The sequence below is a fragment of the Mobula birostris genome, chromosome 25 (genome assembly GCF_030028105.1).
Source record: "Mobula birostris isolate sMobBir1 chromosome 25, sMobBir1.hap1, whole genome shotgun sequence".
In the NCBI taxonomy this organism is placed as follows: domain Eukaryota; kingdom Metazoa; phylum Chordata; class Chondrichthyes; order Myliobatiformes; family Myliobatidae; genus Mobula; species Mobula birostris.
The window spans coordinates 61,196,287-61,318,587 of NC_092394.1; the positions used below are offsets into that span (position 1 = coordinate 61,196,287).

The 122,301-nt window shown below is 41.9% G+C and overlaps 1 protein-coding gene across 6 annotated transcripts; it reads right to left on the minus strand.

Annotated features, from left to right (window-relative positions):
- Nucleotides 1–13,267: 13,267 nt before the first annotated feature.
- On the minus strand, nt 13,268–81,175 carry patz1 (POZ/BTB and AT hook containing zinc finger 1). Of its 6 annotated transcripts, none has more exons than XM_072243764.1 (7): nt 79,585–81,174; nt 50,783–50,846; nt 50,144–50,315; nt 33,329–33,511; nt 23,558–24,038; nt 19,831–19,908; nt 13,268–15,761 (listed from the first exon to the last, which is right to left on the minus strand). In XM_072243764.1, the coding sequence occupies exons 1-7, from the start codon at nt 80,793–80,795 to the stop codon at nt 15,743–15,745; spliced, it is 2,208 nt and encodes a 735-aa protein (XP_072099865.1). In that variant the 5' UTR covers nt 80,796–81,174; the 3' UTR covers nt 13,268–15,742. The 6 variants fall into 6 exon arrangements, with proteins under 6 accessions (XP_072099865.1, XP_072099869.1, XP_072099871.1 ...); XM_072243768.1 differs by lacking the exon at nt 19,831–19,908 and adding an exon at nt 20,171–20,225; XM_072243770.1 differs by lacking the exon at nt 33,329–33,511 and having other exon boundaries at nt 79,585–81,175.
- Between the last annotated feature and the right edge of the window lie 41,126 nt (nt 81,176–122,301).

Genomic DNA, 122,301 nt, shown 5'->3' on the forward strand with positions numbered 1-122,301 from the left:
CATCTCTCTGGCCCTACATTCCTCCTTACAACACCTGGAGAATAAAGATGAATACGTAAGGCTCCTTTTCATTGACTACAGCTCTGCCTTTAATACCATCATGCCAAATAAACTGATTCCTAAGCTCTGGAACCTGGGCCTCAGCACTCAGATCTGCAGCTGGATCTTCAACTTCCTCACAGACAGGACCCAGGCTGTAAAAATAGGGGACAAGCTCTCCTCTACAATCACTCTGAGCACTGGTGCCCCACAAGGCTGTGTACTCAGCCCCCTGCTGTACTCACTGTACACCCATGATTGTGTAGCCAAGTTTCCATCAAACTCAATATATAAGTTTGCTGATGACACCACAATTGTAGGCCGTATCTCAGGTAATGATGAGTTTGAATACAGAGAGGAAATTAAGAACCTGGTGGCATGGTGCGAAGACAATAACCTATCTCTCAACGTCAGCAAGGAGTAGCGGACTGCACAACCCAATTTACATCAGTGGTGCGCAAGCGGAACAGGTCAAAAGCTTTAAGTTCCTCGGGGTCAATATCACAAATGACCTGACTTGGTCCAACCAAGCAGAGTTCACTGCCAAGAAGGCCCACCAGTGCCTTTACTTCCTGAGAAAACTAAAGAAATTTGGCCCGTCTCCTAAAACCCTCATTAATTTTTATAGATACACTGTAGAAAGCATTCTTCTAGGGTGCATCACAACCTGGTATGGAAGTTGTCCTGTCCAAGACTGAAAGAAGCTGCAGAAGATCGTGAACAGGGCGCAGCACATCACACAAACCAATCTTCCGTCCGTGGACTCACTTTACACCGCACGCTGTCAGAGCAGTGCTGCCAGGATAATCAAGGACACGACCCACCCAGCCAACACACTTTTCATCCCTCTTCCCTCTGGGAAAAGGCTCAGGAGCTTGAAGACTTGTACGGCCAGATTTGGGAACAGCTTCTTTCCATCTGTGATAAGACTGCTGAACAGATGCTGACCCGAATCTGGGCCGTATCCTCCAAATATCCGGACCTGCCTCTCGGTTTTTTTTGCACTACCTTACTTCCCATTTTTCTATCTTCTATTTATGATTTATAATTTAAAATTTTAATATTTACTCATTTAACTATTTTAAATATTTTTAATATTTAATATTTGTAATCCAGCGAGTGTGAAGCGCAGAATCAAATATCGCTGTGATGATTGTACGTTCTAGTACCAATTGTTTGGTGACAATAAAGTATAAAGTATAAAGTATAATTTCTGATACTAATGGGTGTTTGTTATAGTATCAGGGAAACTAAATAACAAACTAATGGTATTTGCCAAAGTATATGCTCCGAATATAGATGACCCAGGCTTCTTTGAGTGTTTTTTTTTCATTTTTGCCAGATCTAAGTCTGTACTCATTGGTGATGGGTGTAGACTTTAATTGTTGCTTAGATCCAGCTTTAGATCGTTCATCTTCTAAACTAATGATACCAAATAAATCAGCTGTGTTTATTAAATCTTTTTTAATGAAATGTGGTATTGTTGATGCTTGGCGTTTTTTTATCCAGTAGACAAGGAATATTCGTTTTCTCTCACATCCATCATACATATTCCAGGATTGTTTTTTTTATTGCTAGCGAAATGATTCCATCAGTTTGATCCTGTGAATATAAACAGATTGCTGTTTCAGAGCACGCTCCTGTGCTCCTTTCTTTAAATCTCCTTGGTCTTCTTCAAACAAATAGGTTTTGACAATTTAATTTAACTTTGTTATCTGATAAAGATTTTTTAAAAAGTTTTTGGAGAGACAAATTACTCTTAAAGAGAATACATTAGAAGAGACTTCTAGTCTTATCAGATGGGATGCCTTTAAGGCGTATATTGGAGGACAAATTATTTCTTATACTTGCAAGTATTAAGAAAAAAGCTAATGAAGAGAGAAGTGATTTAGCTAATCAGCTGAAGCAATTAGACCAAGAGTATGTCTTGGCTCCAGAACCTGCCTTATATAAAAGACATGTTGAAACTAAAACTAAATATGACCTTTTAACCTATCCAATTGAAACCCAACTCCTAAAAGATTAAAGTCAATTTTATATTCATGGAGATAAAACAGGTAAATTATTGGCAGATCAGATTAAACCTTTATAGCTAAACGGCAGATTAAAGAAATATGCAAAGCTATTGGTGATAGGACGACTGATTATTTAGAAATAAATGATACTTTTAGAGAATTTTATTCTAAACTCTATAGTTCTGAATCTTCTAAGGATAACACTGCAATGAACAATTTTTTAAACCAACTAAATATTCCTACAATTTCTGCTGACAACAGAAAGTTGTTGGAACAACCTATTTCTTTTGAGGAAATTGTTGAGGCTGTGTGCTCATTACATTTGAGGAAAGCTCTGGGTCCAGATGGATTTTCTGGAGAGTTTTACAAGATCTTTTCCTCATTGCTTCTACCTCATTTATGTTCAGTTTTTTTGGATTCATTCAAGTCGGGCAGACTCCCTCAATCTTTTTGTGAAGCTTTCATTTCACTTATTCTTAAAAAGAATAAGGATCCAACTGAATGCTCTTCTTATAGACCAATTTCTTTACTTAATGTTGATACTAAGATCCTATCTAAAGTTTTGGCCCATAGGATTGAAAATATTTTACCATCTGTCATTTCTGATAACCAAACTGGATTTATCAAAAATCGATATTCTCACTTTAATATTCATCGGTTATTAAATGTTATTTATTCTCCTTCTAACATGATATCGGAATGTGTGGTATCCCTGGATGCTGAGAAAGCTTTCGACAGAGTTGAATGGAATTATTTATTTAAAACTTTAGAAAAATTCAATTTTGGACCCGTTTTCATTCAATGGATTAAATTACTTTATTTAGCTCCTTCTGCTGGGGTTATCACTAATTCTCATAATTCCAAATCATTTAAGCTTCAACGTGGCACTAGACAAGGCTGTTCATTACGTGATGTGTTGTCATATTTAAATTTAGAGGAGATTCAATGTTCAATTTATGAATCTAGCCAAGACTTTCAAACATTGTGCGGACCTTTTTTGAATTATTTTCAAAACCTTTGATTTGCTGTTAAAGCACAGATGATGACGAATAATTTTTTTTTCCTTTTTTTCTTTACTAATCAGCTTCGGTCTTGGTAGTGGGTTAGATTTTTTCTTATTTAATAAAATCAGTATATCTCAATGTTACGAATTAATCAATTTGTATGAATATAGGGTAAGGAGTCTTTATATGCAATTTAGTATAATGTATTGATTTTTTTTTCTTGTACTCTGTATTCTTTTATGTAAAATTAGTAATAAAAATATTGGAAAAGAACAATTAAAGTAGTGCAGGTATTGTTGAATTGACAGGCAGGGACTGGGCCCGAGACTGGATAACGAACCGACGTTTGCCCAAATTAAGCGCAGAGACAGATTAAAAAGATTAAAGTGTGGAGACTGAGGGTGAAGGACAAACTGTTGTTCAGATCCCTACTCCATGTCTTACTTGCCTCAGTGCTGAGGCCTGCAGCCATCGGCTTCTGGACAGGCTTCACTTGCCTCAATTCTGAACTGGCTCCATGGCTGTGGCCTCTGTGGTTCGTGGTCTGCATATTATTTGATTATTTTTTTCATTGCTTGCAAGTTTTTTTTGCACATTAGACAGTTGATAGTCTTTGTGGGTTTTTTTTGTGAATTGTGTTTGTTTTGAGGCTGCCTGCAAGAAGAGGAATCTCAAGGTTGTATATGGTATACATACTTCAGTAAGAAATGTACTTTCAACTTTTGAAATCCATTTCATTTTGTAACTATCTTTCACAGATTATGCAGGAGACACCCCTCCCTCCCTCCATTTCACCTGTGGGATATCAGTGTGTACATAACTAGAGAAAACTGTCACAGTTACATAGATCACAGCAACTGCTGCAGAGATTAAAACTCTGCAATTAAAAAAAATCTACTTTTTTTAAAATTGTGCATTATAGTCACAAACAAATTTACTTTACATCTCTAGCTGTCCACAGAAGATACTGGAAAACTTGCTTCAAATAGTGTACGGTGGAGAGAATATTGATTGGCTGCTTCACAACCTGGTATAGAAACACCAATACCCTTGAACAGAAAATCCTATGAAAAGTAGTGGATACAGCCCAGTCCATTACAGGTAGGGTCCTCCCCACTATTGAGCACATCTACAAGGAGCAGTGTCTCAGGAAACCAGCATCCATCATCAAGGACCTTCTCTCCACCACCCAGGTAATGGTCTCTTCTCACTGCTGCCATACAGGAGACTCAGGACTTGCACCACCAGGTTCAGGAACAGTTATTACCCCTCAACTATCAGGCTCTTGAACTGGAGGGTATATGGTCACTCATCTGCAAACTATGGACTCACTTGCAAGGAACCTTCAACTCAAGTTCTCGATATTTATTGATTACAGTATTATTTATTTGTTTATTATTTTGTTTCTTTTTCTTTTTGTATTTGGATAGTTTGTTGTCTTTTGCACACTTTGCCCACCTTGCATGCAGTTTTTCAGTGATTCTATTGTGTCTATCGTGAATGCCTGCAAGAAAATGAATTTCAGGGTGGTATATGGCAACACATATGTCCTTTGATAATAAATTTACTTTATTTGCCACTGATTTAGTAGGATGTAGGGTGAAGGAAGCCTCACTCCAGACATCAGTGTTTCCAAAAAAATAAGCAACATTTTCTACCCAGCAAAAGGATACACCCAGAGGTATCCAGAAGGGGATTGGTGTACACAAGGGAGATTGATGGTTTGTCCTAGTACCAGCCATCATCCATCTCTCCTGTTTTGTAGGAATAAACAGTCAACATTTAAGGCCAACACGCAAGATCTTGATGAAGGGTCTCAGCCTGAAACATTGGCTATTTATTCCTCTGCATCGATGCTGCCTGACCTGCTGAGTTCTTCTAGCATTTTGCATTTGTGTCACTTAAACTAGGTTGTGGCCAAATACACTTAATCACCACTTTATTAGCTACCTGATAAAGTGGTCACTGAGTGTGTGTTCATAGTTTTCTGCTGCTGTAGCCCATCGACTTCAAGGTTTGATGTGTTGTATGTTCAGAGATGCTCAGTTGCACACCACTGTTGTAACACTTGAGTTACTGTTGCCTTCCTGTCATTCTCCTCTGACCTCTGTCATCAACAAGGCATTTCTGCCCACAGAACTGCCCGTCACTGGATTTTGTTTTTTGTTTTTTGCACTATTCTCTGTAAACTCTAGGGACTGTTGTGTGTGAAAATCCCAAGGGATCAGTGGTTTTTGAGATACTCAAAGCACCCCATCTGGCACCAACAATCATTCCAGTCAAAATCACTTAGATCACATTTCTCTCTCATTCTGATATTGGGTCTGAACATTGAGTTGCTGCCACTTGATTGGCTAATTAGATATTTGCAATAACAAGGTGTACAGGTGTACCTAATTAAAGTGGCCAGAGTACAATGTCAAATAATTAACATCATTGAGCTTTTGTTTGTGTTGTGCAAGGCAAATCAACTGTTCATTCCCCTCTTTTGATGTTGCCTGACCTGCTCAGTTCCTCCAGCATTTTTGTGTGTTGATTGAATTTATATATTTAAAGAAACAGTCGTGATAGGGATCAACAAGTTTGACAAGGCTGATGGGTTTTGGGAATGAAGGTCATGGAGGTAAAATTGCAAAATGACAGAACAAGAAAGACAAATTAATAGCACAAATAAAGAAAAAATATTTCAGTCCAGCAGTTATTTCTTGAAATAGTTGAAGGGTGACTAGATATCACAGGGTATTGTGGAAAAACAGAAAATGCTACTGCATCACAGCTCCAGAGAATAGAAACATAGAAACATAGAAAATAGGTGCAGGAGTAGGCCATTCGGCCCTTTGAGCCTGCACTGCCATTTATTATGATCATGGCTGACCATCCAACTCAGAACCCTGTACCAGTCTTCCCTCCATACCCCCTGATCCCCGTAGCCACAAGGGCCATATCTAACTCCCTCTTAAATATAGCCAATGTACTGGCCTCAACTGCTTCCCGTGGCAGAGAATTCCACAGATTCACCACTCTCTGAGTGAAGAAGTTTTTCCTAATCTCGGTCCTAAAAGGCTTCCCCTTTATCCTCAAACTGTGACCCCTTGTTCTGGACTTCCCCAACATCGGGAACAATCTTCCTGCATCTAGCCTGTCCAACCCCTTTAGGATTTTATACGTTTCAATCAGATCCCCCCTCAATCTTCTAAATTCCAACGAGTACAAGCCTAGTTCATCCAGTCTTTCTTCATATGAAAGTCCTGCCATCCCAGGAATCAATCTGGTGAACCTTCTTTGTACTCCCTCTATGGCAAGGATGTCTTTCCTCAGATTAGGGGACCAAAACTGCACACAATACTCCAGGTGTGGTCTCACCAAGGCCTTGTACAACTGCAGCAGTACCTCCCTGCTCCTGTACTCGAATCCTCTCACTATAAATGCCAGCATACCATTCGCCTTTTTCACCGCCTGCTGTACCTGCATGCCCACTTTCAATGACTGGTGTATAATGACACCCAGGTCTCGTTGCACCTCCCCTTTTCCTAATCGGCCACCATTCAGATAATAATCTGTTTTCCTATTTTTGCCACCAAAGTGGATAACTTCACATTTATCCACATTAAATTGCATCTGCCATGAATTTGCCCACTTACCCAACCTATCCAAGTCACTCTGCATCCTCTTAGCATCCTCCTCACAGCTAACACTGCCACCCAGCTCCGTGTCATCCGCAAACTTGGAGATGCTGCATTTAATTCCCTCATCCAAGTCATTAATATATATTGTAAACAACTGGGGTCCCAGCACTGAGCCTTGCGGTACCCCACTAGTCACCGCCTGCCATTCTGAAATGTTCCCGTTTATTCCCACTCTTTGCTTCCTGTCTGCTAACCAATTCTCCATCCACATCAATACCTTACCCCCAATACCATGTGCTTTAAGTTTGCACACTAATCTCCTGTGTGGGACCTTGTCAAAAGCCTTTTGAAAATCCAAATATACCACATCCACTGGTTCTCCCCTATCCGCTCTACTAGTTACATCCTCAAAAAATTCAATGAGATTCGTCAGACATGATTTTCCCTTCACAAATCCATGTTGACTTTGTCCGATCATTTCACCGCTTTCCAAATGTGCTGTTATCACATCTTTGATAACTGACTCCAGCAGTTTCCCCACCACTGACGTTAGGCTAACCGGTCTATAATTCCCCGGTTTCTCTCTCCCTCCTTTTTTAAAAAGTGGGGTTACATTAGCCACCCTCCAATCCTCAGGAACTAGTCCAGAATCTAACGAGTTTTGAAAAATTATCACTAATGCATCCACTATTTCTTGGGCTACTTCCTTAAGCACTCTAGGATGCAGACCATCTGGCCCTGGGGATTTATCTGCCTTCAATCCCTTCAATTTACCTAACACCACCTCCCTACTAACAAGTATTTCGCTCAGTTCCTCCATCTCACTGGACCCTCTGTCCCCTACTATTTCTGGAATATTATTTATGTCCTCCTTAGTGAAGACAGAACCAAAGTAATTATTCAATTGGTCTGCCATGTCCTTGCTCCCCATAATCAATTCACCTGTTTCTGCCTGTAGGGGACCTACATTTGTCTTTACCAGTCTTTTCCTTTTTACATACCTATAAAAGCTTTTACAGTCAGTTTTTATGTTCCCTACCAGTTTTCTCTCATAATCTTTTTTCCCCTTCCTAATTAAGCCCTTTGTCCTCCTCTGCTGAACTCTGAATTTCTCCCAGTCCTCAGGTGAGCCACTTTCTCTGGCTAATTTGTATGCTGCTTCTTTGGGATTGATACTATCCCTAATTTCTCTTGTCAGCCACGGGTGCACTACCTTCCTTGATTTATTCTTTTGCCAAACTGGGATGAACAATTGTTGTAGTTCATCCATGCAACCTTTAAATGTTTGCCATTGCATATCCACCGTCAATCCTTTAAGTGTCATTTGCCAGTCTATCTTAGCTAATTCACGTCTCATAACTTCAAAGTTACCCCTCTTTAAGTTCAGAACCTTTGTTTCTGAATTAACTATGTCACTCTCCATCTTAATGAAGAATTCCACCATATTATGGTCACTCTTACCCAAAGGGCCTCTCACGACAAGATTGCTAATTAACCCTTCCTCATTGCTCAAAACCCAGTCCAGAGTAGCCTGCTCTCTAGTTGGTTCCTCGACATGTTGGTTCAAAAAACCCATCCCGCATACATTCCAAGAAATCCTCTTCCTCAGCACCTTTACCAATTTGGTTCACCCAATCTACATGTAGATTGAAGTCACCCATTATAACTGCTGCTCCTTTATTGCACACATTTCTAATTTCCTGTTTAATACCATCTCCGACCTCACTACTACTGTTAGGTGGCCTGTACACAACTCCCACCAGCGTCTTCTGCCCCTTAGTGTTACGCAGCTCTACCCATATCCATTCCACATCTTCCCGGCTTATGTCCTTCCTTTCTATTGCGCTAGTCTCTTCTTTAACCAGCAACGCCACCCCACCTTCCCTTCCTTCATGTCTATCCCTCCTGAATATTGAATATCCCTGAACGTTGAGCTCCCATCCTTGGTCACCCTGGAGCCATGTCTCTGTGATCCCAACTATATCATAATCATTAATAACAATCTGCACTTTCAATTCATCCACCTTATTACGAATGCGCCTTGCATTGACACACAAAGCCTTCAGGCGCTCTTTTACAACTCTCTTAGCCCTTATACAATTATGTTGAAAAGTGGCCCTTTTTAATGCTTGCCCTGGATTTGTCGGCCTATCACTTTTACTCTTCTCCTTAGTACTTTTTGCTTCTACCTTCACTTTACACCCCTCTGTCTCTCTGCACTGGTTCCCATCCCCCTGTTGTGAACTAACCTCCTCACGCCTAGCCTCTTTAATTTGATTCCCACCCCCCAACCATTCTAGTTTAAAGTCACCTCAGTAGCCCTCGCTAATCTCCCTGCCAGGATATTGGTCCCCCTAGGATTCAAGTGTAACCCGTCCTTTTTGTACAGGTCACGCCTGCGCCAAAAGAGGTCCCAATGATCCAAAAACTTGAATCCCTGCCCCCTGCTCCAATCCCTCAGCCACGCATTTATCCTCCACCTCATCGCTTCCTACTCTCACTGTCGCGTGGCACAGGCAGTAATCCCGAGATTACTACCTTTGTGGTCCTTTTTCTCAACTCCCTTCCTAGCTCCCTATATTCTCCTTTCAGGACCTCATCCCTTTTCCTACCTATGTCATTGGTACCTATATGTACCACGACCTCTGGCTCCTCACCCTCCCACTTCAGGATATCTTGGACACGATCAGAAATATCCCGGACCCTGGCACCAGGGAGGCAGACTACCATCCGGGTCTCTGGACTGCGTCCACAGAATCGCCTCTCTGACCCCCTTACTATCAAGTCCCCTATCACAACTGCCCTCCTCTTCCTTGCCCTACCCTTCTGAGCTACAGGGCCAGACTCTGTGCCGGAGGCACGGCCACTGTCGCTTCCCCTGGGTAAGCTGTCCCCCCCTACAGTACTCAAACAGGAGTACCTATTGTTAAGGGGTACAGCCATCGGGGTACTCCCTATTACCTGACTCTTCCCCTTCCCCCTCCTAACCGTGACCCACTTGTCTGCCTCCCGTGGCCCTGGTGTGACCACCTGCCTGCAACTCCTCTCTATCACCTCCTCACTCTCCCTGACCAGACGAAGGTCATCGAGCTGCAGCTTCAGTTCCATAACGCGGTCCCTTAGGAGCTGCATCTCGATGCACTTGGTGCAGATGTAGATGTCCGGGAGGTTTGGAGACTCCAGGGCCTCCCACATCCGACACCGAGAACAGCAAACTGCCCTCACCCTCATACTGCCCCTCTCCTCAAATAACAACAGAAAATAAATACCAAACCCTCTTCGACTCGCCCGTTTCCACCTAAGCCCGTTGAGCCGAAGCCCTTAAGCCTTCACTCTGCTCCCGGCTCACTCCGCCGCCCGCAAATGACGCTGCCCGCTCTATGAGGCTCTGCTCCTTTTAAATCTGCCGCGCTGCACAGCCCGACGTCACACGCCTGCGCAGTCCCGCCTCTCAGAACGCCGTTGGAGAAAAAAAATAACGAAAATTTCAAAAATATCTTTCTCGGCACTCTCACTCAGTCTCTCAGACTCCTTCTTCGAATGCAGTTCAACCCTGAGCTTGGCTGCTTTCCATGTGGAATTTCTGCATCCTCTTGCAAACACAAGTCATCTCTGACATCCCAAAACCATGCTGATAGATTACTTGGCAAATGCAAATTATCTCTTAGTGTAGGTTAACAGCAAAAAGAATCCAAGGGGGAGCAAATGGGCACGAGAGTAACAAGTTCCAAACAAAGTGGGTACATAAGGAATGTGAAAAGAGGCGCGGGGAAGAGGGGGTTGGTAAATTGGATTAATGGTTTGCTCTCTTGGGTCAAATAATCTCATAACAACACAGAAGGATATAAGTGCTGTAGCCCAGAAAATCTAGATGCAAAATCATTACTCCTAGAGGAAAGAAATAAAACGGATAGAAAATTCGCCTGGGCATTGTGTACAGCTCCTCTTGGCAATAATCTGTGTTGGTCAGTGCATCAAATCGCAAAGAGTGATGAATCATTGTGAATGCTTAGTGTCTGGATACATAATGGAAAACTGCACTCTTCAAGAAGGGAGAGAGGCAGAAGAAAGGAAATTTATAGGCCAGTTACCCAATTTCAGTGGTTGGGAAGATGTTGCAGTCCATTATTCAGTCAGTCAGTGGGTGCCGTCCCGAATCCGGGGTTGGTGGCTATGCACCTCCATCTCCTTTGATCTTGCGACAGCACCGAGTACAGTCTCCTCCAGTTTGTTCTTGCTGGCCGCCTTGGCACCGCCTGCTGTCGAACTCGCGCCCGAGGCCCTGTCGGCCTCCAGCCGCGGCTGCTTCTTCGAGCTTGGCCCTTCCTTGGGCAGGTCCAGGCACACGGCGCAGCGCCCAAGTTCATGATACCTCTTCTAACTAGGTGCATAGCATACAATTCGTAACTACGTGGTGAGGCTTTAATCTCTTCCACGGAAGATGGCTGTTGGCTCACAAGGAGATCATCCCCCCTTTGTCAGGTCTTGTTTTTTTTAGTCCTGCTGGGTGTCCTCACTCCCTCAGTCCATTATTAAGGGAAGTTTATCAAGAGTACATGGTGGCACATGATAAAATAGGTCAAAGTCAGCATGGTTTCCTTAAGAAAAAATATTGCCTGACAAATCTGTTGGAGTTCTTTGAGGAAATAATAGGCAGGATAGACAAATGAGATTTAGAGGCTGCTTAACAAGAGCCCATGATATTACAGGAAAGATACTAGCATACTTAGATTGGCTGACTGGCAGGAGGCAATAAGTGGGAATAAAGGGGGCCTTTTCTGGTTGGCTGCCAGTGTTGGGACCACTTCTTTTCAGGTTATATGCAAATAATTTGGATGACAGAATTGATGGCTTTGTGGCCAGGTTTGTGGATGATGTGAAAATGGGTGGACGGGCAGCTAGTGTTGAGGAAGCTGGGAGGCTGCAGAGGGATTTGACAGAATGGGAGAACGCACAAAGTAGAAAATGGAATATAGCGTAGGGAAGTGTACGGTCATGCACCTTGTTATAAAGAATAAATAGTTTTATAAACTGAGAAAATTCAAAAATCAAAGGTGCAAGGAGACTTGGGTGTCCCCGTGTAGGATTCCCTTAAGGTTAACTTGCAGGTTGAGTTGGTAGTAAGGAAGGCAAATGCAATGTCAATATACATTTTGAGAGGACTGGAACATAAGAGCAAGAATGCATTGTTGAGGCTTTATAAGGCACTTGGATCATTGTGAGCAGTTTTGGGTCCCTTATCTAAGAAAAGATGTGTTGGCATTAGAGAGGGGCCAGAGGAGGAGTATGAGAATGATTTTTGAATGTAAGAGTTAATGTATGAGTCGTGTTTAATGGCTCTGGGCCTGTACTCACTAGAGTTTAGAAGAACGATGGGGGATCTCACTGAAACCTATCATATATTGATAGACCTGGAAGATGTTTCCTATAATGAGGGAGTCTAGACTAGAGGGCACAGACTCAGAATAGGATGCCCATTTAGAACAGAGATGAGGAAGAACTTTTTAAGCCAGTAAGTAGTGAGTCTATGGAATTCATTGCTATAGATGGCTGTGGAGGCAAGTATTTAAGGCAGAGGTTAATAGTTTCTTGATCAGTCAGCATATCAAATGGTATGGGGAGAAGATATCATAATCGGATGCTAAATGAACGGAATCAGGGGTATGGGATAAGGGCAGGGAGATGGAGGGATATGCAACCATGACTTTCCTGAACAGTGCAGAAGTTGGTACAGGGTATATATCCTACTGGTGCTCCCCCTTTCTTCTCTTATGTCATAAAGGCTTATTATTTCTTAAGTTATTTATGGTAATATTACTTTATTTTGTGTTTGAGCTGCATAGATTGTGCTGTGTACCTTGGTCTGGATTTGGCAGTGTACAATAAACTTGAAATTGAATTTCTCATTTCCTACTTCCAGCTTTTCTACCCCTACTCCTGCCCTAACTCAAAATCTCCCCATCCCTTTGTAACAAAATAGAATACCCTGCCAGCAACAACTCTGCCATGACAACAGTACAACTGACTACAGAAGCTTTGTGACTGGTTATCAAATTTATCCATATTATCCTTTGGCCTTAAAAGATACTGATTCAGCACTTCAACAGCAAACTCAACTGTCTTAGAGGAAACGAGGAAAGCAGCAAGATTATTCTTAGGAAGGCAAGAGTAACAGAGGGAAAGCAAAATTATAATTTTATGTAATTTATAGTTTTTAAAAATATATTGCACCATACTGCTGCCATAAAACAATAAATGCCAGTGATATTAAACCTGATTTTGATTTGGAAAGTGAGGATAATAGTCATTGAGACAAACAACAGATATGAGCTGAATGGTCAGAGGAAAAAAATGGTGCAGGAGTTACCATGGGGTGGCCTAACTCCAAATACATTGAATATAGTCTTTCACCCCTCCAACAACACACCAGGCACCTGAGCAAGAGAAAGTGGGTGATGAGAGAGGTGCAGTTCAGGGACAAGGGAAAAATTAGAGGGACAGGGAAATAGAAGATCGATGAGTACTGAGCAACACCACACTTAATCCACTGGGAGAAGAAATAAGCACACTGTATTTGCTCTAGACATTTATTAATAAGTCATATTACACCCATCCTGTAAATACACAATTCAGGGAATTTAACTCGCAAGCTAGTACAAAAAAAAAAGCAACACATGCCTGTGGGATTGGCATGTACTCAGTCACCTTACAAAATGCAAACAAAAACACTTGTAGTTTTGTTACAGATGGTCAAGATAACACCGCTAGTTTTAAAATCCAGTTCAGAATGCCTGGGGAAAATGATACAAAAACAAATCTGAACAGGTTCTCATTTACAAATGGTACTCCAGTGAACATTATAAGTATCCCATTGAAGGCACATGGTAACTGAGCTGCATCACTTATGTGTTGTCACCACATATTCAATATCAGAGTTTAACAACAGATAAAGGTGCTGAACTACAGTGTGATCAGGTTGTTTTGATTCCTTACACATTTATGGCTAAAACACTCTTACAGCTAGCAGTATTTCAGCAGACTGTTATCAGACAAATCCAGAAAAGGTGAGAGAGAAAACAAAATTATATAACTTTCTCTCTGAACTTCTTGAGAAGCCGTCAAATATCACCCACTTGCTCATTAGTATCATTTGCGTGTCCAGATTTTAGTTGACCCAAGAATTCTATTCTGAAAATCCAGCCCAATGACACGTGGAGTGCTTACTACCACTCTCTGAGCTCCTTCAGGTACTTGTATCTTTGCTGCTAGCGAGTTGCTGTGCTGGTTCGGTTCTCCCTGGGAGGAGGAATTAGAATACCCTGCTTGGAAGTATCCACCTTGCATTTTGAGAAGCAACCCACAGAGACAAACAGATTGGGGAGTTACTGATTTATCACAATGGATGAGTGATGAAGGGGAGGGATAGTAAACATAATAATCACACCACAATTAAACATGCACTGGCACTCCCTCCTGGTTAAACTTTAGGAAGTGGTATCACTGCACTAAAGTGAAGGGATGATCAGAATGCCATTGTCCTTAATGAGAAACAGCTACATCTGTTCACAGCATCCAAGCATTGACTGGTGCAGTGTGGCCTATTGACCAGCAGTAACCACATTATCAAACCAAACTCCCTCACCTCCACTCCTGAGTCCCTCAACAATCCTAATAAACTGACTGAAATGATTAATTGAATTGCTACAAAAGTAAGCTAGTTCTGACAGTTCTTTTACCCTTTCAGAAACCAAGTATAACCACTAATACACAGTGATGAATCACCCCTCTGGAGGGGCTGACTGACATGAAGAACTCTGACTGTAGGCGTTTTCTATATTAATACAGCAGATGGAGTTTTTAATTGGGGCAGGGGGAACTGCGTCTGTGGAAGAAACTGGAGAGATTTAATTGTCGCTTAAGTGCCTGGTTTAATGTTCTGGAAAACAGCCTTTCAGTTATGATGCATTCAGTTTTTAAACCAATGGAAGCTGTGGTTGTAATTTCTGATCCGTTACTACAGAAAGCACTGTAAATCTTACCGCAAATTAACCAGGCCTTCAATATGGTGCTGGAACAGTGCTGTGTAGCTTAGCTGCACGAAGTTGTGAAAATTTAAATGACGTGACTGCACGTTTTACTTGAGTTACACCTGCCTGGCATAACTGCAGAATGGTCTGCTCTGTGCCAGCCCATGCTCCTGACCAGGGTCGAGAATGCAAGGCATCTGACACAAGACAACACCTCCATCTCAACTACCACAAAACTTCCATTCCTGATAGGTCTATAGGAATCAGCAAGCACCACCCTCCGAGTGGACAACATAAAAGCTTACAAAGACATCAATGCACTCTTTAACCTGGCTGCTCGCAGTAGCAGCGTGATCTGCTTGAACTCTGTAAACTAGCCCTGTGTTCCAGTTTGAAATTCACTCCCCACACACAGCCCAAGCCTGAAAGGGAAAATTCAACAACTTAACTGAGTGGTGCCTTCAGCTAAATTGAAGAATCCCGACATGCCTACTTTACACTCTACTGAATACTGCAAGGGAACACTGCACTGTTCATAAGTGAACATGCAGCAGATGCCAATGGAACTAAAACTCAACATTTAAGCAGTAACTTGACAACAAAAAAAACCCAAAAAATATACTGTTGTTATAACCTGTCTGAAAAATAACCCACGTTAATGGGATCAACGGAGTAGCTGGATGATCTGAGCACCAGAACTTCTCAATCTGTGTTGTGAATGATGGTCTCATCCGTGGGATATACTGAATATTTCACAACTACAGCATTTTAAGACATTTAAATAATTAAGACACAGACAATTATTAAACATATTAAAAATTTGCTTTTAATTACATGGAAACACAAACTAAAGGTAATTCCTCAGGAGGTCATGAGCACTACCATCTGAATTCATTATCCTCCTTTTTCCCAGCGTCCACAGTATAAAAATATTGAACAGATTACATTACATCATCTACTTCAGTTTTCTACAGTTTAGAGGCCAATATAGACGGAAACAAATGCTTGTCTCTCAAGCAGCTTTGCAATCATCAGGGTGTGTACATCGTACTGAATAAAGTAGAAAAGAAAAAGCCAATAAATTTCTTAATAGTAACATGATCGATATAACACATATGTTTGTATGGAGCCTTGAAGCTCACACCCTAGAAATTTATTATGTTCTACTAAACCTGAACACATCACAAGTGGAGCACAGGAAACAAGCAGTTTAAGATATTAACTGAACGTAAGTTTCAGGTATGGTATATAAAATGATTCAGACGTTTGGTACTTAAGTGCCTGTGACTTCCCATCCACCTATCAATTACTTTATATGTTAAGAATTATTGAACTCACACTATTGTACATTTCCTTTCTGGCAAAAACACTTGGAAAAAAAACACTCCCAGTTTAGGGTACTGTACATGCTGGTGCCAGAACTACCATCTCCCTCTTGCTTTTTGCACTAGCCTTCAAATATTGTTTTAATTAGCTATGTGAAATTCTGTAGCTTCAGTGACTGCTTAGTAGTTGCTCTAAGTGAGGCAAATTATTTCTATTGGGAACACACATTTAAAGGAGCCAGGCATGGTGGAAACCAACTGCCTGATTCTGAGCCTTAAACGACTATTCATATCCTCTGGCAAACTGCATGGTATCAAAGGACCAGCCACATCAGAAGATAAGGCAGGCTGCTGAGAAACAGGAAGTAAAGGGGATGGGGCTGAGTATCAAAAGAAAAATGGAAGTACTTGTGCTGAGTCTGCAAACCTACCACTTGGTTTGGAGGACTGAATATTTTGTTTGTGTGCTAGGCAAAGTCCATACCATATTGATTGTACAGTCCGTTTCCAACAACATGCTTACCATCAGCAATATGTTCAATATTATTGCTGAGCACAAACACGAAAACTCTGAGGACGCGGAGGGCAAGAGATACTGCTTCCATTGACAACTGCTAAGAAACAAATCTCCAAAAGGTTCAGCATAGATTTCACCTGTAGGGACCCTCAATAACCAGCAGAGTACTTAACAAAATGTAACTGGTTGCACAAATCCTATCTTGACGTTGGAAGCCGGTGAGTGGGTAAGGGCATTTTCTGTTCTGTAACATCACCCCTACCCTCATGCTGTTATTCTTGACCACCTTAACCTCCCACCCCCCCCCCCACCCCAACTCTACACGATAACCACAACTTCCCTCAATATCTGATGGGATCTCTTGGACTTCAGCTCAAGTTTAGTTATTGCCCACATTACAGTCAACGGAGAGATAATCAACGACAGAGGGAATAGGCGACGCTGCCAAGTCTCACCCTATTCTTGGCATGTTTACACACATGCAGCTCTTAAGTGTCAATGAGTGGGTAGCAATGACGTGGAACCTTCCTTCCTGGATTGAAGAAAGGAAACTAACTACAGCATTTCTATTACTTCTTTTGTGATAACTGAAACTTAGTACCAATCAGGCTGAGGCCAACCACAGAGCCTACCTGTTTTATACAGCTCCATGTAGCACCAAATGACATCCTAACCAATGAAAGCCTCATGGGCTCTGTATCAGACCCTCATTTAATGTGTGTATTTACCCACAGCGTTTATAAGGAAAGCATCAAATAACCAATATTGTAGGATTTCATTTTTTTTTTACAAAGTCACTTACACCTGCAACTCAAAACACAAGACATTCTGCAGATGCCCTAAATCCAGAGTAATACACAGAAAATGCCGGAGGAACTTAGCAGGGCAGGAAGTATCAACGGAAAAGAATGAACAGCCAACCTTTTGGACTGAAACCCTTAATCAGGACAAAGGCTCTCAGCCTGAAACAGCGACTCTTTATTCCTTTTCATACATGTGTCCTGACCTGCTGAGTTCCTCCAGTATTTTCTATGTTAAATCTGCAATTTATTGACACAGAAGTTAGTCTCCCACTAACAAATAACAGTTGATATATCTTGTTCCTCTAGTAGTGGCAGAATACCGATTTTTAAGAGTCTTGTTTTTCCATTAGTGTTGGACGCCAAAGTCCACACAATTTAAGATACAATTCCAGAGATGAACAATAAAAAGTGTGCACTGATAAGCCCCAAGCAAAGAGGTTAAACTAAACTTCTACTGCAATACTTACAGCACCCATACCCACATAACAAAAATATATTGAGGTACTGAAGGTGCATTAAAAAAAGTACACTGATGGTGCCAAAACTGAGAGACCATCAGGAAAAGGCTGAAGACACTGGCCTTGACCATTTAATGAAAAATGCTCAGGTTTAGCCTTGCAGACTTTTAAGCCTGGCACAGTATATATCTTATGTACAGAAGCTATTTCTACATGTCAGGGGGATGTCAAATCTTGAACTCTATAGGTAAACTACTCATTAATAAATCTTTAAAAAAAAATCAGGAGAACCTCCTTTATCCAGAGTGATTAACGTGCTACCAAGTTACATGCACAGAAGTACTTCAGAGGAAGTTACATCTGTGAGTAGATAGGAATAGCTTACAATGATGAATCTGGGTGACACAAGGCTTACATGGAGCACATACAGCATCACAGACACACTGCACCAAATAATTTGTTTCACTGCTACAGGTCCTCTCTTGTAAACCTGAATTAACAATCAAAATTTTAGATGTCCCAATTATTTAAATCTTGACAAAAAGTAAATAATGTCATCCTGCTTTTAGAATTATTTAAGTCATGGTGACAAAGAAACTGTCAGACTAGTGAAGCAGTGTTCAGAAACTGCAGAGTTTCTATGCTTTAAATGTGCCCCAGGTCTGATTTCTCTTCTTTTGAATTGTCAACTTTGCCCTCTTTCTTCAAAAGTGCACTCATGTTTTCTAGCAGAAATAGGTGCTGTCACCCACTAGGCTTCCAGCCAAGGAGAGTCAAGCTCATTTGTTGCCATCGTATTGTCACCCACCTGAGACCAACTGGCTTGGCAAAGATCAGGATCAAACTCACTTGATAAACTCTTGTTATTTGGCTGCTATATTTGAGATCAGATCAAAGTACTGTTGGTACAGCAAATTTTTTTTATTACATTTCATAAAGCAAATTCTGGATACTTGGAAAAAAGGGGAATAAAAATACTGAATGCATTTTTATACAAATATGATTAAAAGGAAACTACAAAATTTTATGAAACCTTAAATATGCAACATACAGAATTGGATCCTGGGAAAGATCTTTAGTATCCAATACCTCATTACTCTATGGCCAAAGGAAACTCTCCTGAAGTTAGATCTTTGACTTCATAACAATATGTCTGCTACCTCTTTACTTATTTGGTCATTATAGATTTTTTAAGTAGCTTATTTCTGTTATTCAGTGCTTTATAAATGATACGGCACCTGCAAATTAGTCTACCAAATGCTTAATAGGAGTTGAGAAAACATCACTTTGCAAGCTGTCATATCATTGTTTGAGCAAAGCTTAAATAAAATCCAGCAAGACTAAATCACAACTTGGGATCACCATTTCTTTGGTAACATCCATGGCTATACAACCAGACTGTTGCTTTGTCAAAGGTTAAAAAAGGCTTTTTTGATTAAATGTATATTTTGTGTTATTCCTATCAATGTACATCACTATTTGAAAAAATGTACTTTTCATCTATGATCATTAATTTTTGTTAATCAAGCACCTCCTTTGACAAAAGGAATCCAAGAAAGTAATAATAAAAAAAAGCTAAACATAAACTAGATAATAGAAATCTGAAATAAAAACCCTAGAAAATACTAAAAATAGTCGGGCAGCACCTGTGGTAAAAGTTAGAGAATCTATTTGCCAGGCCAGTGACCTTTCATTAGAAGTTATTTTCCATTCTCTCCAATTATATAAAAGATTCAATCAATATAGAAAAACCTGTACTTGTTAACTGCTTTAATACAGATCATACTGTTTCCACTCAGTGCTGTTCTTTCCTCTATTCATGAAGGCACTGATTTGGGGGTTACAGTAGACTCTGGGTTTTATTTTGTGAACCTAGACACTGAGTAGTGGCATTAACCTTAACTGGGATGAGACCTAATAAACCTGATCTGTGGCCACATGAGCAAAATCACTGCATAATGATCAGCTGGTAAAGCTGCTGTCTCATAGCGCTGAAGAACCAGGTTCAATTCTCACCATGACTGTGACTTTCTTCCAGGTGCTCCAGTTTCCTCCCACATGTGGCTTGTGGGTAAGTAGGTTCTACAGACTGCTCTGAGTGTGTAGATCGAGTGGTAGTTGATGAGAATGTTGGAGAATAGAAAAAACACAGGATTAGTGTAGAAATAGTGTTATCTGCTGACTGACTTTGGGAATCAAGGGGCCTGTTTCTGTGCTGCACCTCTCTGTGATAAGTGTTAGCAATGTACTTACCAGTGTTTGTAATAAAAATAATTAATCAACACACTCAATAACCCAAGGTAGTTTCCAAAGGTCACTGAATCAGGAATCAGGACTGTAAGATCATTTTTCTCACCTATATGACCATTAGGCTGAAATGCTTCTACCAGTTAATGACAAAAGGCTCAAACCTGGAAATTGAACAGGTGGCATTTAAAATGTGACATCATAAAAATGAATAATGTATATAAACAATAAATTAGTCTTTGAAATGTAAACAGACCAGATAAATCTTAATCTAAACAGAACAGTTATTGGAAACTATTTCTGGGATAATTAAGTTACTTTCAATCCAGTGATAAGTGAAGGATAACTCTTAAGTTTTAGACACTTAAACAAGGCAAAGAAAGGGAACGAATTAGCTATGTGTACCCTACTCTTTAATATGTAGCTTTAATGTAGATGACATAGAATATGTTCATTCTCTGCAGGGTGTGACACTGTTAACTGAAAGGATATTTGATAACACCATCAATTAGTCCTTCAAGGTGCCTCTGGGTCTACTTCAGAGAAGCTGCAAGAACAGCTGATAGATGGGAAAATGCTTTATTTGAAAAACATTGCTGTGTATATGCCAGACTCGACCTGATGAAGTGTTCCAAACTCAGAACCATCCAAGTAGAAAATTCCCCAGCACAAAGCTTTAAGAAACATATACATATATATATATATATTAGAAAACAAGACAAAACAGGATAAATAACCACATATTACTAACGTATCTATAACATTAACTTAAACACAAAAGTAGAGATGGCAAAAGAATTTTCATCCCATCCAAATAAATCACAGAAACTTGAATGAAAAGGGTTAATGATTCAGCTATACTAGCTAAGATGGGGAAACTACACTTGGACCTGGATTTCTTTAAAGATACAACCGGTCTCTTGTAACAAGGCTTAATTGGCATCTGAGCCACCTCCGCGACCCCTCTGTCTGATCAGCTTTGGATATGGTTCTGGTGCTGAAAGACAGCTTGGGGATACTTACAGTTATAGACCTTGTGAACATAGTGTTCCTTTGAAATACTATTTTTAAAGTTATTTTTTCTCTCACTTGATTTCTTCTCACTAACCACCTGTGTGCCCCTACCCCACCCTCCAGTTCTCCCAGGCTGATTCGCCACCTTAAATCCTCTCTTCAAGTGCTGCAGCTTTTACTGCAACTGTTAGATTCACAGCAACATAATCAGCCAAACAAATAAAGCACTCAAACAAGGTTAGATATCCACACTTTACCCTCTTCCCCTTCATGTCCAGATTCTGGAGCAACCAATCCAAATCTAATTGACAAGCAACTCCATGACTTAAGATGACCATCGTCTGGATGCAATCATTAATCTGGTAATTAGAATGAGCACCATACCCAAGGAGTTTCAGTTTGCATCTTAATTTTAATGTGAGGCCAAGTCTGTAAATTTTAATGCATTTATGATCATTCTACTGTAAAGAGAATAGATGGTTTCACGTTAGCCAAATAAACATCTAATTTTAATCACACTACTAAGTAACAATCATTTCTTTACACTGCACCCTTTAGTTCTGCTGCACTCAAACAGGGGCTTATTGTTTAGATGCACAACTCAAGCTGAAAACATGATGTACAAAATTTAGAATAGAAGCATCAATTAAATTCAGTTCATTCTTCCTCTTTTTTTACCAACGGTAATTTTACCAAAGCATCACATAACTTCTTTAACAAATCATTGAGCTCAATTTCACCCCATTGCTAATCAATAAATTATCAATAATTTCCGAGAGCTACATTTACCCTGTGATCGACAAATTGAAAGTCTGATGCAACTGTCTCTAAGGACTTTGACTTGTGTCTAACAGCCCTTTTCCTGTCCCACACATCTTATTTCTACATATTTCAAGCGTTTTATGACCAATCAGGCTTCCCATAAGCTGGACAAAATGCTCCAGCTCCCAACCCAGATTCTCTTTTTTTCCACTAATTACTTTAATTAATATAATGTATTCAACAAAACTCTTTCATCCCTTTGGAATGCAGTCATTCACTACTCTGAAGAGATTAGTGTCCAATATCAAAAGATCAAAACGGCAGTTACAATGCACAGGAAAATGATACAAGAATGAGGCTTTGGGTGACTTAAACTGGTTTCATTAAACACCAAATTAGATTGAAGAGCTTTTGTGTGTTAAAAGGCTTCAGTGACAAAATACTTTTAAAAAGTATTGGATTTCTAAATGTTTAAACCTCAAAACATTGTAGCATGCTGACAAAGGACTTGAGGCTCCCTCCACCCGCCAGTAGTTAATGACCACAGAAAACTTTCATTTAGAAACTTGTCAGTTTACTTTGCAGTTAAATGCAAGTCTGTGGAATCTTGGCTTATCATTATCTCAATGTACTTGTAAATGTGTTTATGAATACTACTACTTTTGAAGTCATCTAGATACATTTTTCCACAACTTAGTCATATATACCAAATAATAACCAGCACAAACACACATGGCTATCAGTTAAAACTGTGCCAAAGATGTTTGTATTTTGAGAAGTTCTTTTAAAAGTATAAAGGGGTTGCAATAGACTGATCAAAAGTTAAATACTGCAGATGTTGAAAATCCAAAATAAAAACAGAAAATGCTGGAAAGACTTAATAGGTAAGGCAGCATCTATGGACAGGAAAAAATGTTAAAATCTCAGGATGAAGAACTAACATTTACTGTGTTTTTCACCCTTTTCACAAATGCTGCCTGATACTAAGTACAGATGTATAATTGGCTGTCTCTTACTTTACATGTCAATCCATGGCTGACTCTGACTTTTACTCTCTATCAACTACAGCACTCAGATAATTCTGATTGTTGTGCACCTAGGTCTTTGTAAGAGGGTACCCAATAAGAATCAATGGCTTCTGCAAGAGATTCTCCTTCTGGGATCTGAAGTTACAATTACTTATTTTTTTAAAAATCTGTTTATTACTCAAATGATTTTAACACCTGTTATCTAGTTCATTCCATAATGTCCTTTCTAAATTAAAAAGACATCATGGTATATTTTTAGTATGTTAAAAATACAAATTGCTCATTTTTAAGAAATTTCATCGGAAAGACACTAGCTAGCTGGCATAGAGGTGTATCACTATAACAATCTGATCAGAAACTGTCAACTGGAAAAATCAGCTGCAGGAGCCAACCCCCAATTCACATATTGAATGTGGTAACAAATGCACCTGCTGCATCCAAGATTTAGGGCAATTGATACCTACTGCGCAAGGAATCATCATTTGCGAAAGGCAATGTCCTGGAGTACACAAAATCTGATAGTCATGTTGGTACAGACCACACCACCCAAAAGGTACTGTTAGCTTTTCAATCCCATCCCAACCGGCAGTGTTTGTTTTGGATGTCTTAAAAAATGTGATCATTCTGATCGCTGCTTCTCAACCCTGACCATGTTTTATAATTTGAGGAGTTGCTCTTGAATAAGATCTCACTTTTGGTCAGCAGGGTCCTCGGCACTCTGCTTGTGTTCTTGGTCTGGACCAGGATCAGGATCAGGATCAGGATCAGGATCAGCCAAAGTTGAGCCGAACGCATTCTGCACAATTTGAAATCCAAATGACTCCAAAAGGGACATGTTCTGATGGGTTGAAAAGGGTGAGCTTAGGCTAGTAGGCAAGTCATTCAGTGTTCCCTCACTGGGTTTGACATGGGCCTTTAGCATATGCTTATTCAGGTAGGACTTTGATTTAAAGACAGAGCCACAGTCTGGGCAGGTGTACTTCTTCGGTTCTGCATATAATTCAGCATTGGTCTCAACTTTAACTTTCCCATTGTTGAGGTCACACTGAAAAGACTCATCCTGGTCATGTTTCAGAGGAGACTTAAGGTCACTGATATCTGAGAGATCTGCAAAGGAGTCAGAGTTGTCCTGCAGGTCCTGATGCTGGCACTTCAGCCCATCTATCTCACCATCTGCAAAAACACAACAAAATATTACAGTACTTCATGGTAGGAAATTCAGAAACAAAGCAAATGCTTAATTTCATTACCCAGAGCTACCATACTTCATCAATATTTTGATGAGACTACAGACTGAAAGACATCTTTCATTTCAAGAACCTGTTTCCAATGAAAGCTGTTCTATTAATTTACACAATTAACTCATTGACTAATAATATTTCAATCAAGAAATTACAAAAAGCAGGATTTGCTTAAAACAATGATAATTTCCTGGAATAATAATTTACCAGCATTTGTTTGTGTCAGAGAATTAGAACCCAAACCTAAAGGCCTAGTCTATTGATCTCAGCACTCTCTGAAAGTAATAAGCAGCTAAAATGATGACAGAATGTCAAGAAATACAGTGCACACAATGTGGTAACTTAAAATTCCAATTCAGCCAGCCAGACTCTGAAAACGAGATAAAAGGCAGAAGCCAGAAGAGAGCAAAACAGAAGTTAAAGCTGAGCGGAGGTTCGCTCACATCTACTCTGTGTCATTAGCAGAGCAACTGGGGAATCTACAAGGCCAGACAAGACAACAGTTCAATATCATAAGAGTTCCGAGTATTGAAAACACATTTCCCATATTCCTTACAAACAATGAAACAAATGAACTTTGAAGCAACTTTTATAAAATGTGCATTAGGTTTATTATCAGTGATATACGTGGCAAGATTTGTTGTGTTGTGGCAGCTGTACAGTGCAGGACAAAAATTACTATAAGTTAGGGAAAAAAGGGAACAGGCCCTTTGGCCTATCTCATCTCTGTCAAATTGGGTGCCTTGTAAACTAGTCCCACTTGCCTGCATTTGGTCCAGATCTAAACCTTCTCAATTCATTAACCTGTTCAAACCGTCCTTTAAACATTGTAAATGTACCTGCCTCATTCACTTCCTCTGGTAGCTCATTCTATACACCCACCACCCTCAGGGTGGAAAACCTGAACTTCAAGTTCCCTTTAAACCTACACGCCCTAGTTTCAGACTCCCCAACCTGGAATAAAAGAATGTAACTCTGCACTTTATCTATATCCTTCATGATTTTATAAGTTCTGTAACGTAACTCTGGGGAAAACAGTCCCAGCCATCAAGTCTCTCCTCCTAACTCTCTAGCTAACTAAGCAGAGAGAAGAAACACAAATAAAGTAAGCTGTGAGTGAACATCTTTTTGAAATTTTCTCCAAAAGATTCTTCAGTGCTTATTACAGAATTCGCTCATTAAACAGTGTTACTAAAGGACTGGTGCCAATTATTTTAGCAGGTTTTGGTATGAGATGGCTAATAATAACCATATAACAATTACAGCACAGAAACAGGCCATCTCGGCCCTTCTAGTCCGTGCCTAACTCTTACCCTCACCTGGTCTCACCAACCTGCACTCAGCCCATAACCCTCCATTCCTTTCCTGTCCATATATCTATCCAATTTTTCTTTAAATGATAATATCGAACCTGCCTCAACCACTTCTGCTGGAAGCTCATTCCACACAGCTACCACTCTCTGAGTAAAGAAGTTCCCCCTCATGTTACCCCTAAACTTTTGCCCTTTAACTCTCAACTCGTGTCCTCTTGTTTGAATCTCCCCCATTCTCAATGGAAAAAGCCCATCCACATCAACTCTATCAATCCCCCTTATAATTTTAAGCACCTCAATCAAGTCCCCCCTCAACCTTCTACGCTCCAAAGAATAAAGACCTAACTTGTTCAACCCTTCTCTGTAACTTAGGAGATGAAACCCAGGCAACATTTTAGTAAATCTCCTCTATACTCTCTCAATTTTATTGACATCTTTCCTATAATTCGGTGACCAGAACTGTACACAATACTCCAAATTTGGCCTTACCAATGCCTCATACAAATTCAACATTACATCCTAACTTCTATACTCAATGCTCTGATTGATAAAGGCCAGCAGACCAAAAGCTTTCTTCACCACCTGATCCACATGAGATTCCACCTTCAGGGAACTATGCACCATTATTCCTAGGTCCCTCTGTTCTACAGCATTCTTCAATGCCCTACCATTTACCATGTATGTCCTATTTTGATTAGTCCTACCAAAATGTAGCACCTCACATTTTTCAGCATTAAACTCCATCTGCCATCTTTCAGCCCACTTTTCTAACTGGCCTAAATCTCTCTGCGAGCTTTGAAAACCTACTTCATTATCCACAACACCACCTATCTTAGTATCATCTGCATACTTACTCATCCGATTTACCACCCCATCATCCAGATCATTAATATATATGACAAACAACACTGCACCCAGTACAGATCCCTGAGGCACACCGCTACACACTGTCCTCCAATCTGACACACAGTTATCCACCACTACTCTCTGGCGTCTCCCATCCAGCCACTGCTGAATCCATTTTACTACTTCGATATTAATGCCTAACGATTGAACCTTCCGTCTGGAACCTTGTCAAAGGCCTTACTGAAGTCCATATAGACAACATCCACCGCTTTACCCTTGTCAACTTTCCTAGTAACCTCATCAAAAAATTCAATAAGATTTGTCAAACATATGGACTCCCATACTGTTAGGGGTCTAGATGGTTTAGAGTTTGTAAAATGTGTTCAGGAAAGTTTTCTAAATCAATATATAGAGGGACCAACTAGAGGGGATGCAATATTGGATCTCCTGTTAGGTAACGAATTAGGGCAAGTGACAGAAGTCTGTGTACGGGAGCACTTTGGTTCCAGTGATCACAACACCATTAGTTTCAATTTGATATCTGGTCCCAGGGTTGAGGTTCTGAACTGGAAGAAGGCCAAATTTGAAGAAATGAGAAAGGATCTAAAAAGCGTGGATTGGGACAGGTTGTTCTCTGGCAAAGATGTGATTGGTAGGTGGGAAGCCTTCAAAGGGGAAATATTGAGCGTGCAGAGTTTGTATGTTCCTGTCAGGATTAAAGGCAAATTGAATAGGAATAAGGAACCTTGGTTCTCAAGGGATATTGCAACTCTGATAAAGAAGAAGAGGGAGTTGTATGAAATGTATAGGAAACGGGGTAAATCAGGTGCTTGAAGAGTATAAGAAGTGCAAGAAAATACTTAAGAAAGAAATCAGGAGGGCTAAAAGAAGACATGAGGTTGCCTTGGCAGTCAAAGTGAAGGATAATCCAAAAAGCTTTTACAAGTGTATTAAGAGCAAAAGGATTGTAAGGGATAAAGTTGGTCCTCTTGAAGATCAGAGTGGTCGGCTTTGTGTGGAACCAAAGGAAATGGGGGAGATCTTAAATAGGTTTTTTGCGTCTGTATTTACTAAGGAAGCTGGCATGAAATCTATGGGATTGAGGGAATCAAGTAGTGAGACCATGGAAACTGTACAGATTGAAAAGGAGGAGGTGCTTGCTGTCTTGAGGAAAATTAAAGTGGATAAATCCCTGGGACCTGACAGAGTGATCCCTAGGACCTTGAAGGAGACTAGTGTTGAAATTGCAGGGGCCCTGGCAGAAATATTTAAAATGTCGCTGTCTACGGGTGAAATGCCGGAGGATTGGAGAGTGGCTCATGTTGTTCTGTTGTTTGAAAAAGGATCGAAAAGTAATCCGGGAAATTATCGGCCAGTGAGTTTAACATCAGTAGTAGGTAAGTTATTGGAGGGAGTACTAAGAGACAGAATCTACAGGCATTTGGATAGACAGGGGCTTATTAGGGAGAGTCAACATGGCTTTGTGCGTGGTAGGTCATGTTTGACCAATCTGTTGGAGTTTTTCGAGGAGGTTACCAGGAAAGTGGATGAAGGGAAGGCAGTGGATATTGTCTACATGGACTTCAGTAAGGCCTTTGACAAGGTCCCGCATGGGAGGTTAGTTAGGAAAATTCAGTCGCTAGGTATACATGGAGAGGTGGTAAATTGGATTAGACATTGGCTCGATGGAAGAAGCCAGAGAGTGGTGGTAGAGAATTGCTTCTCTGAGTGGAGACCTGTGACTAGTGGTGTGCCACAGGGATCAGTGCTGGGTCCATTGTTATTTGTCATCTATATCAATGATCTGGATGATAATGTGGTAAATTGGATCAGCAAGTTTGCTGATGATACAAAGATTGGAGGTGTAGTAGACAGTGAGGAAGGTTTTCAGAGCCTGCAGAGGGACTTGGACCAGCTGGAAAAATGGGTTGAAAAATGGCAGATGGAGTTTAATACTGACAAGTGTGAGGTATTGCACGTTGGAAGGACAAACCAACGTAGAACATACAGGGTTAATGGTAAGGCACTGAGGAGTGCAGTGGAACAGATGGATCTGGGAATACAGATACAAAATTCCCTAAAAGTGTCGTCACAGGTAGATAGGGTCGTAAAGAGAGCTTTTGGTACATTGGCCTTTATTAATCGAAGTATTGAGTTTAAGAGCTGGAATGTTATGATGAGGTTGTATAAGGCATTGGTGAGGCCGAATCTGGAGTATTGTGTTCAGTTTTGGTCACCAAATTACAGGAAGGATATAAATAAGGTTGAAAGAGTGCAGAGAAGGTTTACAAGGATGTTGCCGGGACTTGAGAAACTCAGTTACAGAGAAAGGTTGAATAGGTTAGGACTTTATTCCCTGGAGCGTAGAAGAATGAGGGGAGATTTGATAGAGGTATATAAAATTATGATGGGTATAGATAGAGTGAATGCAAGCAGGCTTTTTCCACTGAGGCAAGGGGAGAAAAAAACCAGAGGACATGGGTTAAGGGTGAAGGGGGAAAAGTTTAAAGGGAACATTAGAGGGCGCTTCTTCACACAGAGAGTGGTGGGAGTATGGAATGAGCTGCCAGACGAGGTGGTAAATGCGGGTTCTTTTTTAACATTTAAGAATAAATTGGACAGATACATGGATGGGAGGTGTATGGAGGGATATGGTCCGTGTGCAGGTCAGTGGGACTAGGCAGAAAATGGTTTCGGCACAGCGAAGAAGGGCCAAAGGGCCTGTTTCTGTGCTGTAGTTTCTATGGTTCTATGGTTCTATGACCTTCCACGCACAAATCCATGTTGACTGTTCCTAATCAGACCCTGTCTTTCCAGATAATTATATATACCATCTCTAAGAATACTTTCCATCAATTTATCCACCACTGACATCAAACTCACAGGCCGATAATTGCTAGGTTTACTCTTAGAACCCTTTTTAAACAATGGAACAACACGAGCAATACGCCAATCCTCCGGCACCATCCCCGTTTCTAATGACATTTGAAATATTTCTGTCAAGAGCCCCTGCTAACTTCCACACTAACTTCCCTCAAGGTCCTAGGGAATCTCTTGTCCAGACCCGGAGACGTATCCACTTTTATATCCCTTAAAAGCGCCAGTACTTCCTCTTCTTTAATTGTCATACTTTCCATAACTGCCCTTCTTGTTTCCTTTACCTTACACAGTTCAATATCCTTCTCCTTAGTGAATACCGAAGAAAAGAAATTGTTCAAAATCTCCCCCATCGCTTTTGGCTCCGCACATAGCCATCCACTCTGATTCTCTAAAGGACCAATTTTATCCCTCACTATCCTTTTGCTATTAACATAACTGTAGAAACCCTTTGGATTTATATTCATCTTACTTGCCAAAGCAGCCTCGTATCTTCTTTTAGCTTTTCTAATTTCTTTCTTAAGATTCTTTTTACATTCTTTATATTCCTCGAGCACCTCATTAACTCCAAGCTGCCTATATTTATTGTAGATCCCTCTCTTTTTCCGAACCATGTTTCCTACATCCCTTGAAAACCATGGCTCTCTCAAACTTTTAACCTAACAGGAACATAAAGATCCTGTGCCCTCAAAATTTCACCTTTAAATGACCTCCATTTCTCTATTACATCCTTCCCATATAACAAATTGTCCCAATCCACTCCTTCTAAATCCTTTCGAATCTCTTTTTGCATCTCCAAGTTAACCTTCTCCAATCAAAAATCTCAACCCTGGGTCCAGTCCTATCCTTTTCCATAATTGAAACTAATGGTATTGTGATCACTAGACCCGAAGTGCTCCCCAACACATACCTCCGTCACCTGCCCTATCTCATTCCCTAACAGGAGATCCAACACTGCCCCCTCTCTAGTTGGTACCTCTATGTATTGCTGCAAAAAACTATCCTGCACTCATTTGACAAACTCTAAACCATCCAGCCCTTTTACAGAATGGGCTTCCCAGTCTATGTGTGGAAAATTAAAATCTCCCACAATCACAACCTTGTGCTTACTACAAATATCTGCTATCTCCTTACAAATTTGCTCCTCCAGTTCTCGGCCCCCATTAGGTGGTCTATAATACACCCCTATAAGCGTCATTACACCTTTCCCATTCCTCAATTCCACCCAAATAGCCTCCCTGGACGAGTCCACTAATCTATCCTGCCAGAGCACCGCTGTTATATTTTCTCTGACAAGCAATGCAACACCTCCCCCTCTTGCCCCTCCTATTCTATCACACCTGAAGCAACGAAATCCTGGAATATTTAGTTGCCAATCACACCCCTCCAGCAACCACATTTTACTAATAGCTACAACATCATATTTCCAGGTATCAATCCATACTCTACGCTCATCCACTTTTCTTACAATGCTCCTAGCATTAAAATAGATGCATTTAAGAAACTCTCCACCTCTTACTCTCTGTTTATCCTTAATGAAGCAAACAACTTTGTTATCTTTTTCTTCCTTGTCCCCTACATCTTTGATCTGAGTGCTCCTGATCTCTGTCCCCTGCCTATCCTCCCTCACACTGTCTACTGGCTTTCTCTATTTGTGAACTAACCTCCTCTCTCCAAGTCTCTTTAATTTGATTCCCACCCCCCAACCATTCTAATTTAAAGTCACCTCAGTAGCCCTCGCAAATCTCCCCGCCAGGATATTGGTCCCCCTAGGATTCAAGTGTAACCCGTCCTTTTTGTACAGGTCACACCTGCGCCAAAAGAGGTCCCAATGATCCAAAAACTTGAATCCCTGCCCCCTGCTCCAATTCCTCAGCCATGCATTTATTCTCCACCACATTGCATTCCTACTCTCACTGTCGTGTAGCACAGGCAATAATCCCGAGATTACTATCTTTGCGGTCCTTTTTCCCAACTCCCTATATTCTCCTTTCAGGACCTCTCCCCTTTTCTACCCATGTCATTGGTACCTATATGTCCCACGACCTCTGGCTCCTCTCCCTCCCACTTCAGGGTATCTTGGACGCGATCAGAAACATCCCGGACCCTGGCACCAGGGAGGCAAAATACCATCCGGGTCTCCAGACTGCGTCCACAGAATCGCCTATCTGACCCCCTAACTCTCGAGTTCCCTATTACTACTGCCCTCCTCTTCCTTTCCCTACCTTTCTGAGCTACAGGGCCGGACTCTGTGCCGGAGGCTCGGCCATTGTTGCTTCCCCCAGGTAAGCTGTCCCCCCCAACTGTACTCAAACAGGAGTAATAGTAGTAGTAGTAGTCATCATTTTAATCTTAACTTAAAATAATCAATTAATTTCTATTACCAAGAAGGCAATATTCTAAAATAATTCCATCGAAATTTATCAGGAAACAGCATTTTCATATGATCAAGATAGTTTTTGTGTTGCAAAATGGGTAGTCTGTTTGGACTATCAGAAGGTACATCAGAAGTTGCGAGATAAATATTTCCCATCTTGTTAATGAAATAATATCAAAACTCAGTTCTATATCTGAATGATAACTCATTTTCATGAAGTTTCTATAATGTAAGTTTTTACAAATTAGCATTTTTTAAACCTAGTTTTGAATTTTATTGATTTCTTTCAAAAATGAAAAATTCTCTGTGTAAAACAGCCTATCGGTTTGATTTTTATATTTTAGGGTGGAGTACATTTTCAGCAAACCTGTTTCCCTATTACTTTAATGATGATTAACCTGGTTAAATTCAGTGTTTTAAATCCAGAATAGACTACCACCCTGATGAATTTCACACAAATGTGCATCACACAAAGTCAATTCTTCATCTAAGACTTATTTTAGTCTGTTCACTTTTCCTGTTAGCCTCCCACTCTGCAATCCATCACCTTCCCTTGATATCAAGGCCAGCTAGACTTCTGCTGAAGTTTCTCTCCAGGTGCCAGACTAGAAGCTTACAGCATTTAGTCCCCTCTAAACAATGAATGCGTATTTCTCTTCTGCCTGAACTCATTGCACAGATTGTCCTGTAGGAACTTGGTAAACGAGTGCATGCCACCCATCAACCCATCTGATAGGTTAGCATTTCAGAATGGCAGAGTTGAGAAGTAAATGCATGATTATAAGTAGAGGACCCAAATCCAAAAGTTAAGACGACGTGCCAACAAAATACAACAACTACTTCTACCTGAAACAGTGAGGGAACCGTTTCCTGACAAACTCTTGGTTTCTTTAATATTTAAATTATTCTTTGATTTGTTTTTTAAATGGATGACTCATGTTGTACTAAAGAAACATTCTCTTTCTACAGATGCTGTCTGATCTGCTAGGCATTTCCACCATTCTCCTTTTGGCTTCAGTCACCACTGTCGTTCTGGACTGCATTTCAGAACTTTTACAATGCACTTCATTTTTTCTTCTTTTTCTAACTACCCTTAATAAGTCAAGTGGGCAGTCTCATAAGCAACAACTCTGACTTGCACTTTCAAGGATACTTCCTTTGTCATGTATTCTCTCTCGTGCTCTGCAACTTAAAATTTGCTTTCTCACGATACTAATCTGGTGAAAAATCTTTAACCTGAAACACCAACTCTGCTTCTCTTCTTTCAGATGTTCTTTTCAGCAGTTTGTTTTTATTTTAAATCTCTACCACCTGCAATATTTTTGACTTCCAATTAAATTCCATCAGCAGTGACTAAAGTCTTATCAGAGCTTAGACAGCAAATTTGATTCTTTTCCTCTTTTCTATCACCCCATCCTGCTAGTCATTTTATTGAATGATAACTCCCTGCCCTGGATATTATCTTGCGGAAAAAGAAAACACAATACTGTGGTGTAAACAACTTCAAGTCTCTTCTCAATACCCCTTGCTCTCTTTATGCAGATTAACCCATACTCAAATGCTCTGACTGGTTGGGATTGGCTAATTCAACTTGGTGAAAGACTTCATGGGTATGTATTTGTGCTTTGTTACAACACAGAGGACACTTGCAGTTATTAATATAACCATTGATAACATCATCTTCCTGATAAAACACGGTTATTCTACAGCAGGTAAAATTAGGACTTACAACAGGATTTATGTAATAGAACTATTTCTGCACATTTCTGCCCACGCACACAATACAAAGAATGATGGCAGTTAGCTTGCCTTGTAACGAGCGTGTTCTGTCAAAGTGAAAAGCCATCTCCCCGCTCTGCGTTTGCTTGTGAATCATGATCTGAGTCTGGGGCTTGCACCGCCTGTCACAAGGATCAGAAGTGTGCGAGGTGGGAAGAGGGACACCATGGTGGGTTTTAATATGGACCCTTAAGTAGGAAGCAGTGGAAAAACCTGAGGAAAAAGACAGATGAGATTCTGTCACTCCATCAGATGAAACCTCAGCACCCAGCCTTCTGAACATCCAATGTTAAAATATTCCTTTCTAATGGGGCTACTTCATGTTCAATACATTTTCTCCTTGTCTACTTCACCCAGTCATTTTTCCCAAACACATGCAATACTTGATGTCAGGCAGTCTCCGTCAGTCTGGATGGGGATGAGGCAACTTTGTCAGTAGCCTTTATAACACGTACTTTATCCATGTACTTTATAGGAATATATACATACTTGCATCGTTACACTGAAATGCTTTGTGATTCCCATATTATCAGGCAGGTCTAGGCAACATTACCACCAATGAGACCCATATCCAAAAGCACTTCTGCAGCTCTATATTGTCAATTTGGCAGCTCACGTTAAGAAGAATAGACTTTAAAATAATATAGCGTTTTCTTTAAAACAATTGCAAAAACTCATTACTTTCAATCATAAAGTCAGGTTTACAGGGCTGACCATTATTCCAATCTGCCCACCACAGATCAAGCTTGTAAACTCTGTTGAATGCTATGTAGAAATCAGGGCTTGTTGTGAAGCAGACCAGTGCTGATACAGATCAGTTATACTTTTAGCTGGACCATCAGTTACAATTGAGGAACAGGATGGACAGAAATTGATGCTGAAATAATAAGATTCCAAATGAATATCAACCAAAGGCATTCTTCTTTCACTCCCTGGAGCTCGAGAAGCCAGCTTAACTGACAGAGACTGTGGGAAAGGTCTGGCTTGACTGATGTCACAGTATGAAATGAAGTACAGTACGTTAAAAAGCAGCTATTAAATAGTTAAAGGGTATTGTCCTGGAGTCAGATGGAGTACACAAACATAAAACCAACTTGGATCTGCAATTGAAAACAAACATTTCCATCTTCTTGATGGAAGAGTGGGTATGTGGTGTGGAGGGATCCATCTGTGGAAATCTCTGAATGGGACTGCCATGCAATTCTACGAACACAAACTCAAAAAGAGTAACACTAAGGCAATGAAATAAAGTAGGCTATAATGTGCTGTTCCAATGTAGAACACAGAAAAAGTTAGAAGAGTCTCTTCAAAATGAAAATCCTATAATACCCAATTTTCTAGATGCTATACCACCCAAGAACCTGTCAGAAGCCATCAAGAGCAGCAAAGCAGAAAGTAGTCAGCAGGATTGTTTGGAATGATCATAATCACCAATCGCAGTAGTTCTTGCAGAAAGCAGACTAACTTGCACGACAAAGCAAATGTGACTGCGTAATCAACAATATAACTACATTGTGCATGTGCTTAGCTAACTAATCTTCACTATCAGGTCAATTGTGATCAGGATTAGTGTAATGGCAGAGGTGACAAGTGATTATAACACTGTTCTTCTCAACTTCCACCTCTTACACTATGAAGGTATGAAAACTGCAAATAATCAACTCAAGCCAGCTAATTTCCACTCCTATACTGGAGAACAAGATTCCTTGCCCTTCAGTGTCAACAGCAAAAATTTGAGTATCCATACTCTGTTTATGAAACAGAGTTTACAGTATACTTCTAGCCCATTCCACCTCAAGATTCACCAAAAGCTTTTCATTAAACAGTCAGCCTAATTTTAAACCCAAGTTTATAAGCAAGACTCAATTGCAGAATTAAAGTTAAAAAAAAATCCTGGGATGACTCTGATCAACTTATTGTGAATAGTAGATATTAAACCTTTATCCGATGGATTTATACAAAGAAACAAGTCCAGAACATTAAGTTTGGTAATGAAGGGTTAATAAAATGTCTAATTTGAAGATACCTAAAAAAAAATAAGTATTAGGTAGGTTAAACTTTGCAGACAGTTGTTCAAAAGTTGCAAAGCGATTATCTATGAAAGGCAATTCCTCTTTAGATTAAAGGTTTATCTTCGTTTTTTTTGTATTTTATACCCTTACTTTCAGCTTTTTTTTCTGGTTAAGTTTTATGGTTTTTTCATGTGAAATATATTACAGTTTAGGTAGTAGGCAATATACTTTTTTTAGTTTACAGCTGTATGGTGACAAAAGCTCTGTTTAACTTTTCTTTACATCGAAATGGTTGGCCTGGAGTTGCGTAGTTGGAGGGTGGGGAGGATACTAACTTCACATGATTTTATTTTGGGTACTTTTTCTTTATTGTTACGAACTGTATATTAATCATGTTGGTTTTGCACTGTATAAATCTCTTTTTTGCTGGTGGGGTTTTTTTGTTGTACTGTAGAAACTCAAATAAATTAATAAAAAAAATACAGTGTAACAACTAAAAAGTGAATTCTAAGTGTGCTGCAATATGGAATAACATCCAATATTCTGAAAAACCTGCAGGTCCAACACCAAAGTCCCTACCATGCTGGATTATCATAGGTTTATTATATCATGATATCAATAAGCACAGGGATAAGTTTAAACTATACACTTCTAGTCTAAGCTTCCACAATGTTACAATGCACACCACTTATCAAGAACATTTGAAATTACTGGCATCTGTGAAGTTGGATAACGCTTGTAGGATTATCTAAACAATGCACCCTGAGATACCCTCCACACACTGGAGTAACGTTTCCATGGTATCAACATTGAGTGCAGCGTTTATGGTATTTTTTTAAATGCAAAAACATCACTGTATTTGACAATCAAAAATCCAATTCAACTAGAATTTCGCTCAGAGCTCACAGGACAGTGGATAGGGAAAACATCACAATGATCCTTTTCACGCTGGGGGAAGTGTTGTGCAGTGTGAAAGTTCCTCGCATTTAAAATTGAAACAATGCATGCCCCTGATTATTAGCATAACCCCTCATTATTTTGAGTTGTGAGATTCAGGAAAAGATATGACCCACTAAATATTAGCAACGCCAGTTATAGGATTGACCTATGCAGCAGTAAAAATTCAAGCAGTGTAAACATGAAGATTGCAAAATGCCATAACATTATGAAGCCCATATAGTGATTGTGAAAAAAACAATTACTAACTGAACTCCTTTCTCTGCAAGGTGGCATCAGTGTGGAAGGCACACAGCAACCACTTAGTGTTCTGGATCATTTCTTTGAACTGAAGCAGATAAACAATTGACTCCTACACAAGTCTCCTAATTGTGGCACCTTCAAGAAAGTGGATAAATCCAAATGGCATGGGGATAATCTCTACAGTTGTCTTCCTAAACAGTCTTCTTTCAGTCACACTCTGAATCACAATGTGGATTCCATCCAACTAAAACCCACCATGGGCATCATATTCCAGAGAAAAGTAGGAAGAAGAAACAATCACTGTATATGCCTTTCTTCAAGCTCACAAAAGCTATCAATTGAGAGGAACTGTGGAGGATCCTTTTCAAATTTGTTTGCCCTCAGAATATAGTCTCCACCTTGTGTTTTTTATGTGATGGTGTCAAATCATGATTTTAACCAATAGGTTCACAACAGGCCCAATCTCAGTAAAACTCATTATCAGGCAAGGTTGTGTTATTGCACAGATATTTTTTCAAACTTTCTTGCTGTAATATGGTACCTCATCTTCAATGAGCCTTCCACAGGAATGGAACCAGGCTACAGGGAAAACGGAAATCTACAGTTGCAAGAACAAGTTTGTGAATTCTTTGTAATTACCTGGTCTTCTGCAATTATTACATAAAATGTGGCCTGATCTTTATCTAAGTCATAATAATAAACACAATCTGCCCAAACTAGTAACACTCAAGCAATTGTACTTCTCGTTAATATTGAGTACACCATTTAAACTCCCACAGTCTGAGTTCAAAAAAATATGTGAACCTCTGGGGTAATGCCTTCTACCAAAGCTATTTGGAGTCAGGTGTTTGGAGGTATGGGTTGCAGAGGTTCCCTGCACTATATAAAAAAAAGACACACAAAGTCAGGTTACTGACAGAGCCTGCTCTTCTCAAGATCGATCTGCTTACGCACCATGCCTCAATCAAAACTTTCAGAGGACCTTAGAAGAAGAATTGTAGAGATTCATGAAGCTAGAAAAGGCTACAAAAACATTTCTAAAGATCTGAGTGTTCATGAATAAGAGAGACTGTCTACAAATAGAGAAAATTCAGTTCTGTTGCCACTCTGCCTAGGAGTGGGTGTCCTGCAAAGATCACATGAAGAGCAAAACGTGCAAGGCTGAAGGAGGTAAAAAAGAACCCAAGGGTAACAGCACAGAACCTGCAGAAATCTCTAGAACTTGCTAAAGTCTCTGTTCATGCATCCACTATAAGAAAAACACTGAACAAGTGTTCTCCCAAAAAAAAAATCGCTGCACGTCTGAAGACCACATGGATGTCCTAGTTAGGCCACATCTGGAGTATTGCATACAGTTCTGGTCATCCCATTATAGGAAGGATGTCGAGGCTTTGGAGAGAGTGCAGAAGTTTTCCAGGTTACTGCCTGGATTCGGGGACACATGCTAAACAAGAAGTTGGACAAACTTGCTTTGTTTTCTCTGGAGCTGTGGAGGCTGAGGAGAGATCTGATAGAGGTTTATAAGATTATGAGAGGCATAGATAGAGTAGACCAGGGGTTCCTAACCTATGGTCCATGAACTCCAAGTTTAAAGGGCAGGTCCTGTTTGACAAACTTACTGGAGTTCTTTGAGGGCATAATGAGTGCAGTGGTAACAGGGAAACAGGTGGATGTCCTATACTTGGACTTCCAGAAGGCGTTTGATAAGGTGTCGCATAAGAGACTTTTAAATAAGATACAGATGCATGGAATCGGAGGAAGTGTATTGGCATGGATCGTGGATTGGTTAACCAACAGAAGGCAGAGAGTTGGTATAAATGGGCGTTTCTCCGGTTGGCAGTCAGTGGTGAGTGGGGTGCCGCAGGGGTCGGTGCTGGGCCCACAGCTGTTTACCATTTACATTGATGATTTGGAAGAGGGAACTGTAGCATAGCAAAATTTGCTGATGACACTAAACTGAGTGGAAAAGCAAATTGTACAGAGGATGTGGATAGTCTGCAGATAGATAGATTAAGTGAATGGGCCAAGGTCTGGCAGATGGAATACAACGTTGGTAAATGCGAGATCATCCACTTTGGAAGGAATAATAGAAGAGCAGATTATTATTTAAACGATGAAAGATTGCAGCATGCTGTTGTCATCGTCATAGTCATACTTTATTGATCCCGAGGGAAATTGGTTTTCGTTACACTTGCACCATAAATAATTAAATAGTAATAAAACCATAAATAGTTAAATAGTAATGTGTAAATTATGCCAGGAAATAAGTCCAGGACCAGCCTATTGGTTCAGGGTGCCTGACCCTCCAAGAGAGGAGTTGTAAAGTTTGATGGCCACAGGCAGGAATGACTTCCTATGACGCTCAGTGTTGCATCTCAGTGGAATGAGTCTCTGGCTGAATGTACTCCTGTGCCCAACCAGTCCATTATGTAGTGGATGGGAGACATTGTCAAAGATGGCATGCAACTTGGACAGCATCCTCTTTTCAGACACCACCGTCAGAGAGTCCAGTTCCATCCCCACAACATCACTGGCCTTACGAATGAGTTTGTTGATTCTGTTGGTGTCTGCTACCCTCAGCCTGCTGTCCCAGCACACAACAGCAAACATGATCGCACTGCCCACCACAGACTCGTAGAACATTCTCAGCATCGTGCAACAGAGGGACTTGGGAGTGCGTGTTCATAAATTGCCAAAAGTTGGCTTGCAGGTACAATAGATTATTAAGGCGGCAAACGGAATGTTGGCCTTCATTGCTAGAGGGATTGAACTCAAGAGCATGGAGGTCATGCTGCAACTATACAGGGTACTGGTGAGGCCGCACCTGGAGTAATGTGTGCAGTTCTGGTCTCCATACTTGAGGAAGGATATACTGGCTTTGGAGGTAGCGCAGAGAGGGTTCAACAGGTTGATTCCAGGGATGAAGGGGTTAACCTATGAGGAGAGATTGGGTCGCCTGGGACTATACTCTCTGGAATTCAGAAGAATGAGAGGGGATCTTTTAGAAACATACAAAATTTTGAAAGGGATAGATAAGATAGAAGTAGGAAAGTTGTTTCCATTGGTAGGTGAGACTAGAACTAGGGGACATTGCCTCAAGATTCAGGGGAGAAGATTTAGGACGGAGATAAGGAGAAAATGTTTTTCCCAGAGAGTGGTGAATCTGTGGAATTCTCTGCCCAGGGAAGCAGTTGAGGCTTCTTCACTAAATATATTTAAGATACAGCTGGATAGATTCTTACATAGTAGGGGAATTAAGGGTTATAGGGAAAAGGCAGGTAGATGGAGCTGAGTTTACAGACAGATCAGCCATGATCTTATTGAATGGCGGGGCAGGCTCGATGGGCCGGATGGCCTACTCCTGCTCTTATTTCTTATGTTCTTATGGTCCATGGCATAAAAAAGGTTCAGGATCCCAGGAGTAAACAGAAAGTATCTTTATCCCAGGGTTGAAGTGTCTAATACCAGAGGGCATATACTTAAGGTAGTGAGAGGGGGTAATTTCAAAGGAGATGTGAGGGGCAAGTTTTATTATAAATACAGAGTGGTGGGTGCCTGGAATGCACTGCCTTAGGTGGTGGTAGAGGCAGATATATAAGGGACTTCTAAGAGACATTTGGATAGGCACATGGATATGAGGGAAATGGAAGGAGATGGACATTCTTTACACATTAGGGATTAGTTTAGTTGGCCATTTGATTACTAATTTAATTGGTTCAACACAACATTGTGGACCAAAGGGCTTGTTGCTGTGCTGTTCCAAAATATACATAAGTGTGTGTCAAAGAAACTATTGTGTATTCACTGTACAAAGTGGGAGCAACTAAAAGCAGAGAAAACTAGACAGACTGAAATTATTTTCTATTCACATGACACACTTTGCTATAAAAGCTAAAATTATTTTCTGATTAAATGATCTTTTGGGACACTAGAGATTTAACAAAAATAAGCTTCAGTCATCAAATAAGCCCCAATTTCTCAATATTTCAAAAGAAAGGCTTGGATTAGTTATAAAATGCATGCAGCAATTTCAACACAGTCTTGAAGAAAGCCCCTTAATTTAATCTCCATTACACAAACCACATCTAATTTTAGCAAACATTGCTTCTTAAATGTTGATTAAATGTTTGGAATAAAAGACAAGAAAGAATATGTACATGCTTTGGAATGAGGTGCTATTGTATTTAAAGTAACTAGACTAAAATTAAGGACTAAAGCACTGAAGGGACAGAACACAATTTTATACACTATCAGTACTGGGATGTGATCACAATGTGGTTGGGATCTTGAACTAGACCTGTGAACTACAGACCAGCCATATACTCAAATCTTACAATGGCAACTGGGGAATATAAAGAAGTTACATAAATATGAACTTAAAACCAGTTTCAAAAGAAGTAACTTTGAAATTATCGAATCATCATAAAAACCTGCCATGGATACTAGCAATAATCCAGTTTGTCAATTAAAAAAAAATTGTGAAAGAATAAATAAAGCAAAAAACCTGCTTAAGCCTACTCCAGGAAAATGTTAGGAGTTCATGCCCCAGTCAGAGTCACAGTAAAGCAGTTAATCATATACAGAATGGATTGGCACCAACATCTCCTCCACGATCACCATCAGCATAGGTGCACCACAAGACTGTGTGCTTGGCCCCCTGCTCGTCTTGCTTTATGCATATGACTATGAGGCTAGGCACCACCCCAATGCTACATTTAAATTTGGTGGTGACTAATCAGCAGATAGGAAGGAAATTGAACATCTGGCTGAGTGGTGTCATAACAACAACCTTTTACTCAATGTCAGTAAGTCATAGTCATACTTCATCGATTCTGAGGGAAATTGATTTTCGTTACGGTTGCCCCAACCAAGAATAGAGTATAAATATAGCAATATAAAACCATAAATAATTAAATAGTAATATGTAAATTATGTCAGGAAATAAGTCCAGGCCCAGCCGATTGGCTCAGGGTGTCCGACCCTCCAAAGGAGGAGTTGTAAAGTTTGATGGCCACAGGCAGGAATAACTTCCTATGACGCTCAGTGTTGCATCTCGGTGGAATGAGTCTCTGGCTGAATGTACTCCTGTGCCCGACCAGTACATTATGTAGTGGATGGGAGACATTGTCCAAGATGGCATGCAACTTGGACAGCATCCTCTTTTCAGACACCACCGTCAGAGAGTCCAGTTCCATCCCCACAACATCACTGGCCTTATGAATGAGTTTGTTGATTCTGTTGGTGTCTGCTACCCTCAGCCTGCTGCCCCAGCAGACAACAGCAAACATGATCGCACTGGCCACCACAGACTCGTAGAACATCCTCAGCATCGTCCGACAGATGTTAAAGGACCTCAGTCTCCTCAGGAAATAGAGACAGCTCTGACCCTTCTTGTAGACAGCCTCAGTGATCATTGACCAGTCCAGTTTATTGTCAATTCGTACCCCCAGGTATTTGCAATCCTCCACCATGTCCACACTGACCCCCTGGATGGTTACCAGTGCCTTAGCCCTCCTCAGGTCCACCACCAGCTCCTTCAACCAACACACAAAGTTGCTGGTGAACGCAGCAGGTCAGGCAGCATCTCTAGGAAGAAGTACAGTTGACGTTTCAGGCCGGGACCCTTCGTCAGGACTAACTGAAGGAAGAGCTAGTAAGAGATTTGAAAGTGGGAGGGGGAGGGGGAGATCCAAAATCATTGGAGAAGACAGGAGGGGGAGGGATGGAGCCAAGAGCTGGACAGGTGATTGGCAAAAGGGATATGAGAGGATCATGGGACAGGAGGTCCAGGGAGAAGGAAAAAGGAGGAGGGGGGTGAAAAACCCAGAGGATGGGCAAGAGGTATAGTCAGAGGGATGGAGGGAGAAAAAGGAGAGTGAGAGAAAGAATGGGTGTATATAAATAACGGATGGGGTACGAGGGGGAAGTGGGGCATTAGCAGAAGTTAGAGAAGTCAATGTTCATGCCATCAGGTTGGAGACTACCCAGACGGAATATAAGGTGTTGTTCCTCCAAACTGAGTGTGGCTTCATCTTTACAGTAGAGGAGGCCGTGGATAGACATGTCAGGATGGGAATGGGATGTGGAATTAAAATGTGTGGCCACTGGGAGATCCTGCTTTCTCTGGCTGACAGAGCGTAGGTGTTCAGCAAAATGATCTCCCAGTCTGCGTCGGGTCTCGCCAATATATAGAAGGCCACATCGGGAGCACTGGATGCAGTATATCACCCCAGCCGACTCACAGGTGAAATGTTGCCTCACCTGGAAGGACTGTCTGGGGCCCTGAATGGTGGTAAGGAAGGAAGTGTAAGGGCATGTGTAGCACTTGTTCCGCTTACAAGGATGAGTACCAGGAGGGAGATCAGTGGGGAGGGATGGGGAGGGGGAACGAATGGACAAGGGAGTCGCGTAGGGAGCGATCCCTGCGGAAAGCAGAGAGAGGAGGGGGAGGGAATGATGTGCTTAGTGGTGGGATCCCGTTGGAGGTGGCGGAAGTTACGGAGAATAATATGTTGGACCCGGAGGCTGGTGGGGTGGTAGCTGAGGACCAGAGGAACCCTATTCCTAGTGGGGTGGCGGGAGGATGGAGTGAGAGCAGATGTGTGTGAAATGGGGGAGATGCGTTTGAGAACAGAGTTGATGGTGGAGGAAGGGTAGCCCCTTTCTTTAAAAAGGAGGACATCTCCCTCGTCCTGGAATGAGAAACTTCATCCTGAGAGCAGATGCGGTGAAAACGGAGGAATTGCGAGAAGGGGATGGCATTTTTGCAAGAGACAGGGTGAGAAGAGGAATAGTCCAGATAGCTGTGAGAGTCAGTAGGCTTATAGTAGACATCAGTAGATAAGCTGTCTCCAGAGATAGAGACAGAAAGATCTAGAAAGGGGAGGGAGGTGTCGGAAATGGACCAGGTAAACTTGAGGGTAGGGTGAAAGTTGGAGGCAAAGTTAATAAAGTCAACGAGCTCAGCATGCGTGCAGGAAGCAGCGCCAATGCAGTTGTCGATGTAGCGAAGGAAAAGTGGGGGACAGATACCAGAATAGGTTCGGAACATAGATTGTTCCACAAAGCGAACAAAAAGGCAGGCATAGCTCGGACCCATGCAGGTGCCCGCAGCTACACCTTTAGTTCGGAGGAAGTGGGAGGAGCCAAAGGAGAAATTATTAAGAGTAAGGACTAATTCCGCTAGACGGAGCACAGTGGTGGTAGAGGGGAACTGATTAGGTCTGGAATCCAACAAGAAGCAGAGAGCTTTGAGACCTTCCTGATGGGGGATGGAAGTATATAGGGACTGGACATCCATGGTGAAAATAAAGTGGGGGCCAGGGAACTTAAAATCATCAAAAAGTTTAAGAGCGTGAGAAGTATCACGAACATAGGTAGGAAGGATTGAACAAGGGGGGATAAAACCGTGTCGAGGTATGCAGAAACGAGTTCGGTGGGGCAGGAGCAAGCTGAGACAATAGGTCTGCCAGGACAGACAGGTTTGTGGATCTTGGGTAGGAGGTAGAAACGGGAAGTGCGAGGTGTGGGAACTATAAGGTTGGTAGCAGTGGATGGGAGATACCCTGAGAGGATAAAGTCGGTGATGGTGAGGGAGACAATGGCCTGGTGCTCCTTAGTGGGGTCACAATCGAGGGGTAAATAAGAGGAGGTATCCGCGAGTTGTCGCTGTGTTTCGGCAAGGTAGAGGTCAGTACGCCAGACTACAACAGCATCCCCCTTATCGGCGGGTTTTATAGTAAGGTTAGGATTAGTGCGGAGGGAGTGGAGAGCAGAGCTTTCAGAATTTTTATGTTCCTGTTAGATTGATAGGAAAGGTTAAAAGTTTGAGAGAGCCATGGTTTTCAAGGGAGATTGGAAACTTGGTTCGGAAAAAGAGATATCTACAATAAATATAGGCAGCATGGAGTAAATGAAGTGCTTGAGGAATATAAAGAATGTAAAAAGAATCTTAAGAAAGAAATTAGAAAAGCTAAAAGAAGGTACAAGGCTGCTTTAGCAAGTAAAGTGAAAATAAATCCAAAGGGTTTCTACAGTTATATTAATAGCAAAAGGATAGTGAGAGATAAAATTGGTCCCTTAGAGAATCAGAGTGGACGGCTATGTGCGGAGCCAAAAGAGATGGGGGAGATTCCGAATAATTTCTTTTCTTCGGTATTCACTAAGAAGGAGGATATTGAATTGTGTAAGATAAGGGAAACAGGTAGGGAAGTTAAGGAAACTATGATGATTAAAGAAGAGGAAGTACTGGCGCTTTCAAGGAATATAAAAGTGGATAAGTCTCTGGGTCCTGACAGGATATTCCCTAGGACCTTGAGGGAAGTTAGTGTGGAAATAGCAGGGGCTCTGACAGAAATATTTCAAATGTCATTAGAAACGGGGATGGTGCTGGAGGATTGGCGTATTGCTCACGTGGCTCCATTGTTTAAAAAGGGCTCCAAGAGTAAACCTAGCAATTATCGGCCTGTAAGTTTGACGTCAGTGGTGGGTAAATTGATGGAAAGTATTCTTAGAGATGGTATATATAATTATCTGGAAAGACAGGGTCTGATTAGGAACAGTCAACGCGGATTTGTCCGTGGAAGGTCATGTTTGACAAATCTTATTGAATTATTTGAAGAGGTTACTAGGAAAGTTGACAAGGGTAAAGCGGTGGATGTTGTCTATATGGACTTGAGTAAGACCTTTGACAAGGTTCCACACGGAAGGTTAGTTAGGAAGGTTCAATCTTTAGGTATTAATATTGAAGTATTAAAATGGATTCAGCAGTGGCTGGATGGGAGACGCCAGAGAGTAGTGGTGGGTAACTGTTTGACAGATTGGAGGACGGTGACTTGTGGTGTGCCTCAGGGATCTGTACTGGGTCCAGTGTTGTTTGTCATATATATTAATGATCTGGATGATGGGGTGGCAAATCAGATGAGTAAGTATGCAGATGATACTAAGATAGGTGGAGTTCTGGATAATGAAGTAGGTTTTCAAAGCATGCAGAGAGATTTAGGCCAGTTAGAAGAGTGGGCTGAAAGATGGCAGATGGAGTTTAATGCTGAAAAATGTGAGGTGCTACATTTTGGTAGGACTAATCAAAATAGAACATACATGGTAAATGGTAGGGCATTGAAGAATTCTAGGAATAATGGTGCATAGTTCCCCAAAGGTGGAATCTTTGGTCACCGAATTATAGGAAAGATGTCAACAAAATAGAGAGAGTACAGAGAAGATTTACTAGAACGTTACCTGAGTTTCATCACCTAAGTTACAGAGAAGGGTTGAACAAGTTGCGTCTTTATTCTTTGGAACGTAGAAGGTTGAGGGGGGACTTGATAGAGGTATTTAAAATTATAAGGGGGATAGATAGAGTTGACGTGGATAGGCTTTTTCCATTGAGAGTGGGGGAGATTCAAACAAGAGGACATAAGTTGAGAGTTAAAGGGCAAAAGTTTAGGGGTAACATGAGGGGGAACTTCTTTACTCAGCAAGTGGTAGCTGTGTGGAACGAGCTTCCAGCAGAAGTGGTTGAGGCAGGTTCGATGTTGTTGTTTAAAGTTAAATTGGACAGCTATATGGACAGGAAAGGAGTGGAGGGTTATGGGCCGAGTGCTGGGCGGTGGGACTAGGTGAGAGTAAGAGTTCGGCACTGACTAGAAGGGCCGAGATGGCCTGTTTCCGTGCCGTAATTGTTATATGATTATCTGGTTATAGGGTGGATAAAGATCAATGAGGTTTGCAAGGCAGGAGCTATTTGAAAAGAACAAGTCTCAGCGGTAGTGAACCATACTTTGAAGCAGCAAGTGAGAGTGAGAGACATTGTTGCAAGATGGGAGCCATTTGAGATGAACAAATCTTGTCAGAACTGAGTTTTATTTGAGCCAATAAAAAGAAGGGAGGTGTAAGAGAGGAGCCATTGTTGGAGTGTTAGAATGAGAAGCTTTGGCTGAACGGCCTTGGAAAGAACAGGTGGAGATTCTAAATCAGTTCCCAGTAATTTTATTTTCTCTCTTCCTTTGTCTATGAGTACATAACTAGCGCACTGAGAATAAGTCCAGAGTTAGTGGTATTTTCTCTGTGTGAGACGTGGAAACACTGGAAGACCTCCAGTCTCCCTGATAACTACACCTGCACAAAGTGCATTGAGTTATAGCTCCTTAGAGACCGTGTTAAGGAAAAGGAGTTGCATCTTGATGACCTTCAGCTCATGAATGAGGTGGTGATAGATAGGAGCTACAGGGAGAAATTCCAGCGGAGGCAGGTATCTAGGTGACTGTCAGGAGAGGAAAAGGGAATAGATAGCCAGGTGCAGCGTCCCCTAAATAATAAGTATACCACAGGGCGGGGGCAGGGGTAGAGGGTGCCTACAAGTGAGAAGTCGCAGCAACCAGGTCTCCGGCACCGAGTCTAGCTCTGTGGTTCAGAAGGGAAGGGGGAAGAAGAGGAGTATAGTAGTGATAGGAGATTTCAGAGCAGCAGACTGTGGACATGTAAAGTCAACCCAGATGGCATTTTGCCACTCAGGTGCCAGGATTGATGCCTGTGCCATGTGCCAGTGGAGTAAAAATATGATGAGTTGGCAGCTGAATGCTTGGCCGAGGATTTGGTACAGGGGACAGGGTTTCAGATTGTTGGATCATTTGGCTCTCGTCTCAGAGAAGGTATGATTTGTACAAAAGGATGAGTTACAGACCTCGAGGGGGACCAATATCCTTGCAGGTAGGTATGCTTGAGCTGCTGGGGAGGTCTTAAACTAATTTGGCAGGGGAATGGGAACCAGAGTGGTAAGTCTGAGTATGGGGCAGTTTGTATACAAGTAGATGCAATATGTAGTGAGACTGTGAGGAAGGACTGGCAGATGATAGGGCAAAATTGCAGTCAGTGGGATGAGTTGAATTGCAACATGGGAGCAAAATTAAAAAGAATAATTAATACAGGACCTAACGTATTATATTTGAATACACACAGTATACTGAATACGACAGATGATCTTGTAGTGCAGTTAGAGATCAGCAGGTATGATATTGTGGACATTACTGAGTTGTGGTTGAAACATTAAGTAAGATTCTTGTGGGTAGAGTTAAAAAATTTCAAGGGTAAAAAGACACTGATAGGAGTGATATACAGGCCACCTAATAGCCACTATACCTCCAGGGGAATGGCAATTCTGGAATGGTTGTGTAATAAAACAGATTTGATTAGGGAACTTAAGGTAAAGGAATTCTTAGGTGTCAGTGATCATAATATGATAGAATTCACACTGCAGTTTGAGTGGGAGAAGCCAAAGTCAGATGTATCAGTCTTTAAGTGAAGTAAAGGGAATTAGAGTCATGAGAGAGGAGCTTGACAAAGTTGATTGAAAGGGAACACCATCAAGAATGAGAGAAGAACAGTAATGGCTAGCGTTTCTGGGGCAATTCGAAAGGCGCAGGATAGATACATCCTGAAGATGAAATATTTGGATAACTGTGGCTGACAGGGAAATCATAAACAGTGTAAAAGCAAGAGAGGGCATATAACATAGAAAAAAACTATTGGGAAGTTAGAGGATTGGGAAGCTTGTAAAAACCAAAAGAAGGAAACTAAGAAAACCATAAGGAAGGAAAAGATGAAATATGAAGGTAATTTAGCCAATAATATAAAAGATACCAAGACATTTTTCAGATATACAAAGTAAAAGAGAGGTGAGAGTTGATATTGGACCAATGGAAAATGATGCTGCAGAGGTAGTAATGGGTGGGGGGGGGGGGCAAGAAATAGCAGAACTTAATAAGTCTATTACATCAGTTTTCATTGTGGAAGACACTAGCAAAATGCCAGAAATTTGAGAATGTCAAGGGGCAGAAGTGAGTGTAGTTAGTATTACTAAGGAGAAGGTGCTTGGGAAGCTGAAAGCTCTGAAGGTAGATAAGTCAGATGGACCAGATGGATTACACCCCAGGGTTCTGAAAGTGAAGAGATTGTTGAGGTATTAGCAATTATCCTTCAAGAATCACTAGATTCTGGCATAGTTCTGGAAAACCGGAAAATTGCAAATGTCACTCCAGTCTTTAAGGGAGGGAGGCAGAAGAAAGGAAATTACAGGCCAATTAGCCTAACTTAATTGGAGAGGATCTACAGGAGACTCATGAGAATGACTGTGAGAATGAAAATGTCAACATATTTGGAATATTTGATGACTGGGCCTGTACTTGATGGACTGTCGAAGAATGAGGGGATATGCAATTGAAACTATCATATACTGAAAGTTCTAGATAAGAGAAGGTGAGTCTAAGGCCAGAGGGCACATCAGAATAGAGGGATGTCCATTTAGAAAATAGATGAGGAGGAATTTCTTTAGCTCGAAGGTAGTGAATCAGTGGAACACACGTAAACTGCTGGAGGAACTCAGCAGCCCAGGCAGCAATCTATGGAAAAAAGTACAGTCGACATTTCGGGCCAAAATCCCTTGCCAGTCCCGAAATGTCAACTGTACTTTTTTTCCATAGATGCTGCCTGGCCTGCTGAGTTCCTCCAGCATTTTGTGTGTTGCTTGGACTTCCAGCATTTGCAGATTTTCTCTTGTTAGTGAATCTGTGGAATTCATTTCCACAGATGGCTATGGAGGCCAAGTCATTGAGAACATTTAAAGCAGAGGTTGATAGCCTCTTAATTAGTCAGAGTGTCAAAGGTTACAGAGAGAAGGCAGAAGAATGGGATTGAAAGGGATAATAAAGCAGACTCAATAGGCTGAATGGCCTAATTCTGCTCCTATGTCTTATGGTCTTGGGGTCTACTCTTAATCACCTCTATTAAAGGGTACACTAGAAACTTGCTGGTATGCTGGACATTAAGGAAGGAAACGGTTCATTGGCATTGTCTGAAAATAGTTTCAAAAATTCGCTGACCCGCTTTATTATGTTGCAGAGAACATGGATCAAATGTTTAACACAAAGTCAACATCCAGAAAAAATAGAAGAAAAACTCCTGGATGGGGCAGGGACATGAGGGAGGAGGAAATATCTATGCCACTTGGAAAATGGAGGAAGCTACCAAGATAATCCTGCAATAATTTTATCAGTGGTACATTTATTGATTTAGTTTTTCCCCTCACATTTTGAAAATTAAAATATATAAACATTTTAATGCCATAGCAATATGCATTTTCCGAACATATTTTTGAAGAAAAATTCACTTTATTTTCCCTTTTTATTATTGAATTGACACCTGGGGTTACACTTGTCAATGAGTTGCCACTTTTTCAGTCATTCAATAATCTCTAAATACATTTGGGCTTAAAGTGTGACAGATACTTTGCATATGTGCCACTATGAAGTACAACATGCATTTCTAAAACAGTTCAAACTTATGGCACATTAACCTAATTAATTGAATGTTGATGACAACATTTCTGCCACAAAACCATCTATTGCTTCTGTCCTTATTTCAAAAACAAGAACCATTCATGTTCTTAAGCCATGTTGTAAAATCATGAACATTAGTGCCATCCTTTAATCTAAAAAACTTCAACCCAACCAGGTACATCAGTTAAGTAGAATTTGAATTTCTACAGCCATAATCTCCAATTGAAGAAGAGGATAGCAACTTAGACTTCCCTTTATAAAATCAATAATTTGGTGCCTTTAACTTAATGTTTAGAAAGTACCTTTGTTACAAATGTTGCAGATGTTATTTGGTCCTTCATTGTGTTTTTTGATGTGATCAGTCATATAGGCTGCACGTAGGTATTTCCCGCACACCTGACAGGGAACTTTCTCTTCATGACATGTCAGGTGAGAGCGAAGACGATCTTTGGTAGCAAAGGAAGCCTCACAGGTCTGTAAGAACACATCGACAGTAAGTTAACTGTTCGGACAACTAAATTGACACTATCGACAGAAGAGTTTAATTTCAAACCAACCTGTAGAGATCAAACAGGTACAACAATGTCCTTTAATACTTTTCATAAGTTCTCCACCAGAATGGACTGAAAAATAGACTTTCATTCCTAAGAAAGTGGCCTCAGCATCACGTGGAGTTGGGAAAGCAAATATATCTCTGAGTAAGGGACACTATTATGAGTTGGAATTTCTGCATTAGGCTTTTCTGCAGAATCTCCCATAGAAAAATGTGAATATGGATCTATCGAGTGGAGATAAATTAGACATTTTACAAAGATCTCCATTATCAAATCCAGCTGCAAGTTTCAGTGTTGGAGGGACATCACGTGCTTTGGAGAGAGGTATGGAGTTACTCTAAATTATTATTATCTTGGATGATGCATATTATTGAAGCACCAACTCACCTGACATTTAAAGGGCCTCTCTGCTGTGTGCACTTGCTTAATGTGGCCATTCAAGTGATCCGGTCTGGAAAAATAAATGGGAATGTCAGCTAAGCATGAAAATGTAAGACTGCACACACACATCTTTAGAAGAATAAACCATCTCTGGATGTAGACTAAATTTTAGTTTTTAAAGGAAGGTTATCAATTTTTGGAACATGAATGACACTGAGAAGGCTAGATTTATTCCTATTTTCACAAGAAGCTAGTGAATAAGATATTTCCTTAAACTGTTGCATTCAGTGTGGTGAAACTCTTCCAATGTTGTCACTCTTATTGGGTAGAAAATTGGAAACTCAATGACATTTATGGAATTAATAATAATACATTCAGTCCAGATGATGCCACCATGCACTCACTTCCCTTGCTGTTTTAGAGACTTTGAATGATTCTATTGCAGAAGTCATTGCAACCCTCAAGATGATACCTTAAGGAAGACGGCGAATAAAATCGCCAATATAATCTGACAGGAGAATAAGGGGAAAAGAGCTTGGTTGGATTAACAGCATTTTCAGCCTGTAAATGAATGACAGACTGACAGATTGGTTGAAATATTTTAATTCATCCACAAATATAAATCTTTAGCAGAACAAACTACATTGCTTTTTAAACATGTGTAAGGGGTTTCTTTTTTTATGTCACTGTGTGGTCTAATTAAAATGGCTTCTTTGTTATGTTATAATTGAGAGGGCTTCTTTGTTATGTTAACTGCTGAAAAAGTCCTTCCCGCTAGCAGTTTGTTTCAATCACATTACCGATAAGAAGACGTTATGAACCAATTGCGATAGTTGTTATGTTTTTGGTGTATCTGTAAGATATTGTATGCGCTGGGTTTTGGGGAGAAGGCGGGAGAGAGAGACAGAGGATGGACCAGGTGCTGTGAGTCCGCTAACGGGGTCGGACTCCGAGCAGGGCGTTCAGCGAGGAGAGGAGATGGAGACAGACTCATGTGGAGCGTCTGATCGACCACCGTTGTTCGTCCCAGGCGGCCGGTCGAGGTGGTCCGAGGGGTCGCAGGGTGAAGAAGAAGGGTCCTGAGTTCCAACTGTTTGTGCACGAAGGGATTGAACTTTGATAAGTGTGGCGCATTTTATTTTCCTTTTATATTTTATTCTCTATTAATTATATAGTTCCAGTAATATCTATAAACTGTAAATCATTTAATCGTATCTGGTGTCTGTTATTTGAAGGGGTGGGGTACATCACACAGCATCTACATAAACTTATTACACAGTTTAGCGGGGCCGAGGCTGTTTCCCGAGACGACAGCGAGCTGAGCGACCCTGAGGCTGGCCGGGGGGCTACACATGTCTTCTAATGTCTTTTAATTCCTATCAAATTCTATTTACCTAAGCACAAACAACAGTGGGAAAAAAAAATAGAGATATTAAATGGCAAAACAGCCGGAAATATTAGTCTGTGACTGACACATATGTTCATCTTTTAAATTCGTCCCTTCAAAATGTTTCCCCAATGGCCACCTTCCATGCTACACTGCACTGAACATGGTTAGAACCACGAGCATGATAGGACAAGTTAACCTTTTGACTTGCTCACTTCTTTGGGATGAAAGTGGATGTACAGTGGCATGCAAATGTTTCGGCACTCCTGGTCAAAATTTCTGTTACTGTTAATAGCTAAGTGAGTAAAAGATGAACTGATTTCCAAACGGCATAAAGTTAAAGATGACACATTTCTTTAATATTTTAAGCAAGATTACTTCTTTATTTCCATCTTTTACAGTTTCAAAATAACAAAAAAGGAAAAGGGCCCAAAGCAAAAGTTTGGGCACCCTGCATGGCAGTACTTAGTAACACCCCCTTTGGCAGCTTGTAAATGCTTTCTGTAGACAGCTAAGTCTTTCAATTCTTGTTTGGGGGGTTTTTGCCTAATTTTCCTTGCAAAAGGCTTCTAGTTCTGTGAGATTCTTGGGCTGTCTTGCATGCGCTGCTCTTTTGAGGTCTATCCACAGATTTTCGATGATGTTTAGGTCGGGGGACTGTGAGGGCCATGGCAAAACCTTCAGCTTGCGCCTCTTGAGGTAGTCCATTGTGGATTTTGAGGTGTGTTTAGGATCATTATCCTGTTGTAGAAGCCATCCTCTTTTCATCTTCGGCTTTTTTACAGACGGTGTGATGTCTGCTTCCAGAATTTGCTGGTATTTAATTGAATTCATTCTTCCCTCTATCAGTGAAATGTTCCCCGTGCCACTGGCTGCAACACAAGCCCAAAGCATGATTGATCCACCTCCGTGCTTAACAGTTGGAGAGGTGTTCTTTTCATGAAATTCTGCACCCTTTTTTCTCCAAACATACCTTTGCTCATTGCGGCCAAAAAGTTTTATCTTAACTTCATCAGTCCACAGGACTTGTTTCCAAAATGCATCAGGCTTGTTCCTTTGCAAACTTCTGATGCTGAATTTTGTGGTGAGGACACAGGAAAGGTTTTCTTCTGATGACTCTTCCATGAAGGACATATTTGTGCAGGTGTCGCCGCACAGTAGAACAGTGCACCACCACTCCAGAGTCTGTTAAATCTTCCTGAAAGTCTTTTGCAGTGAAACGGGGGTTTTGATTTGCCTTTCTAGCAATCCTACGAGCAGTTCTCTCGGAACATTTTCTTGGTCTTCCAGACCTCAACTTGACCTCCACCGATCCTGCTAACTGCCATTTAATTACATTATGAACTGAGGAAACGGGCACCTGAAAACACTTTGCTATCTTCTTATAGCCTTCTTCTGCTTTGCGGGCATCATTTATTTTAATTTTCATAGTGCTAGGCAGCTGCTTAGAGGAGGCCATGGCTGCTGATTGTTGGGACAAGGTTTGAGGAGTCAGGGTATTTATAAAGCTTTGAAATTTACATCACCTGGCCTTTCCTAACGATGACTGTGAACAAGCCATAGCCCTAACAAGCTAATTAAGGTCTGAGACCTTGGTAAAAGTTATCTGAGAGCTCATAGAAACATAGAAAATAGGTGCAGGAGTAGGCCATTTGGCCCTTGGAGCCTGCACCGCCATTCAGTACGATCATGGCTGATCATCCAACTCAGAACCCTATACCTGCCTTCTCTCCATACCCCCGATCCCTTTAGCCACAAGGGCCTTATCTAACTCCCTCTTAAATGTAGCCAATGAACTGGCCTCAACTGTTTCCTGTGGCAGAGAATTCCACAGATTCACCACTCTCTGTGTGAAGTAGTTTTTCCTCATCTCCGTCCTAAAAGCTTCCCCTTTATCCTCAAACTGTGACCCCTCGTTCTGGACTTCCCCAACATTGGGAACAATCTTCCTGCACCTAGCCTGTGCAATCCCTTTAGAATTTTATACGTTTCAATAAGATCCTTCCTCAATCTTCTAAATTCCAGAGAGTATAAGCCAAGTCGATCCAGTCTTTCATCATATGAAAGTCCTGCCATCCCAGGAATCAATCTGGTGAACCTTCTTTGTACCCCCTCTATGGCAAGAATGTCTTTCCTCAGATTAGGGGACCAAAACTGCACACAATACTCCAGGTGTGGCCTCACCAAGGCCTTGTACAACTGCAGTAGTACCTCCCGGCTCCTGTACTCGAAACCTCTTGCTATGAATGCCAACATACCATTCGCCTTTTTCACCGCCTGCTGTACCTGCATGCCCACTTTCAATGACTGGTGTACAATGACACCCAGGTCTTGTTGCACCTCCCATTTTCCTAATCGGCCACCATTCAGATAATAATCTGTTTTCCTGTTCTTGCCACCAAAGTGGATAACCTCACATTTATCCACATTAAATTGCATCTGCCATGAATTTGCCCACTCACCTAACCTATCCAAGTCACCTTGCATCCTCTTAGCATCCTCCTCACAGCTAACACTGCCGCCCAGCTTCGTGTCATCCGCAAACTTGGAGATGCTGCATTTAATTCCCTCGTCTAAGTCATTTATATTGTAAACAACTGGGGTCTCAGCACTGAGCCTTGCGGTACCCCACTAGTCACTGCCTGCCATTCTGAAAAGGTCCCGTTTATTCCCACTCTTTGCTTCCTGTCTGCCAACCAATTCTCTATCCACATCAATACCATACCCCCAATCCCGTGTGCTTTAAGTTTGCACACTAATCTCCTGTGTGAGACCTTGTCAAAAGCCTTTTGAAAATCCAAATATACCACATCCACTGGTTCTCCCCATCCACTCTACTAGTTACATCCTCAAAAAATTCTATAAGATTCGTCAGACATGATTTTCCTTTCACAAATCCATGCTGACTTTGTCCGATGATTTCACCGCTTTCCAAATGTGCTGTTATCACATCTTTGATAACTGACTCTAGCATTTTCCCCACCACCGATGTCAGGCTTACCGGTCTATAATTCCCCGGTTTCTCTCTCACTCCTTTTTTTAAAAAGCGGGGTTACATTAGCCACCCTCCAATCCTCAGGAACTAATCCAGATTCTAAAGAGTTTTGAAAAATTATCACTAATGCGTCCACGATTTCTTGGGCTACTTCCTTAAGCACTCTGGGATGCAGACCATCTGGCCCTGGGGATTTATCTGCCTTCAGTCCCTTCAATTTACCTAACACCACTTCCCTACTAACATGTATTTCCCTCAGTTCCTCCATCTCACTAGACCCTCAGTCCCCTACTATTTCGGGAAGATTATTCATGTCCTCCTTAGTGAAGACAGAACCAAAGTAGTTATTCAATTGGTCTGCCATGTCCTTGCTCAAATCTCCTAGGATGCCCAAACTTTTGCATGGTGCTCCTTTCCTTTTTTTTCACTCTAAAATTGTACAAAACAAAAATAATACACTAATCTTGTTTAAAATGTTGAAAAGAATATTTCATCTTTAACTTCATGACTTTTGGAGATCAGTTCATCTTCTACTCACTGAACTATTCACAGTAACAGAAATTTTGACCAGGTGAGCCCAAACTTTTACATGCCACTGTAAGTCTTCCTTTCTCTGTTTTGATCAATCTTTTGAAGGGGTCTCTACTTTTGATTTCCAGGTCTTCAATTTTTATCTCCATTTCAGTGCTGATGGAATAAACACACATCTTTAACATATTGTCTGTTTTGATATCAACCATTAATTCAAAAGCCAACCAAATACTTATTCTATTTCACATATTGTTTGTTTCTTCAGCTTTTCAATAAATATTGAATGATTAGCAATCTAGGAATCACTACTGTATCTGTCTTGAACAAAGGAATAACATTTGCCACCCTCCAATCCTCTGGCACTACCACTGTGGCAATGAGGATACCAAAATCATTGCCAAACATGCAGGAATCTCTTCCCTCTCTTCCCATAGTAACCTGGGGTATATCCCATAGGACCCTAGGGAATTACCTATCCTAATGTCCTACAGAAGTTCCAACACATCTTCTTTCTTAATGTCAACATATTCCAGCATACCAGCTTGTTTTACGCTGTCCTTACATTTGTCACTGTTCCTCTCACTAGTGAACACTGAAGCAAAGTATTCATTGAGGACTTCCCTACCTTCTCCAACTCCAGGCACATTTTTTTCTTTATCCCTGATCAGTCCTACCCTCACAAGCCATCCTCCTGATCTTTACATATGTGTAGAACACCTTACAGTTTTCCTTAATCCTATTTGCCAAGGCCTTCTTAACTCCCCTTCTAATTCTCATAAGTTTATTCTTAAGATCATTTCTGGCTACCTTGTAACTCTCAACAGCTCTGTCGAATCCTTCCTTGCTGAACCTCAAGAATGTTTCTTTCATCCTCTTGACAGAAGGTTCCACATCTCATGTCAACCATGCTTCCTTCACACTACCATCCTTTCTCTGCCTCTACTGGGCAAACCTATCCGGAACACCATGCAAGTGCTCCCTAGACAACCTCCACATTCCTGTTATGCATTTTCCTGACTGCAGCAGTGACAGATTGAAGATGTCCTTGAACACTCCAGTCAGCTGGTTGGCATAGGTTTTCAGTGTTCTACCAGGTACATCTTCAGAGCCTGACACTGGCCTTTGAGTCAGGCCATAGGCTTGCCAGGGATTTGAACAGTTGTAGTTTTATTCTCCCTTTCAAAGCATGCATAAAAGACTTGAGCTCATCTTGGAGTGAAGTATAACATCCACTTATGTTAGGTTTCACCTTGTAGGAAGCAATGGCCTGCAAACCCTGCCAGACCTGATGTGCATCCAATTCTGTCTTTAACTTCACCTGAAATTGCTTTCATGCTCTTAAGATAGCCTTCTAAAGTCGTACCTGGACTTCATATAGAGTTCAGGGTCACCAGTCTTGAATGCCACAGATCCAGCCCTCAGCAGAATGATTCATCCACAGCCTTTGGTTTGGGTATGTCCGAATTGTTCTCAAAGGACCACACTCATCCACATATCTTTTGATGAAGTTGTGACAATTGTGGGATATTAATTTAGATTCGAAGATGAATCCCTGAATATAGTACAGTCCATTGATTCAAAGTAGTCCTGTAAGCACTCTTCTGCTTCCTTTGACCACACTTTCAGACCTTACCACTGGTGCTGCAGTCCCTAGTCTCTGCCTGTACACTGGGAGTAGAAGTACAGCCATATAATTGGATTTGCCCAAGTGTAGGTGTGGGATGGCACAGTAAATGGTCTTGACAGAACTGTAACAGTGGTCAAGTGTGGAATGTACACAGCATCCGGCATGATGGCAGAAAACTCCCTCAACAGATAAAAAGGACACCTAATTGCTCGATGTTCCAGTTCGGAGGACCAGAACTGAAACAGAACTGTCAAGTCTGTGCACCATGATGAGCTAATGATGAGGCAAATGCCACTGCCTCTGCATGCAAGGCAATACACTGCCAGACCACACTAGTCATTCAGTATCCAACCTGCTGGGCACGTCACACAGCCTTACTACTAACACTGAGAAAGCATACTCTGACCTGAATGGGGAGTGAATACTAGGAGGCCTGGCAAGATCTTTCAAAGATGTGTAAAGTATGGGAAGTATTAAATCTTTCGCAGGCAAAGGATAGTAACAACACACACAAAATCCTGGAGGAATTCAACAGACCAGACAACATCTATGGAGAAGAATAGAATTGATGTTTTGTGCTGAGATTCTTCATCAGGATAGTAGTATCGCAGTTAAGTCACTGGGCTGGCGGTCAGCATTCTGGACCATTGCCCTAGAGACATGCATATGAATTCCAGTGGCAGTTGGAGAATATAAATTCAAATCACTAAATATATTTAGATATAATATTTATGTCAGCTTATTGACCATGTTACAATCAGAATCAGGTTTATTGTCACCGGCATTTGTTGTGAAATTTGTTAACTTGGCAGCAGCAGTTCAATGCAATACGTAATATACATAGAGAAACATAGAACGCACACAGCATAGAAACACAGAAAACCTATAGCATATAGGACAAAACTAAATTTAAAAAATACCTATTAAATAAATCAAATTATAGTATACACATATTGAATAGATTAAAAATTGTGCAAAACAACAGTATACTAAAAAAAGTGAGGTAGTGTTCATGGGTTCAAAGTCCATTTAGAAATCGGATGGCAGAGGGGAAGAGGCTGTTCCTGAATCACTGAGTGTGTGCCTTCAGGCTTCTGTGCCTCCTACCTGATGGTAACAGTGAGAAAAGGGCAAGCCCTGGGTGCTGAAGGTCCTTAATAATGGGCACTGCCTTTCTGAGACACCGCTCCTTGAAGATGTCCTGGGTACTTTGTAGGTTAGTACCCAAGATGGAGCCAACTAAATTTACAACCCTCTGCAGCTTCTTTTGGTCCTGTGCAGTAGCACCCCCGCGCCCCCCCCATCCCGCCAATACCAGACAGTGATACAGCCTGTGAGAATGCTCTCCACAGTGCATCTGTAGAAGTTTTTGAGTGTATTATTGACATACCAAATCTCCTCAAACTCCTAATGAAGTATAGTTGCTGTCTTGCCTTCTTTATAACTGCATCGATATGTTGGGACCAGGTTAGGTCAAGATCTCTGAGGCAACCTAGGAACTTGAAACTGTTCACTTTCTCCACTTCAGTTCCCTCTATGAAGATTGGTATGTGTTCCTTCGTCTTACCTTTCCTGAAGTCCACAATCAGCTCTTTCATCTTACTGACACTGAATGCAAGGTTGTTGTTATGACACCACTCCACTAGTTGGCACATCTCACTCCTGTATGTCCTCTCGTCTCCATCTGAGATTCTGCCAATAATGGTGGTATTATCAGCAAATTTATAGATTGTATTAGAGCTATGCCAGCCATACAGTCATGGGTATAGAGAGAATAAAACAGTGGGCTAACCACACACCCCTGAGGTGCACCAGTATTGATCGTCAGTGAGGAGATATTATCACCAATCTGCACAGATTGTGACCTTCAGGTTAGGAAGTCGAGGATCCAATTGCAGAGGGAGGTACAGAGGCCCAGGTTCTGCAACTTCTCAGTCAGGATTATGGTATTAAATGCTGAGCTATAGTTGATGAACAGCATCCTGACACAGGTGTCTGTAGTCCAGGTGGTCTACGGCCGTGTGAAGAGCCATTGAGATTGCAACTGCCGTTGACCTATTGGGGTGATAGGCAAATTGCAAAGGGTCCAGGTCCTTGCTGAGGCAGGAGTTCAGTCTCATCATGACCAATTTCTCAAAGCATTTCATCACTGTAGATGTGACTGCTACCGGGTGATAGTCATTAAGGCAGCTCACATTATTCTTCTTAGGCTCTGGCATAATTGTTGCCTTTTTGAAGTAAATGGGAACTTCCGCTCGTTGAAAATGTCCTTGAAGACTCCCGTCACTTGGTTGGCAAGGGTTTTCAATGACCAGTTTGGACACTGCGCTGTAGAACCATTCTTGATGGTCACTGAAGTCACCACCCTGAATAGATTCTGGTATCTCTACTGTGCCTATTGTCTTGTTTATTATTTATTATAATGCCTGCACTGTTTTGTACACTTAATGCAGTCCTGGGTAGGTCTGTAGTCCAGTGTAGTTTTTGTGCTGTTTTATGTAATTCAGTGTAGTTTTTGTATTGTTTCATGTAGCACCATGGTTCTGAAAAATGTTGTCTCGTTTTTACTGAGTACTGTACCAGCAGTTCAGGGATATTCAATATTCAGGAGGGATAGACATGAAAGAAAAGGAGGTGGGGTGGCGTTGCTGGTTAAAGAGGAGATTAATGCAATAGAAAGGAAGGACAAAAGCCAGGAAGATGTGGAATCGATATGGGTAGAGCTGCATAACACTAAGGGGCAGAAAACGCTGGTGGGAGTTGTGTACAGGCCACCTAACAGTAGTAGTGAGGTCGGGGATGGTATTAAACAGGAAATTAGAAATGTGTGCAATAAAGGAACAGCAGTTAAAATGGGTGACTTCAATCTACATATAGATTGGGTGAACCAAATTGGTAAGGGTGCTGAGGAAGAGGATTTCTTGGAATGTATGCGGGATGGTTTTTTGAACCAACATGTCAAGGAACCAACATGTCGAGCAGGCTATTCTAGACTAGGTTTTGAGCAATGAGGAAGGGTTAATTAGCAATCTTGTCGTGAGAGGCCCCTTGGGTAAGAGTGACCATAATATGGTGGAATTCTTCATTAAGATGGAGAGTGACATAGTTAATTCAGAAACAAAGGTTCTGAACTTAAAGAGGGGTAACTTTGAAGGTATGAGATGTGAATTAGCTAAGATAGACTGGCAAATGAGACTTGAAGGATTGACGGTGGATATGCAATGGCAAGCATTTAAAGATTGCATGGATGAACTACAACAATTGTTCATCCCAGTTTGGCAAAAGAATAAATCAAGGAAGGTAGTGCACCCGTGGCTGACAAGAGAAATTAGGGATAGTATCAATTCCAAAGAAGCAGCATACAAATTAGCCAGAAAAAGTGGCTCACCTGAGGAATGGGAGAAATTCAGAGTTCAGCAGAGGAGGACAAAGGGCTTAATTAGGAAGGGGAAAAAAGATTATGAGAGAAAACTGGCAGGGAACATAAAAACTGACTGTAAAAGCTTTTACAGATATGTAAAAAGGAAAAGACTGGTAAAGACAAATGTAGGTCCCCTACAGACAGAAGCAGGTGAATTGATTATGGGGAGCAAGGACATGGCAGACCAATTGAATAATTACTTTGGTTCTGTCTTCACTAAGGAGGACATAAATAATCTTCCAGAAATAGTAGGGGACAGAGGGTCCAGTGAGATGGAGGAACTGAGCAAAATACATGTTAGTAGGGAAGTGGTGTTAGGTAAATTGAAGGGATTAAAGGCAGATAAATCCCCAGGGTCAGATGGTCTGCATCCCAGAGTGCTTAAGGAAGTAGCCCAAGAAATAGTGGATGCATTAGTGATCATTTTTCAAAACTCATTAGATTCTGGACTAGTTCCTGAGGATTGGAGGGTAGCTAATGTAACCCCACTTTTTAAAAAAGGAGGGAGAGAGAAACCGGGGAATTATAGACCAGTTAGCCTAACATTGGTGGTGGGGAAACTGCTGGAGTCAGTTATCAAAGATGTGATAACAGCACATTTGGAAAGCGGTGAAATCATCGGACAAAGTCAGCATGGATTTGTGAAAGGAAAATCATGTCTGACGAATCTCATAGAATTTTTTGAGGATGTAACTAGTAGAGTGGATAGGGGAGAACCAGTGGATGTGGTATATTTGGATTTTCAAAAGGCTTTTGACAAGGTCCCACACAGGAGATTAGTGTGCAAACTTAAAGCACGTGGTATTGGGGGTATGGTATTGATGTGGATAGAGAATTGGTTGGCAGACAGGAAGCAAAGAGTGGGAATAAACGGGACCTTTTCAGAATGGCAGGCAGTGACTAGTGGGGTACCGCAAGGCTCAGTGCTGGGACCCCAGTTGTTTACAATATATATTAATGACTTGGATGAGGGAATTAAATGCAGCATCTCCAAGTTTGCGGATGACACAAAGCTGGGTGGCAGTGTTAGCTGTGAGGAGGATGCTAAGAGGATGCAGGGTGACTTGGATAGGTTGGGTGAGTGGGCAAATTCATGGCAGATGCAATTTAATGTGGATAAATGTGAAGTTATCCACTTTGGTGGCAAAAATAGGAAAACAGATTATTACCTGAATGGTGGCCGATTAGGAAAAGGGGAGGTGCAACGAGACCTGGGTGTCATTATACACCAGTCATTGAAAGTGGGCATGCAGGTACAGCAGGTGGTGAAAAAGGCGAATGGTATGCTGGCATTTATAGCAAGAGGATTCGAGTACAGGAGCAGGGAGGTACTAATGCAGTTGCACAAGGCCTTGGTGAGACCACACCTGGAGGATTATATGCAGTTTTGGTCCCCTAATCTGAGGAAAGACATCCTTGCCGTAGAGGGAGTACAAAGAAGGTTCACCAGATTGATTCCTGGGATGGCAGGACTTTCATATGAAGAAAGACTGGATGAACTAGGCTTGTACTCGTTGGAATTTAGAAGATTGAGGGGGGATCTGATTGAAACGTATAAAATCCTAAAGGGATTGGACAGACTAGATGCAGGAAGATTGTTCCCGATGTTGGGGAAGTCCAGAACGAGGGGTCACTGTTTGAGGATAAAGGCGAAGCCTTTTAGGACTGAGATTAGGAAAAACTTCTTCACACAGAGAGTGGTGAATCTGTGGAATTCTCTGCCACAGGAAACAGTTGAGGCCAGTTCATTGGCTATATTTAAGAGGGAGTTAGATATGGCCCTTGTGGCTAGGGGGATCAGAGGGTATGGAGGGAAGGCTGGTGCAGGGTTCTGAGTTGGATGATCAGCCATGATCATAATAAATGGCGGTGCAGGCTCGAAGGGCCAAATGGCCTACTCCTGCACCTATTTTCTATGTTTTCTATGGTCGAAATGACAATAAAAAGTGACTTGACTTGACTTGACTTGATCTTGTTACTCTTATTGCTTCATACAAGTAGTGTCTGTTCTTATTCAGTCTGGTCAAGTCCTGTATGATGAGGGAAATCCAAGATTCTTCCTACATCCTGAATAAGCACATAGGCAGAAAATGTCACCAGTTGGATGAGTTGAAGATCTGTATTTTGGAAATTCAGTGGCCATCGGAATTACTACATTATATTCACAAGGCCAAATGATGGGTGGATGACATGTTTCAGGAGATAGTCACACGACAACTTGTGCAGAAGTTCCCCAAGTGCACAATGCTCACTCACAGATATTCATTTCTAAATATTGGAAAGGGCCAAGTTTCCTTAGGGCAGTACAGCCACAGTCAAGCCCATAGCATCATGGCTGACTCAGCTAAGTGGAACAAAAAGAACCAGATCCTTGGAAATGGATATTGATTAGATGTCGTGATTTGGTTGGTTGTTTTAAATCATTGTGAACAGTTCAGCAGAAGATGATTTTGACAGGCTAGGTTTGAGGGAAGTCCATTGGAACTGACTGCTTTGCTGTCTAGATCCCGAGATTTCTGGCAATTCAGTAATTGTTGACGTTGTCATTTCCCTTTCCTCCATAAAGGTTTGGTCATATACTGGATCTATGTCGATGTGTTTATTAATGGATCATTCTGTAGAGAACCATGCTTTGAGAAATTCTCGTTCTCTTCTTTTTCTTACTTGAGTCAAATCTCTGGCGGTCATCCAGTTGAAATGGTGTCCTTCTCAGTCTTCATGAGCTCCAATCATTTTGCCAGGCTTGGGGATCAACCAAATTTCCAAATAGTCAACCTGAGCTACCAATATACTGCAATATTTCAAAGAACTAGATCCTTTTTCAAAAAGAACTATATTAATAAGGGACTCAATGAGCAGGTATGGAGTTGGACAAAGTCATGATGGAGATATGAAACTGCAGATGCTGAAATTTGGACAACAAACGAAAATGCTGGAGCAACTCAGCAGTTCGAGCAGCTTCTATGGGTAACAATTTATTGGAACATGGAAAATTCCTTTCCCCCATAGGTACTCTTTGACCTGCTAAGTACCTCTGGCAGTTTGCTTTTTTCCCCCTAAGGTGATATGTTGTCACCAACTAAAAAACATTGAAGCCACATTATCAGAGGATACCTTGTATATTGTTACCTTTGCCATACGAATAAAGGACAATGATGACTTACAGGCAAATTACAGGGAGATAGTGACAAGATTAAAAAACTGGATTTCAAAAAGGTAGCATTCTGCAAAGTACCATGCAGAATACAGAAGCAGGTCATTTCTAGGGGAGCTGAGCCTCAACAAAACAGAAAAGTTGTTCTACATAATTTGTCTGTAGCTAACATCCCCACTGGAAGGTGCATTGTAATTTAGTCACAGATTCTACAGAATGCCAAAACAGAAACAGGCCCTTTGGCCCATCTAGTGTATGTCAAAACTATTTAAACTGCCTACTCTCATTGACCTGCACTGGGACCACAGCCCTTCATGCTCCTACTATCCAAGTACCTATCCAAACTTCACTGAAACCAAATTTGCATGCATCACTTATGCTGGTAGCTCATTCCACACTCTAACCACCGCCTGAGTGGAGAAGCCATCTCGGCACTTCTTGTCTGTGCCGAACTCTTACTCTCACCTAGTCCCACCGACCTGCACTCAGCCCATAACTCTCCATTCCTTTCCAGTCCATATATCTGTACAATTTAACTTCAAATGACAACATCGAATCTGCCTCAACCACTTCTGCTGGAAGCTCGTTCCACACAGCTACCACTCTCTGAGTAAAGAAGTACCCCATCATGTTACCCCTAAACTTTCGCCCTTTAACTCTCAACTCATGTCCTCTTGTTTGAATCTCCCCCACTCTCAATTGAAAAAGCCCATCCACGTCAACTCAATCAATCCCCCCATAATTTTAAATACCTCTATCAAGTCCCCCCTCAACCTCCCATGCTCCAGAAAATAAAGACCTAACTTGTTCAACCTTTCTCTGTAACTTAGGAGATGAAACCCAGGCAACATTTTAGTAAATCTCCTCTGTACTCTCTCAATTTTATTGACATCTTTCTTATAATTCGGTGACCAGAACTGTACACAATACTCCAAATTTGGCCTCACCAATGCCTTGTACAATTTCAACATTACATCCCAACTCCTATATTCAATGCTCTGATTTATAAAGGCCAGCAGACCAAAAGCTTTCTTCACCACCCTATCCACATGAGATTCCACCTTCAGGGAACTATGCACCATTATTCCTAGGTCCCTCTGTTCTACTGCATTCTTCAATGCCCTACCATTTACCATGTATGTCCTATTTTGATTAGTCCTACCAAAATGTAGCACCTCACATTTATCAGCATTAAACTCTATCCGCCATCTTTCAGCCCTCTCTTCTAACTGGCCTAAATCTCTCTGCAAGCTTTGAAAACCCGCTTCATTATCCACAACTCCACCTACCTTAGTATCATTTGCATACTTACTAATCCAATTTACTACCCCATCATCCAGATCATTAATGTATATGACAAACAACATTGGACCCAGTACAGATCCTGAGGCACACCACTAGACACCGTCCTCCAATCTGACACACAGTTATCCACCACTACTCTCTGGCGTCTCCCATCCAGCCACTGCTGAATCCATTTTACTACTTCAATATTAATGCCTAACGATTGAACTTTCCTAACTAACCTTCCGTGTGGAACCTTGTCAAAGGCCTTACTGAAGTCCATATAGACAACATCTATATTTGAAAACAGCTATCCTAACACTGTTAAATATAGTTATGGAAAATAATGTTCAAAATTAAAGTAAGGAATGTGATATAGCAAAAATGTCTGAAAATAGCTACTTGAAGAGAAATGTGTATCAGTATGGTGGGAGCCTTTCAAATAAGTTGGAAGAATTCATCCCCAATAAAACAATGAACTCCCAAACTGAGACCCTGATGGCTATCAAGGGTAGGATAAAACAAAAGCAGGAAGTTTGAACTGTATTAGCAAGAAATATATTTCTCTGCATTGTTAATAAGGTGTAATGGAGATATTAAGAAAGACAAAGAGGATGCATGAAAAATTACAGAAAACAAAGCATGTTTATAATTATGCAAAAGGAGCTCAAAATAAATAACAGGTGAATCAGGAACTGCCAGTGATTTATTAATCAAAGGTTATAAGTAACTATCAGTCAATTTTTTTAGGAATAAACAGAGGCCAAATTCAGATAGAATCCATGAGAAATTTCACAGGGTGATTGACAAATTTCCATGTGGCAAATTAACTTGGAAAGTAAAGGTCCATAAAATGTGAAAAATTCTATTAATGTTCAGAAATCCAAACAATAAGTTTCTTGTGGAGACACAAGATGCTCTGATTTATGAAGTATTTTACATAATGGATTCTATCGCACCAAATCTTACTTTTGATGATTTTTATGATTCAATGGGATTTAAAGGAAGACCCTTGATTAAGTGTTTTGCGGCTGGTCACAAAATTGACACTATGATTGATACCATGATTGGTATATACAAAGCTAGCAAGTGAATTAAATCCAGTGAAGTAAAGCATCAAACAACAAAATACATACAACAAATAGTTGGATACTAAAAATTGCAGAAGAGAAGAAGGATCTTGGAGCCAGTTCAGGCGTAAAAGGCTCCTTCGGAGTCTTATGGGATACTCACCCATGTTTCTGGAGACACAGAATGTTGAGAGCAGTCATATCAAGATGGAACTCTCTATAACTCTGGATTAACTGATGTTTAAGTACTATGGATATCCCTGATCACCATAGGATGTGATTTTACAAAAGAGGGTGCAGATGAGATAACAAAGAATATTGTCATGGCTAATGAACATTTGGTACAATGAAGGACTAATTAGGTTCGTGTTATTTCATTTAAAATAAAGGAGGGTGAGAAGAGATTTAATTATTAAACTATGAGGGACATGGACATGGTGAATAAGGACTAAATTTTCACTCGGCAGTGAGACTGATGACTTGGGAATATTGATTTAATTTTTATTTGTGGAAGAATTAGGAAATTGAAAAAAAATCATCCAAAGAAATCTCAGAATCAGGTCTATTATTACTGTTATGAAATTTGTGTTTTGTGGCAGTAGTACAGTACATAAAAAGCAGTAAGTTATAATAAGAAACATATAAAAAAATAAATAAATGGAGGGCAAACAAGAAAGCCAAAGCTAGAAGGAAGATAAAGGATTGGGAAGCTTTTAAAAACTTGCAGAAGGAAACTAAGAAAGTCATTAGGAAGGAAAAGATGAATTATGAAAGGAAGCTGGTGATTAATATCAAAGAAGATAATAAAAGCTCTTTTATATAAAGGGTAAAAGAGGACAGATATAGGATCAATGGAAAATGACACTGGAAATATTGTAATGAGAGTCACAGAGATGGTAGAGGAAAACGAATGTGTATTTTGCATCAGTCTTCACAGTGGAAGACATCTGCAGTATACCGGACATCCAAGAGCGTCAGGGAAGTGAAGTATGTGCAGTGAAAATTATGACTGAGAAGGTGCTCAGTAAGCTTAATGGTCTGAAGGTGGATAAATCTCCTGGACCTGATGGAATACACCCTCGGGTTCTGGAAGAAGTAACTGAAGATATTATGGAGGCATTAACAATGATCTTTCAAGAATCGATAGATTCTGGCATTGTACCAGATGACTGGAAAATTGCAAATGTTACTCTGCTATTTAAGAAGAGTGGGAGGCAGCAGAAAGAAAACTATAGACCTGTCAGCCCGACATCTGTGGTTGGTAAGCTGTTGGAATCGATTGTTAGGGATGAGATTACAAGGTACCTGGAGGTACATGATAAGATAGGCCAAAGCCAGCATAGTTTCCTGAAAGGAAAATCCTGCCTGACTAACCTACTGCAAATTTTTGAGGAAATCACAAGTAGGGTAGACAAGGGAGATGCAATGGATGTGGTGTACTTGGATTTTCAGAAGGCCTTTGACAAGGTGCCACACATGAGGCTGCTTCGCAAGATAAGAGCCCATGGAATTACAGGGGAAGTTACTAGCATGGGTGGAGCATTGCTGATCAGTAGAAAACAGAGAATGAGATTAAAGGATCCTATTCTGGTTGGCTGCCAGTGGAGTTCCACAGGGGTCGGTGTTGGGACTGCTGCTTTTTACGATGTACGTCAATGATTTGGACTCTGGGATTAATGGATCTGTGGCCACATTTGCTGATGATACAAATATAGGTTGAAGAACGGGTAGTGTTGAGGAAACAAGAGAGCCTTAGATAGTTTAGGGGAATGGGCAAAGAAGTGGCAAATGAAATACAATATTGGAAAGTGTATGGTCATGCACTTAGGTGGAAGAAACAAATGGACAGACTACTATTTAGACGGGGAGAGAATTCAAAATGCAGAGATGCAAAGGGATTTGGGAGTCCTTGTGTGCAGGATACCCTGAAGGCTAACCTCCAGGTTGAGCTGGTGGTGAAGGCGGCAAATGCAATGTTGGCATTCATTTCTAGAGGTATAGAATACAAGACCAGGGATGTGAAGTTGAGGCTCTAGAAGGCACTCGTGAGACCACAATTTTGGGCTCCTTATTTTAGAAAGGATATACTGACATTGGAGAGGGTTCAGAGAAGATTCACGAGAATGATTCCAGGAATGAAAGGGTTACCATATGAGGAATGTCTGGCAGCTCTTGAGCTGTATTCCCTAGAGTTTAGGAGAATGGCAGTGGGCGGGGGGGGGGGGGGGCACGAAGATCTCATAGGAACATTCCAAATGTTAAAAGGCCTGAACAGATTAGATATGGCAAAGTTATTTCCCACGGTAGGACAGTTTAGGACAAGAGGGCACGACTTCAGGATTGAAGTCAGAGATGCAGAGAAATTACTTTAGTCAGAGGGTGGTGAATCTGTGGAATGTGTTGCCACGAGCAGCTGTGGAGGCCAAGATATTGGGTGTATTTAAGGCAGAGATAGATAGGTCCTTGATTAGCCAGGGCATCATAAAGTAAGGGGTGAAGGCAGGGGAGTGGGAATGACTGGAAAAATTGGATCAGCCCATAACTGAATGGTGGAGCCTACTTCTGCTCCTATATCTTATCGTCTTATGGTAAAAAGAGAGCAGATAGTAAAGGTAGTGTTCATGGATTCATGGACTGATCAGAAACTTGATGGTGGAGAAGAATCTGTTCCTAAAATGTTGATTGTGTCTTCAGGCTCCTGCACCTCCCGATGATGGTAACAATGAGAAGACGAAATGTCCTGGGTGATGAGGATCCTTAATGATGTATGCTCCCTTTCTGAGGCATGGCCTTTCCAAGATTACCTTGATGGCAGGGAGGCTTGCGCCCATGATGGAGCTGGCTGAGTTTAAAACCCACTACAACTTTTCCCATTACTAATAGTAATAGGAAATAGTAAGAGACCAGAACTTATGGCCTAAAATGGGTGGAATGAAAACTTTCATCATATTTAAATGGTACCTGGATGAGCACCTGATCAACTGTAAAGTGGCAGACCATGAGCTGGGAGGTGTGGGTAACTTAAACAGCACCATTTTAGCTTACATGATGAGCCAATTGTCTCTGTCTACACCATAAGGTTCTACAAGTACTTCATCAAATCAAAGGGTGGGAGTTGGTTCACTGGAATATTTTAACTGATACAACTTCAATGCAAACAAAATCAACAGATTTTCAAGGCATGCCTTATGTAACTAGACAGATCAGACAAAAGTGGTTTCAGTGGACATTAGTGAGATTTTTACCATAGTAGTTTTACATTTACTGTTGGTTAGTTAGTTTTATTCTTAACGATTTAATGAACTGATTTTGAACTCTAGATTTCAAACTAGCATTCAAATCATTGGATCTCTGGTTATTAGTCCAGTAACATTATCATTATGCACCATTCTCCCAGAGCAAGTTTGTGTGAAATGGATAATTGTTTCTGTCCATAATTTTCCGTGCAGCAGATGTCAAAACAAGATGGGTACAAGAGATGGGCATTCCCCCAGAGAAAGTTTCCCCCCAGTAAGATCTGTATATCATCAGACTATTAAATGAAGAGCTGCATCAACTTTCACTCGGTCATAAGGGGCAATCAGAATATTCTTAAACTATACATGTCCCCAAAAAGATCATTTTGCAACTATAACTTTGAAGTTCTGTCACCATGTGCTACTCTCCTGTTACAACTGTGTTTTTTTAAAATTAACACAGTATCCATTAGCATTAAAATTTAAAAGAGTCCTGTATTACCCAACTGTTCAATATCAGACCAGTACAGTACTGCACTGGGCTGGCCATTCATCCCACAGCCTTGTGCAGATCTTGATGCAAATTCATACTAAATGTCCTTCTGTGCATCATTCAGATTCTGGTCCATTTAAGATATGTTTTATTTATGCTCAGTAACGAATGGCAATATGAAGGGAGTGTAAGGTATGAGGAGGGCAGGGGAGTATTAGCCTTCCACAGCCTAGTACAACTGCACCAAAGTGAATGGCTTCCTTCCATGCTGTGAAATGCTATAACACTGAGGGTGCAATCATGTGTGAGGCAATTCTTCAGTGCTTGGAGGAGTATTTCACACCAAGCTGGGAGGAAATTCTTCAATGTGAAGGGGGTATTTCACACTGAACAGTTAGGGAATTCTGGAATGTAAGTGCATTCTTCTGATATTAGTGATATGTTAAGAAAATCATTAATTTAAACAAAAAGAAATTGTTCTCAATGTGAGGGATTTTTTTTCCAGAATTAAGCACCATGACTTCTTATTTTTTTTTTAACTTAAGTCTGTCACGAGCCTTGTGGCCCATCAGGCCAGTGCTTATGCTGGTTTCCATGGCGTGAAGCGACTGAGAGTATGAGACTCCCCCCCCACCCCACCCCAACCCCGGATAGGATGCCAGTCTATCGCAAGGTTAACCCCCAGCATTTTTTTGCTGGAACCCATTCTCAGCTGGGTAGACTGAAGCATTGTGTGGTTAAGTGTTTTGCTCGAACCCACGACCTTCGGATCGCTAGTCCAACACTTGGCCACATGCCACACGTGGCTTCTTATACCTCCTTGCTATATTCCAAATGGCAATCAAGAAATTACATTTTAACGTTGATTCACTTAGTCCTGTAATCAACTTATATACAGGTCCACAATCCCTTATCCGAAATCCTCGGGGCCAGTTGCATTTCGGAATTCAGAATTTTTCGGATTTCAGAACCCGCCCCCCCGATACCAAAAAAAAACACCAACTGTATGCTCAAGTCCCTTATTTAACCTGTTTCAGTGCCGTGAACTTTAGGATCCGGCGGCAAACCTATGCACATCCTCCCGTATACTTTAAGTCATCTCTAGATTACATATAATACCTAATACAATGTAAATGCCATGTAAATAATTGTTATACTGTATTGTTTAGGAAATAATGACAAGAAGAAATTTTCTTTCCAACAAAAACATTCAATAAAACATAAAAATACACAGCTTCAAACAAACCAAATCAAACACATAGTAAATGACTTATTGGAATAAGTGTAGAACGTCACTGTCACTACCACTACAAAACTTCAGTAACTTGTCTTTCTGTTTATTTAAATCATATAGAGTGGTAGTTCCGACACTATTTTCTTCAGTAAAACGCTGCACAGACACACCACGATCTAGCTTCTGCAATAACTCCAGTTTCTGTGTTATTGATAATGATAAATGTTGCCTTCTCTTTTTCTCATTGTTACCCATAGGGGTATCTGCAGCTCTTTTTGACATTTTCACAGGGAAATTAAACTCAAAGTCAACAGTGAACACAAAATATCAGCGAACAGCAAATGCATGTGTAACCAGTGCGAGCGCTGAGCCACAACTGACGTCTGGCGACTTCTGCTATACTGCCACGTCACACCTGAGTGACGTCAGCTGTTGGCGAAAAGAACTTCGGTTTTCAGCGCTTTTTAGATTTCAGAATTTCGGATAAAGGAATGTGCACCTGTACTATAGGATGCCACAATTATTAAGATAAATAATGAGACAAATACACTTACTGAGTGCACTAGAATTTATCACACCAACAGGCAAACAGAACCTTGTTTTCAAATTGAAAAAGGCAGCACCTGAGTCCTCTGTAGTACACACAAGTAATCCACATTGGTCTTGTCAAAGTGCGAAAATGCTGACCCTGTCCAGAGATTTTTTTTCAGGCAGATGGTGGTAGTTGGGGGTGGGGAGGGTTATGGGTAGGTACAGCCAGAACCTTAATAGAGATTGAGAGCAAAACGGTGGTTCATGACATTTCCATTTCCCTTCCCACACATGCTGCTACACTTAATACAATAGTTTGAAATTTAAATACTCAGTTGCAAAAGTCACGCTGCCAAACAAGAAACCAATTTAATTCCAATGGCCCATTTTAAGTGACCAATGTCCTTGAGTTTAAATTTCACCTGGTGTTTAACTACCATTCTTGTGCAAGATGACAAAAGATTTATCAACATTTCACTGCAGTATCCTACTTCAATTACATTGCATTAATTGCAAGCTTTTTAAAAAGTTCATTACATTTAACATTTACTAATATTTGTTCAAAATATTAGTACAAAAATCCAGTCCTATAATGCCAATGCAACAGTTGCTAAGGAAACAATCTAGTTTGGGGCATCACTCTGGACGTGAGACAATGACTCCCGTAGTTGGTGCAAATTTGATAGCTGGTTACATAAATAACCAAGAGCTTGAAGCAAATTTAAAGAAAATAATTTGAAGTTCAAAGATCTGCAGTTTCTAAGAAACAATTAAAGGATCACAAGACATATTGAATTGAATTGACGGCCACTCTTATCAACCTGGTTCTTTCAAAATACACTATCTCCTTTGTCAACTATAACATCCAGCTATTTCTTATACACTTCCAGAACTTTTCGATGCAGTTATAAAGAAGGCAAGACAGCGGCTATATAGTACTTCATTAGCAGTTTGAAGAGATTTGGTATGTCAACAGATACACTCAAAAACGTCTATAGATGTACCGTGGACAGCATTCTGACAGGCTGCATCACTGTCTGGTATGGATGGGGGGGGCTGTTGCAGAGGTTGAAGAGGAACGGTGTCTCAGAAAGGCAGTGTCCATTATCAAGGACCTTCAGCACCCAGAGCATGCCCTTTTCTCACTGTTACCATCAGGTAGGAGGTACAGAAGCCTGAAGGCACACACTCAGTGATTCAGGAACACCCTCTTCCCCTCTGCCATCTAATTCCTAAATGGACATTGAACCCTTGGACACTACCTCAATTTTTTTTAATATATAGTATCTCTGTTTTTTGCATGATTTTTAATCTATTCAATATACACATATACTGTAATTTATTATTTTATTTTGTGTTTTTTTTTCTATATTACTATTGCATTGGACTGCTGCTAAGTTAACAAATTTCACATCACATGCCAGTGATAATAAATCTGATTCTGAAATTCTGGTCCACTCTGAAGAGCTTTCTGGCAGTAGTCCTAAATTTGTTTACATCATACTAGTTGTGACTCTACCCCTCTTCACACTGGGACTCCATCATCCTTACAAACTTACAAAATCCTAACCCACACTCCAGCTTCCTTATTCTGTCTACAATCTTTGAACAGAATGTTGCTTTACAAATCATCATCTTCTCTCAAGCATCTCCATCCCTCAAGCAGACTTAATTGTCTGCTGCAGAACTAAAAGTTAGAATTAATGCCCTTTGGAACTGTGACCAAGGTAAACTAAATTTTCACATCCTTTTTGGTAATCCTGGAAGTCTTTAACTCCTCCAAAACATACAATCCACCATCTAGGTGTGTGGGTCTGCCTTGTCCTGTTCTATGCTTATCTACTGGATCGTAACCAAGCGTACATTTAAAATGACTCATTTTCCTATCCTTCTTTCATCTCGAGAAATTATTCTTATCATCACCATTCCCCTATTTATCATGGATGCATTGACTTTTTACGATATCACTTGAACATGTCGGATTCCACATAATTACTGATAATTTTCACTCTCTTCCCTGGATCTCTTTTCTTTGCTTATGATTTGTCCAGTCTTGTACGACAGGCAATGTTGGATGAATAAAAGGACTTCCAATACCTCACCAAAAAGCACTAGCTTTGCTGCCTTTAAACTATGTTCTGTGGGCCATTTCTTTTCATCCCTTCAACAACCATCCGAAGCCCAGCCAGATTGTTTGTGACCTTAGTGTCTGACCCCAAGAGAAGCTCCAACACCTTTTCTACTCCAGCAATAGGATTGCCTTATTCTACAACATCATTCAAGAATGACTATGCTGCAACTCACTTATCATCAAAATGTTCACTACGGTTTTGTAACAATCAGAACTATTAATTCTAATCCTCTGCTGACCTCCCATCTATAACTCAACACAAAAATACTCTTCAAAACCCATCTTAACTCAAATCCCGTTCACCTAGATCCACTATATTACAACTTCAGCTACAAATGTCTGCATAAAATCCATGTTTCAAAATTCCTCCATGCGCTCCCCCTTTCCTTAGTTCTGTAACTTACAGCAGCCCCTTTGAGACCTCAGATTTCCTCTCCAATCTGATTTCTTTTATATTGCCTAATACCACAGGCCTCATCATCTGAAATAAAACCAAAGTCATCAAGCATGGTGGATTTCACAAGCAATTTATGGAACACTTACATACAGTCCACACATTGCTTTGGTTCTCAGGCCTACCCCAATCTCTCTGTTCTCACCCATCGATACGGTTCAACAGGAGGAAAAGCATCTCATCTTTCAGGAACCTTTCAGCCTTCTAGACACAACACTGCATTCACTGTTTCCATATGCACTTCTTCTAGACCCACATTATCTTTTTCTACTTTCTCAGGTATTTTACTTTGTGTGGTATACAAACTTGACAGAAATTTTATTTGTTTTCTCTTGCTCTGTCTCAATCGCACATTAACAAAACTTTTCATGCCATCTTTGTATATTTTTAATTGGTAAGTTAGTTTATCACCATGCAGCTAAAGATGGTGCCAGAGGGCAACTTCTCCCAGCTCATCAGTGAAACAGTTAAATTCTTCCTATTCTAATGTCTATATTTTCCTTTTCAAGGTGACTGGGGCCCTGGTGGGGCCTTTGGTCTACGACAGCACTCAAACTGGGGTTCTGCATCGTGGCGTGTTCCAGTTCTTGGAGCTCACCATTGACTGCGTTTTGATATATCCAGTTTTGGCCTGAAGTTGGGTGCCTTCAGGGCCTTGCGCAGCCCTGTGGACATAAATTCTTGCTGGTGTCACGAATTGAGGCATAGCGATAGCTTGAACATCAAAGACAGCGAAGGGTGCCTGGCAGAGGGCTCTGCACTCTGTGATCGATCGCTCTCTGTTTCGATGGTGAGGGAGAGTTTACTGGCGAATCTTGAGTCAGAGAACTTGAAATTAAAGCAACATTTCAGACTGACTGTAACATCAAGATAGTGACTGTTATCTCCCCTCTCGCTGGTGTGTGTGCACGCATGTGTGTGTAGGAGGGTTGTTACTGCTTGCTTCTGCGTGGGAGTGGCGCAGAGGGCTTTGGAGTTCTTATGTTTTTTCTGTCATTTGGGATTTTTCTTGTTTTGAGGATGTCTATGGGGAGTAAGAATTTCAGGCTGTATACTGTATATGTTCTCTGATTTAAAATGGAACCATTGAACCATATACTGAGGTACAGTGAAAAACTTTGTTTTTTTTTGCTATCCATACAAGTCATTTCATTACAACAATGCACTGAGGTAATATAAAGAGAAATATCAGAATGCAAGATAAAGTGTTATGGTAACAAAGAAAGTGCAGTGCAGGTAGACAATGTACACAGCCATAACAAGTTAGGTTGTGAAGTCAAGAGTATCTTATTGTAGTAGGAGAGCATTCAATAGTCTTAGAACTGTGGGGTACAAACTGTCTTTAAGTCTGGTGTTACATGCTTACAAGATTTTGTAAATCTGGCTGATAGGTGGGTGGGGGGAGAAGAGGAAAGGAGAAGAAGAGAGAAAGTCCAGGATGGGTGGAATCTTTTAATTATACTGTCTGCTTTGCTGAAGCAGTGATTAGTGTCGACAGACTCCATAGAGAAGAGACTAACTTCTGTATTGCACTGAACGATCCACAGTTCTGTGCAGTTTTTTATGGTCTTGAGCTGAGTAGCTGCCACACAAAACAGTGATGTATCTGGATAGGAAGCTTTTTCTAGCACATTGATTAAAATTGCTGAGGGTCAAAGGGAAAATGCCACATTTGTTTTACCTACTGAGGCGTCAATTCTCTTGTTTGGCCATGGCGTCTACATGATATCCCTGTGACAGTAATTGGCCAATTCTAATTCCTTTTTGTTCTTTCCTTCTTACTCCACAACAATCCCAACATACTTCCCTACCCTCTTTGTATGCTTAGAAACTGTTGCATAGCTTTATACCATTCTGATAAATTGTATTTAACTAGAAATATTAACTTGCTTTCATTCTTCAAAACTATAGAACGATTTTCTGAGTATTTCCAGTTTTTATTTTGGATTTTACCACAAGGCCTCAATTACACACATGCAGCTTGGGAAGTTGGTCCTGCATCAGTTCATGATTGCTACAACAATGGCAGGCAATCTCTTATGTTGGTTTGCTCCCAAGCCTGAGTGACAGGGGCAGTGAACCACTAGGAGACCTGAATGGTGACTTGTTCATTTTCTTAAACTGCTCAAAATTTCTCATCTCAATTCTCCCACCCTCTTGGTCTTAATCAGCACTTCACCACGTAGGAGGAACAGACAAGACCCATCCCACATAATGCATTTTGCTGGTGACTTAACTCCTTGGCTGCATCAGTGCATACAGTCACAAATTAACACAATGCAGAAACACACCTTTCAGCCCACCATGTCCGTGATGGTCTTTATAACCCATCTACACTAAACCTACTTAACCGCATTAGGACACCCCTATGTGTCTGTTTAAATTGCTCTTAAATATATTAATTGTATCTGATTCCACCACTTCCTGTAGCAGTGTGCTCCATACATCAACTACACTTTGTGTAAAATAAACTTGCCCTCAAGATCCCCTTTGACCATGCATACCTATTAATCAGGCATCCACCGAGCTAAAACATCATTGAACAAATCTATACATATTGTCTATACCAAAACAGATATTCTCATTGTACCCTGACACTCTCACACTGTAAAGCTGACACATCAGCCATTAGCACTAACATCAGAGTAACACCTACAAACTGCTGGAGGAACTTAGCAAGTCAGGCAGCACCAGGTTTCTTTGAGGCAAGATAAAAATACACCAGTACATCTCTCATCTTTTTCAAATTACTGGACACAACCTGCAATGAGTAGCATTGATACTTGTTCTGCAGAAGCAATTCAATAATAAGACAGTCAGCCAGCAGATTCTTCAGAGATCACCTATAAATCTAAAGCCAAAAGCATGAACAATTTTATTCCCCCTACCACAGTTCCATCAAAAACTTCTGTTGAATTCATATGACAATCAGAGCTGTCATATGGATTCAATAGGAGGTCTTTGAGTCAACCCTTATGCTTGATCAATCTTTATGTTCAATCTGAAACACAGGCAAAAAAAAAGTGCAAGGACTAAAAGGCTGGTGCAGTTGAAGATTCAATATACCACCATGAAATGACTGCCTGTGCCACATATAGTTCCTCAATGCCGGTGTCATTCATATTTCTCCACTCAGACCAGTTACCTGGTATACTTGATACAGAGGGAATAGGAGGTGGACAATGCTCTCACCTCTCACCAGACAACTGGTTTTATGAACATGGAACAGTACACCACACCACACCACAGTACATGCCCTTCGGCACACGATGCTATGCTCTCCTTTTAACCAACTCCAAAATCAATCTAACCATCCCCCGCCACAAAGCACATGATTTTTCTTTCATCCATGTACCTAAGTTTCTTATGCCCCCCCGATGCACCTGCCTCTACTACCACCCCTGGCAGCATGTTTCACGCATCCACCACTCTCTGTGTAAAACACCTACTTCTGACATCCCTCTACTTTCCTCCAATCACTTTAAAATTATGCCCTCTTGTATTAGCCATTTCTGCCCTGGGAAAAGGGCACTGGCTGTCCACCATATCTATGCCTCTTGTCATCTTACATATTTCATGTCACCTCTCATCCTCCTTCACTCCAAGGAGAAAAGCCCTAGCTTACTCAATCTTTACTCATAAAATATTCTCTCTAATCCAAGCATCATCCTGGTACATCTCCTCCACACCCTCTCCAAGCTTTCCACATCTTTCCTATTATGAGGTGACCACAAATGAACACAAAATTCCAAGTGTGGTCTAACCAGAGTTTTACGGAGCTGCAACTCAATCCTAATGAAGACACCATTTGTCTTCTTAACCACTCTATCAACTCGCACAGCAACTTGGAGGGATCTATGGATCCCCAAGATCCCCTCACTTCTCCACACTGCTAAGAATCCTGTTATTAACCCTTCAAGTTCCCCCTTCCAAAGTACATAATTTCACACTTTTCCAGATTGAACTCCCATCAGGGAAAATAAAAATAAAGTTTTAGTCCAATTATGCACTGCATTAGGGTACAGGGTACCAAGATATATGCTTATTAAACATCTGCAGGGAATTTCGGAAAGTAAGAAAAATGCAAAATTCAGAAGTTGACATAAATAATGCTTCGAGTGTCAGTGCCTGTAAACAGTTGACCTACTAACACTGATAAGGTGGGATGGGTTCTGGGTGGTTGGGAGGAAATTAAATTTGGTCAACAAACAACTTACCAAATGATGGAAACTGTAGCAAAGTGTGAATTTTTTTTATAAATACAAGATATAAAATATCCTTACTATTATTTGGAGCGACATGGTAGCATAGCTATTAGCGTAGTGCTATTACAACACCAAGTAATTGGATTCAATTCCGCCACTGGCGAAGGAGTTTGTACGTTCTCCCTGTGATCAAGTGGGTTTCCTCCCACATTCCAGAAACATTGGGGTTAATAAGTTAATTGATGACATGGGTGTAATTGGGCAGTACAGGCTTGTTGTTGGGCTGTTAGGGCCTGTTATCATGCTGTATCTCTAACTAAAAATAGCGCTCCGAATTCCCTTCACAAGTTCAGACTTTTGTCATTGTCAAGAAATCAGGAGTTTTTAAAACTCTTGCTTGATTAAAATGGCCTGCCATTTCTATTTAACTACAGTCCTGTAGAATGATGATTGGATTTTACATCACACACTACTCAGTAATTTCATATCTTATTGTCCAAAATCAAAAACTCAATTCAGTTAGGGTATGGCACTGGAATATAAATATATGTTCGGCAGTAATACAAACACGTGCTGCACAATAATAAACAGTAAAAAAGCACTTCCTATCAGAAATACTACCCAGAAATAATGTCCATCAGAACATGTTATACTTAATACCAATTGCACCAAGTGGCAGATTTTTTTGGGATCCCAAATCTGATTTAAACATAAACCCGGTACGAGTAAACATAACTTTCTCTCACTAACTTACATTTTCAGCAACTGGAGTTTATTTTACCTTTTATTCTAGCCCCTCTCCATCACAGCTAGGACTTGGTTCTACAATGCTCACTAAAATACACTCAAGATATTCAAATTCAAAAAGTATAATTACATTTTTGGGAGATTTCCCACAGTTCAAGAGACAATAATATGGAAGTTCCATACTCCAAAATTATTGATTATCACTACCTTTCAAGTTTTTCCCCAGATTGGCTCGTTTTCACTTGTTACTTTAACCGGTGGAGTTCTTCTATAGAACAACCACCTCTTCATTAACCCTTTCTACTCACCTGGAAAAGCCCTTTCCGCAGCTGATACAAATGTAGGGTTTGCCCACTGCTCCATCATGAGACCGAATGTGATAGGTCATCCGGTCTTTTCGCTTGAAACGCTGGTGACAGATAGGACATTCAAACGGTTTTTCCCCTGAATGCGAAAGCTTGTGGCGGTTCAAATGGTAAACATCCCTGAAAGCTTTACCGCAGAGCTCACAGGCCACGTTTTTCCTCATTCTGCCTCTCTTTCGGGGGCTGTCCAGGCTGCTTGAAGAGGCTAGCAGATTGTCCCCAAGTCCTGGAACCTGATTCTCCCCCGACCCCAGTTCCATATTTAGCCCCGTGTGTTGAGCCTCGTGGAGCAAGAGGCGGTTTGCATTCTTGAACACTTTCCCACAGAAACTGCAGGGGTAAAACCCCTCGTCCCTCATGGCCAACGGTGCTGTGAGCAGCGGCAAGTCAAACAGAGGGGCCTTCCGAGGCCGCCCGCGCCCCCTCTTGACCACCTTGGAATGGTCAGTGCCCACCGAGTTCACCGGAGCCTGGAACTGACCGGCCACGAGGGTCGGTGTTGCAGGCGAAGTCACCAAGCCATCCATCACAGGTAAAGAACCCTGCAGAGGCGGCAGGGCGGGAGCAGGAGCTGGTGCACCAGGGCTACCTACCTTGACATCACCAGCCGCCTGCAGGTGTCCATTTTCCCCCACAAAGTTGCCATTGGCACAAGCAGCAGCGGCTAAGTCCAGGGCAAAACTGAAGTCTACATTGGCGGGGCGGAAGACCATCATATCTCCCCTAGCCGGTGGCACCATGATCTGGACGTTGGATTGTTTAATGACCTCCTGGCAGATCTCGATGACCGACCGCATGAGCAGAAACTTAGCGGCCGTCATGAGCTCCGGGAAGCTCTCGAGCCTCACCACGATGCGGGAGGTGTAGGCGAAGTCCAAGATGTCCCTGAAGACCTTGGCGCTGATGGTGTGCATCTCTAGCTCGCGGCCTTGGGCCTCGTCGACGGGCGCGCCGAACACAGACTCGAAGTAGTCGCTACAGGCGGCTAACACGGCCTTGTGCGCCGGGAAGCTTTCGTCGCCCACCCGAAGCACCACGTCGCAGAAACGGCCGCCGTTCTTCCTCTGACCGTTGAGTTTCTTCAACATGTCGGCGCTGTGCTGGCTCACCTGGTAGGTGTAGCTGTTCCAGGACTGCTCGGCAGCCCTTTCCATTGCCTCCACCAAGTCCGAGCCGCGACGGAAAGAAAACAGCCCCCTCACACTCCAACACTAAACAACAGTGTTCGAGGCCAGAGAGATTTGAAAAGGAGCGCGCGGTGCAGAGCTCCGCCTGCTGCCGTGCCGAGCCGAGCCGAGGGAAGGCCGCGCAGCGAAGGCCGGGGAGTGCTCGGCGCCGCTTTTGTTCCCCTCACAGCCGCCGGGCCCTGGCGCCGCGGGAGGCTCGGCAACATGGCAGCGCGGCGTTTCCTGTCAACTGCGACCCCTCCCGGGGGCCTGGGGAGGCACTGGCTGAGGCGGGGGTAGGTGAGGGGGGGGGGAGAGAGGCGCTAGCAGTGGACGCTGGGTTGCGGTGAGGGACTCTGGCTGGGAGCCGCAGTACTCAGTGCGAGGTTTATGGGGATCTTGGTCAGCGTGGGGAAATAGGGTCAAGGTGAGGAACACTGGCAGAGAGCGAGCACGCTGGCTCTGTGTGGCGCAACACTGACTCGGAACCAAAGGACTCTGTGTGAGGCTGATGTCGAGGGTCTTACTAGTCAGTGAAGGAAATAATTGCAAAAGGTGGGAGACACTCTGGCAGTGGGCAGGGCATATTGGCTCAAATTGGGAGAATATCTTGAAGTGCGAGGACTCCACGTGAGATAGGGATAGTAGCAGAAGGTGGTGGATATAGTCTTAGAGTAGGAACTGAAGTCATTGAGTGTGACTTACTGGTTCAGTGTAGAGATGGTCTGAAAATGAGGAAATTTCCAGCATCTGCAGATTTCCTCGTGTTTGCGTGAAAATCAGTAACACTGGTTCAGGTGAATAGCAAGTTAGAGGAGGCAGTCAGTGATGAATATCACCACTGGCTGGTAGTGGGAGGACTCTACATGAGGTTGGCAGACAGCTGATGGTGGGAGATTTGTTTGGAGCATGGGAAATTGGTTCAGAATGTGAAGCTCTGGGTGACTCTCAGAAGCCAGGAATGGTGGTTCAGGTAGAAACAAGTGGACCCTCCGTGAGATTGCAAGACACTGGCTAACAATGGGAAACTTGCTCAGCAGATCAGACACTGGCTCAATATGGAAAATAGATTCAGGATGGGAAATACAGGATGGTGATCACTGAGAGCAGAGGACACTGGTTGATAATAGGAGACTTGCTTTGGAAGGAGGATGTTAGCTGAGGGTGAAAGACACTAACTCAGAATAGGGAACACTGGCTGAGGTTGGGAGACAATGGCCAATGGTGAGAGTGCTTAAGGATGAGTGGACTGCTGAAGATGGGGATCACTGTGGAAGGAGGCACTGACAGGGTGGAACATACTGGATCATGTTACATGAGAGTAGGGAACATCCACTAAGGCGAGATAATTGGCTCAGACTGGATAGAGGACACTTGCTGGGAGTGGGAGAATTGATCAGAATACCAGAAACAAATAGGACAGGATACACTGGGTCAAAATAGGGAGCACTGGCTCAAAACTGGGATCACTGGCTTCGGATGAGAGGCACCAGCTGATAGTGGAAGACATTGTTTCAGGTAGGGGTGCTCTGGTTTAGGATGGAGAATATTGATTAAGGGCAGGAAATGCTCAATGATGGGCATGTTGGCTCATTGTGGAGGATACGAACTGGGGAGAGCATTTTCTGAGGACAGGTAATAGGCTCAGAGTGGATGGACAACATTGGCTGAAGATGGGAGATATTGGTTAAAGATGGAGGACACGGGCTTAGGATGGATGAAATAGTCCAGAGCAGGGAATAATGGCTTAGGCTGGAAATACTAGCTCAGGGTAAAGCACTTTGGCTTAGGATAGGGGGTATTGGTTTTGGCAGGGGGATGCAATAAGGAACGGGTGCCCTGGCTGAAGAAGGGGGACAGTCACTCAGAACAGGGAAAACTGCCATAGAGCTGAGGGCACTGATTGACAAATATTGGCTCAGTGTGGAGTGTGGTCTGAAAATAAGGGAGCACTGGTTCAGGGGATACCAAACTGGAGGAGGCATTCAATTATAAATACCTCGTTGCTGAAATGAGGGATTCTGGTTCTTGAAGGAATTGGTTGAGGCAGGAGACCTTGGCTCAGCTGGTCAAAAGGCATTGGAAGACCTCAGATACATTAATGTCATAGGCTGGATGAGTTCAGAATCTGGGCTTTGGAATCTAAGCACCAGCTAAGGTCACAGGCACATTAATGTGTGTTTCGGAGAGAGTACAACCAAAGAGGGAAAGGGTGAATGCCAGACAGAGGAAGCTGGTAGTTCAGGGGAGCCCTAAGGGCGTTCTTGCTCACTAAGTACTTTTTGGTTCTGAATAGAGATGGGAAGATGGTCCCCGAGGGGATATAGTTACATCCAAGACAATAGGTACAGGTAATGCTCCAGAGACCAATTATCTTTTCCACCTATTACTACCCAGCTTCTCACTTCAACCCTCGCCTCCCCTAACCATCTGCCTCCCCTACCCATCCACCTCCCCCCTCACCTGGTTTCACCTATCACCGGCCGGATTGTACTCCTTCTGCTCCCCCTTCTTATTTTGGTTTCTTCCCCTCCAAAATTGCTGCCTGACCTGCTGATTTCCAGCATGTACAGAATCTGTTGTGCATATGATTTGCTACAGATTTTGGCTGGATAGGGTACAGCTCCACAGGTTCACAGTCAAAATCTTCATGGATAAGTTTGCGCTATTTGAATGGTTTAAACCAAACTGGCATGGGTTTTAGTAGCTCAGAAAGGATTCTGAAGAGAGAAATTGAAGGCAGAAAGTGAGAAAATGAGAGTTTTAATGGAAAGACTGAAAAACAGACCAAAAGTAAATCTCACTGTGTTGACTGCGGGTGGGGGAGGAGAGAAAACTAAATGTAATGAATAAGATAGATGAACCACATGCACTGATAGATGTGGAAGTCAATATGTAGAAATCTGCTTTAAAAAGAGGCATGATTAGAAGATGAATCTTTCTGGGCACAAAGATTTCACATACACAATAGGGGCATAAAAGAGCAGTGAGTTGGCAATATTGGATAAAGAAACAATCATTTTGTTAGAGGAAATGACGTATCAAAAAGATCATCAATTGAGATTGTATGGGTTGAACAAAATAATAAAAATGTGGCAATCACTAATGTGTGGATAGCATGGCAGTGTAGTGGTTAGTGCAGCTCGGAGTTTTTGAGTTCTGAGTTCAATTCTGGCATGTCTATGAGGAGTCTCTGTATTGAATTGATTTTATTTCTTACATTCTTCACATGAGAAAAAAATCTTTGTTACAGCTCTGTCTAAATGTGCAATCATAGTAATTTATAATAATTATAAATAGAACAGTCAATGTAACATAGAAATACACTCAGATCAGCATGAGTTAATCAGTCTGCTAGCCTGCTAGAAAAAGCTGTCCTGGAGCCTGTTGGTCCTGGCTTTTACATGGATGGTAGCAGCTGGAATAGATCGTGGTTGGGGTGACTTGGGTCCCCAATGATCCTTCGGGCCCTTTTCTCTTACCTGTCTTTGTAAATGTCCTGAATCATGGGAAGTTCACAACTACAGATGCGCTGGGTTGTCTGCACTACTCTCCGCGGAATCCTGCGATTAAGGGAGATACAGTTCCCATACCAGGCAGTGATGCAGCCAGTCAGGATGCTCTCAATTTTGCCCCCGTAGAAAATTCTTAGGATTTGGGGGCCCATACCAAACTTCCTCAACCATCTGAGGTGAAAAAGACGCTGTTGTGCTTTTCTCACTACACAGCTGGAGTGTACAGACCACGTGAGGACATTGATGATGTGGATGCTCAGGAACTTAGAGCTGTTTACCCTTTCAACCCCAGATCCATAGGGGTTAGCCCATCTTCATTCTTCCTGTAATCCACAACCAGCTCCTTTGTTTTTGCGACATTGAGTGAGAGGTTGTTTTCTTGACACCAGTGTGTCAGAGAGATGATTTCTTCCCTGTAGGCCACCTTGTTATTGTTGAGATGAGGCCAATCAATGTAGTGTCATCGGCAAATTTAATTAGCAGGTTAGAGCTAATTGTGGTGACACAGTCATGGGGATACAAGGAGTAAAGGAAGGTGACTTAGTACACAGCCCTGAGGGGCTCCTGTGTTGAGAGTCAGAGGGGTGAAGGTGAGGGAGCTCACTCTTACCACCTGCCGGTGATCTGACAGGAAGTCCAGCATACAGCTGCACTAGGCCAAGGTCAAGCTTCCTGTCAAGCCTGGATAGAATTATGGTGTTGAATGCTGAACTGTAGTCCAAGAACAGCATTCTCACATAAGCATCCTTCTTCTCCAGATGTGTAAGGACGGTGGGTAGAGCAGTGGCTATCGTGTCATCTATCGATCGGTTTTGTTGATAGGTGAATTGTAGGGGGTCCATTTTGGGTGGTAGCATGCTGCAGATGGATGTCTTTCCTGCAGAATGTGTGGGTTTTCACTGTGTGCTGTGGTTTCATCCCACAGTACAAGGGTGTACCAGGTGGATTAATTGTCATTATAAATTGTCCAGTGATTAGGTTAAGGTTAACTGGGGTTCTTGGGGGTCATTGAGGTGGCATAGCTTGAAGGGCCAGAAAGGTCTATTCTGTACCGTATCACTAAAATAAATGAATAAAATACTGGAAGGGGTATCAATGGGAAAGCATCTTTATCGTAGTGAGTCTTCCCTATATCCTCTCAGGTCCTGATTTTAGAGACTTGACCTGTAACATTGACATACACCTTTGTTCATGGATGCTGCTTGACCTGATGAGTTCCAGCACACTGTGTATTTTTCAAGATTCCAACATCTGTAGCCTGCTTTTGTCTTCAATTAAACATAAACAGAGAAAACCTACAGCACAATACAGGCCCTTCGGCTCACAAAGCTGTGCCAAACATGTCCTTACCTTAGAAATTACCTAGGGTTACCGATAGCCCTCTATTTTTCTGAGCTCCATGTACCTATCCAGGAGTCTCTTAAAAGATCCTATCGTATCTGCCTCCACCACCGTCGTTGGCAGCCCATTCCACGCACTCAAAACTCTCTGCATTAAAAAAAAACTAACCCCTGACATCTTCTCTGTACATACTTCCAAGCACCTTAAAACTGTGCCCTCTCATGCTAGCCATTTCAGCCCTGGGAAAGTCTCTGACTGTCCATATGATCAATGCCTCTCATCATCTTATACACCTCTATCAGGTCACCTCTCATCTTCCATCACTCCAAGGAAAAAAGGCCGAGTTCACTCAACCTATTCTCATAAGGCATGCCCCGCAATCTAGGCAACATTCTTGAAAATTTCCTCTGCACCCTTCCTATGGTTTCTACATCCTTCCTGTAGTGAGGCGATCAAAATTGAGTACAGTACTCCAAGTGGGGTCTGACCAGAGTCCTATATAGCTGCAACATTACCTCTCGGCTCCTAAACTCAATCCCACGGTTGATGAAGGCCAATCCACCGTATGCCTTTTTAACCACAGATTCAACCTGCTCAGCAGCTTTGAGTGTCCTATGGACTCGGACCCCAAGATTCCTCTGATCCTCCACACTGCCAAGAGTCTTACCATTAATACTATAATCTGCCATCATATTTGACCGACCAAAATGAACCACCTCACACTTATCTGGGTTGAACTTCATCTGCCACTTCACAGCCCAGTTTTGCATCCATCAATGTCCTGCTGTAACCTCTGACAGCCCTCCACACTATCCACAACACCTCCAACCTTCGTGTCATCAGCAAATTTACTAACCCATCCCTCCACTTCCTCATCAAAGTCATTTATGAAAATCACGAAGAGTAGGGGTTGCAGAACAGATCCGAGGCACACCACTGGTGACCGACCTCCATGCAGAATATGACCTGTCTACAACCACTCTTTGCCTTCTGTGGGCAAGCCAGTTCTGGATCCACAAAGCAATGTCCTTTTGGATCCCATGCCTCCTTACTTTGTCCATAAGACTTGCATGAGGTACCTTATCAAATGCCTTGCTGAAATCCATATGCACTACATCTACTGCTCTTACTCCATCAATGTGTTTAGTCACATCTTCAAAAAATTCAATCAGGCTCATAAGGCACGACCTGCTTTTGACAAAGCCATGCTGACTATTCCTAATCATATTATGCCTCTCCAAATGTTCATAAATCCTGCCTCTCAGTATTTTCTCCATCAACTTACCAGCCACTGAAGTAAGACTCACTGGTCTATCTCTATTTCCTGGGCTATGTCTACTCCCTTTCTTGAATAAGGGAACAACATCTGCAACCCTCCAATCCTCTGGAACCTCTCCCGTCCCAATTGATGATGGAAAGATCATCGCCAGAGGCTCAGCAATTTCCTCCCTCACCTCCTACAGAGGCCTGGGGTACATCTCGTCTGGTCCTGGTGACTTATCCAACTGGATGTTTTGGAAAAGCTCCAGCATACCCTCTTTCTTAATATCTATATGCTCAAGCTTTTCAGTCTGCTGTAAGTCATCCCTACAATCGCCAAGATCCTTTTCCGTAGTGAATACTGAAACAAAGTACTCATTAAGTACCTCTACTATCTGCTCCAGTTCCATATGCAGTTTTCCACTGTCACACTTGATTGGTCCTATTCCCTCACATTTTATCCTCTTGCTCTTCACATACTTGTAGAATGCCTTGGGGTTTTCCTTAATCCTGTCCACCAAGGCTTTCTCATGACCCCTTCAGGCTGTCTTAATTTCATTCTTAAGCTCTTTCCTGCCAGCCTTATAATCTTCTGGATCTCTATCATTACCTAGTTTTTTTAAACTTTTGTAAGCTTTTCTTTTCTTCTTGACTAGATTTACAACAGCCTTTGTACACCACGGTTCCTGTACCCTATCATCCTTCCCCTGTCTCCTTGGAACATACCTATGCAGAACTCCATGCAAATATCCCCTGAACATTTGCCATATTTCTTCCGTACATTTCCTTGAGAGCATCTGTTCCCAAATTTGTTCCTGCCTGATAGCCTCATATTTCCCCTTACTCCAATTAAATGCTTTCTTAGCTTGTCTCTTCCTATCCCTCTCCAATGCTATGGTAAAGGAGATAGAATTGTGATCACTATTTCCAAAATGCTCTTCCACTGAGAGATCTGACACCTGACCAGGTTCATTTCCCAATATCAGATCAAGTACAGCCTCTCCTCTTGTAGGCTTGCCTACATATTGTGTAAAGAAACCTTCCTGAACACACCTAACAAACTCCACGCCATTTAAACCCTTGCGCTTGGGAGATGCCAATCAATATTTGGGAAAATAAAATCTCCCACCACGACAACCCTGTTATTATTATACCTTTCCAGAATCTGTCTCCCTGTCTGCTCCTCTGTCCCTGTTACTATTGGGAGGTCTATATATAAAAAAAAACACCCAGTAGAGTTATTGACCCCTTCCTGTTCCTAACTTCCACCCACAGATACTCAGTAGACAATCCCTCCATGACTTCCTCCTTTTCTACAGCCGTAACACTATCTCTGATCAAGTGCCAAGCCCTCACCTCTTTTGCCTCCCTCCCTGTCTTTTCTGAAACATCTAAAGCCTGGTACTTAAATTTAACATTATTATGGAAAAGAAACATTAAATAGGAGCAAATATCCTAAATTGTGGTCAGGACAATTTTATCACACTGAAAAGCGACTGACAAAAATGGACATGAAACAACTAATTGAAGATGAATTAGTCTTGGATTAGTGGGAGGCACTGGAGAAGGAAGTTCCAGGGGTTTAGGATAAGGTGCCTTCCAAAGAGAACAAGGGTGGGACTGCAAAATCTTGAGATCCCTGGATGACAAGGTTTACACTGGGTTGGATATGGCAAAGAAGAGCTTAATTTGGAAACCTTCTCAATGAGGCATTTTGCTCCAGCCTATCATCTACCTGTATGCAAATATTATATTGGCCTTTATTGCTTGAGTTTTGCAGTTTAAAAATAAATGTATTATTTTAATTGCCAGTAACATTGCTCGTATGCTAGTAACATGTAGTCAGAGGCCATTTTATTAGGTACAGGAGTGGAACCCGGTGTGGTCTTTTGGTACTGTAATCCATCTACTTAAAGGTTTGACATGTTGTGCCTACTACCCATCACTGTTGTAATGTGTAGTTATTTGAATTACTTTGCCTTCCTGTCAGCTGTTAGCTTAAGGGGTGGCAGAGTAGCATTGCATTATTACAGCTCAGGGCATTGGAGTTCAGAGTTCAATTCTGGTATCTCTGTAAGAAGTTTGTACATCTTTTCTGTGAGTGCATGGGTTTCCTCTGGGTGCTGTGGTTTCCTCCCAGTGTCTAAAGACCTATCAGTTATCAGGTTAATTGGTTGTTATAAATTGTCCTGTGATAGAAGGGCCTATTCTGTGCTGTATCTCTAAATAACAAAGGAAAAAATAACCAGTCTGGCCATTCTCCTCTGTCCTCTCTCATTGACAAGATATTTTTGCCTACAATTTTTTTTTTTTGGTTTTTTGCTCCATTCTCTGTAAGTTCTATAGACTGTTATATGTGAAAAGCCAGGAGATCAGTTTCTAAGATACTCAAACCACCCCGTCCAGCACCAACAATCATTCCACAGTCAAAGTTACTTGGATCACATTTCTTCTCCATTCTGATATTTAGTCTGAAGAATAACTGAACCGTTTGATTATATTTGTGTGCTTCCATGCATTGAGTTGCTGTCACATAATTGGCTGATTAGTTATTTGCATTAACATACAGGTATTGAAAGTAATTAGAAATAAGTTTCAAGTCCAGCCACAAATTCTCAATTGGATTTTATACTTTATACTTTATTGTTGCCAAACAATTGGTACTAGAATGTACAATCATCACAGCGATATTTGTTTCTGTGCTTCACACTCCCTGGATTACAAATATTAAATATTAAAAATATTTAAAATAGTTTAAATAAGTAAATATTAAAAATTTAAATTATAAATCATAAATAGAAAATAGAAAAATGGGAAGTAAGGTAGTGCAAAAAAAACTGAGAGGCAGGTCCGGATATTTGGAGGGTATGGCCCAGATCCGGGTCAGGATCCGTTCAGCAGTCTTATCACAGTTGGAAAGAGTTGTTCCCAAATCTGGCCATACGAGTCTTCAAGCTCCTGAGCCTTCTCCTGGAGGGAAGAGGGACGAAAAGTCTGTTGGCTGGGTGGGTCGTGTCCTTGATTATCCTGGATTTTGGTCTGGGCTCTAACTTGGCCACTCCAGGACATTAACTTTGTTGTTTTTAAGCCATTCCTGTGTAGTTTTGGTTTTATCTTGGGGTAATTGTCTTGCTGAAAAACAAATCTTCTCCCAAGTTGCAGTTCTCTTGCAGACTGCATCAGGTTTCCCTCCAGGATTTCCCTGTATCTTGCTGCATTCATTGTACCCTCTATCTTCACAGGCCTTCAGGGCCTGCTGCTGTGAAACATCCCCATGGCATGATGCAGCCAGCACCATGCTTCACAGTCGGGGTGGTGTGTTTTTGATAATGTGTAGTGTTTGGCTTACACCAAAAAGCTCAATGTTTATTTCATCAGACCATACAACCTTCTTCCAGCTGACTTCAGAGTCTCCCACATGCCTTCTGGCAAAATTTAGTGGAGATTTCATGTAAGTTTTTTTCAACAGTGGCTTTATCTTTGCCATTCTCCCACAAAGCTGTGACTGGTGAAGCACCTGGGCAACAGTTGTTGTATGTGTAGTCTCTCCCAACTCAGCCACTGAAGCTTGTAAATCCTCCAGAGTTGTCATATTGGTGGCCTCCTCCTTCTGCTTCTGATCTCAATCCAATTAGACTAACTAAGGATTTGAAAAAAACACTAGGAGGTATTTTGGACTCAAAATCTTTAAGAGGTGGGCACACTTAATATTTGTAAATATAGTAAGCAGTGTCAGAAAATTTTGGGTTTAAAAGCTGTGGGAAGAAGGTAACACCAAAGAATTATATTGAATAACAAGCAATGCACACAAAATGTTGGAGGAACTCAGCAGGACACAGAATCTATGGAAAAAGTACAGTCGCGTTTCGGGCCTAGACCCTTCATCAGGTCCAGATGAAGGGTGTTGGCCTAAAACGTTGACTGTTTATTCATTTCCATAGATGTTGCCTGGCCTGCTGAGTTTCTCCAGCATTTTGTGTGTGTTGCTTGTCATTCAAAAACATCTATAGATAAGACTTGACTCTAGAAGTTATTAATGACACCTTACAAGGAGGAGTAAATGCTATTCAGATTTCAAAAGGGGGTTGTTAATGGTTTTTCTAATCTTACAATGGAATGTTAGAAATTTGTTAGTGAGTGGTCAAGAATTTAAGAAATTTAGTGACATTTATTTCCCAAATAAACTTGATGTTATATGTGTACAGGAAAGTAGCGATTGGTAAACGGGTTACTTATTTATTTACTGAGATACAGCACAGAATAGGCCCTTCCGGCCCTTACAGCCATGCCGTCCAGCAAACCCTGATTTAACCCTAGCCTAATCACGGGATAATTTACAATGACAAAGTAATCTACCAATCGGTAGACCTTTGGATCGTGGGAGGAAACCAGAGCACCTGGAGGAAACAAATGCAGTCACAGGGAGAATGTACAAACTCCTTACAGATTGAACCCAGGTCGCCTGTACTGCACAGCGTTGTGCAAACCACTACGCTACCGTGCTGCACCAGGTAATGGAGGAGGAGCAGCTATCTTTGCTAAAAATGGGATGGCGTATGTAGTAGAGTTATAGAAATTGGGGTCATTTATGAGTCAATTGTGGTTGAAATTTGGGGAAAGAATGGTAAAGTACAGATAATAAATTTTATAACCCTTGTGAAAGGTTAACACCTGATGTATTGGAAAGTGTGGGAGGAAATGGTAAAGTAAGGTCATATGGTTTGGAGATCATAGTTCTATATGGGGTTGTAGTGACACAAATGTCAATGGGACGGTGGTGGAAGGCTTTCTGGAAGAAAAGTGTTTGGTGTACTTGAGCGATGGTAGAAGTACAATGATAAATCTGTTTAACAACACTGTTTCTGCTATAGACCTTACACTGGTTTCTGAGGATATAACAAGTGTATGTAATTGGGAGGTGTATAATGATACAACAGTGGGTAGCGAGCATTTCCCTGTTATTTGTACAATGGGGACAGATGTGTATCAGAGGAAAGGTTCTCAAATCCCCAGATGGAATTTTCATAATGCAAATTGGGACGTATTGGATAATTTATGTGAAAGTAGATTTTCTGATCATTTGGCTTTGGAAGATATCAACTTGAGAAATAATATCTTGTTCTCTGTATTCCACTCAATAGCTAAGGAATCAATTCCCAGATTGCTGGGAGAATAATAAAAGGAAAGTTGGTCCCTGGTGGATGGATGAATGTAAGAGAGCTGTGAAGGAGTGGAATAAATCTGTTAGGAAAGGTAGGCAGTGTTGTTCCTATTCATCTCTATGAATATAAAAGAGCTCAAATTATACTTAGAAAAGTAGTCAGCAGGGCAAAGAAAACGTATTGGAGAATGAACTGTGATAGCATTGGAAAAGAGATCCAGGTAAGGGAAGTCTGGGATATGATACAGAAAACGGGTGAATTAGAGAATTTGATGCAAAAGCGGTTTTGTATGGTGGGGAGAAAGTTGCTAACTCTGGGAAAAGCTAAATTATTAGCAGAAACGTGTGTCAGTGTACATAGTTTGGCCTTTTTAAGTAAAGAAGGGAGGTCTTACAGAGAAACGGCTTTGATAAGCAATTGTCAGATTGCCGAGAATAAAGAATGTTCCAGTTCCTGCTTGGATGTAGAATTTACGTTACCTGAACTTAAAGGGCTATTAATAGGGCTGGTCAGACATCACCTGGGAAAGATGATATTTATTATAATATGTTTAAATGGTTATTGGATTCAAAATTTATGTTGGTTTTGAAATTCCCTATTACAAAGACACCTTCCTGGAAATTAGCGATTGCTAGTCCTATATTGAAACCTGATAAGAATCAATCAGATCCTTCCAGTTTAGACCAAGTTCACTAACTTCACATGTATGTAAGATAATGTAACAAATGAATATAGAAAGGCTTTCTTCTCTTGTGAAAAGTAGTGGACAATATGCTGTATAGCAATCTGGATTTCATAAAGGAAGAATGACCAAGGACTTAGTGTTAAGTTTAGAATGTGATGTTTGTAAGGCCCAAGTTAATAAAGAATCAGTGACAGCAGTTTTCTTTGATGTAGAGAAAGCTTATGATATGTTACGTGCATAAGGATGCTGCTTAAACTGAAAAGATGGGAATGGATGGTAGAATGTCCAATTGGATTCAAAATTTTTTATGTGATAGGAAGATACAAGTTAAGATGGGAACACCATTCTATAAGGAGTATGAGATGCAGAATGAGGTTCCACAGGGAAGTGATTGTAGCCCACTCCTTTTTAATATTATGATTAATGATATTTCTTAAATATTGGCTCAGACATTTCCAAATCATTATAGGCTGATGATGTTACAGTGTGGAAGAGAGGTAGAATATAAATTATATAGTTAGGAAAATGCAGGCAGTTATTAATGAAGTAGAGGAATGGGGACATTGGTGGGAGTTTAAATTTTCTGTTGCAAAGACTCAAGTTATTTGTTTTTCTGAAGGGAACATTACCCCACAATTGATCTCAAATTACAGTATGTGGTAAATTTCCTAAATAAGTCTGTGGTAAAGTTTGAAGGTATATGGATGGACACAAGACTAACATGAAAGATGCGTGTTAATAAAATTCTAGAGAAGTGTGAAAAAAAACCTTGATGTGCTTAGTTGGGTGAGAGTAGGAGGTCACTTAAACAATCAGATCTGTCTTTGATTACAGATATGTTGCTTATGGGTCAGCCGTCCCACCGGTGATCGTAAAGCCCCTAGATAAAGTTCAAGCTCAAGCATTGAGATTACGTTGTGGTGCTAATGAATCACCTTCGATTTCAGCATTACTGGTAGAAATGTGTGAAGTACCTTTATACCATTATAGTTACCAGTGGACCAATGGATTATTGGGTTAACTTAAGAGGGCATAAGACTGATCATCCAATATTGGCAATAATAATAGTGTTGGGAGCACCGCATTTGTAAGGTCTTCAGTTTTGGGTCAATGGGAAATGAATGGGCACAAAATCTTAGATTGTTTGATGTGAATATGGTCCCAATGTACCCCTTTCTGCTGCTTCTCCATGGATTTCCCCTTTGCCTGTAGTTGATTGGGTCTTCAGGAAAAGATCAAGATGAGAAGTGATTATGTTCCAAAGTTTCAAGTGACGATGCAGCAAAGATTATCAGATAAAATATCTGTATTCATGTCTGAGATGGTTGCTATCGTTTTAGCCTTGGAATGGGTCGAAGAAGTACGCCCTGATTGTGTACCTTCACGCTCTAATTCATCCTTGGTTTTGACATTTATTAAAACAGTTATTTCAAATTGTAGGCCAGATATTTTTCTTGAGATTGGACACCATCTGTTGAGGCTGCAAGGTGTAGGCTTGTGTATACATTTCTTACAGGTCTTTGCCCATGTTGGGGTTGAAAGAATGAGGTGGCAGACATTCCAGCCAAGCCATCACTTAAAATTAAGGTTATAAATATAGTAACACACATAAAAGTTGCTGGTGAACACAGCAGGCCAGGCAGCATTGGAAGAGGTACAGTTGACGTTTCGGGCCGAGACCCTTTGTCAGGACTAACTGAAAGAAGATGTGTATTGCTTGAAATTCCAGCATCTGCAGATTTCCTCGTGTTATAAATATAGTGGTGCTTTTGCATAAAGGAGAGGTGAGAGCCATAGTTAAAATGTCTATTCAATCACTGTGGCAACAAAGTTGGTATAAGGAAAAGAAAGGACGGCATTTATATAAAATTTTAACTGTGGGAACTCAACTGAGAGATGGATATAAAAGGATGGAAGAAGTTATACTTGCACATTTATATATTAGACATACTAGGTTGAATTATTCCATGTTCAGAATTATACGGGCATTTGTAGGGAGTGTACTATTTCTTGACAAGTACAACATATTTTTTGAATATAGTTTCTATGAGGTGCAAAAAGACCCATCTACTTGCTAAATTGAGATCTTTAGAACAGGCACAGTTTAACATGGGAAGTTTGTTAGGATATCACAGCCATTGTAATGTATGGTGCTTGTCCGTCATGTCTGACAATGACAAGAAACCTGTTCAGGAGAGTTTTTAAAGTGGAAAATCTGTTGCACTGGGGCAGTTCCTCACTCTCTCGACCTCAGAAGTCTGGGACCGGTATTATGAACAAGCGTCACAAACTGGGGTTTTCATTGGGTGCAGTGGATGACCATGAAGTCTTCTGTGCCTTGACATAATCTTCGCTCTCCATGGAGTGTTGCAGTACTGCCTTCCTAGAAATTATACCCCACTGTAGATCTCATCCACCCAGTCCGCTGGAGCTGACTTTGCATGCAAGGACAGGTATGCCCCAATCTCACTGGGATACGAGGGCTGCTGGCTACTTGTCATCTAGTTTAGCCCACCTGTTAAAGCGGTGCACAATGATGCAGCCGCTGTCCATGCAAACACCTACTTGGAGCCACAGATGAAAGCTGAGTGTCCAGTGGGGATCAAAGGTGAGCGAGGTGCCCCCAGATTGAACACACCAACCTTCTTCTCTAGAAATGCTAACTCTCCTTGAACACCCCATGCACCTCATTGTAATATATATGTGTGAAGAGCATTAGACTTTTTGATATTATTTGAGTTTTTTATGTGGGGAGTGATTTAGTGGTTCTACTTCCTGTCTCTTTGCTCCATACTTTAACTCAGTAGGAGCAGGAATGCATCTAATGTTGTTCTGCCAACACCATTAAACCTTACAAGTAGCAGAAGAAGAATCCTTGTTCACCCATATGGACCAGCCAGATCAATCAGTTGCTCCTAGTCTTCAGTTACCTAAATGCCTTGTCAAGTATCTGTTCTCTCTTGTTTTATGGTCCCTTGTAGCTTGTTATTTTGCAGTTTATTATTAAAGTTATTGCTCACCACTAAATTGTTTCCACTGCTCTGAGTAGGGGTTAAGTCTCCTCTACATTTTCTGACAGCTCCAATCTGACTTGACTGATGATGACAGTCCCTTATTCACTTGTGTTGCCACTTTCAGGGAGCTATGGACTTGCACTCTATAAGTTCTCTCTGTACATCAATGCTTCTAGGGATCTTATCATTTACTATACTTTCCTCTTGCATTTAACTCCCCCAAAATACATCACTTCATACCCAATTTAATCCGGACATGTGCTAACTGCCATTTCATTTCGTCACCAAAATTTGCACTAAGTAAATGTCCAACATTTTCTCTACTATTGATGTAAGGCTCACCATTGATAATTTCCTGGTTTGTTTCTGTAGCCTTCCTTAAACAAAGGAACAACCTTGGCTATTCTTTAGTCTTCTGGCACTTCACTCATGGCTGAAAAGGATACCCAAAGATTTTTAGACATATTTGCTAAAGAGGTAACTCCACAGATGCATTCTGACCCACCGAGTATTTTCAGCATTTTCCATTTAAATTTGGGGGAGAACCTACTAGTCCATACCATCCATTAAGTTCCTGGATGTCAGCATCTCAGAGAATTGATCCCAGGCCCAGCACATAGATGCAGCCATGAAGATGGCATGTCAGCATCTTTACTTTCTTACAAGTTTAAGAAGATTCACCATGTCAGCGAAGACTTACATGAACTTCTACATATAGTGCTGCTAGTAAGTTAGTGAACCCTGTAGTATTTTCTCTATTACTGCATAAAAATGACCTAAGATGTGATCATATCTTCACATAAGTCCTAAAGCTAGATAGAGAACCCAATTAAAACGTAACACAAAAACATTATACTTGTTCATTTATTTATTAGAAAATATTACACATTTGTTGGAAAAAGTATATGAACCTTTGCTTTCAGTAACTGGTGTGGTCCCTTGTACAGCAAGAACTTCAACCGAACATTTCTGGTAACTCTCGATCAGTCCTGCACATTGGCTTGGAGGAATTTAAGGCCATTTTTCCTTACAAAACTGCTTCGACTCCGGGATGTTGTGGGCTTCCTTGCATGAACTGCTTGCTTTTGGTCCTTCCACATTTCTATAGGGTTACAGTCAGGACTTTGACCCAGATGTTCCACAACACAAATTCTCTTCTTTTTAAACCATTCTGTTGATTTACATAGAAACATAGAAAATAGGTGCAGGAGTAGGCCATTTGGCCCTTCGAGCCTGCACCACCATTCAGTATGATCATGGCTGATCATCCAACTCAGAACCCTGCACCAGCCTTCCCTCCATACCCCCTGATCCCTTTAGCCACAAGGGCCATATCTGACACCCTCTTAAATATAGCCAGTGAACTGGCCTCAACTGTTTCCTGTGGCAGAGAATTCCACAGATTCACCACTCTCTGTGTGAAGAAGTTTTTCCTAATCTCGGTCCTAAAAGGCTTCCTCTTTATGCTCAAACTGTGACCCCTCGTTCTGGACTTCCCCAACATCGGGAACAATCTTCCTGCATCTAGCCTGTCCAATCCCTTTAGGATTTCATACGTTTCAATCAGATCCCCCCTCAATCTTCTAAATTCCAATGCAGTCTTTCATCATATGAAAGTCCTGCCATCCCAGGAATCAATCTGGTGAACCTTCTTTGTACTCCCTCTATGGCAAGGATGTCTTTCCTCAGATTAGGGGACCAAAACTGCACACAATCCTCCAGGTGTGGTCTCACCAAGGCCTTGTACAACTGCAGTAGTACCTCCCTGCTCCTGTACTTGAATCCTCTTGCTATAAATGCCAGCATACCATTCGCCTTTTTCACCGCCTGCTGTACCTGCATGCCCACTTTCAATGACTGGTGTATAATGACACCCAGGTCTCGTTGCACCTCCCCTTTTCCTAATCGGCCACCATTCAGATAATAATCTGTTTTCCTGTTTTTGCCACCAAAGTGGATAACTTCACATTTATCCACATTAAATTGCATCTGCCATGAATTTGCCCACTCACCTAACCTATCCAAGTCACCCTGCATACTCTTAGCATCCTCTTCACAGCTAACACTGCCGCCCAGCTTTGTGTCATCCGCAAACTTGGAGATGCTGCATTTAATTCCCTCATCCAAGTCATTTATATTGTAAACAACTGGGGTCCCAGCACTGAGCCTTGCGGTACCCCACTAGTCACTGCCTGCCATTCTGAAAAGGTCCTGTTTATTCCCACTCTTTGCTTCCTGTCTGCCAACCAACTCTCTATCCACATCAATACCTTACCCCCAATACCATGTGCTTTAAGTTTGCACACTAATCTCCTGTGTGGGACCTTGTCAAAAACCTTTTGAAAATCCAAATATACCACATCCACTGGTTCTCCCCTATCCACTTCTACTAGTTACATCCTCAAAAAATTCTATGAGATTCGTCAGACATGATTTTCCTTTCACAAATCCATGCTGACTTTGTCCGATGATATCACCGCTTTCCAAATGTGCTGTTATCACATCTTTGATAACTGACTCTAGCAGTTTCCCCACCACCGACGTTAGGCTAACCGGTCTATAATTCCCCGGTTTCTCTCTCCCTCCTTTTTTAAAAAGTGGGGTTACATTAGCCACCCTCCAATCCTCAGGAACTAGTCCAGAATCTAAAGAGTTTTGAAAAATTATCACTAATGCATCCACTATTTCTTGGGCTACTTCCTTAAGCACTCTGGGATGCAGATCATCTGGCCCTGGGGATTTATCTGCCTTTAATCCCTTCAATTTACCTAACACCACTTCCCTACTAACATGTATTTTGCTCAGTTCCTCCATCTCACTGGACCCTCTGTCCCGAACTATTTCCGGAAGATTATTTATGCCCTCCTTAGTGAAGACAGAACCGAAGTAATTATTCAATTGGTCTGCCATGTCCTTGCTCTCCATAATCAATTCTCCTGTTTCTGTCTGTAGGGGACCAACATTTGTCTTAACCAATCTTTTTCTTTTCACATATCTATAAAAGCTTTTACAGTCAGTTTTTATGTTCCCTGCCAGTTTTCTCTCAAACTTTTTTCCTCTTCCTAATTAAGCCCTCTGCTGAACTCTGAATTTCTCCCAGTCCTCAGGTGAGCCACTTTTTCTGGCTAATTTGTATGCTTCTTCTTTGGAATTGGTACTATCCCTAATTTCCCTTGTCAGCCACTGGTGCACTACCTTCCTTGATTTATTCTTTTGCCAAACTGGGATGAACAATTGTTGTAGTTCATCCATGCGATCTTTAAATGCTTGCCATTGCATATCCACCGTCAACCCTTTAAGTGTCATTTGCCAGTCTATCTTAGCTAATTCACGTCTCATACCTTCAAAGTTACCCTTCTTTAAGTTCAGAACCTTTGTTTCTGAATTAACTATGTCACTTTCCATCTTAATGAAGAATTCCACCATATTATGGTCACTCTTACTCAAGGGGCCTCTCACAACAAGATTGCTAATTAACCCTTCCTCATTGCTCAAAACCCAGTCCAGAATAGCCTGCTCTCTAGTTGGTTCCTCGACATGTTGGTTCAAAAAACCATCCCGCATACATTCCAAGAAATCCTCTTCCTCAGCACCCTTACCAATTTGGTTCACCCAATCTACATGTAGATTGAAGTCACCCACTATAACTGCTGTTCCTTTATTGCACACATTTCTAATTTCCTGTTTAATACCATCCCCAACCTCACTACTACTGTTAGGTGGCCTGTACACAACTCCCACCAGCGTTTTCTGCCCCTTAGTGTTATGCAGCTCTACCCATATCGATTGCACATCTTCCCGGCTTATGTCCTTCCTTTCTATTGCGTTAATCTCCTCTCTAACCAGCAACGCCACCCCACCTCCTTTTCTTTCATGTCTATCCCTCCTGAATACTGAATATCCCTGAATGCTGAGCTCCCATCCTTGGTCACCCTGGAACCATGTCTCTGTGATCCCAACTATATCATATTCATTAATAACAATCTGCACTTTTAATTCATCCACCTTGTTACGAATGCTCCTTGCATTGACACAAAAAGCCTTCAGGCGCGCTTACAGAACTCTCTTAGCCCTTTACTGTTGTCTTTTAGATCACTGTCTTGTTGAATCCAACTTCTATTAAGCTTCAAATGACGGACTGTTATCCTGACATTCTCCTGTAAAATGTCTTGATACAAATTTGAATTAATTGTTCCCTCAACGGTTGCAAGCTGTCCAGACCCTGAGGAAGCAAAGCAGACCCAAACCATGATGCTCCTTCCACAATGCTTTACAGTTGGGATGAGGTTTTACTGTTGGTGTACAGTGCCCTTTTTCCTCCAAACATTTCTGCCAAAAAGTTCAGTTTTGTCTCATCTGTTCACAGAACATTGTCCCACAAGCGTTGTAGAACATGCAGGTGGTCTTCTGCAAACTTGAGATGTGCAGTGATGGTTTGTTTTTTTTGGAGAGCAGTGGTATCCTCTGTGGTGTCCTTCCATGAACACATTCTTGTTGAGTGTTTTTCTTATAGTGGACCCATGAACAGAGGCAAGTTCTAGAGATTTCTGCAGGTCTTTTGCTGTTACCCTTGGGTTCTTTTTTTTTTACCTCCTTCAGCAATGCACATTGTACTCTTGGTGTGATCTTTGCAGGATGCCCACTCCTAGGGAGAGTAGCAACAGTAGTGAGTTTCCTCCATTTGTAGACAATTTCTCGTACTGTGGACTGATGAACACTCAGCTCTTTAGCAATGCTTTTGTAGCCTTTCCCAGCTTCATGCATCTCTATAATTCTTCTCAGGTCCTTTGATAGTTGTTTTGATTGCGGCATGGTGCACATAAAGAGATCTTTCTTGTAACCTGACTTTTGCGTGTCTTTTTTTTTATGGAGCAGGGAACCTCGACAAACCCCACCTCCAATCTCATCTCATTGATTGGAATACCTGACTCCAATGTTTTTGTAGAACCCCAGAGGTTCACATATTTTTCCAGCAAATGCATGTAATATTGGTTCATTTTTTTCAATAAATAAATGAACAAGTATAATTTTGTGTTATTTATTTAATTGGGTTCTCTTTATCTAGTTTTAGGTCTTGCGTGAAGATCTGATCACATTAAGTCAGGAGAGAAAATTCTACAGTGTTCATAAATTTTCTAGCACCACTGTATGTACAGTGGAAAGCATTCTGACTGATTACATCACAGCCTGCTATGGAAACTCCAATGCACAGAAATGTTATATGCTACAGTGCTTTCCCCACTCTTGAGGACATCTATAGGAAGTGATGCCTCATGGATCCACCATTAAGGAGCCCACCATCCAGTCCATGCCCTCTTCTCATTGTTGCCATCAGTTAGGAGGTACAAGAACCTGAGGACTCACACCTCGAGGTTCGAAGAGTTTTTTTCCCCTATAGGTTCTTGAATTGACCTGAAAAGTCGTAACACTACATTTCACTTGTTGCAATCATGTTGTTATGCTTATTTTATTAAGTCATATAAGTTATATATAGTTTGTTAATTTAATTTTATATTTGTTATGTTTGCAATGACTGTACTGTTGCTGCAAAAAGCATATTTTCATGGCATTTGAAAATACAAACAAGCACAAAAAAGTTAAAGGAAAAATAGCAATTCTACACCCAAGTTGAACAGGATCTTATAAGTAATGGAGCAAAGCAAAGCTCTCAAATCCTGTAGTATCTAGTTATGAGTGATGGTGAACAGTTAAACAGCTAATCAGGACAGAAGTCCTGAGAACATATCAGTCCTCAGTGATATTAGGTCCACCATGTGACTGCTAATGACAAGACCAAAACATTAGCAACCTTGATCATCTAGAAGTGCTGAGCAGAAGGATCATCTTGGGTTCTTTCTAAGATCCCATTCCTAGCCAGCCTTTAGCCACTTTGATGCATTTTGTAAGATATCAAGAAATGGCTAACTGCAGTGCATGTAATAAAGGTGATCGGACCAAACAATGTTCAACTGTAATATTGAAGATTTATGTTTCAGAACCATATCACTTTTAGACAACCTGTTCCGCTAAACTATAATTAGAGCAGTGAGGATGGCTCCAAGGGCTGTGATGTGTGAAATGTAGGAACTCTGGGAGACCTCCAGCCTCCAAGATAACCACATCTGCACCAGCTGCATCGGGGAAAAGAGGACTGCAGTAGTGATAAGGGATTTCATAGTTAGAGGAGTAGACTCGAGATTCTGCCGATGCGATAGAGACACCCAGATGATATGTTGCCTCACAGGTGCCAGGGTGAGGGATATCTTGGATGTGGTCCATGGTATTCTAGAGGGGGAGGGTTAGCAGCCAGAAGCCTTGGTGCATATTGGCACCAATGACATAGGTAGGGAAAGGGAGAAGGTCCTTGAGAGCAACACTCACAACACACTGGAGGAACTCAGCAGGTCGGGCAGCATCCGTGGAAATGATCAGTCGACATTTCGGGCTGGAACCGTTCGTCAGGACTGAAGAGGGAAGAGGCAGAGGCCCTATAAAGAAGGTGGGGGGAGGGTGGGAAGGAGAAGGCTGGTAGGTTCCAGGTGAAAAACCAGTAAGGAGAAAGATGAAGGGGTGAGGGAGGGTATGCAGGGAAGGGATATGCAGGAAAGGTGAAGAAGGAATAGGGGAAAACACAATTGGTAGTAGAAGGAGGCAGAACCATGAGGGAGGTGATAGCTGGGGGAGGGGGCAGAGTGAAATAGGGATAGGGGAAGGGAGGGAGAGGGAATTACCGGAAGTTAGAGAATTCTATGTTCATACCAAGGGGCTGGAGACTACCTAGACAGTATATGAGGTGTTGCTTCTCCAACCTGAGTTTAGCCTCATCATGGCAGTAGAGGAGGCCATGTATGGACATAACCAAATGGGAATGTGAAGCAGAGTTGAAGTGGGTGGCAACTGGGAGATCCTGTCTGTTGTGGCAGATGGGGCGGAGGTGCTCGATGAAGCAGTCCCCCAATCTGCATGGGGTTTCATTGATGTAGAAGAGGCCGCACCGGATGCAATAGATGACCCCAACAGACTCACAAGTGAAGTGTTGCCTCACCTGGAAGGACTGTTTGGGGTCCTGAATGGTGGCAAGAGAGGAGGTGTAGGGACAGGTGTAGCACTTACGCTTACAGGGATGAGTGCCGGGTGGGAGATCCGTGGGGAGGCACCAATCCCTGTGGAAAGCAGAGAGGGGTGGAGAGGGAAAGATGTGCTTAGTGGTGGGGTCCTGTTGAAGGTAGCGGAAGTTGCAGACGATAATGTGCTGGATTCGGAGGCTGGTGGGGTGGTAGGTGAGGACAATGGGAACTCTGTCCCTGTTGTGGTGGCGGGAGGATGGGGTGAGAGCCAAAGTGCGGGAAATGGAGGAGATGTGGGTGAGGGCATCATTGATGATGGCAGAAGGGAAACCACAATCCTTAAAGAAAGGGGACATTTGAGATGTCCTAGAATGGAAAGCCTCATCCTGGGAGCAGATGCGACGGAGACAGAGGAACTGGGAATAGGGAATGCCATGATGAGGCTAAACTCAGGTTGGAGGAGCAACACCTCATATACCACCTAGGTAGTCTCCAGCCCCTTGGTATGAACATTGAATTCTCCAACTTCTGGTAATTCCCTCCCCCTCCCTTCCCCTATCCCTATTTCACTCTGCCCCCTCCCCCAGCTGCCTATCACCTCCCTCATGGTTCCGCCTCCTCCTTCTACCCATGGTGTTTTCCCCTATTCCTTCTTCACCTTTCCTGCCTATCACCTCCCTGCTTCCCCTCCCCCACCCCTTTATCTTTCCCCTTACTGGTTTTTCACCAGGAACCTACCAGCCTTCTCCTTCCCACCCTCCCCCCACCTTCTTTATGGGGCCTCTGCCCCTTCCCTCTTCCGTCCTGACGAAGAGTTCCAGCCCGAAACGTTGACTGATCATTTCCACGGATGCTGCCTGACCTGCTGAGTTCCTCCAGTGTGTTGTGAGTGATGCTTTGACCCCAGCATCTGCAGAGTATTTTGTGTTTAAGGTCCTCGAGAGAATTTACGGAGCTAGGTAGAAAGCTGAAAAGCAGGACCTCCAGAGTAATAATCTCTGGATGTTGCCTGTGCCACATGCCAGCAAGGATGAGAATTGGATAATTTGGCTAAAGAACTGGTGCAGGGGGGTTCCGGTGACGTTATCATCAGAATGGCAGCTTAAATCAATAGCTCCTCTGGAAAAACACATATTTTGCCCTGTTACTCCATCAAATATAAGATCTTTTGAAAATTTCTGAATTGATAAGGGGGGCAAGAATGGGGAAAAAGAATGGAGATTAAAAAAAAGCATCACTGCGGAGCCTATGGAAGAGAGAGGTACAGCGAGCGGCTCCCCTACACGTGTGCGTGGTGGCAAAGCTGGCGCTGGGACTCGTTCAGGTGAAGCGGCAAATATGATAAGGATTTTGGAAGAGATAAGGGGAGTCCAAAAAGATATAAAACAACAACTAAATGATATAAAGTCAGAGCTTGCCAACGTCAATCAGAAAATAGCGATGGCAGAGACACAAACTGAGAAGGTGGAAGATCGCGTGCAAAATGTGGAACAGATACTAAGTAAGACAATAAAAATATTAAATCAACAGGAAAGTAAATTGCTTGACCAGAAGGGAAGATCGTGACAGAAAAATATCAGGATTTATAATGTTCCCGAAGGAGTGGAGGGGTTGTCAATGATGAAGTCTGCAGAAAAGTTGCTGCGGGACGCACTGGAGATTCCCCTGACTATGGAGATTGAAATTGAGAGAGAGCATCGTGCGCTCGTCCCGAGGCCTCCCAGAGATAGGGAAAGTAAGCCGCGCTCAGTAGTACTTAAATAGTCGAAGGAGCTGGAGGTAAACCTGAGGAGAGCTAAGGTACCGGTGACCCTTGTTTCCATCCAGGGGGTCAGTGTGGACATGGTGGAGGATTACAAATACCTGGGGTTACGAATGGACAATAAACTGGATTGGTCAAAGAGCACTGAGGCTGTCTGCAAGAAGGGTCAGAGCCGTCTCTATTTCCTGAGGAGACTGAGGTCCTTTAATATCTGCCCGACGATGCTGAGGATGTTCTACGAGTCTGTGGTGACCAGTGCGATCATGTTTGCTGTTGTGTGCTGGGGCAGCAGGCTGAGGGTAGCAGACACCAACAGGATCAACAAACTCATTTGTAAGGCCAGTGGAACTGGAACTGGACTCTCTGATGGTGGTGTCTGAAAAGAGGATGCTGTCCAAGTTGCATGCCATCTTGGTCAATGTCTCCCATCCACTACATAATGTACTGGGTGGGCACAGGAGTACAGTCAGCCAGAGACTCATTCCACCGAGATGCAACACAGAGCGTCATAGGAAGTCATTCCTGCCTGTGGCCATCAAACTTTACAACTCCTCCCTTGGAGGGTCAGACACCCTGAGCCAATAGGCTGGTCCTGGACTTATTTCCTGGTATAATTTACACATTACTATTTAACTATTTATGGTTTTATTACTATTTAATTATTTATGGTGCAACTGTAACAAAAACCAATTTCCCCCAGGATCAATAAAGTATGACTATGACTATTCCTTCGATCCAAGAGCAAGGCGGAGATTCTACGAAGGACCTGGGGTAAGAAGAGGGTGTTTTGGAACGGGAAGTTAATATACTTTGATCATGGTGACCCCCCAGCGGTGCTACAGAATTGGAAGGAATATTCGGAAGTAAAACGAATATTAAAGCAAGAAAAGATTAAATTCCAAGCCCCGTACCCTGCTGAATTGAGGGTGTTTTACAAAGGAAGGATACAGCTATAATCAGACAGCGGAAGAGGCGACTACAGACACGAAGAACAGAGGGCTGCCCATTAGCGTGGTCAGACCGAGGGAAAGCCTGGCTGAGCAGTTGTCCTGATCTGCTTGGGAAATAGTAAGAGAACCGACAAAGCAGGGGACAGGAGGAGGACGAGAGAAGGATATTAGGAAGAGACTATGAGTTCTCCGAAGACAGCCCTCACCTCCTCCAGAAGAGCCATAAGGTTTGGCTAACTTTGAAAGTGTTGATAAACTAAATGGAAGCAAAAATAGAAGGTGATATACCTATCTTGAGAAATATGTATTATAATGTGGATTTTATATTACTCGATTTTTTAAAATTCATTCATTCACTCCTTTTTCCCCACCTAAATGAGAATATACACATGGGAGGAATACACAGGGAAATCATTTCTGTGTAATGGACATAGATGTTTTTACTTTTAAAGGTACTGCAGCAGGGACCCTCAACTCACAGGTAAGGAGGGGCTATCCCCCATAGGTAGATGTTTCTTCTAGCTCAACACAGGGTCATCTAGAGACCCCAGCCTTGGAATCACACCTTTGTTACCTTTTTTTTTATTATTCGCATTTCTTGGCTCTTATTTGTTCAGGGAGTAGATCGATTAAGTTATATTCTGCAAATTTCAATGATATACTAATTGAAAATTAAAGAGAATGGGCTTCACTAATTTGTTTTTCTCCTCATAAATCAGGACATAGAAGAGGAGTTGCTACTCTTATTTCAAGGAAATTTTGAAAAAGTATTCGAAATAGGAGATAAGGAGGGCAGATATATTCTGGTGAGGGGAAACATAGACTGAAATTCAGTTACTTTATTGAATATATACGCACCGCCAGGAAGTGACATTAGTTTCTTCCAGAAAATTACTAATATTATGGTAATGGAAACAGAAGGTCTCTTGATATGTGGGGGAGACTTAAATTTACAATTACAACCAAAGTTAGACTCTTCCAATAGAAAAACTTATGAAACAAAGTCCTTACATAAGAAAGTTAACACTCTTTTTGAGGATGTTGGTCTAATTGATACATGGAGGGACCTTTTCCCCGACAGAAGGGATTACACTCATTATTCTGCGCCCCATTCCGTATAGAGTATTTCATAACATTTGGAAAAGATAAAGACAAATAATCACCTGTGAAATTGGGACAATAGATGTAAGTGACCATGCACCTATATATTTATCTGTTGATTTTGACCTACAGCCAAAGAATACTATTTGGAAACTAAATTCAAGTCTACTCAATGATCCCTATTTTAAGAAACAAATTAAAAAAGAAATTGGCCTTTCCTTAGAATTCAATGATAATGGAGAGGTTTCACCTCCCATTCTATGGGATACTCTGAAGGCTGTCTTAAGAGGGAAAATTATAGTGATATCTTCATATAAGAAAAAAAAGGAATAAAACATTAGAGGAATTACAAAACAAGCTGAAGGAACTAGGAAAAAAACACAAATTGAGTTTGGCACAGGATACACTAGAGGAAATTTTAAAAATTAGGAATGAAATTAATAGTTTGACTACACAAGAAATTAGAAAAAAATTAATGTTTCTGAAACAGAGACTATGAAAGTGGATCTAAATCAATGAAAATACTGGTGTGGAAATTGGAAAAAAAAAGATAGCAGAAAATACAATTTATAGAATAAGGGATCTAAGAACAAAAGTGATATAAAAAAAAGCAAAGTGAAATTCAAGAAGCTTTTGAAATGTTTTACAAACTTCTATATTCCAAAGTTCCAGGGGGAAGCATAACCCAAATTGGCACAACCAAATAGAGATTAACCAAAATCAAATCAATGAATGGAATAAGATGCTATCAAGATATATATGGCAAGGTAAAAGGCCCAGGGTTTGTTTCAATACTTTGCAATTAGTCAAGGAAAAGGGGGGTGGGGGGAATGGATGGGGCCTACCTTCTCTTGGATTTATTATTTTGCAGTACATTTGAGAGCTGTGATATGCTGGTGCATCCCATCATATGACACTCAATGGAAAAACATTGAAGAGAGGATACTTTCCATCCCCATACAGTCAATTTTGGCTGATAACAACCTACAAAGTTACAGAAATGCTATTGATAACCTGTGGGTGAAATAGACTCTTAAAATACGGAAAATTATTATAAAAGAATATAAACTAGAAAGAGACATTGCAATTCTTAAATGGTGTGCATATGACTCGGATTTTACGCCCAATAAACTGGATGCTAGATTTAAGGACCGGACAGCTAAAGGAATAACAGTTATTTGCAATGTAATGAAAGAAGGAACACTGTTCAGTTTTGAAATGCTCAAAGAGAAACACTTAATAGAAAAACAGATTTTTACCGGTATTTATAGATGTGACAGTATGTTAATAGGATGCTTAAAAATGTAACCAAGGCAAGTATATGTTTGATAGAGCTATTTAGAAAAGCATATAATTCAGACAATGGTAGTAGAATCATTTCAAGTGTGTATAAGGGTTTGTCAAATCTTAAAACACACTCGACTTCATACATTAAAACAAAATGGGAGAAGGAAGGAGGGATAATAATATCTGAGAAAAAATGGACAATAATATGGAGGTATCAGTGGAAGTGTACCAGTTCACAGAAATGGAGGGAGTTCGGGTGGAAAAACTTGATAAGATATTTTATTACACCCTCTCCGAAATCCCATTATGATAGTAACCTCCCTGTTTGCTGGAGAAATTGTGGAAATCAAAATGCAAACCATTATCATATTTTCTGGGAATGCCCCATTATCAAAGACTATTGGAGTGGGATACATAATGCCCTACAAGACATTTTAAATGTGAAATACCCTTAGAGAGTAAGACTATATATTTTGGGTATATACCTCAAGAATAGTTGAAAGTTAAATATTTAATGAATATACTGCTGGTGGCTGGTAAAAAGACCCTTACCAGGAAATGGTTATCACAGGAGAGCCCTACTTTAAATGTATGGATGGAAATTACAATGGACATTTACAAAATGGAGAAGATAACAGCATGTGTTAATCATAAGTTGGAACAAGTTGATTCATACTGGGAAAAATAGACCTGATAATAGGCCTCATAAGGCCTGATTTTATTCTCACAAGTCAGTGAATACGTTGTGAAAAAAAAGATCACTCCCTACTTTGTATATAGTTTTCTTCTTTCGATTGTTCTTTCTTTCCTCTCCTTTCTATAAGTGTATACCTCAAATAAATATTATGTGGAGATTGGTGACAAATATGATTATATGATATATATGTACAGTATCTGAAATACATCTCATGGAAATGTTTGTTTGATGATGAACTTCAATAAAAAATAAATTACAAGAAAAAAGAACTGGTGCAGGGGACAGGGTTTCAGATTAGTGGATCATTGGATTCTCTTCTGGGGACCCGTACATCTAAACCCGAAGGGGTCCAATATCCTAGCAGGCAGATTTGCGAGAACTATTGGGGATGGTTTAAACAAGTTTGGCAGGGGGATGGGAAACTGAGTAATAGTGCTGAGGATGTGCTAGTTGGTATACAGGCAGAGGCAGTGGCAGTCAGGAAGGACAGGCAGATGAAAGGGCAAAATTACTGTCAGTGAGATGTCTTGCAGTGCAGTTGGCAGGTAAGACGTGGGCATCATTAAGTTGTGACTGAAAGGAGATTATAGTTGGTAGCCTAGCATCCAAAGATACACATTGTATTGAAAGGACAGGCAGGTGGTCAGAGGGGGTGGTGTGGCTCTGTTGGTTTTTTAAAAAAAGGAAACAAAATACTTAGAGGTGACATAGGATTGGAAGATGTAGAAACACTGTGAATAGAGTTAAGAAATTGCAAGGGTAAGAAGACCCTGATGGAAGTTATATACAAGCCTCCAAACATTAGACAGGATGTGGGCTACAAATTACAGGGGAGGTAGAAAATACATCTCAAAAAGGCAATATTACGGTAGTCATTTGGGATTTTAATATGCAGATAAATAGGGAAAATGAAGTAGTTGCTGATCTTGGAGCCCAAGAGAGAGAACTTGTAGAATACCTATGAGATGGCTTTTTAGAGCAGCTTATGGTTAAGCCCACCAGGCTATCAGCTATTCTGAATGGCTGTTGCGTGTTGAACCAGATTTGATTAGGGAGCTTAAGGTAAAGGAACCCTTCCGAAGCAATGATCATAATATGATAGAGTTCACGCTGACATTTGAGAGGGAGAAGCTAAAGTCAAAGGTATCAGTATTACAATGGAAAAATGGGAATTACAGAGGCATGAGAGAGGAGCTGGCCAAAATTGATTGGAAGGGGTTAACAGTGATGAAAGCAGAGCAGCTACGGCTGGAGTTTCTAGTAACAATTTGTAAGACATAAGATAGATATCAAGGAAGTATTCTAAAGGCAGGAAGACATAACTATGGCTGACAAGGTAAGTTAAATCTAACATAAAAGAGAGGGCATAGAGGAGTGGGAAACTCTTAAAAACTAACAAGGCAACTAAGAAAGCATAAAGAGAAAAGAGATGAAATATGAAGTTAAGCTAGCCAATAATATCAAAGAGGATACCAAAGATTTTTTCAGCTTTATGAATAATTAAGGAGGGGCAAGAGTAAATGTCAGACCATTTGAAAATTATGCTGGAGAGGTAGTAATGGGGGAAAGAGGAAATGGCAATGAACTGACTAAGTATTTTGCATCAGTCTTCACTGTGGGATGCCTAGCAGTATGCTAGAAGTTCAAGCGAGCCAGAGTGAAAAAGTGAATGCAGTTGCTAGGGATAAGGTGCTTGGGAAGCTGAAAGGTCTGAAGGTAAGTATGTCACCTGGACTAGATGGACTAAACCCAGGGTTCTGAAAAAGGTAGCTGGAGAGATTTGTGGAGGCATTAGTAAGGATCTTTCAAGAATCAGTAGATTCTGGCTTGGTTCTGGAGAACTGGAATTATAGGTATCGCTTCACTCTTCAAGAAGGGCAGGAGGCAGAAGAAAGGAAATTATAGACCAGTTAGCTGACCTGACTGGTTGGGAAGATGTTGGAGTCAACTGTTAAGGATGAGGTTTCAGGATACTTGGAGGCACATAGTAAAATAAGCCAAAGTCAGCACGGTTTCCTTAAGGGAAAATCTGAGGACAGGGTCATAGACAGGAGAATTGGATACGAGGAATTCTGCAGATGCTGGAAATTCAAGCAACACACATCAAAGTTGCTGGTGAACGCAGCAGGCCAGGCAGCATCTCTAGGAAGAAGTACAGTCGGCGTTTTGGGCCGAGACCCTTCCTCAGGACTAACTGAAGGAAGAGCTACTAAAAAATTTGAAAGTGAGAGGGAGAGGGGGAGGGGGAGATCCAAAATGATAGGAGAAGACAGGAGGGGGAGGGATGGAGCCAAGACTTGTTCAGGTGATTGGCAAAAGGGATATGAGAGGATCATGGGTCAGGAGGCCTAGGGAGAAGGAAAAGGGAGGGGGGGGGGAACTCAGAGGATGAGCAAGGGGTATAGTCAGAGGGACAGAGGGAGAAAAAGGAGAGAGAGAGAATGTGTGTATATAAATAAATAAGGGATGGGGTATGAGGGGGAGGTGGGACATTAGCAGAAGTTAGAGAAGTCAATGTTCATGCCATCAGGTTGGGGGCTACCCGGACAGAATATAAGGTGTTGTTCCTCCAAACTGAGTGTGGCTTCATCTTTACAGTAGAGGAGGCCGTGGATAGACATGTCAGAATGGGAATGGGATGTGGAATTAAAATGTGTGGCCACTGGGAGATCCTGTTTTCTCTGGCGGACAGAGCATAGGTGTTCAGCAAAATGATCTCCCAGTCTGCGTCGGGTCTCGCCAATATATAGAAGGCCACATTGGGAGCACCGGACGCTGTATATCACACCAGCTGACTCACGGGTGAAGTGTCGCCTCACCTGGAAGGACTGTCTGGGGCCCTGAATGGTGGTAAGGGAGGAAGTGTAAGGGTGTGTGTAGCACTTGTTCCACTTACAAGGATAAGTGCCAGGAGGGAGATCAGTGGGGAGGAATGCGGGGGGGGGGGGCGAATGGACAAGGGAGTTGCGTTGGGAGCGATCCCTGTGGAAGGCAGGGGGGGGGAGGGAAAGATGTGCTTAGTGGTGGGATCCCGTTGGAGGTGGTGGAAGTTATAGAGAATAATATGTTGGACCCGGAGGCTGGTGGGGTGGTAGGTGAGGACAAGAGGAACCCTATTCCCAGTGGGGTGGCGGGAGGATGGAGTGAGAGCAGGTGCGTGAAATGGGAGAGATGCGTTTGAGAGCAGAGTTGATGGTGGAGGAAGGGAAGCCCCTTTCTTTAAAAAAAGGAGGACATCTCCCTCATCCTAGAATGAAAAGCCTCATCCTGAGAGCAGATGCGGCAGAGACGGAGGAATTGCGAGAAGGGGATGGCATTTTTGCAAGAGACAGGGTGAGAAGAGGTCCAGATAGCTATGAGAGTCAGTAGGCTTATAGTAGACATCAGTAGATAAGCTGCCTCCAGAGATAGAGACAGAGAGATCTAGAAAGGTGAATGTTGTGTCCTTGAATTTTTTTGAAGGTCTTTGACAAGGTGCCACACATGACACTGCTCAGCAAGCTAAGAGTCCATGGTATTAACAGGAAAGATACTAGCATGGATAGAGCATTGGCTGATTGGCAGGAGGGAAAGAGTGGGAATAAAGGGAGCCTGTTCTGGTTGGCTGCCGGTGACTAGTGGTGCTCCACAAGGGTCTGCGTTGGGACCAGAACTTTTTACTTTATATGTCAATGAATTAGATGATGGAATTGATGGCTTTATGGCCAAGTTTTCAGATGATACAAAGTTAGATGGAGGGACGGGTAGTTTTGAGGAAGCAGGGAGGCTGCATAAGGATTTAGTCAGATTAGGAGATTGGGAAAAGAAGTGGCAGATGGGATACTGTATTGAGACATGTATGGTCATGCTCTTGTGTAGAAGGAATATAAGTGTATACTATTTTCTAAATAGGGAGAAAATTCAAAAATCTGAGGTGCAAAGGGACTTGGGAGTCCTCATGCAGGATTCCCTAAAGGTCCCCTAAAGATGAGAGGCATTGATCGTGTGGATAGTCAGAGGCTTTTTCCCGGGACTGAAATGGCTAACATGAGAGGGCAATTATCACGCAAGTCCCAAAACATATTATGAATAGTGCTATCAATGGGCACTTACTAATAATCCCTGTTGACCAATGCTAAGTATGTATTTTACCAGAATCGCTCAACCCTTGACCTTAACATAATCTTGGTCCAAATACAGATCAACATGCTAGATTGTGAAGGTGAAGTGAGAGTGATTGTCCCCGAAGTTAATAAAGATCAAGAGCTGTGGTTGTTGATGGTCAACCATTCCAGCCTTGGTACATCATCGCAGAAGCTATTCAGGATAGTTTCTTTGCTTCATCAATGACATAGTTCCCTTTGTTGGATCAGAAGAGTAATATCTTTGCTAATGATTGCACCATTCATTTGCTACTCCACACTTGCATTCAGCAAATAAAACTCCTTAACATGTTATACGACTGTTTAGAAATCCTGATGCTTCAGCATTTGGCTCTTCTGATTCTATCTCCAACACATCATTTCTGCACTTCCCTTTGCATATTGGGACCTCAAGTTCACCTGGTTACCTATGAAAAGATGCTCTATTTAAATGTACTAGGTTCTCTAGAAAATATTATTATACTGTTTTATAATTGTAAAAAAAATAAATTAAATCTGTTTTGGAGTATTAGCAGAAATAACATCTAATATGTCTGCTGGTCTGACACCTACATGCTTTGCTGAATTGAGAAAAAGGTTGATAAGTGACAAGGAAAGTGATAAGTGATCAGTTTTGGTCGCCTCACTATAGGAAGGATGTGGAAGCATTGGAAAGGGTACAGAGGAGATTTACCAGGATGCTGCCTGGTTTAGAGAGTATGCATTATGATCAGGGATTAAGGGAGCTGGGGCTTTACTCTTTGGAGAGAAGGAGGATGAGAGGAGACATGATAGAGGTGTACTAGATGATAAGAGGAATAGATAGAGTGGATAGCCAGTGCCGCTTCCCCAGGGCACCACTGCTCAATACAAGAGGACATGGCTTTAAGGTAAGGGGTGGGAAGTTCAAGGGGGATATTAGAGGAAGGTTTTTTACTCAGAGAGTGGTTGGTGCGTGGAATGCACTGCCTGAGTCAGTGGTGGAGGCAGATACACTAGTGAAGTTTAAGAGACTACTAGACAGGGATATGGAGGAATTTAAATTGGGGGCTTATATGGGAGGCAGGGTTTGAGGGTCGGCACAACATTGTGGGCCGAAGGGCCTGTACTGTGCTGTACTATTCTATGTTCTATGTAAGTAAATCAGGTCAATCTTCAACAAGAGTGAATTTAACCATATCTCCTTAACTGTAAATTGCACTATCATTATCAAGATCCCATCATTAGCATTACAGGGTCATGAGCGGGAGATCAAATGGATCAGCTCATAAATTCAGCAGATATAAATTTAAATTAGAGGCTGCATGTTCTGCCACATGGTGCTTCTTTCCGAAGCACAAATCAGAACGTGTTGGAATACTCTTAATTTACCTGGATGACTGCAGCTCCAAGAACATTTGCAAATCTCGATGATCATTGTCCCAGGGTTATCACCCCATCCAACACTCTAAATATTTATTCCCTCCACCACTAGGATGTTGCCTGGATTTACAAGGATATTGCCTGGATTGGGGAATGTGCCTTATGAAAACAGGTTGAGTGAACTCTGCCTTTTCTCCTTGGAGCGATGGAGGATGAGCGGTGACCTGATAGAGGTGTATAAGGTGATGAGAGGCATTGATCATGTGGATAGTCAGAGGCTTTTTCCCAGGGCTGAAATGGTTGCCACAAGAGGACACAGGTTTAAGGTGCTGGGGAGTAGGTACAGAGGAGATGTCAGGGGTAAGTTTTTTTACGCAGAGAGTGGTGAGTGGGTGGAATGGGCTGCCAGCAACGGTGGTGGAGGCGGATATGATAGGGCCTTTTAAGAGGCTTTTGGATAGGTACATGGAGCTTAGAAAAATAGAGGGCTATGGGTAAGCCTAGTAATTTCTAAGGTAGGGACATGTTCAGCACAACTTTGTGGGCCAAAGGGCATGTATTGTGCTGTAGGTTTTCTATGTTTCACTGGTTATCATGGATGCAATGTATCCCATCTACTAAATGCACTGCAGTTCCCCAGAGATATTTCCTTTGATATCTGACTGCATCTCCCAAATCTATGTGCAATTGCTACCATCAACAACAGGTTCTCTAGCACATGGGAACTCCACTGCCTGAATGTTCCCCTCCAAGTCACACAACACCTTGATTGGGAATATATCAATATTCCTTCAGTGTTGCTATGAATAAATCCTGAATCTCCTCACTCAAAAGCACTGAGGCAGAACTTTCAACAGAAGGATTGCGGTAGTTCAAGAAGGTGGCTCAGCAATGCCATTACAGCTGGCCATGAACCAATATCTGTCCATGGGTGCAGGAATGATCTGTGTATATGACTTCATGCAAATATGGAGAAAGGTAGATTTCTGAAAGAACATAGATGTTACAATGTGTGTAAGATGGAGGCAGCTAGAAGAGCAGTCATATGGCCATCAGTCATAGGACCAGAATTAGGCCATTTGGCCCATCAAGTGTGCTCTGTCATTTCATATTATCCCTCTCAAACCTTTGCTGCCCTTAATAATCAAGAATCAATCAACCTCTGCTTTAAATATACCCAATGACTTGGCCTTCATAGCTCTGTGGCAAAAAATTATAAAGATTCACCACCCTCCAGCTAAAGAAATGCCTCCTTATTTCTGTTTTAAAGGGACGTCCTTCTATTCCGAGGCTATGCCCTCTAGTCCTAAAATCTCCCAATGTTAGAAACATCCTCTCCACATCCTCTATACCTAAACCTTTAAATATTCAATAGGTTTCAAAGAGATCCCCCTTCGTTCTTCTAAACTCCAGGGAGTACAGGCCCAGAGCCATCCTCAAATGCTCCTCAAACGTTAACGTTTTTTATTACCGGGATCATTCTTGTGAACCTCTTCTGGACCCCCTCCAATGCTAGCATATCTTTTCCTAGCTTAGGGATCCAAAACTGCTCACAATACTCCAAGTACAGTCTGAGGAATGCCTTATAAAGATTCAGCATTACATCTTTGCTTTTATATTCTAGTCTTTTCAAAATGAATATTTTGAAATGAGCTAAGGAAAGAACAAACCATATAATATTCTTGCTGACCACAGATCGCTTGGAGATGGAGAGGATACAACAAAGTGTTACCATTACAGAAAAATACAATGGTGGGAGACAATAAAATGCAAGGTTATAATAAGCTACATTGAGATCAAGGGTCGATTTTCTTTTACAGGGGAATCATTTAAGACCATAAGATATAGGTACAGAATTAGGCCATTTGACCCATTGAGTCTGCCTCGCCATTTCATCATGACTGATCCAATTTTCCTCTCAGCCCCTCTCCTGCCTTCTCCCCATATCTGCCTCATCTCCTGCCTTCTCCCCATATCTTTTCATGTCTTGGCCAATCAAGAATCTATCAACCTCTGCCTTAAATATAGATAAAGATTTGGCCTCCACATCTGTCTCTGGCCAAAAATTTCACAGAGTCACCACTCTCTCACTGAAGAAATTCCTCCTCATCTCCATTCTAAAAGATGCCCCTCTATTCTGAGGCTGTGTCCTCTGGTCTTAGACTCTCCCGCCATAGGAAACATCCTGTCATGGCCACTCTATCAGGGCCTTTCACCATTCGATAGGTTTCAATCTGGTCACCCCTCATTCTTCTGAATTCAAGCGAATACAGTTCCAGAGCCATCAATCACTCTTCATACTGTAAGCCTTTCAATCCTGGAATCATTTTCGTGAACCTCCTTTGAACCCTCTCCAGTTTCAGCACATCCAGTTTCAGCCCAAAACAGCTCACAATTCTCCAACACGAGAAAATCTGCAGATGCTGGAAATTCAAGCAACGCACACAAAATGCTGGTGGAACGCAGCAGGCCAGGCAGCATCTATAGGAAGAAGTGCAGTCAATGTTTCGGGTTGAGACCCTTCGTCAGGACTAACAGAAAAAAGAAATAGTAAGAGATTTGAAAGTGGAAGGGGGAGGGGGAGGGATGAAGCCAAGAGCTGGGAAGTTGATTGGCAAAAGGGAAACAAGGCTGGAGAAGGGGGAGTATAATGGGATGGAAGGCCTTGGAAGAAAGAAAGGAGGGGAGCACCAGAGGAAGATGGAGAACAGGCAAGGAGTTATTGTGAGAGGGAAAGAGAGAAAAAAAAATTTAAAATAATAATAATAAATTAGGGATGGGGTAAGAAGGGGAGGAGGGGCATTAATGGAAGTTAGAGAAACCAATGTTCATGCCATCAGGTTGGAGGCTACCCAGAAGGAATATAAGGTGTTGTTCTTCCAACCTGAGCGTGGCTTCATCTCGACAGTAGAGGAGGCCATGGATAGACATATCAGAATGGGAATGGGACGTGGAATTAAAATGTGTGGCCACTGGGAGATCCTGATTCCTGTGGCGGACAGAGCGTAGGTGTTCAGCGAAGCGATCTCCCAATCTGCGACGGGTCTCACCAATATATAGAAGGCCACCCCGGGAGCACCGGACACAGTATATCACCCCAGCCGACTCACAGGTGAAGTGTTGCCTCATCTGGAAGGACTGTCTGGGGCCTTGAATGGTGGTGAGGGAGGAAGTGTAAGGGCAGGTGTAGCACTTGTTCTGTCTACAAGGGTAAGTGCCAGGAGGGAGATCGGTGGGAAGGGATGGGAGGGGGGAGCGAATGGGCAAGGAAGTTGTGAAGTGGGGGGGGGAGGGAAAGATGTACTTGGTGGTTAGTCTACCACCACTCTTCTCTGTCTAGCGGAATTGGTCCTTACTTTTAATAATTTCTCCTTTGGCCCCTTGCACTTCCTTCAAACTAAAAGTGTAGCCATGGGCACCCGTATGGGTCCCAGCTCTGCCTGCTTTTTTGTTGGCTATGTGGAACAGTCCATGTTCCAAGCCTATACTGGTATCCGTTCCCCACTTTTCCTTCGCTATGTCGGCAACTGCATTGGCGCTGCTTCCTGCACGCATGCTGAGCTTGTTGACTTCATCAACTTTGCCTCCAACTTCCACCCTGCCCTCAAATTTACCTGGTCCATTTCCGACACCTCCCTCCCCTTCCTTGATCTCTCTGTCTCTATCTCTGGAGACAGCTTATCTACTGATGTCTACTACAAGTCCACAAACTCTCACAGCTACTTGGACTATTCCACTTCTCACCCTGTTACTTGTAAAAATGCCATCCCCTTCTCTCAATTCCTCTGTCTCCGCCGCATCTGCTCTCAGAATGAGGCTTTTCATTCCAGGACAAAGGAGATATCTTCCTTTTTTAAAGAAAGGGGCTTCCCTTCCTCCACTATCAACTCTGCCCTCAAACACATCTCTCCGATTTCACCCCATCTGCTCTCACCCCATCCTCCTGCCACCCCACTAGGGATAGGGTTCCTCGTCCTCACCTACCATCCCACCAGCCTCCGTGTCCAACATATAATTCTCCATAACTTCTGCCATCTCCAACGGGATCCCACCACCAAGCACATCTTTCCCTCCCCCCCACCACTTTCTGCTTTCTGCAGGGTTCGCTCCCTACACGACTCCCTTGTCCATTCGTCCCCCCAATCCCTTCTCACCGATCTCCCTCTTGGCACTTATCCTTGTAAGCGGAACGAGTGCTACACCTGCCCTTACACTTCCTCCCTCCCTCACCACCATTCAGGGCCCCAGACAGTCCTTCCAGGTGAAGCGACACTTCACCTGTGAGTCGGCTGGGATGATATACTGTGTCCGGTGCTCCCGATGCAGCCTTCTATATATTGGTGAGACCTGACACAGATTGGGAGACTGCTTCGCTGAACACCTACGCTCTGTCCGCCAGAGGAATCAGGATCTCCCAGTGGCTACACATTTTAATTCCACATCCCATTCCCATTCTGATACGTCTATCCATGGCCTCCTCTACTGTCGAGATGAAGCCACACTCAGGTTGGAGGAACAACATCTTATATTCCGTCTGGGTAGCCTCCAACCTGATGGCATGAACATTGATTTCTCTAACTTCAGTTAATGCCCCTCCTCCCCTTCTTACTCCATCCCTAATTTATTATTATTATTTTTTAAATTTCTCTCTTTCCCTTTCACAATAACTCCTTGCCTGTTCTCCATCTTCCTCTGGTGCTCCCCTCCCCGTTTCTTTCTTCCAATGTCTTCCGTCCCAAGATACTCCCCCTTCTCCAGCCTTGTATCCCTTTTGCCAATCAACTTCCCAGCTCTTGGCTTCATCCCTCCCCCTCCTGTCTTCTCCTATCATCTTGGGTCTCCCCCTCCCCCTCTCAAATCTCTTACTATCTCTTTTTTCCGTTAGTCCTGATGAAGGGTCTCAACCTGAAACATCGACTGTACTTCTTCCGATAGATGCTGCCTAGCCTGCTTTGTTCCACCAGCATTTTGTGTGTGTTTCACAATACTCCAATTGGGGCCACACCAGTGCTTTATAAAGTCTCGACATTATATCCTTGCTTTTATATTCTGGTCCTCTTGAAATGAATGCTCACATTGCATTTGCTTTCTTCACCACAGACTCAACCTGCAAATTAACCTTTAGGAAATCCTGCATAAGGACTCCCAAATCCCCTTGTGCTTCAGTTTTTTCCTATTTTCTCTCCATTTAGAAAATAGTCAACCCTTTCATTTCTTATACCAAAGCGCATGACCATACACTTCCTGACACTATATTCCATCTGTCACTTCTTTACCCATTCTCCTAATCTGCCTAAGCCCTTCTGTAACCTACCTACTTCCTCAGAACTATCTGCCCCTCCACCCCTTCATATCGTCTGGAAACTTTGCAACAAAGCCATCAATTCCAGCATCCAATCATTGACCTATAAAGACTCAACACAGACCCCTGTGAAACACCATCAGTCACCTCCCAGAAGAGGCTCCCTTTATTCCCATACTGCCTCCTGCCAATCAGCCACTGCTTTATCTATGCTAGAAACTTTCCTGTGATACCATGGGCTCATAGTTTGTTAAGCAGCTTCTTGTGTCGCACCTTGTCAAAGGCCTTATGTAATCCAAGTCCATAACATTCACTGATTCTCCTTTGTCTATCCTGCCTTTTATTCCTTCAAAGAATTCCAACAGATTCGTCAGGAAAGATTTTCCCTTGAGGAAACCATGCTGACTACAGCCTATTTTAGCATGTACCTCCAAGTACCGTGAGACCTCATCCTTAATAATAGACTCCAACATCTTCCAACTGACGTCCCACACTAACTGGCTTATAGTTTTCTTTCTTCTGTCTATCTCCCTTCTTGAAGAGTGGAGTGACATCTGCAATTTTTCAGTCTTCCAGAACTATTCCAGAGCCTAGTGAGTCTTAAAAGATCATTATTAATGCCTCCACGTTCTCTTCATCCACCTCTTTCACCTAGGGGAAACATTGTCTGGTCCAGGTGACTTACCTACCTTCAGATCTTTCCGTTTCCCCAAGAACCTTCTCTATGGTTATGGTAACTTCACACACTTCATGCCCCCTGATGCCTAGAACTTCCACCATACTGCTAGCATCTTCCACAGTGAGGACTGATGCAAAATACTTACTCAGTTTGTCTGGAAAACTATCATCTAGTGTATCTGCTAATGTGGATAATTACCCAGCAAAGCCCATGGAATTGGACTGGGCCCAATCAGTGAACGGGAGCACCAAAAGAAGTGGCAATTTCACTTTGGTCCACAATTGAAGACTAAAAAATGCAGCTCTTCAGAACGGGATTCATTAGAAAGGGTGAATAAAAATAAGACGAGGCAAGAGGAGCAACCATGTGTGAGTGGGCCAGTGGCTTTGGCTTATCATGCTTGGGTGAGGTAAGTATCTGGTATGTTTGCACCGAACTGCAGCTCTTCTAATAATGTGTTAAGGAACTGGAGCTGCAGCTCGATGATCTTTGGCTCATATGGGAGACTGGGGAAATGATAAATAGGAGCTATAGAGAGGTAGTCACCCCTAGGTTGCAGAAGGCAGGTAACTGGGTGACTGACAGGAGAAGGAAGAGAAATGGGCAAGCAGTGCAGAGTACCCCTGGCCATTCCCCTCAATATACCATGTTGGATACCATTGAGCAGGGATGACGTACCGGGGGAGCTGCAGCTCTGCATCTGGCAGTGTAGCTCCAAAGATAAGAGAGGTGTAGAGAACTGCAGTAGTGATAGGAGATTCCATAATTAGAGGAATAGAGATGAGATTCTGTGTACACCATAGAGGCACCTGGACAGTACGTTGCCTCCCTGGTGCCAGGGTCAGGCATTCTCAAGTGAAAGGGTGAGCAGTGGAAGTCAGTGGGTGAGCGAGGGTGGCACCAATGAATAGCAAGGAAAATTAAGGAGGTCCTGAAGAAAGGTTTTAGGAAGCTAGGTAGAAAGTTGAAAATCTCTGGATTGCTGCCTGTGCCGCACGCCAGTGAGGGTAACAATAGGATAATCTGATGAATGTGTGGTTGAGGAACTGGTGCAAGGAGCATGGCTTCAGATTTCTTATTCATTGTGATCTCTTCTGGGAGAGGTACGACATGTACAAAAGGGACTTTATACTTTATAGTTGCCAAACAATTGATACTAGAACGTACAATCATCACAGCGATATTTGATTCTGCGCTTCCTGCTCCCTGGAGTACAAATCGATAGTAAATATTAAAAATTTAAATTATAAATCATAAATAGAAAATAGAAAATGGTAAGTAAGGTAGTGCAAAAAAACCGAGAGGCAGGTCCAGATATTTGGAGGGTACGGCCCATCCGGGTCAGGAATTCAGCAGTCTTATCACAGTTGGAGGGAAGCTGTTCCCAAATCTGCCCGTACGAGTCTTCAAGCTCCTGAGCCTTCTCCCCGAGCAAAGAGGGACGAAAAGTGTGTTGGCTGGGTGGGTCGTGTCCTTGATTATCCTGGCAGCTCTGCTCCGACAGCGTGCGGTGTAAAGTGAGTCCAAGGACGGAAGTTTGGTTTGTGTGATGTGCTGCGCCGTGTTCACGATCTTCTGCAGCTTCTTTCGGTCTTGGACAGGACAACTTCCATACCAGGTTGTGATGCACCCTAGAAGAATGTTTTCTACGGTGCACCTATAAAAATTAATGAGCGTTTTAGGGGACAGGCCAAATTTCTTTAGTTTTCTCAGTAAGTAAAGGTGCTGGTGGGCCTTCTTGGCAGTGGACTCTGCTTGGTTGGTCCAAGTCAGGTCATTTGTGATATTGACCCCGAGGAACTTAAAGCTTTTGATCTGTTCCACTTGCGCACCACTGATGTAAGTTGGGTTGTGCAGTCCGCTACTCCTTCTGAAGTCAACAACCAATTCCTTCGTCTTGCTGACGTTGAGGGATAGGTTATTGTCTTCGCACCATGCCACCAGGTTCTTAATTTCCTCTCTGTACTCAAACTCATCATTACCCAAGATACGGCCTACAATTGTTGTGTCATCAGCAAACTTATATATTGAGTTCGATGGAAACTTGGCTACACAATCATGGGTGTACAGTGAGTACAGCAGGGGGCTGAGTACACAGCCTTGTGGGGCACCAGTGCTCAGAGTGATTGTAGAGGAGAGCTTGTCCCCTATTTTTACAGCCTGGGTCCTGTCTGTGAGGAAGTTGAAGA

Bases quoted from the DNA above. Each gene is read 5' to 3' on its own strand.
- patz1 (XM_072243764.1), bottom strand. From the start codon at position 80,795: ATGGAAAGGGCTGCCGAGCAGTCCTGGAACAGCTACACCTACCAGGTG. The intron at 33,512-50,143 runs GTACTTTCTAAA...CTTTTTCCTCAG, and splicing joins CTGCAACATTTGTAACAAAG to GTTTTTCCACTGCTTCCTAC. The intron at 24,039-33,328 runs GCAAGCTAACTG...GTGTTTTTGCAG, and splicing joins CAGAACACGCTCGTTACAAG to ATGGTGAGATAGATGGGCTG.